Source organism: Solanum lycopersicum, chromosome 4 (genome assembly GCF_036512215.1).
Source record: "Solanum lycopersicum chromosome 4, SLM_r2.1".
NCBI classification, from domain to species: domain Eukaryota; kingdom Viridiplantae; phylum Streptophyta; class Magnoliopsida; order Solanales; family Solanaceae; genus Solanum; species Solanum lycopersicum.
This window is the reverse complement of record NC_090803.1, coordinates 65,895,555-66,035,838: the sequence shown is the minus strand read 5'-3', so window position 1 is coordinate 66,035,838 and position 140,284 is coordinate 65,895,555. Positions and strand designations below refer to the sequence as shown.

Here is a 140,284-nt window from a genome sequence, read left to right as displayed (position 1 = left end):
GGTGTCTGATTCATTCTGGTGTTTAAAGGAATCCCCGATTTTCCTCTCGAAAGGAGATCCAATCCCTGCTTTGATGATGATGACACGCCTGATGAGATTGAAGCACCATTGCTTCTTGAAATGGATTCAATTTGGGTTTCGAATCACATATGTGCTAGTACCGGCAAATGTCTTCTTCAACGTCTTGGCTAAGTGTTCGATAACCTATCATAGATGGAGGACATATCAAACACATCAGAATCTCCAAGAGTCGATGATGCACACATATCAGGATGAGAAACTCAAAAAAGGAAGGAGTTTGTGTTCCTCTATATGCAGGAGGAGTTTAGACAGTCAACTGAAAGTTTTTTCTTTTCCTTTCCCTTTTTTACATGTCCGTGTCAATAGGAACTTGTACTGGACATGCTACTTTGTATTCTAGACTCTGTGTTTCTTCTTTTAATCTTGCTTTTACTATGCCAATGAGGATTTACTTTCTGTATATCTAGAAAAGACATCTAGTGACTAATAGGTGTACTTACTAAGTTTTCGAATCATATTGAAAGTCTACCTGCACTTTTCTCTTTAATATTTGCGTTTTACAATGTTTTGCTCTAAGTATGACATCCCTAGATTCTTTTGCTTTGATTTAGGATATACAAGAAAGTAAGAGGGATATGAGAAGCAAAAGTGGTTCCATAATAGAATCTTCTGTTATACAATACTGTTATTTACTGCTATTTTGGAGAAGCAGACATTGTATTGGGGCACATAGAAAAAGATGGGCACTCAAATTAAGAAAGGAGTAGAAGAAATGAGTGAGCACCTCTTAGTCGAAGCCATGCATGTATCATCTCATGCGCAAGGATTGACCCAGTCAGGAACCTGCAAAAGTTCATGTCATATATTGAAACTAGTGGTACCACTTACAAAAAAGAAAATTAATGACTCCACTTGAGAGCATAAATACATGTACGTGCTGCTTAAACCTAAATTACAGAACAAATCTTGTTCTGGGACCAAAATGGATGTGCACTGTATTCAATAAGTCCAGCTGCATTTGTTGGAATCAGAATTGAATAAGTTATGACAAAAGGTTTTCTTCTTCTGTCATTCTCTTCAGAAGTTGCACGGCTTCACTAGTTTTACCAATCTTATAGCATCCATCTATCAGAGTGTTAAAAGTTATAACATTGGGAGATAACCCTTTCGAATGAAGCTTATTGAAAAGACTCAATGCTCGTTCAATGTTCCCTGCTTTACAAAGGCCGTTTATTAGAGCATTGTATACTGCAATGTTTGGAACAAGATCCTTTGTTATCATCTCATCACGCAAATTGAAAGCTTCATTAACTTTACCAACCGACGACATACCATGGACCAAGGTGCAGTAGGTAAACTCATCGGGAGTAAAACCTTTTAGTGAGAAGTGGTTCATGACATCTCTTGCATCATCGATCTTCCCCAATTTGCATAACCCTGCCACAACAATATTATATAGGACATTGTTGGGGACAACACATTTTGTTGCATTTTCATCAAAGGAATCTGCAATTTTCTGTGTATCAGGCAGCCCCGTCTTAACGTTTGAGAAACCGTAAATATGTTTCAGGTCGGGATACAACTTTACATCCAGTATTTTCTGCAGGAGCATATTAGCATCATCTGTTCTACCAAGTTTGTATAATCCTTTAACAATAGAGCTAACTATTATGACATTTGGATTCAATCCGTTCTCTCTCATATCAAAATATGTTTTAAAAACTTTCTCAGGCAATCCTTCTTTAAACCAACCAGCAATAAGGGCTCCATATGTAACAACATCAGGGGCTAATTCCCTATCATGCATTTCACTAAGAAGATCTTTGACTTTGCTAAACATTCCAGCCTTTATAACTCCACTAATAAGTGAATTAAAATTTTCAACCGAAGCAGGAATATTCTGCAGTTCCATGACATCCTTTAATTTTAAAGCCTTTTCAATCTCTCCTGCTTTACAATACCCATCACTTAGGGTCCTATAAGTTACTCCATCCGGAGAACAGCCAAACTCCTCCATTTTGTTAAAAAGGAGCTCGGCTTCAACCATTTTTCCCATCTTACAGAACCCTTTGAGCATTGTATTTAGAAGAATCCTGCTTTTGGTGTGGTGCCCTCTTGCTAGAATATGTTTCCACCAGACCAAAGCCTTTTCAAATTCTCCCATGTTAAGAAATAAATCTAAGAGAGTACTATATCCAACTGCATCAGGAATAACACCTCTTTTAAGCATCAAATTCCAAAGATGCAAAGCATCAGCAATGGCCCCTTCTCGACTTAATCCTTTTAGCAGAGTGTTGTAAGTGACAACTGTTGGATTGATACCACTTTGAATCATCTCATCACAGAGGTTGAATGCATTTTGCATCAGTCCTTCCCTACAATAACCATCTAAAAGGGTATGATAACTATAAGAATCAGGTTGAAGAGTCCAGTCGATCATGCTCCTAACAACCTGTTCGGCATTGCTTATTTTACCAGCTTTGCAGTATCCATTTATCAAGGAATTACAGATAAACAGATTCATGTTAAACCCTGATCTCAGCAACTCATCCTGGATCCTAAGCGCATCATCCATTTTCCCCATCTGACAAAACCCATCAATTAACACGACATACACCTGCTCATCCACCTCCTTCATTTCTCTGAACACTTTCTCTGCTTCTTCCATCTTACACAGCCTGCAATAAACCTTAATCAATAACGTGAAAGTAACTATATTTCTTGAAATTCCTCTTTTATCTATCACCCTCAACACTCTTTCGACACCCTTAAGATCCTTTTTCTCCACATACCCATTAATCAAACTATGATAAGTAGCAATACTCAACTCTAAACCCATCTTCTCAATTTCTTCAACAAAAGTTTCAGCTTTGTCAACCTTCCCATCCTTACAATACGCATTAACCATTATGGTACAAGTATATATATCAGGTGAGAACCCCATCTTTATCATCTGATCATATACAGAAAACACAGTAAAAAAATCACCTTTTTTCACCAAACTATTCAACAAACTATTACAAGAACCCAAACTAGGCACACGACCACACTTAGGCATATTATCAAACACGTACAATGCATTCTTGACCAACCCCTTTTTCGCATAGATTTTCAAAACCATATCAAAAACTGTAGGAGAAAACTTGAACTCTCTGTATACTGTCACTAATTCGTCCCAAACAAACGACACAGGTTTCTTATTTCTAGAAAGTTCTAGAAGCTCCGATAAATAAAACCTAGCTTCATCGAACATTCTCCCTCTGGATAGTATATGAACTATCCTGCAGTAAGATACTACATGGGGTCTAAAAAATTGTCGCCCTGAAGCTAATTTGAAGAAATGCAATGAAGCATCAGGATGAAGTTTGAGTTTTACAAGAACAGAGTCGACAAGATTGTTGGAGAAATCGAATTTGAGACTGTCTACTGCTGCATAACGCTGGAGAATCAAAAGACGGCATATTCTATCAGCGAGTTCGTGTGGTCGGTTAGTCGCCGGAGAATGGGTGGCATATCGGAGCTGGAGATGACAAGTACAGAAAATTGGTTTTGCTACTTTTACTGTCGCCGCCATGGCCGCCGGCGCCGTGGACGATTTTTTTATTTTTTTTTAGCGTTTTAAATTTTCAGACATTTATTTCTATTACTTGTAATCTAAAGATTGTTAAAAATCTAATTAACAAATATTTACATGACAGGTGCTTGACTCGATATAGAATGATGTTTGATTGGATACCAAAAAATATTCAAAATTAATTATTTAAAATAAGTGATAAATATTTATATAGTTATAAAATAATATAATGTTGCAATAGGAATGGTATTTGAAAGACGAAAATAATCAACAAAGAAAAATGAGTCAACAAATATTAGCATATGTACTTTAAAAATTATCCTCTGAGTGTCCTCGCAATTTCGTTGAGGTGTTTATGTTAATTATGAAAGAAATATCTTTTGTCTGCTATTACTCGTAGGTATCCTCATGTTGTTAGAGTGTCGTCATAATTTCGTTAAGGTGTTTATGCTAATGATCAAAGAAATATCTCTTGTTATACTCGTAGATTTCTATGTTAATCTTCTTATTTAGTGTTGCTATTTAAAGTTCAAATCGAATGTCATTTGAAAACAGTCTTCTTCCAAGTGTCTTTTTCAAAATTCTATCTTCGCTACTGACCAGTCAGTCAGTATTTCCGCTACTGACTGACTGCGCGATCCCCTTTTGACTGTAATCCTCTTGATCAGATTTTGGCTAATTGTTGCATATTTTATATCATAAGCATTCTGTGAAAGTAGAAAATCAAACTAATAGACTTCATTAAATTTCTAAAAGAATGGATATTTGTTGTGTCTATTCCTTGTTTGTTGTGTCAAGATCACTCTACAGAGGTAGGAAAAACATAACTTTCCTCAACTTGTAAGGTATTATATGATATGGCAATGGTCCAAAGCACTAAAATGAATGGACCAAAGCTTCTTTCTTGACAACAAATGAATGTGAGTCTGTTTTCTAACCTTGTGCTTAATAAGGAAAGGTTCCTGTCATCCGAATATGATCCAACGTCCTTTCTAGTCCGTATTTAAGCACTGCTTGGTTACCAGCTCTGAATCCGTTTCCATAAATTGGCGAAGTGTCTGATTCAATCTGGTGTTTGAAAAAATCCCCGAGTTTCCTCTCGAAAGGAGATCTAATCCCCTGCTTTGATGATGACATGCCTGATGAGGTTGAAGCCCCTCCATTGCTGCTTGATATGGACGTAATTTGGGTTTCTAACCACATATGTGCTAGTACCTGGCAAATGCCTTCTTCAACGTCTTGGCTAAGAGTTCGATAACCTGTCATAGATGAAGGACATATCGACCACATTAGAAACTTCAAGAGTCAATGATTGTAACCAGGGATAGACGTCTCAAAGGAAGGAAAACAAATGTGTTCCTATATATGCAGAAGGCATTTAGACGTTCCCTGAGAGTTTTTTCTTTACGTTCCCTTTTTCACACGTCCACGCCAAAAGAACTTGTGCTTGACATGCTACTTTATATCCTAGACTTTATGCGTTTCTTCTTCTTCTAATCTTGTTTTTACTATGCGTTTTCTAAGTTTGTGAATCATATTCAATCTTCAGACAGTCTACCTGTGCTTTTATTGTCTTATTATTTGCGCTTCACAATTTTTCGCTCTGAATTTGACATTCCTAGAGGTTGCTGACATCCCAGGGTCCGCAACCTCTTAAAAAAGATGGACACTCAAGTTAGGAAGGGAGTAGAAGAAATGAGCGAGCACCTCTTAGTCGAAGCCACGCATGCATCATCTCATGCGCAAGTATTGACCCAGTCAGCAACCTGCATAGACTCATGTCACATATCGAAATCAAGCTATGAAACAAACGCTTCACTTACAAAAAAAGAAAACTAATGTTTCAACTTGAGGGCAAAAATACATGTACATGCTGCTAAAACCTATATTACAGAGGAAATGTCCAATTCATACTGTCCATCGGAAACACACAAATCATTTAATTTTTCCTCAGAGGTAGAAATGTGTGGTAAAAAATTGGATTCTACCTAGAAAGCATCAGGAAACAGCAACAAGGCAGATATCAGATGAAAAGATACTACATGGTCCAGAGAAACTTAAGAATATTTTATAAGACTGGCGAAGAAGCCAGAGATTTTAGAGAGCCCAAATCACGTCTAGCCCCAAGAATGTGATGGAAAGCTGACTCTAAATGCATCTCAAGTAAATTATGATGCCAAATCAGATAACATTGAACATCCACTATTGACATGGTTAGATAGAGTAATATAAAATCTAATCAACTTTTTCTACACCCTAGTAAGGGACATAGTATTTTTGTTTTGCTTAATGCCTACTTGCAATGAATGGACACAAGTGATTCTGACTAATCAAACAGGTCTATTAAAATGGTAGCACTCAGATTCAGGATTTTGCACAGCAAAGTAACAAAATAGTACCTTGGTAGACCATATAAAATAAGAATTGCAGTCACTTCACAGCGGCGTGTCAATTTATAAGGTTCCGTTCTCATGTCCATAACCCGATTTCCAGCTCCTATTCTTGGCCGTCTTTGTATCTGGCAATTAGTGGTAAGTAAGAGCTTCCGTTTACCATTTGAATAAAAGATATTTAAGTTTTCAGTTTCCAAAATCATGAAGACTGAAAAGAAATGGATATCACTTGAAGTCCTTACAGTGCTGATAGTTTGTTCCTCAGAAAGGCAAAGTCCTCTTGTCTCGGGCATGTGGTGATAACCCTGGCAAAAGGGATGAAAACCAAATATAAGCAATATATTCTTCACATGGAAGCAGTATGAATATGGAGAGATACAAGAATGAAATGAGAAGAAGCGGCAGCTAGGGTCAAGATAACAGTTACATGTCTCTCTCCATCCATAGCCTCATTCAATGCTTGTCTCTCAACCAGAAGCAAAGGAACTTTCTGCTCTACTTTCATATTTAGCCCTTCATAGAATTCTTGTATATCATAATAAAGGGGCTGACACTGACTCGTATCCATTATCGCAGAGTCCAAGCACTCTAGACAGAGCTTTCGACCATCATCAAGGGCAATATATCTTGTATCCCGTGGCTGCAGTTAAATCAAAATTGTATTCTTTATAAAAGTTAATCACAAGAATTTTGCTGAAAACACAGAGGTTTCTCCAGAAATCTTGTTCTGTTTCATCCGCCTCACCTCCATTCGCTCACAGCTACAGCAACGGGGTGTTCCATCATGCTCATGAAAAGGACAATACTTCTGGGACCAAAATGGATGTGCTCTGTATTCAATAAGCCCAGCTGCATTTGTTGGAATCTGGACAGACAGGGAACACTTCATGAATCTCAAAGAAATGATACATTAGCAGCAGCTAGATGGATTCTAAACCAACAAGAGATAGTCTATACCAAGTTCTCAATGATCTGTACTCGGTGAAATGTAAAGACACCTACCATACACTTTATTGGTTTGTTTTTATCATAGGAAGACCCCCGATTAAAACTATGCCATTAAGACCAGAGACAGCAGTCCATGAAGTCTAGACTAGAGAAGACTTGCTTTTGTTGAAATCTTGCAGACAGGAAATACTTACTGAATCTCAAATAAATTATACATAATCAGTAGCTAGATGGATTCTGAGCCAACAAGAGATAGCCTATACCAGGTTCTCACTGATCTGTACTCGGTGAAATGTTGCGACACCTACCTTACACTAGTGTCTAGGACCACTATCATTAGCAGAGCCTTTTAATTAATCTAAGCTTCAAAGAAGGCATGTAATGGAGAAGTACATGTTTTTCTAGTGTTAGGTAGGCTTCTACGATCAAAAGAAAAATTAAGACATGTAAGAGGACTTCTACAGAAGATTTAAGAGAAACAGTCATTTTGTACTTACAAAGTGTTTGCACACATCACATTTCGGGTGATAATGCTCCTTGTAGCATGTTTTGTGATAGGGATAGTTCCCAGACATTGAGAACTGCACATTTAATACATCCAAAAGTTAAAACAGATTTCATGAATATACTCGTCATACAAATTGATGTTCTATCACTTTCAGATGATTGACAGTTGACGTACATTACCCAAGACACTATATGATAATTACCAACAACAATATCAGTATTATACTAAGTTACAGTTACAGAAAGTATTGAACATCTTATGGACGATGGTGCATATTAACTATAACTTGCTACCAGATGTACAAAAATTGATTCCTGTCACTTCTCTCATTTCCAGAATGAACCTATTGCCTACAGATGGTCAGACATATTTTCAAAATTGTATTTTATAGTAAGTCATTTACTTTAGATGATTGTTTCCCCAGTAGATCTGTAGTTATTTTTGTGCATCTGCTCCCTGCATCAATCCAACCCTTTTTCGCGTTTGGTTACCTAAATACCCCAAATCAACATGTGCTATGACTTGACACCATTATTATGAAAAATGTCGGATAAGCAAAAGCAGTAGTACACCAGATAACAAGACTGAACTAGAAAAATTAAAAATTATGCAGTATTGCACCTCATAATCAGATATTGGCTGGTTACAGGCGTGGCATCTAAAGCACTCTGGATGCCATACCGCTCCCATGCAACTCAAAAATCGTCCATGGCCTATTTCAGTGCTGCAACCTGCACATACCCTACCACAGAAAAAGATAACATACATTAGGTCTAAAAGCAGTTGTGTTAATTTTTTTTATTTTATCGGTTATGCTGTAGTGTTAATTCTTAATGTCTTATGACAAACATCTGTATTTGCTTATACGAGGAATTTAGAATATTCACAGCAATCGACAGGCTCACTTAAGATTTCTTACAGCCCACCATTGAACTCTCTATCCAGTGACAATAGTACACACATGAAGCAAAGAGTACAGCTAGGGAGCACTGGAGAAATACATAAGAATAACCTACATGCAGAAATACAATGATAGAAAAAGCAATGGAATTGTAGTTCCCTTCTCTTGCCTCTGAATATGCCATCCACTACTAAATAAAGCAAAAGATAAATTTAATATTACAGGGTTCAACCATTTTCGAAAGAAAGTTTCAAAATTAAAATGTTTGTTCCTCGCGTTAATAATACAGATATCCCATGATACGAATCTATATAATGACACCTATAACAAAATTTAGAAAGTGAAAAGAAGATGAGAGAAAAGAAATCAAGTTCATCAAGAAAAAAGTGAGTAAAATATCTAGGAATTTATATTTATGGCAATTAATAAGTAGCAACTGCAACTTTAGTTAACTCACTCACACACTTTCAAAGATTAGTCCATTTTATTTCTGGATTTTCCGAACTAGCTCTACCACTATACATATCCACGGCTGACTTCAAAGGAAATTAAAGGAAAATAGAAAGACTAATAAAACAATGCAAGAATGGGTTTGAGGGAGCCCAATGACATTGAGTAAGATAATGTTTGCTACAATTTTGTAAAAACATCAACAATGATTTTTGAATACCTAAAGCTTGCAGAATATGGGAAAGGTACTGGATGATAGAAGTTTCCATTCCCATATACATTCCCGCCTCCGTGATCATTTCTGCTTACATGCTGAGGTGGAGATTCGACATTCAAGCTTTCCTGCAGAGCTCTTGCAAGTTGTTCATCTTCTTTCAGTTGTGATTCACTATCTGCCAAAAATCAAAGAAAAGGAATAATTAGAAAATCAAGCAAATATAGTTTTGGTCAAGCAAATAAACAAGTATGGCTGGTTCTCAAAAATTGTCAAAGCTAAACTAATAAAAAGAAGCTAGATTCCTCATAGAATGAAAAGTATTTCTATAGAACAACACGCTATACCATGGATGAGCTAAACTACACATACATGAAAGTACTCAGTAGCCTTGAACACATATGATGGGAAGTTTAAATTCCAAAGAATGTCAGCAGTTAACTCAACTACAACTGGAACATCTTGCTTTTGGTTATGAGAGTACATGAAGACCTCAAAGGAATGCAAACTTTCAGTTTTCATTTCTTTAAGAAGCAAGTAATACTCACCAATCACAATTTTCCCTTTCTGTTCCTCCTCCGAGAGAGATATAGCAATAGCTCGATCTATTTCTTCAATCTCTGACCAAGAGTCCTAAACACAAAAGTTCAAACACAGTATAAAAATGTCAGCATGATATGCTTATTTAAAAAAAAAAACACGGACACGGTATGAATATTACATGTTCGAGTGATCTTTAATTGTTCAGGGTGGATCTTAATCCTTTATTGGCAATGGTAGTGACATATATAACCAAATAATGATCACAGTGAGCGCATAAAATAAAGTATCAAGAATTTGTATATGAAAAGTCATCCCTACATATTTTAGTAACTTTTTGAGGACAAGGGAAACCCGCAGCCGCTACCCTTTTGGGTGTGCACAGGGTAAAACCCCGCTCCTATGCAATAGCTCGCAAACCACATCGGAGGGGTAACCCACACTAGACAAGCCTGATGCGACGAGCTCGACCCAGAAGTCAAACCCCTTGCTTTCGCTGGCAAGGGATTTCGAACTTGAGACCTCCAACATGGAAGTCCCAAGCTCAAACCACTGGGCCACCCCAAAGGCTTACATATTTTAGTGACTTAATAGTTACAAAATTCAGTGAACAAATATTTTGATAAAAATTTAGTGTATCAACATAGCAGATTATCATGGATTCATGGTGAGCAGATCTAAATTTTAACACATTGTAAGTCACTCATCAATCCAATTTACCCAATAAAATTTAAAAATACCATGTGAATTTTGTTTTTGACATTGATATCAATACGGACTTCTAACACAAACAAATTTATTAATGAGAGAAAAAGACATTACAAACTACAAGCAGAACTGACTAAAGCTCAAAATGACTATGCAACCGCAAAAATGGAGAAATCAATCTCAAAGCATCCGTACCATCAGTCATCATAGAATTCAAGAAGAACAGTCACTAAAAACGATTACCAAATGGGATTCATATTGTCCAGAGAAAGCCCAGCATCTAACTCAGTTTCAACTATAAGAACTTATACTTCAATAGCTATAGTTGAGTTTTTTTTATGAGGTTGGTGTCCTAGAGAGCTTGAGTGCACCACGACTAATACCAGATATCTGCTACCTCCCACCAACTCCAATACTGCATAACTCTGCTACCAAAACTTAAGCAGATGGAAAGATATCACCTAGCATTTTTTGTCTCCAAAACCTCAGACCTCATAGTTCTAGCTCTCCCCTGACCACTTAGCCATGATCGAGATTTACCAGCCAGATTCTAAGCACCAATAGAATGTGCACTAGTATGATGTCATTATGTGCTAGTAAGTTGAACAAGTTTCATCCCTCAGCTACACCCCAAAAACCACATTGTAACACAAATTGAACAGTTGTAGTGAAATTTTGCATTATTAGCCTTACCAAAGTCCTCATGTCTTTGTGCCAGTGGTCTTACAAATAACCAATTCATATACAACATATATACCAATCGTCAACATAAGACAAAGAACCTCTTTTGAATTCTAACAGCTTCATTATAAGCGTACGATTTCAAAGCCTTCTTCACATTGCCAATGAAAGTTAAGACTGCCTGGCCAGTTAATGCTTTAGACAATGTCACCCTAGACTTCAGAAAGGACTTTTAGTATTCAAGTAAGTGGACTTGTAACTTTTAGAACCAAGCAAATGCTAATGCCTTTTGACATGAACAGCATCAGCAGCATGCCATATACTTGATATCGACACTAGCTACCTGTATCCACGGATAAATCACCAACTATACCATATACCTATTAAGCTGATAATTATAATCCCTTACACTTGCTAAGTTTGTAATCTGAATTCCCAAATATTCCGAGCAATATGAGAAACAAAGTAAACAATTCAAAGGTATGTCAGGTGTCTTAGAAGCTTGCTTAGTAAATACATAGGATAGGATGCCAGTTTAACTGATGATGAGCTCATTGGACTTAGTTTAATGACACACTTACCTCTGCTGTAGATGGGTCATCCTCCTCTGTATGTCCTTCACATCTCCAGTCATATTGGCCTTCCGAAACTTTATGGCTAGAACCTCTAAAAATTTTGTTCAACCAGCCCATGAGGTGAAATGCTATTGGTTCATTCTCGGCAATACTTTTACCTGCAGCATGAATGTAGTGCCAATTAAATACATATGAAAAATAACTTTTCACACAAAAATATCCAGCACAGAATTTGAGCTGCCAGTCAACAACTACAACAACAACAATATGCACCATTATTGTTTGAAAATAATCCTATAAGGAACTTATCTATCTCTCCACCTCAACAACAATCACATGCCCAAGGAAATCCCACAAGTAGGCTCTCGGGAGGTTAAATTGTATACAAACCTTACCCCTACCTCCACCTATCAAAAATTAATGCTATATGCTCAAGATCTTTGGGATTCCCATTTGACTAAAACAGATAAATCGATGTAGCAAAGATACATAGGACTAAATAGAGCTTGCCAATATGATTGCAAAATTAAGGAACTAGCAGATATGCTTCGATTATCTCATCTAAACCAATATGATTTTAACCACATTGGTGATCAGACCACAAACATCTAACTCAATACATCAATACAGCATTAAATTTACTTCAACGTGTAATTAAATTGAAAACAACAGATCATACAAGAAAGACATAAAAATCACCCACCACCCATAACAAAAAAAAGGAGCTTAAAACTGAAGCATTCAAAAAAGGGGTTCTCTAAAATTTGCAGGAAAAGCAAAATTCATAAATAAAAGAAAGTACTTATAAGCAAACAACTACAGAGAAAAGCTAGATTCTTCCAGCTCAACATGTCCATTGATAACCATTAAATTCAGATTAAAGAAACAAAAAAAGATTAAAAATTTACTCACCTTAAACCCAAAAGCACTAATAATCTACAGCAATTAGCGAAAAGAAAAAGAACCCAGATCAAAAAAAGGAGCAATTTATCCAAAAGCAGCAAAAGATTGTTCCTTTTTTATTGCCCCTTTCGATTTCTTTTTTCAATCCGAAAAGAATCTTTTACTTTTCTATCAGAAGTCAGAATCCCCCATTCAAGCATTTGAAGCAATTAATGATTATTCAAACTCTATTTACTTCACAAAATCGAGCTTCATAAGAAGAAGAAAAAAAAATTATATACAGAGAGAAAATTTATACGCTAGCTATTGAAGAGACTTTGAAAAAATTTACGCCATTCTTGCAAAATTTATGCCTAATTATGGACTTTGGTCAATGTGACATTTAGTTGAACTTTAGACAACTTTTTGTAATTTACAAAAAGTGTTTATGTTAATGTTAATTATTCAATATTTTAGAGAATTTGAATTCCAGCGTTCTAACTAAATTTAGATTCGTATAAAAAAATCTCACATTAAGGCTATAAAATTATTTTTAATAAAGTCGAATTTCTATATATAAAAACTCAAATCTGAAATCTCTTACTAAGAATGACCGTCTCATATCTAAAACCTCTTACTAAGAATTACCGAATACTATTAATAATACATAGATAGCTCTTTAAATATGGTAGAGAATTACATTATATTTTGATTAAGCGTCTCAACATATAATATATTACTTATATTAAATAATTTCGATTTAAATTTTTAATATACTTTTGTGCATATTGTGAGCGTTTGATAAGTAGATATATATATTTATATAATTGTCTTAATTAAATATGTGTAAATTTTTGCTATATATGAAGACTAATACATATAGTCAATGAAAATGATTAATTTATTTATATACCATCTTGTGGAGAACACATTTTTATAAATATTAGTCAAATTTCATAAATTTTAATCAACCGTATTTTTTTTAAATCACATTAATATGAAAAGAGTACTTAAATTAGTCAAAGAAAGAGGTTTATGTTTACTTTTCTATTTTAGATAAATAAATGAAATAATTTGACTTAATCCTCTTTTTGGAACTTCAAAATTGGAAAAAAGATCACGGAAGTTTAATACGTTTTGTGGGTCCATTTCTTCTTTATATTAATGGCAGGCAAATTTCAATATTTTGTATAATTATATTTTGGAAAGATGACACGTCAAGTTTTTTTTAAAAGTTTTTTAAATCTATGATTTTATGTTAAGGTAAGATTGGAGAAAATTTCATTAGCTTGTGGGGACTCAATTTAAGAAATGATTTTAAAAAGTTATAAAAAAATTCAAATTTAAATCATATTGTATGGTTATGTATATCTTAGCTTTTAAGTATTATATAACTATATCTTATAAAAGTATTAGGTCAGGCTGCTTTGATGACATAGAAATAGTAAAATTAAAACAATAGTATGGTACATAAAATATGTATTAAGACTAAAGTGACTGTGTGAAATGTAATGCTTGTCGATTATCGAAATTTTGCTATTGACATCGCAAGTTCACACCTCAATGTTGTTAATTCACTATAATAAAAATAACTTTTAGCGATATTAGATATTGACACTAAGAAAAACTGTTAATGTCTTTACCAGCAGTAGTAATTGTCATTAGAATCAATGTCTTGATAGATTTTAATATGTTTATTTTTCTTTTTTACCTTTTTTTTAGTTTGTTTTGCTCTAAACTAATTTTCGACATACGAAACTTGAAATCTACATAATTTTTAATTAATACCCTAAATTCCTTAATTAATGCTATGAAAACTCAAGTAGAAGAGGGCGTAAATGACCAACTTATCAAGAAATTGCATTGGATTTTATTATAGTAGGGAAATTTAAATATAGTAAGTTAGATTCAATTAGTTAATCGTGTTTTTCTTTATTGACGTCAATATTTTATAATATATAAAATTCTCCTTGATTGATTTGAAGTTTTTAGTGGTCTATATAATCTTTAAGATTTGTGAAGTTATCTAATTTTATTTTATTTTTGTGATCATTTTATTTCTCACCATAACTATTTTTTGTAATTGCCATGAGTTTAAACATTATTAAAATCAAAATTTAAGAGTCTCAGAGAAACGATTCGAGGAAAGTTACATCTGAATATGAAACTGAAAAACGTTATATTAAGTTTTTGACAAACGTAAAATTTAAGGATGAAAACCTCAAACAAAATATGAAACGTCCAACAAATTTTTTTTAATCATTTTGGTTATAGTTTGACTTGTCAAAATAAGCTTCCGATATACATATCTAAAAATTTTGGAACTTCAAATTTATTGGTCTAAAAGTTGATTTTGAAATAGTTAGTAACAAGAATTTTATGAATTTAGACCATCTTAAATATGATTACTCAAAGTGGTTATTTCTGCAAAGTGGCCAATATTGTCAATCTTCGTCTTACATGGCCCAATTAAAAACGGGCTGGCCTGGTTATGATGAGGAGTGTAGGATTTGTCTTTCAATGATCCAATTCATTACCTTAGATTTAGCCCATTTTGTGTTTTAGTTAAATACTTGAGCAAATTACAGTTCAATATTCTCGACCATCTAATTTATAAAATATGTATACAATGTATAGTAATATTATATTAAAAAAATATTAAAACACTTTTAAACTTGAAGCGAATTATTAGTTTCATTCCCGACCTATTGTCCGTCTTAGAATCATCACTCTACTTGACTAATTAAACTTAAATACACCTAATTTGCCATATGACATAACAAGTGATCTCAAATTCTTGTAGGAGCATGAAGTTCTTAATGAAATACCGAGAGAAGTGTTGAAAAAATCTTCTAAACTTAGTTTTCACTCATATGACAAGATCAAAGTTGTACTTAAGTCCAGTTAGTCAAGTAAACGGTGTTTTTAAAACTGACAATAGTGCAGCCTGGAGGGATGAAACTAATAATTCGCGGCTCGCGCCAGGTTTAGTGATATTCTCAATATTTTCCTCTATTATATATTTTTTATACATGTACACAACATACACAACCAAAGTCGAGAGGCGAATCTAGAGGGGGTTCTGTGGGTTCACGTGAACCCATGCTTCCCTATCTAGATCATATATAGTGGTGTTACATTTTTCAAAAAAATATTTAAATATAGAGGTGTAAACCTACGTTAAAAGTAGGATATAAATAATACGATAATGATTGGGTGCACCTCTCTAAGCAAAGATAGAAATTTAAATATTAAATCTATCTTCTTTTTTTTAGTACACTCCTCCAAGTGATTATTGATCACACTTTTGACGTTTCAATCATCTTTTCTTTTGTTTATTTCTTTAATCTTTCAAAAAATTTAAGTATGTTATATTGGAAATTTCTAGAAAAAATTAGCACTATAAATTTTTTATAATTAAATCAAATGTATATATATATATAAATTTAAAACTAGTAATATCATATATGTTCGGACTTATAATTTTTAAAATTTAATAGTTCAGTGTTAAGAACGTAATGGTTAAATCAATTAAATTTATATCATTAATACATTTTTTCGTAAAAATTCATCCATCCATCCAAAATTTTAAATACGTCTCTGCTAAAATGAATTATATTAATAAACTAGACTACCGGAGGATACAATTGCTCAAGTTTTTCAATACTTAAATCTAAGAATAAGTGTGGGTAATTTAATACATTCCTTCCCATTGCAGATAATAAATAACACCTATAGACTATACCTACAACTATATCTATTGGCAAAAGAAAACTTGACAGCACTAATATAATTATTAATTTCTTATACTTCCCATATGATTATTTTATTCGTTTAATTCATAATTATATTATTATTGTATTACTTAATAACATGTCATATTGTCATTATGGTTAATGTGCATGCATGACGTACTCACATTACCTAGCATTAGTGTTAAAATATTTTAAACTTTTAAATATAAACAGATAATAATAAGATTAGGTAAAAATTTTACACCCATCCAAATGTGTTTATACCATAACAAATTAAAGTAGAAAAAACAAACTTCAATAATAATATTTTATGCGTCGTTTGATCGTATACTCTACCTTTGAACATACCTCTTATAGTATATGTTGGCCAAAGTGGGGTCAACGATCAACCTCTATCTGAGTTACTATTAGGGGATCTTTCGTTTTTGACAGACCTAGAGATATTACTAGTCATCTGTCTCAAATTACTTCGCCACTTTTAAATTACATAAAAAATACTCTTACGACAATAGTTTCTGCTTATCTACCGTAGATAAAAAAATAAATAAAAAATCTTATTTTTCTTCGCACCGAACACACCATTAGGTTTCTCTAAATGCACATTATTGACTTCTAATTAAAGACAGATGCAGACACATCACACAAGTCATTTTACATTCAATTCTTCCGTACATAAAAAAGATAACAAATATATAACGAACAAACTATATATTAATTTAACATGACTGAATAAATAAATGATACATTTTTATGCTGTTTGCCATTAGAGCAAAAACAAAAGAATTTAGTAGAAAAGCAAAGGGAAATCATCTTTCCACTTCACCTTTTTTGTATCTTTTCTTTTTTCTGATTTTTTTTTTCTCTTCTCATAGAAAACGACATACTAAAACTTTAAAATAACATTTTCATAAAAAAAAAAACAAAAAAAACTTTAGTATAAAAATTTATAATAATATAATTAGATAATTTTTTGGAGTACAAGTGGGAGTGGCTGCTTTAATTTCCATCGTTGATCTATCAAATAAGTATCAAACACTCTTATTCCATTTGCCCATAACATTTTAAATAGTCCATGCTTTATTTTGGGCCCATTAGGCCCAATAGATGGGCCCATTGAGGTGCTAGTGGTGATAATTATGAATTTGTGATACATGGATTTGCACAAATTGCCGTTTTAAGGACACTATTTTATTGAATTTTACACTTTTAGCAAGTTGGCCAAAAGTGTTTTAACCTCCTAAAACTATAATAACTAATCATTGAGAATCTTAATAGATTAATTGATTGATTTTTTTAAATATTTTTATAAGAGTCGTCGTTGATATATATATCACTGTACAATAAAAATATAATAAATATTATTTAATACAATAGGGTGTGTTCGGCATTTGAAAAATATTTTTATAAAAAAACAAGTTTCATAAGTGTCACCCTCCAAATACGCCTCATCTTTAGCTCCACTCACGAGCTATAGTATTTTCTACTTAATTGCATACTGAATATATAGAAAATAAGTTAAAATTAAACTTATTTTTTTTTAAAATATAATTTCTCTGAAGCGAAGAGATACTAAATTTTTTTTTAGGGGGTGGGTTGTGTGGGGATGGATTTGGCAATTATATGAAAAATGGTAGGGCCAAATAATATAAAGACGGTTCAATCGACATGTTACAATTACTCCTAAGCTATATCTTATATAGAGTTGTATATATCATTATCAAACAGAAAAAAATAATAATTTGTTTTCATATTTAATTTTATTTATTTATTTTTTCATTCATGCGATTGTCTGACTTAGGTTTTTGTCATTACGTGTTCATTTATTCCTCTATAAAATTTCTTATTTTTTTTCTCTCTCATATTTTAATGATTTAATTTAAATCTCTGACTTAGTTATTTTTTTATAGGTACCAGCAATAAACTAAATAGGAATTTATTCACAATATCTTGTTTCTTCTAGTTATAATTAATGAAGGATATGATGACATGTCATGGAAGATTTTTCAATGACATGTAACTTTGATCATGATGCTTAGCTAACCCTCTATTTAATCTTAATTGTATGATCATATACATATTTATCTCATCCAAAAAAATTTATTAACCCGTCTGAACGAATATACTTTTAATTATTTAATTATGTAATTAATAGATGTAATATCAAGTACAGAGTTAAAACTTCATTTATATACTTAACAGAATTTAATAATTTTAATCTGAAATCTAATTATGACGATTCTACGCAACAAGACTCTTAGTCTTCGACAAAGCACGTCTAAATTATTTTTCTTTTCGTGTATTTATTCTAATACCATATTGAATTATGTAATTATGAGAGTAAATGTGCTAGCTAGTGTTACGCTTGTTTTTTTTTTTTTTTGTCCTTTAATTAATTTGTAATTTTGAAATTTTGTTTTGTTGATTGTGTCTTTACCTAACTTTTACTAGCTCTAAAACACGAGTAACTCGTTAATAAATTAATCTCTCATCATGACAAGCTGGAGTGCTTTTTAAATTAATTGAATGTAATATTATTTTAAGACATAAAATATAAGACATGACATGAGAATGTTGTTGTGAAGTTATAAAGTTTTATTTTTAAAATGCCATAAGAGATTAATCCAATCAAATCATTACACGAATTAAAAGAGAAATTGAAAATAATCCAAAAAATGGACCCCTAATTCACCAACTCTTGTGGGTTGCCAAAACCTATGGTTACTCACACAACAAGTTGTTCGATTTTTTCATATACTTGGATTTTGCATTAACGTATTAGAAGTTTCTTTTTCTTTTTAATTTCATCGAGTGTGATCTCGTTCACATAATCGATTTTAAAATAAATTAAAAGATAAATTTTAGAAGGACGATAAAAAATAATTTATCTATTTCATAAAAATAGAGAAAAAACTATGTACATTTTACCTATTCAAAATTTCACTTATGAATTAAGTCCGATTTTTTTATTTTTAGAAGTATTTTTTATAAATAAGTGCTGACTCGAGGGTGTTAAGGACACAGAAAAATTCAACTGTTTAATCCCACTGGTGGATTAATTCTTTGTTTATATTATTTATTGTGTGGGGCATTATATGCGTAAAAGGGGATATATTTAAATATGATAAATGAATCTAATTGGGACTTATAATTAGCAAATGAACCAATAGTAGCGTATTTGAAAAGCAACATTTTTTACTAATGACTTTTTTATGTTTCACTAATTAAACGAAAATAATTCATTTAATATGTGAATTATTGTTTCAAAAGTATAGCACGTACGAACTATAGTTAAATGTTTTTGAGTCCTTCTGGTTTTACGATTAGGTTATTTATAACGTAATTTTAAATAAGTACAATAATAATATATTGAGAGAAATTTTACTCTGTGAAGTTTAGAAAGGGTAAAGTATATACATATGTTATCATTATCGAAATTATTTTCAAAAGTCTCTCGATTCAAATATATTAAATCCAAGTACCAAAAAAAAAAAATTAACAAAAGCACAACAACAAAAAATTAATTTCAAATAAGTATTATCTATAATTTTTTTAATTCATGTTCGATGTCCCGATACCTTTTTCAAGGCTTTTATGAATCCAATTGGAAATTACATCAACCACCTTAAAAACAATAGTCTTTAAATATTTTTGCTTCAACTTAAATGTGAGTAAATTTTCAAAGTCAAAAGTACCTTCAAGGTAATTCCTGTCGATCACTTCATCCCTAACCGAATAAAAAGTATTTCATATCATGATTTTCTTTTATTTTCAAAATCCGAACTCATGACCTTAGATTTGTTGATTAAGGTAGAGAGATTCTATTCACTCCATCACTTCCTTTAAAATAACTAATAAAAATGTCACAAATACAAGTGTCATACTCTTACTTCATTTTTATAACTCGACCTCGAGATATCTGATTAAAAATGATGAATTCAATCCATCTAACACAACCGTCGAAGATATTTAAAAGTGGTACCTAACCTAGTTTTTCTCCCCTATGCAAATGACCAAGGTCTTTCTTTTTTGGCTTTTATATTTTTCCTTTTTTCATTGGCCGATATCACGTGTGGTGAGATAATAATCGACGAAAGTAAACATGTGATAACAAGCCATATTTCATGATATTTTCCTTCATTCATTCAATAAAGTACCCTTTTTTTTTTTTAGTAATTAAACTAGACAACCCTATAAGTGTTAAACTTATAACTTCATTATAAGCATCAAATTAAATTCCAAAAATTATGCACGATAAGAATAGATGGTGGTTGTCACCATCTACACACCTTTATTCAAAAAAAAAAAAAAAAAGTAGTCCCCCACACAAAGGCTCATAATTTAAGAAGAGAGAGAGAGGGAAGGGCACATATATACAGTTGTAGGTTCATCTGATATAAGTAAGAAAGAACACCTCATGGCATTCTCCGACACTACAAGAGTGGTCCCTTTCTTATGAAAGTTACTCTTATTACTACTCTCTCGAGACACGGAATCAGTATTTTAACTTTACGAGTTATCAGATATATTAGAACGATAACTTTAAGTATTGATGATCGAGTACTAAACTTAATATTTATATATATTTAATGTGTTTCTCAATGGAATAGAGATATTGAATTTGATTGAATCCTGTATCTGAAGTTCTAGCTCCGTTCCTGACTGACATTATTCTCTTTGGACAAAGTAGCTATTAGTGTGTGCACACCCTTTTATGGTTCACTTCTTGTTTTTGGAACAACTTCAATTTAAGTTGTTTTCAAAATAGCCACTATGATTGAGTGTTTGAGTTCTTGAATATGGCATTACTTGGAAAACTAATGATGGTGTTGCGAGTTCGTCAAGATTTAAAGTTAGTGATTTATATATAGTTTGAGTCGAAAATAATGTATTTTTTTTATTTAGTTTAATACATTGGATCCTCCTTAGATCCGCTCTAAAGAATTGCTTAATTGTTTGTTAGGTTAAACTTTTGAGAAGTTAAAAATACTTATTTTTAGAGAGTTAAAACTATTTGGCCAAACTTTTAAGGGAAAACAAAAGTGATCTTGAGTAGTAGAAGTTAAGAGCCATAAAATGTAGTGTCTCTAGAATCTTTAGACCAAACATAAATATTGCTCTAATCTTGATAAATATAGAAGTGTGTAGCTTAGTTTGTTTTCTATTGCTTGTAAAATTGATTAGATAATATACGTGTTATTTTTCATCGAAAAATACTTTTAGCTAAACTTTAATTTTAAACTGTAAAATTTTTATTTTTTAAATTTGGCCAAACAGACTATAACGACATTCTTTACTTCTTCAAAAGAGTACATAAATTAGAAAATCTAAGAAAATTGAAACGAGGTATGAAAATGCCCAATTAACTTCTAGATATTTATTGAAGCCTAAACAAATAGATTATTCTAATTTCAAATCATCACTAATAACCACATCTTAATTATTATTATTTATGAAAAAAGGGAAACAATAAACAAACAAAGATACGCTTATGTGGTGTCACCAAAAGTGGTGTTTGTATCACTAAAAATCATATTAAAATTAAACTAATATGTGTGCTTACCTTGTATGATGCGTGCTTACAAAGGAGACTTCCATTAATTATATTTAATTATTATTAGAATAACATTATCATTTTTCTAAACAGAAAAAAGGAAAGTTACATATTCTCAAAAAAAAAAAAAAAATTAAAATTTTACAAAGCCTTGAACTATTGAAGTAGTGCTTTTCATAGGATAACAAAATTTCAACCTTTATCACCAGTGACTTTCACTAGCCCTCTTTCTTTTACATTTTTTATACTTTAAAAGCACATATACAAATGATAAGTTGGTAATTATTTATATTTATTATTAGACACATCAAAATAAAAAAAAATAAAAAAATAAAAGTTTCTTTGAAAGCGAAGGGAGGTGATAGTGAAGAAGAAGAGAGAGGGCGACCCATTCTCTCTTCTTCTTTGTGTCTTTTTATTTTTCTTATTCTGATTTTCATTTTCAATGAGTATTAATACTACCACTTCGTTTCTATGAGAAGAGAATTCCGTCTTGTTCAGAAGCAAAATTAACAATCTTACTCTCAGCTAAGAAAGAAATTAGTGTGTGTTGTGTTGGAGAAGAAAAAGTAAAATTCCATGTCACACAGCTTTCATCAACACCAAGGATTTTACAATTTCTCAAATGTATATGAGAGATCTGCAACGACGACGACGAAGCATGAAGATATGTTAAGAGTACAAGGCTTTGAGCCACAGCAAGTTGAAGTAGCAGCGGCGGATGTTGAGCCGCCGCCTACTGCAACGGTTTATGACGATGGTGGAATGTTGACGGAGATTATCAGCTACCCATCTGCGTGGCGGAAAACCGCCACGGAGATATTGGATGATCAGATCCAATCGAGTAATTATCGATCGTGGCCACAAAAGGAGCAGCAGCATCTTCAGCAGCAGCAGCAACTTCTTCCACAATCAATAATAAACGATACTGAGGTAATTATATAATTGAACTGTTTAATCGTTAATTAGCTAATGATTTTGTATTATGCAGTTTGTACTCATCAAATCTCGAAGTTTGAAGTACAATTAAATTCAATTTTCGAGAAATTATCATCAATCAATCAACCTTGACCTGGATAAGAGTCATGTACTCCGAGTTTTGTTCTTCTTTTTTTACTTATTGCTAATGAAAACTTTTGGCTATTTTCATGCAGCTTCCTCTAATGAATCCTCATATTAAACCGTCATCTCCGCCTCGCTCTTCATCTTCACTTCACATGTTACTTCCAAACTCAGTAGACACAAACAATCTTCTTCATCATCAAGGATTTCACTTGCTTAATCCAGCACCAGTGGAAACTCCGTCTCAATTCACATGGGTTCCAGGTAATTAATTAATTATGTTTTCAACACGCCTATTACTTGTTGACGCTAATACTAAAATTATTTCTTCAACAGGTAGTAGTAGTGGAGAGGACAATTCCGCTAGGATTGGAAGGGTTGTGGATGGTCAAGGTCTTTCCTTATCGCTTTCTAGAAATTTCGAAGCTGCTGCAAAATTGGAAGACTTGAGAATCGGAAACGGTGAAATTTACTTGCATAATAATCAAGGACTATTAGGTCCGATGAATAACAACAATAATCACCATCACCATCACCACCATCAACTGTTACATTCAGGAGTAATTATGGATCATCGTACTCCTCCTCATCCTCATCCTCTTCCTCCTCACTCTAGTACGGGTCATCATCATCAAATTCATGTTGGATACGCAGCATCATCACCAAGAATATCAAATGCTCTAAGAAATTCGCGATATGTAAAAGCTACACAAGAGCTACTTGAAGAATTTTGCTGTGTAGGTAGGGGAAATTTCAAAAATCAAAGGGTGAAGAAATTAGACGATGATCAAAACCCTAATTCCAACTCGGAGAGTGAAGATCATCGTGGTCCCTCCAAAGATAATCATCCTCCATTATCAGCTGCTGAGAGATCTGAATATCAACGGAGGAAAATCAAGTTGTTATCTATGCTCGATGAGGCATGTCGTAGTAACTTGCTTCCTTTAATCTCTCTTTCTCTATAATTATCAAGTAAAACGTCAAAACTTAGCTTGTTAAAAGGTCCATTTTTTTCATAATTATCAAAAGCTGATCACCTAATTACAATAGTCATTAACAACTAATAATGACATTATTAAAATATTTAATATGGTACACTAGAGTACTACCTTATACCTTTCATTATTAGTAAGATTTAATTAGTGTTTCACTTTTTAAAGAAGAGCTACATGTCGAATAACAAACGACATGCCTCCATTATAGGTTGTAGTTTAGCATTAAGGAAGCTAATACGAAAATTAGTCTCTCTAATTAAAATAACTAATTCATTCCACAAAAGAAGCAAATGATTTATCATCTGGTACAGTTGGGGACCATTTCTCTTTTCTTCCTGATTCGATGATTCGAGGGTCTTTTTTAAATCATCAATTATTGATACTAAGCCGCGTTTATTAATCTTTGTTTAGTTGAATTTTTTTTTTTTAACAACTCACTCAATTGCTCCCCACGTTCATTAATTCCCATTGCAGTATAGTACTAAGGAAGATGTCAGGCAGAGTGATTAATTTTATATATAAAAAGCAAATCTGATGATCTGATGAACGGTATTTGTTTAATTTGTGCTGGAAAAGCACAGCACAAAAATGCTTCGTGCTACGCATATTCCATCATGCACACCATGTGTTTGATATAAAAAATTAAATTAAATTAAATTAGAACTCTTTTTTTTTCTCTTCTTCTTCTTCACCGTTCCAGGTAGATGCAAGGTACACGCGTTACTGTGAGCAAATGCAGGCGATGGTGAATTCATTCGATTCAGTAATCGGTTACGGTGCAGCAGCTCCATACACAGCGTTAGCTCAGAAGGCGATGTCGAGGCATTTCCGATGTATAAAGGATGCGATTGTTGGTCAATTGAAACAGACTTGTAAGTATTTGGGGGAGAAAGATGTGACGGGAACGAGTGGGTTAACAAAAGGGGAAACACCGAGGTTGAAAATGCTTGATCAGAAATTGAGGCAACAGAAGGCATTACATCAAATGGGAATGTTGGATTCTGATGCTTGGAGGCCGCAAAGAGGATTGCCTGAGAGATCTGTTAATGTTTTAAGGGCATGGCTTTTTGAGCATTTTCTTCACCCGTACGCTCTCTCTCTCTCTTTTCTGCTTTATTTTCTGTTTTAGTGCCTGGCGGGGCTGTGCGCTGCGGGCTGCGCCGCAGATAGTACAGTCTGATACATATCATATGCACACTGAATAAAGTTTTTCCTAAATTGATTTCAAACTTTTCTATCTCTTAACAGTCTAAAGGAACATCGTTTGGTTAAAAACTTCAAACGATCGATCAATCGAGCTATTAAGATTTTCTTTCATGTATGTCTTGTAACTTTAATCCCAGAGTTTAAATAGTCTTTACGTGGTCAGGTTATTATAAATGAGTCTCCTTAAAAATATGAGATCTGTTATATTAAATTCAAAGAGAGGTTATTTGTTATAATAGGTAAAGAAGAAATAACCTTTTTTTTTTTAAATATATTTCTTTTACACGGATGATGTATAAAAACTTTAATTTAATTATTTGAGAATAACTAGACATTGAAGTAGATTTTTGTGTTTATAAAATTTGAATTTGTAAATTAAGCAGCTTATTGAGTTTTATGGATGATGTATAAATAAACTTCAATTTAATTATTTGAGAATAACTAGACATTGAAGTAGATTTTGTATTTATAAAATTTGAATTTTTAAATTAAGCAGCTTATTGAGTTTTTTGGTAAATTAAATTAGATTTTAAAACATATATAAAAATTTGAAATCAAAATTACAAATTTTTTAGATTCTATAAGCAAAGTTCTAACTCCGACCATTAAAAGAAATATATAATATAAAATTAGTAATAATATTAGAAATTAAGACAGTCTAACTTGGAATAAGAATCTAAAAACACTAATAATGAAATGATTTTTTTATATATATATATATTATATTAATTTTATTATATACTTTGACATAAATCTAGGCCTTTCATATGCATATTCCATTTCTTTCCTAGAAATTTGATTTTTAGAGGTAAGTCAGAAAGTCACAGACCCCCTGAATTACCAAATGTGCATCTTTTATTTTGTCCAAGAAAGAAAGGGAAAGATTTCACATTTCCTTCTTGGGATTAGGAAAATACTGACTTTGCATCATCATGCCTAAAATTTATGCATACTCAAAATTTCAGTGTTAAAACACTTGTATATATAAAAAAAATTTAGTTATTTTTTCACAATATTATACTAAATGTTCGTTTAAATTGGTTTATTCAGGTGTTTTTAAGTCAAAATAGTTTTTAAATAGTTTTGAAGTGTTTTTGTAAAGTTAAAAAGTATTTATAAGCACTTATTTTAAAGCCAAAAAATAACAAAATAAGTCATAAACTAGAAATCCTAACTTATGGGTCAAAAGTCAATCCAAACAAGCTCTAAGTGATTCTCAAGAAAAAAATGCACGCTATCACATATAACCGATAGATGAAAACTAGAACATTGTACAAGGTGTGCGTAGCAGATTTAAGGTCTAACAGAAATATTTTATTCCTTATCCAATAAAAGTAAGTGATAGTATAAGCGTCTAAATAAAATTTACTCAACATATTTAAGAGATTATCAGTATAACCTAACAACAACAACAATAATAATAAAAAAGTGTACATAAACTTTGTCCCTAGATGCATTAGATTAGAATAGAATCTTATACTATATAGATTGGTGCAGGAGTATATGTTTATTGGCATGCATGAATTTTATTTAGGATTGATTATGAAAGAGAGTAAAAGTGATGACATTATAAGTATATTTGGTTTTTATAACAGGTATCCAAGTGAAGCAGACAAGCATTTGTTGTCCAGACAGACTGGTTTATCTAAAAATCAGGTACTCATTACAATCTTTTATACACTCTATAATATAATAATATCAGATGCTGTCATATCTCTTGAAAACGATAACTCATCTTTTTCTAATTTCAATTCTTTTTTCTCTGAACATATATGTACATGACATACATATATTGCTCTTTTAAAGTCCAGGCTAAAATGATGAATACTTAATAAACTAGGCCTAGGTGAATTATATAGTATAAAGTGTAAATTTACTATGTTCGTGTTCAGTTGAATTCAGTAATTTTGTCTTGAAGTATGATTTAACAATATAGGTGTAGTCATATGTAGGTGAGATATGAAAAAGATAAAATATAAGTAGATCCTTGTGGGATAAATAAGTTATTTCCGTTACTCTAGAACACATTTAAATAATATTAGATTTCAAACCTAATAATTCAAATGGTTAGAGAATTCCTAGACATTTTGAACTAATTAAAATATAAATTATGAATCTGTCTCTCTAATTATTTATCTCAATCTGAATTACAATGATAGAGTAAAAGATCTCTATCATTGTTATCATTTATAATATTTTTTTAATTTAATTTAATTGACAGTTTGATTTGATACTGAATTTATGAAAAAAATGATTTTTTTAAAAAAATTATGGTTTTATATATATATTGACATTTGAATCTACAAAACTTTTAAACCTCGTGGCCTTAAATATGACATATTTCCTCTTTTTCAGTTTTTGTATCTTTTTTTTAGTATATTTAGAAAGAAAAAATCTCTTTGGTCAGAATTTAGCTACGATGACATTTTTTCTATATTATTTTACCTCTTTTTAACATTTTTACCCTATTAACTTTAATAACTTTAACTAAAAAATAAAATAAAAGATTAGTTTATTTTAAAATAAAAAAATTATAGTTTTCTTAATTTTCTGGTTATATTTTGACCAAATTTTCTGACCATTTAGCACTTTCCATTTAGAAAACAATGTCATTTTCTATACTAATTTATTATATCTCTTTACCCCGACATTCTACCAGACATATTCAATATCATAAGATTCCAAAAACATTTTATAAATATACATATCTAAGATCTTAAAATTCAAAAAGTTTGTAATTTTTAAAGTTATGTGCCTAAATCAAAAAAGACACAAATAATATGGAGGGAATAATATTAAACAGCACTAGTTATGAATTTGTTTGAATAATAAGATATTCTCGAATATTTTCTTAATTCTTCAGCTTATATATGATGTGTCATGTGTATAAAATTAATATGGATCTTTAACTAACTTCCTTACCAACAATATAGGAGTAAATAATTGATTTTATAAATTACATGAAACCTTTAAAACACGTAGAAGATTTATTATTAAACAGGTAGTTAGGATGTGCATGTTTGATTTGACAATAAATATTAGTTTATAAAATAAAATATTTAGAGTAGGAAAAATATATATTATAAATTATTACCAAATTGTGATCGAGTGTGAACACATAAAGTAGTATGATAACATCAGCTTGTGGAAAATTTTAATTTTAATCCCACAAGATTAATCTTAAATATTTAAGATTGTTTAGTTTATATAATTTGTGCTAATACTATTTGCATGTGCCATCTTGTGGAATGTGGAATAACAATTAACAACTGACATACCTATAAAAGTTAATTAATTGTGTCTCTAAAGATGGTAAAAGAAAAATTCAATTTGATATATAAAATATTATTTATCAAAAATATAAATAAAAATTCTAAAATTTGTATATTGAACTTCTTAATGTGTTATTAATTCCTCTCAAGCAAAACATCAAAGTTTTAATGAAGTTGAAGGCAAAATGATATAAAAAAGGTGGATATATATTCTCTATTAACACAATTATTAACTTATAATTTTTAAACTTGAACTATCGCCAAAGTATTTCAGATATATGTCAAATTAAAATATTGTTTAGTCTAAAAATATATAATTAGACCATGTGTGTCTTTTTTTAAAAAAAATTATAACATTCAAAGATAAATAATATGGTGATAGATTGTGAATGTTGATTACTGATAGTAATAATTAATCGCGGCTAGTATATAGCTAGTGATGAAAAGAGTGAATAACAATAGTTAACAATTGTGATTGTTATCGTTAGTTGGTGATGACTATTGATTATTGTGATGAATTATTGTAATAGTATTAATAATGATAATTGGCAATATATGATAGTGGTTATGGTAATAGCGTTTGGTGTTAATGTTTGTAAGTGAGTGTTGTTACCAATGATGACGATGGTAATTAACGGTGGTGATTATGGTTAAGAATGGTGGTTGTGAATTAAAATTCAGACATAAAAAATAATTATTTAATGACTGAAAGATCTTATTTATTAAGATTTCTGTCTTTATTAGTTAGTATAATTAAATAAATAAAGTTTTAGGACTTATTTGTTTGTGCTAAATCAAAATGATAATTATTACAATTAAAATCTCAACCACAAGTCATGTCAATCACTACAATTTCAATTGTAATCATTTACGATCACCACAATTAACTACAACAATCATTGATCACTATTTATAATATTACCATCAGTCTCTAATTATACAATTAACTACCTTCATTATTCCTCATCACATTAACAATATATCACTATCAGTCGGTGATCACCACCATCAACCACTAATGTCAACTACTATCTCCGAAGCCACTATTATCAAGTATACCATCATCAATGGACACCAACATATATTGTCCATTTTTGGTGATTATTTAAAAGATTTCTACAAAAATGTTAGTTTATCAGTTTTATCTATTGGTAACTACAATCATTATTGTCCATTATTTTCAATTATATATCTCTACTTTTAGCTATAACTATCATCACTCTGTCAATTACTATAATCAATAATCACTACCACTAGTCAACTAATACAGTATCACCTTCCACCCCTAATACCGAAACAACAATCAAATCCACCATCAATTGTTTTTATCGCTTATAACCAAATTATTCATAATCATCATAAGTTATCACTATTATCCATTGTTATTCTATATTGTCACCTAATGTATGAAGAACCAATTCCTCCAGACCCTATCGAAATTTGGTTAAGAAATCTAATCCTATTTGGATTTGATCTCCTTATTTCTTCTGTCCTCCATATGATTTCTCCTATTTTTCGAAAGTATTTCCTTTTATGCAAGTACATCAATATTTTTTTATTGATCACGAATTCTTAATGCAACACATTATCTCAAAAAAATCAAATTCTTTGGCAAATCAACCTTGTAATAGGATTCACTTATGATCAACAGTCTTTCAAGAACCTGATTTTTTATTAATTGAGTAATACTTCTGTAAGTATAATCGGTTTCTCCAAGAGACTTGATTTTTTTAGTTTTTTTATCGATTAAAATTACTACTAAATAAACATGTCAAGAATTTGATTCTAGTATAATATTTATCAATTATTAAAACATTAAATTCGAGATAATTCAGTTTGATTCGACATCCACCATGACTATCATCATCAACCTCTAATATTGTCAACCGCCATCACCAATAACTATTACTTACACCCGATTAGCCAACACCATCCCTAATCGACATCCAAAAGAACCATTTCTATCCATCATCATCATCAATCATCATATATCCATTTCTATCCATCATCATCATCAATCATCATATATATTTTTTGAAAATATTTCCTTGATATTTAATATTAGACTAGATCTTAAGATAATATCTTAAGATTTGAATATGTATTCAAATTTAGACTCTAGATCTATATAAATATCTTAATATTTAAAAGTATGATAAAATTCAAATGTCTTACCACCAATGAAATCAAATTAAATGATGCCTAAATCTTATGCAAAACTTAAGTAAGGACTCCTCCTCCTTTATAGTGTGTAGCCTTAAAAGGATCTTAAAAAGTAACCTTAAGTTATATAGATTAACCACGAATGCTTTAAGCTCCCTTTTTTTGGTCTGATTCCTAATTGAGATATGTTCACTTGATCCACTAAGAATCCCTTAATTTGTTTATGACACTTTTATTGATCCCTTGATTTCTAGGATATTTTAATTTTGCTTTAGGGACTCGAATGATTATTATTCTTGTATTTGATCTAAGCTTTTTAGTATTGAGGGATCGTGAAAATATTTATCCTACATTTCTAGAACTTATCTAGATAGTCGATCGCATATCTAAATCGTTATTAGGACCATAGTTTCCTTCATATATGGACTTAAGATTATATAATTGACAAATGTATCTAGATTGACATTTCATTAGAACTATTAGTGTTATAGCTATATGAATATGTTGGTATTGTGTAACATTTTCATTAGGATATGTTGCTCAGAGTATGAATAAAAAACTTGTGAAGAAAGAACGACAGTTTAGTGTTAAATAGACGTTGAGCTTAACTCTGCCTAATATTAGCTGAAAAATTGTCGAAATCTTATAAAGAGACCACATGATAAATCTCATATACCATCGATATGTGAGATTCTTCACACACTCTCATCCCCAATAGGCTGGATATTTGGAGCGTCGACGATTTTAATATGAGGGTCCAACATCGTGAAATAAGAATGGGAATGAGTCCTGCTTTAAGACTAATACCATGTTATGAAATCGACCTTAGGTATAACGCAATTTTAAAAGTTAGCTCAAATGATGAGGATCATCTAAAGTCATATTAAAAAGTCATCCCTTACAAAATCGATACAAGACTCTTTACAAATACACATATCACTCATATTCAAAACTGAATATCTGATACATGAGTAATTTACTATATAAGAGTCTAACACCGAAAATGAGAATTAAAATGAATCTTGCTAATACCATATACAGAAATAAATCAAAAGAGGAGTAGTTCAATTAATTGATCCTGTTTGAAAATGGAAAGGTAAAAAGACAGCTAATTGACAAATACATCCAACATTTCCTCAAATTTACTGCAAATATTTATATCTTGTAGGGATAGATACAAATATTTTTGTCTGATTTACACGGTTGACAGTACCCACCAATTTAATATAGGACATTCTGACTGTTGATTTTAAATGTTCTGTCATTATTTGCATTAATTTGGTCTCATGTAATCAATGATACCTTCAACAAATTGAGTGCAGTAGATAACATTTATGACTCCATCCACTTTATTACCCCTACTCAAGGGTACATATTGATGCAATTTAATACTCCACGTTACTTCTCATTCACTTTTATTTGTCTTATTTCATTTTTCTATTGTTAATAATATGAACTTACATTAATATTTTAAATATGATTGCAGCTTATAGTATTTTTCTAGAGAGAAATTTTAAAAATATTTCTAAACTTGACGTAGATTATTAAATTTGTCTCTAAATTATTGACAATCTTATAAAAACATCCTTCTACGTAATTGACTAAATTTAGATATACCTCAATCTGTCACTTGACATTGGAAATGGTCTCAAACTCTTGTACGAGCATGAGACTTTTAATAAAAAGTCAAAATAAGTATTAAAAACATTCTAAACTTGGGAGAATTTAGGAGTGTGAATTTAAGTTCAGATATAGGGTGCTTTTTAAGGCTATCAATAATTAGGGATTAAACTAATAATTCGCACAAAGTTTAAGGGTGTTTTCAATATTTTTCCCTATTTTTTATATAGTTTTCTTCAACATGCATCTATCTTCAAAATCTGAAATATTGAACTAATTTGATTCAAAACTAATTTGATTCAATCTAACTCTGCAGATTAGTCAGACTGATTCTCGTAAATCGATATATAAAAATCTCTCTTTTGTTATGCTAAAAATAGATTTTTATTTTTACTGATACGTTTTGCAGGTATCAAATTGGTTCATAAATGCTAGGGTTCGATTGTGGAAACCTATGGTGGAAGAGATGTATCAACAAGAAACCAAAGAAGAAGAAACAGATCAAGAAGAAGAACAAGAGCAACAACAACAAGAAAAACAAGCACAAATCCCGATGCACAACATGGCTACATCACCAGCAGCAGCAACAACAAAAACAACAACAATGTCAATATCATCATCAGTAAGATCCAAATTTAATGCTAATGAAAGAGACCCTTCAGAAAACATCATCAATTATAGGCAGTACGCCTTGGGAAACCAACTAGTAATGCTCCAATCAGACGACACCGCAACCGCGTCCACCTCTAATCATCATTACTTTACAGCGGTGGACGCAGTTGATTTGGTGGCTGATCCAAATGCGGTCAATACGGCCGCATTTGGATCTCAGCAAGCTGGAGATGTGTCACTCACATTGGGACTAAGGCACTCAGAAAATGTACCAAGGAAGCCAGCACAATTTCAATTAAGAGACTTTGGAGCTTATTAATTAGTATTATTACTATTATTATCAACAATTTTAAGTTTAAAGAGTAGAAATAATTAAAAAATCGAAAGTAATGTTATAATGTATGAATTTACTTTTTAATAGTATTGGGATATCAATTGTATAAATGGGGAATTGTCTTATTTTAGTGATGTGATATATAGGGTTATGTGTAAAAAAAATATGTTGCGGGTAATTTATGAAAATGTAGTGAGTTGGGTGCTATATGCCAATTATAGTTATTTATCTATGTGTGGATATGCTATATTTACTAAGGTCTTTTTTTTTAACTCTAGAAATTCTTATTTACGAAGTTATATAATTGTTTTCTATCCTGATGTTTTGATACTCATTTTGAAGTTTCGATTAATCAAAATATATGTGATAACAACTATTAAAAGATGAAGCATTCTATTTTTTTTTTGAATATTTTTCATTTTCAAGACTCTAAAAATCTGATCTCGATTAATCAAAATTTATGTCGATAAGAGGATTGTTAAAAGATGAAGTGTTCTCCTTATCTGAGTATTTTTCATGCCTAATGTTTAAAATCTCTAATTAAGAGTAAGAAAAATTTATGTGCTCAAAGATCTTTGATATAGAGAATTAGAGATGTCTCTTTACATCAAATTTTTTCTAGCCAATCATGACATACATAAGTATATGATAACTAGAATGAATTAATATTATTCTTTGAGACTTTGATGATATAATTGATAGTTATCTATGTTAGAATCTAGTTAAAATGGTCACTTTTTGTATTTATTTTATTTTGCTAGCCCCTTGCTATATAGCTAGTGAACAATTACTAGCTAGAATGGTCCCTGCTAATTGCTAATAATGTAAATAGTTTATCAACTCCACATCAAGCATTAAAATGTTTAACTATCCAATGTATTTTATTCGTACGTAAAGTGTCGGTGTCCTCTAACCTCTATCTTTTTTTAAAAAAAATAAAAATTTTCCGTCTCAGAAATTCACACAATTACTGAAATTTTACATTTTAGAGTTAGAGTTTGGAGAATGCTTTTGTTATTGTTGTCCTCTATCAAACTTGACTAATACTTCGATAATTTCTTTTTACACAACTTAAAAATAGTATAAGCTTTTAATTTGTTTGTCTTATTACTTTTTAATCAATTTCAAAAGGAATGTTTTCTTTCTTTTTTGAAGTCTTTTTACTTTCAATTCTTCATATGATATGTTTAAAATAACAAGATTAAAGAACGTTTCAGTACATTCACATATCTTTTATTTAAAATTATAAACTTAAGACTCAAAATTCTTTTTTATTTTTTTTAAACTTCACGTAAAAACACAATCATCAAACAAATAAATTAATTCAGTTTCTAGAAGTTATGAAACTTACGTAGGATACATTATTCAAAAGTTTTATTAGAAGAATGGCAATGAATTAAATATCACAAAATCAGTACACATGTCATTGTCGGATTAATGAATCTTAATCATTTAATAATTGTCCTGCTTTGATTGGTTACTTTAGTATTCACATAATAATTACGGCTTTACTCAATTTAAGATTAAACTATAGGTTATCTCAGTGGGAGGTTGCTTTCAACCTGCATATATATATATATAGAAAATAACTAAGTCGATGCTTAATTGAAACAATCTCTTTATCTTTATAAGATAAAAGTAGAGCGGGATCAAATAGGAAGATGAATATATCTTGGTTATGATTAGTATATGATCAAATAATTTTTATATGATAAAAGTATGATATCGAGTTTATCTGAAATAAATATCGAACAAGACATAAACTATGTGCAATATCTTTACTTGCCAATATTATTGGTGTATTATCGTATAGATGCATCCAATTAATAATGTTTGTCTTTGAGAGTACAGTGTGTGGATGCATAATTCAATGCAAAGAAACAAACTTTATATATCATATATCCCATGATCTATAACTGCGAAAAAATTAAATTGTATCACTGAATCATTCATTTGGTCCCTCATCGTGACAAAATTAGAAAATTACAACATATTGTTGCAAGCAATCTCATCGTAAGATTAATTTATAAAATCATAATTCATTCAATTTATTAAAATTTGACTTAAGTGATTTTTGAGCGGGTCATTAGCTATTAGCATAATTTTTACCTGTTCAAATTTGATTCAACTCGCATATTTGCTACTTATTATTATAGTAATAGCAGAAGTCTTTCCTTTAAAACAACAATGAATAAGAAATTTACATCAATCTCGTAAAATTTCTACAAATTTTAGATCAATATTTTGTTAATACGTAATTAAAAAATTGTCAAAATATGTAAACGTTCAAGAATTCTACGAATGCAAGAGTATGAGATTACTATAAGAATATAACTTTAAAAAAAAAGTTTAAGCTATACATATTGGCACTTGGCCGTATAAAAAAAAATTTATACAATCAAATCACTTATTAGATAATTAATAATTACATGAAAATCACTTGATAAAGTGTAAAAATGATCTTTACATTTTATGATGGCGGTATCAAATGCTTAAATTACATTTATAAATCAGAATCAATCCAATAGTAATTTACATATTTTTTTTCTCATCTGATGTCCGAAGCTCAAATTGAAACCTTGATTAAATCCAAATCGTACACTCGAAGGCCCATTTAGAGGTGGTGCTCCCGAAATATTTTTCTCCGTATACAAAGCTCAAACCCAAAACATCTAATTAAGGGTGGAACAGTATCACGACTCCTAACAGTAACTTACACTTGGTCATGTAGGAGGAACCAAAAAAAAAATATGTTGAACCCATAAACGAACAACAATAAAAGAATATTTTCACATGGTTAATTAATTAATCATTAATGTGCTTAATAAAAACATTTAATTTTGGAACAAATTATTTGTGAGGAATATGAATATCAATTATTTTTTCAATTTTAAGCATAGATGAGCTTTGACTGGCTTATGATCAGAGCTTTGTATGCTTTCAATTGCTTCATAAGAATGTAAAGTTGCATTTACATTGTCACTGTCTATCTTGAATAATATTCTGTCTGTCCATGATGGTACTCTAACCTGCATTTTTAAACAAACAATTATTGTCAAATTAAAATATATAATATATATCGAGCGAAAAATACAACTCTCTATCTTACTTTACATGACGCTCTTTTCAATTTTTTGATCTTCAAAATGTCTGATACTATAAATACTCTTACTAGTAATGTATTTTAAAGTTATGAGAGTCTAGGACAACAATGATAGGACAAATTTCAATATCCAATTGAATCTAGACGAATCTCATATTTTTGAAATAATGATGGAACAAATTTCAAAAAGGAAACTAAGTCCTAATGGATATATTCTAGAAAAAATTCATATCGATAAACACATAAGATCGATTAAATGCGAAATATAGAATCCAGTGTTATACTCTATTGATGAATTTTTAAGTTGCACAGGCTTAGATCCAAAGAAGACAATATCATGAATAGACTAAGATATTACAATGTATATTTAGAAAATATATATCATATACACCTGAGTGTGTATATATAGTATATAATACTTGGGCCATTTTGTTTCATTACTATAAAAGTCAAATTAAGTACTACATCTTGAACTTAACTACCTCAAATGACAAAATGATGTAAAAAAAGATTTGGAATAAAAGGATCAATTATAAATAATTATTAGACTTATATAAATTAATTAATTTAATTACCTTGTGACTTGTATCATAACTGCTGCTTCCAATATCATATTTATAAGTTGGTTTAAAATCTAATGCACCTTCACAATAACCATTAAAAATCTCTCCTCTTTCTGCTTCTTGTAATAGTTGATCTTTGCTAGTTAACATCTACAATATCAGTCGAAACAAAATATTCAAATCTTTGTACTGTCAGTGTATATAAAATATATAACTTAAAAAATTTGTAAATGTACATACTTGGTGGAGATTTCCATGGATGAGATCTCTAGCAGGATAAGAATTTATGCCTTGGAGTCTATAATTTAAATCTCCTAACCATACAGTAAGTTGTGCTGATTTAGCATAAGGATTCTTATTCTTTGAGAAAAGTGAATTTGATATATGTTTGAATTGCAAATTCCTCTCTTCTACATTACGAGCATGAGCTGCAAACGTAAAACTGAATAATCGATAAATTGTATATAATCAAAATTAGATTTTTCTAAGCTGATACGAAATATATATACATAACATTACACGTTTTGTCCTTCAGATGACCTGTTTTTTTTTTTAACCCTTTAGCAATCGAACTAGTTATATCTAATGAGGCATAAGTTATTTTAGAAACTAAAGACATGTTGTATATAAACGATATTAAGATATGGAAATATAAACTTTTATATAGGGGCAAAAGTTAAAAGATCAACACAAAATAAGGCCAAAAGTGCAAATGACCCAAAGATATATTTAGTATTTACATTGGGCCTAGTAGGAACTATTTAAAAAATGGCCACAAAAAGGTGGAGGCAGTTATACAGTTTGAATTTTTGTGTCACCAACATTACGTGATGAATTTGAAAGCAAATTTTAATGAACATATACTCTCTTTAAATGTCGTCCGTATTAAGCGTCTACGGTACTAAAAATAGTTATCTCAATTATCAATATATAAAATCGAGAGAAAATATATAGAAAAAATTAATAACTAATATTAAACGAAGAGTATTTTTGTTATTATATTTTTCAACGTACTCTAAGCAATTAGGTCCATTATGGGTCCAATCTTTTTACCTACCTAACTACCACTCTACATACAAAGAATATAAAAAATAAGTTAATTTAAATCTAAATATTAAGAAAGGCAGATAAGTCAAAAGGTTTTTTAGTTGGTTTGTTTGATCAGTACTCTCTGTCTTAATTTATACGATATATTGTTTCAAAAAAATAAACTATTCTTAAATTACTATAAAAAGTTTATCAACAGTGAATATATCAAATTAAATTACTATAGTTTTATTTGATTATATTCCGAACAGATAAATATATTTGATTAATGATAAAAGAATATATACAGATTTAGGGAACTTACCAGAGAGGTGACAAGAAATAAAAACCATTTGTATGCCTTTATAGCTAATTTTAATAGCCACTGCTCCTTTTTTTCTTCTGATTAACCAACCTAATCCTCCAACTTCATGCTTATCCACTTTTACTTCTATATAAAACCACATTTATTATATTAATTAATAACCTTATTTAATCAATTAACAAAAAAGTTTAGTAATATATATTCTTGTGATATAAATAAAAGAAATAAAGAAACTCTACCTCTTGTAAATTGCTCTGAATTCTTGGGGCCAAACACATAGAGTTGTACAGATTGCATTACTGATTTTCCCAAAAGCCTTCCTCACCAAAATTAATGAAAAAATGTCAAAAATATTGTAATAATCTATACTTTTGTTAGTTTATTCATGTCATAATTACTAAATATGTGTTTTACTTTATTAAATTATATCATAATGAAAATTACATAACACTCGATACAGATAAATTTTTTGAGTAATATAACTAGAGAGTAGAGACAATAAAAAGAAAGTGACTTTCTAGTAGTGTTATTGTGGTTGAATTGAAACCATATTAAAACCAAATCCATGTAGACCTCTGTATCATAACAATAATAACATATTTATTTTATATAATCTCATAAAATAAATTTTGAAAAATAAATAGTGTATACGCAATATTGAGATAATTTCATAAAAATTAACAATGCATGTAAAACAATTCAAAATGGAATTAAAAAGTCATATGGAAAAGAATTAGATAAAAAAAATTGTAACAACAAAAAAATTATATATGTCAAGATGCAATGTATATTAGTACTGTTTTTTCTTAGAATTTTAAATAGGACCACGAAAATTATTACTAAAAATATCGAGGAACACATGACTTTTCTAGGATGAAAAACAAAATAATTGAAATTAAAACTTTATAATAGAGGGAAAACACGTCAAAATTAGTAACTAGTCATTGTCAATATGCTTCTTATTATCTTCCTATATTTGAACTTATCGTCTTTGGATTTTATTTTCTTCATTTCCATAAACATGTATACAACCTTGCTACCCTGAGAAAAAAAACTAATTTGCTAAAAAAAGAAATTAAAATTTTTACATTTAATAATAGAGAAAACGAAGAGCAAAGAAATTAAAAAAAATTACATTTTATATCATCACGGTCTTTTTGTTTCAGTTTGTTTATCTAGTCTTGATTTTGTACAGAGTTAAGAAAGTAAAAGAAAAACTTTTGAATTTTTTAGTGATACGTTGAATGTACCAACATATTATTTAGTTTTGTGGTTTTTAAAGAAAATTAAAATAAACTGGAAAAAAAAAAGACAAACAAATTAAAACAGAAATAATAACTTCTAACATGTCTAGCCTGCATTAGTAAATTGAATAAGCAATCATTTTGTACAAGTTGATAATGCAAAAATATCGAATATTATACTATTAGTATATATAACTTAAATTTTTCGTAAAAGAACTATGAAATAAATAAATCGAAGATAGATATATATACATACATATGAGTATCAGCCAATGTGTTCTTCAATAACTTGCAAATATTATTTCTAGGTGCCTCTTGCAAACCCATCACCAATAAATCATATTTTCTGTCTTCACCAACTAATTTTGCTATATCCTCACAAGGTACCTTCACATTATATACAAAAAAATAATATACGCATAAATTAGCGATAGATAAATAATTTCTACGATCTATTATATAACAATAATCGTCGCTAATCCAATCCCATTATAAGTAATCATTACAATAAAAATAACTTTTAGCGGTATTAAATATTGACACTAATAAAGAATGTTAACATTTTTACCAGCATTAGTTAAGTGTCATTAGAATCAATGTCGTTAAAGGCCGCTAGTGATCATTTTTGTTATAGTGAATGAGCTACTTAGTGAAAAAAATGTTTGTTATTTCTGAAAGCACATGCAAAATTTAAAGTAGACAAGTAAAAGTGAACGTACCTGACCGTTCATATTCCAAGTGACGAAATAGATGCAAAGATGAGAAGTTCCAGAGAATTCACAGCGTTTTTGGATATCAATAGTTTTGATCCCTTCATGACTTGCCTCAAAACTATCTACCATTCCTATTGCTTCACCTTTATGTCTCTTCATTTTGTACTTTCTTTAGAAAAAAATAATTTAATTTCATCAAATGAATGTTATATAGTAATAATATAGCAAATTAAAATGGATCGAAATATATAGAAAAATTATTAATTACCTTGATGCTTCAAAAAGCTTTACACATAATCCCTCCATTGAGAAGAAGAAAAAAAACTTGTTTTAATTTCTTGAATATTGAGTATCACTAGTGTTCTTGAATGGGAAGCACAAGTTTATAAAAAAAAATTTGTAAGATATCAAAGTTTTTCTTTTCTTCTCTCTCTATATATAAATATAATATATAAATGGACGGTGAGAAAATATAATTCAATTCAAGAAAGAAGAAGTCAAAGGTTTGGCGAAAAGTAGATATAGGAAGTATTTCTTTAGTAATTTCATAATCCGTTTTAGCTATTGTCTGACTATAAATTTTGAAATAAAATTATTATATATGTGTATTACTAATTTTATTTGGAAAATTGAAATTTTATGAATAATTAATTAGTTAATTAAATTGAAGAGTATTTTAAGATTGTCAATAGTTTAGAGATAAAATTAATAATTCACGTAGAATTTAAACGTGTTTTGAATGTTAATGTTTTCTAATTAAGAAATTAATGACTAAATTAGAATTTGATTTGTCATTGAGTTACGTTTAGATGCCGTCGACATTATGACAAATTCGAAATGACAGCTTCAAGGTCAAGAAAACTCTAGTAGCTTTTTCATGACCATGCAAATTATTGGTTTTCTTAGAGTACTTTTTTTTATATTAATATAATAAAAGAATACATTTTAAAATATTACTTAACATTTATGCATCTTAATTTTCGAAAAGTGATATGTGACAAGTAAATTTTTAATATGTCTATATAGGCAAACTACAAATACAAATTTAAAAGGAGTAAATGTGATAGAATGATAAATACATGTTTCGAATTTGAATTTTAAGTCATTTTAGATACGAAATTGACTTTATTAGAAAATATTTTACCCTTTTATATGGACTTTTGATATGCATTTAGATTTAATTGAATTTTAACGTAAACATCGAACGCAGCGAATGAAAAATAAAAAATAATAATTAGATATTTTGACTCTCAATGCTGTTGCTTCGAGTCCCTTCAAAATCTAATAAATGTAGGTAGGTCAATGGGCAACCAAAAATAAAGAGGACACGTGGTCAATTTTGGGTGGAGTAACGTGAGAAACTATAATAAGTTAATTCATAATTACCTTTCTTTAATTTTGAAAATTAATATAGTCAAGAGTCAAATTCATCAAATCAGTATTTTTTTTTTCTATTATAGACATCAAAAACCAATATTCAAAAGGATAATTATACTATTATTTATCTTGATTTTTAAAAACAAAATTAATTTTAGATTATTATTTTTAACGAGATACTTATTTTGAAATGAAGAGAATACATATATATAACAACTCTAGTATTACGTTTATATAAATAACTCTAGTATTACGTTTATATAATTATCCTTTGCTTTAATTAAATAAAAATATATTTTTTCTAACGATTAAAATATTTAAATAAAAAAACTATACAGACTATATCCAGTTCCTAATGAAGTTAGAAGTGGGCTAGGATGACCAATTGTTACATTTGGGCCTTTCGGACTATCCATTTGATGATTTGCATAATATCCATTTTTAAGTTGCAATTTTTGTCCCAAAAATTTGAAACATTCCATCTGTTATTGACTTGATATATCTCTTAAGAAAATAGTAAATAAAATAATAATTTTATGATATTATTGTTTGAATATAATAAATTTAATATTTGGGAAATACTATGATTAAGAAAAAGGACAATTAATAAGGAACTAAGTAATCAATTAATTAATTTACTCTTTTTCACTTAATCTATAAAATGACCCATGGGCAATAGCTTTAGACAAATATATCTCTTGATTTTTCGAACTGAACAAATAAAAATAGACACATATTTTTAAGTCTATGGACTAGTAAGTAAAATTGATCTTAAAACTTAAAACTTAATTAGTACACTCACCTTTTCTTCACCATTCTTAAAACTAGATGACAATCCAATGTAAATATTATGCATAGGTAACATAATCTTAAAATAATCATAAAAACATCTTTCATTTTTTTAGCCTTTAATTAGAGAATTCAGGCTTAAGCTTTGAATATAAAGAAAAATTTATTAAAAATTAATCTTAAATAAATTTTGTACTGTAGATCTAAATTTAATTGAACCTTTAATTTTGTAAACTGTAAAAAAAGAAAAAACACGAAAGAGCAAGATATAATAATATTATATTTAAAGGAGTAGGGATGAAAAAGTTCTTATGAGGCACGTCTTTTATGAAATCAAGCTCCAAAATGTTGAAAAGCAAAATTAAAACGTGTTAAAAGTTATAATCCAACCCAAGTTAAAAATATATTTTTATGGTTTATAATTATATCAATATGTAGAATTTTGTAACTTACATTACAACTATTTATTATTTGTTGGCAATAGAACAAAACCATATTCTTAGTCAATATTAGATAACTCTAATACATCATCTAATAATTATTTTCTGTCTATTACTCCACCGATTCAATGACGTTACTAATAACATTTTAAAAAATATTGAGAGATATTTTGGAAACCATATAATAAGAGTAAAATAAAAAGAAAAAAACCATGTCTTCCTCTGGATAAGTTAAAATGAAGAAATAAAAAAAGTTAATTTAATATATTGAATAAATAAAGATAAACAAAGTCCTATTGAAATTTACCCTCTTTAGATGTATAAATTTTATTATAACTTAAAAATATAATTAAATATTTATACTTTTATTTTCCAATAAATATATCAAAAGATGCATTTATACTTAAAAACATCATCATTTAATATGAAATCAAAAAATTAAAGATTGGCCTACTAATATTTATAATTATACTCTGTATCAGTAATAACGATTTGATTGAAATTTCTTTCATCCTTAATTAGATATGTCAAATAATATTTACGAATGAAAATTAATTTATCATTATGTAAAATAGACTCTATATATCCAAATAACAAATTAATTGTTAAATGATATGTCGTCACGTAAAATGAACACTATATATAATTAATAATATTAAATCTAACTTTAATATGAATACGAAATATTAGCTGTGTACTCTACTATATGACTACTGAGTTGGTAAAACAGGACGGGGAGTACTATGCTTTGTAGTAGTTCACACATCATTTGCTTCCATTTTTTCCGGCGTAACAGATTTACCAAATTCATCCGCCTGAAACAAAGGTATTCTTCGTCTTCTTCTTGTATCTACTGATTTAGCCCTAAATTGCGGTTCAGCAACAATATTGTAATTTTTTTTTCTTGTCCTACTGTGTTGAAGTTCCATTTTAGGTTAATTTTGGTGTGATTTGAATCATTGATAGAGTCTATAAAACAAAGGGTGTTTGTCGGTGATGTTTTTTTTTGAGTTTTTATTTGTCGGTAATTTTTGTTTTCTAGGTTATTAGCCCTATAAAGTTGGTGTTTTTTTGGGATATTGATGTGTTTTGTAAGACATTGTTGAAAATTTAGATGATTCTGATGGGGTTTTTCAGGATTAATGATGGTTAATTAGAGGATTATAGCTTCTGATGTATAACTTGTTTGTGATCCACGACCATTTGTTCTGCCATTGCTCTATGTGAAGTGATTTAGGTGAGTCATAAGCAGATGTCTAAGTGCTACTCTTTTCTTTTCATTGACTAATTGCTACTGATTTAGTGTCACTCGGAAGCAGTGAGTTGCTTCATTTGCCTTTTTATCTTGCTGATTTGTTGTCATAATATTCTTGCAATCCTGCTTCAATTACATTTTTTTGAGCTGGAGGTTTGTGGAAAACAACTTCTCTAGACTTACAAAGATAAGGGTAAGGTATAGTACATCTTACCTTCACAGATTCGACTTGTGGTATTACAGTGGGTATGTTGTTATTTTACATGAATGTTGATAAATTGAGTGGCACAATGTACTGGAAGTATTTTAGTTTCAAAATGAAATGATTCATGTGAAGATTGTGCTTCAATTAGTAGAATAACAAGCACAACATGTATTACAACTGAATGAAGATAATTTTTAAGGCGTTTGTTTTTCTATATTTCCTTTTGGAATCTTGAGAATTTTTTTTGCAAAAATGTGTTTCTTTGGAATCTTCTGAAAAGCTATTACTTTGATGATGTGTTTTTAGGGTGTTCTTCAACTCATAAATCTTCAAAAACCAATTATCCAAAAACATTTTAGTTTTTGCATGTTTTCAAAAATCATCCAAACAAACCTTATAAAAAAAATGTTATCCGAACAAATCCTATAAATTTATGTAATGATAACATTAGCTAATTGGTGAAATTAGCAATTAGGGCATCAAATCAACATTTGATGTGTTTGCATCTATTGATGGATGAATTCAATATACTAATGGATTCTAACTCCGCATTTTTAGAAGATACAACTTCTGTGGTAAAGGAATAAGCAGTTCTTTTGGATTATAGTAAGGATATATGGCTTGAATGTTTATGTGAAGCGAATGTATACCTTCTGTTTACTATATGGATGCTAAATCTGTTTACTATATGGATGCTAAAAAATTCTGCTAGTTTGTAAAACATGATGAGGACTATGGGAAATAACTTGTTTTGATCCACACTCATTTCTTCTGCCACTGCTCTCTGTAAAGTGATTTAGGTGTGCCACTTTATTATCCATGTTATAAGCATCTGTCTAGGTGTGTTCCTGGGATAAGCAGAAGTTTTTGCTTATTGACTAACTACCACTGATTGATGGTAAATACTTACCCACATCGGGTGTTATGCTTAAATAAACAGTTAACCTTGAGAATTAGCAAATTAAAGTGAAAATGCATTTCACTTAACCGTGTTTAAGTGTTACAAAGTGTATATGCAAGATATGTGTGTATATTCATTTTATTGGTGTAAGCACCTATTCGTGTTAAGATTTTACCTGATTTAGTGCCTCTCGGAAGCTTTTGATTGCGATTTATGTTAGGGATTGTCCATAAATGTTGATCAATTGAGTGTAACAGTGGAATTTAAAGTACTTAAGTGTCAAAATCAAATGATTCACTTTAAGACCGTGCCTCAATTAGTAGAAAAACAAGCATAACATACCTATTACTACTAAATAAAGAAATATCTAAGGTGTTTGTTCTGAAAGTTTCTTTGAGATCTTGGAAGAAATTTTGCGAAATGTGTTTCTTTTGGAGTCTTCAGAAAAGCTATTTCTTGAGCAAGTTATTTAGGGTGATCTCCATTCACAAATCTTCAAAACCAACTATCCAAACACATTTTCTGTTTTCATGGTTTTAAAGAATTTTTTTTAGACAACTTCTTTCAAAAGTTATCCGTTCAACTCTTATAAGACTCTGCGATGAATACATTAGCTAATTGTTGAAGTTTGGACCATCTATTTTCAAACCACATTTAAAGTGTTTGCTTCTGATGATGGGTGAGTTCAACATATTAACAAATTTTACACAACATTTTTAGACCATACGAGTTTGTTGGTGAAGGAGTGAGCAGTTCTTACGGAAAATATTGAAGAGCACAGTTGAATGATATGCAAAGCGGCGGTGTGTCTTCCGTTACTCTATGGATGCTAAAAAGTTTTTCTACTTGATAGCTTATTGTACATTTTTCCCTTTTATATGAATCAGGTGGAGCTGCAAAAATCCTCAAAAAGAGCTTTATTTGGACCTTTGAGGCATGACATTTTTTACAATCTCTTTACAAAAAAATGAGTGTAATGGTACGTCATGTGCTTATTTCATGGTAACTGTGTAATGTGATAAAATGAACCATTTAATTTGCTTTCTTTCATTGTTCTCACTGATGTGTGCTTCTTTCGACATTTTCTGACGATAATTAGTCCCCTAGTTTTCAATTTATGTGCTACAGTGCTTGACAGAGTAAAGTACTGCATTTACCTTTTGAGTTAATTTACTATAATTTCTGGCCCAATTATAGTGGTCAACATCAACCACTCGACCTCAATTGCATGATGACGTTGTGCAATGGGAAAAATAATTGCAATGGCTAAATGGTGATGTGAAAGATCAGGCATCCCTTAAATCTGTGTTTGTGATGAAATCCTCTCCCAGAAGAGTTCGAATGGCCATTCCCGCCCCTTGAGCATTACCAAGTAAATGACTACTTTAATTGTAGACATTGATCATAATTGGTTAAAAATTGGCCAGCATATCTGTAACTATTCTCTTGAGACAAATTATAGTAGCATCATTTTGAAGAAAAACAGAACTCTGAGTGCTCTTATCCTATGCCGTTCTTTGTCAGTAAACCACAATGATAATTTCTCTCTCTTGGGTTGTCATATTGACATCTTTGCATTTTTGTAAGCACTCTTGTATGCAGGTATGTATGTTATAAACTAAAAATACACATTTTTCTCATTTGGATGAATGTCTTCTTCTTTGTTACTATGCAGAAGCAACATATACCATCCAATTTCCTTTGCAATGCAGAACTTGAGGTGGACGATATCAGCAACTTACCAGCCCAGATTGTCGACAAGATTCTGTCTCATTTGTCACTTAGGGATGCTGTGAGGACAAGTGTCTTGTCAAGTAAATGGAGAAACAAATGGGTTACTCTTCCAAACCTTGTATTTGACAATCAATCTCTTTTGATCTCATCCCAAGACCAAACCTTCATAAAAAATAAGATAGTAAACATTGTTGATCATGTTCTTTTACTTCATTCTGGTCCCATACACAAGTTCAAGCTTTCTCATCGGGATCTTCAAGGGGTGTGTGATATTGATAGATGGATTCTCTTTCTATCAAGGGGTGCTGTGAAGGAGTTTATTCTTGAAATATGGAAAGGACATCGCTACAAACTCCATTCTTCTATATATCTTTGTCAAAAGTTGAACCACTTGGAGCTTTTTAATTGTCTTCTAAAACCACCTCACACATTTAATGGTTTTAAAAGCTTGAAAAGCCTCGATCTTCAGCACATCACTATGGAACAGGATGCATTTGAGCAACTTGTGTCGAGATGCCATTTACTTGAGCGGCTTACACTGATGAATTTTGAGGGCTTCTCCGATCTTAAAATCCACGCACCGAATCTCCTCTTCTTTGATGTTGGAGGTGTTTTTGAAGACATCAATTTCATGAACACATTCAATCTTGCTATCGTTTCTATTGGGCTATATGTAAATCCTGGATTTGACAAAAATCTTACTCTAGGCAGTGCTGGAAATTTGGTCAAGTTTTTTGCTCATTTGCCTCGTCTTCAAAGGCTTGAAGTACAGAGCTTTTTCTTGAAGGTATTCTTCATACTTACCTTTTGTGCTATGATTGTAGATTTCTAAAGAATTGATGGCAACTTCTCTTCCCAGCATTTGCTTCCTGTAAAATTTAGCATGAAATGATGTTTGATAATCAAAAGTATGGAGCTGGATCTTTAACTTTTCGGTATTTGCTTGTCTAACATAATGCAATATCATTAGGGTCAAATTATCTAATACTACCATGTGCAAATGACTTGTGTCCTGTGGTGCAACTCATATTTTATTACAAATCTCCAACTTTCACTGCCCATTAGTACTCGCAGGTCCTTATTTGAAACAATTGTAATTGCTCTGTGTTATCTACTATTTCAAAATACACCATCATCACATCTTGCAACTACTTCCTACCACTGTCATTGGCTTCATTCTAAATTCACTGGAAAATTGTTAGGAATGGGTTTTCTCTTGAAGAGATTCCTCCCTTGTTGTATCATATATCTTGTGCCAACCTAACAGAACCTTACTGTTCTTATTTTCTTCACTACAATGTAAAATTTCTCTAATGGATGCCTTTGCCAAGTTTATCTCCCTGCATTATTTATTGGATATTTGAAACGGAGACACCTTGTCAATCTTTGGAGAAAATGTATACTAATCATTGTTATGTGTGCAGTATCTGGCTGACAATAAAGTGCCAGGAAGACTACCTACGCCTTGTGATGAGCTAAGTTTTCTTTCAATGCGCATAAATTTCAACCATTTGGATGAGTGTCTGGCAGCACTTTGCCTTCTCAGAAGTTCCCCTAACCTACAAGAGCTTGAGATGTTGGTGAGTTTCAAATATCACTTGAACTTCATTAGGACCAATCATAAACTGGCTTCAACATACTTCACTGCATCTATAATATTCATGTACCCGACCTATTTTGCAGCATGTAAACTTTTCACAGCATCTGCCGAACTGTCTTTAAGCTCTGTACATTCATGTCATTATCATTTTGTAGGCACGCACAGAAGAACAAAGTACTTTGAGAACAGTTGCCAGTGTTATGAAAGAGGATTACCAGAATTGTATGTTCAATCAATTGAGGCATGTTAAGATTGCTGGTATAACTGGGCTTAAACAAGAGCTAAATTTCGTCAATTTTCTGCTTTCAAATTCACCTGTTCTTGAAAGAATGACAGTCAAGCCAGCTTCAGTTGACGGTGCATGGGAGATGCTAAAAGAGTTGCTTCGCTTCAGGAGAGCTTCTGTACAAGCTGAAATCATTTACGTTGACCCTTAATTAAGCTGGGCAGCCTGTGGTCTAGTAAGATCTAGGCGTATTTACTATATTAGTTTAGCATCTAATGTAGAAACTAAGCTAGACCCCCTCTGCTAAAATGGAAGCACCAATGTGATCAGTAACAGAGATGATTATAATACTGAACTTGTTCGTTCAGTGTTGTGAACTTTTCAAACATCCGCGTACAAGACTTGGTTTTTTCTGAGCAGAACAACTAGTTGTGTAGTTGTACTTGTCCTGTTTATAGCCATCTGATGGTAAATACCCAATATTGTGTGTTGTTCTTCGGTACAACTTTACAAGTATTCTAAAAATGAAGCCAATTTTTGGCCCTGTCTATTAAAAATAGTCATCATTGTGAAATTTGAAACTCTAAGATAATGGTTATTTTTCAATTAGCCTTAGACATGAAAAGATTTATCGTTGAAATTTCAATTGTGTAATGTGGTACAGCATTGAGAACTTTAGTTTGATAATTTTAATTTTCGATTTCACAATCGTTATATCATTTATCATATCTGTTCAATTTCAATTTGTATGGTAAGTCGATGATCATGTTTTTTTTTTAACCCTTGAATTTTATGTTTAACCAATTTTGTAATTTGTAATAATAATAATAATAATAAATATAATATGTGTGAATATTTGTCTTTGAAGCATTTGGGTTATACCCAAACAGGCCTTTACCCGTTTTTCCTTTACATTATCTATTACTCAATCTTCGAAAGAAGATAGACAGTTAGATAGAGAGAGTCGAAAATGGCGATTTCCGTGGCTTCTCTCGCTTCATCTTTTGCTTCTCTTTCATTTTCTTCTCAGATTTCTCAAAAACCCTATGCTGTATCCCTTTCTCATTCGAAGCAATTCTCTTTCTCTCTCGCTTCCAAAATCTCTACGCTTGTAGTGTCAGCTTCTGTTGCTGAAGCACCGGAGACGGAGGAATTGGAAACCAGAGAGAATCTTTTGAAGCTTGTGAAAAGTAGACTTCCTGGAGGTTTCGCTGCGCAGCCTATTTTTGGAACTGGTAGACGTAAAAGTGCAAGTGCTCGTGTTGTTCTTCAGGAAGGTTCTGGAAAAATCATCATCAACTATCGTGATGCTAAGGTGTTTGTCTACCTCAATTTCACTTCTTTACTTGCACTTAATGTATGATTTTCTCAATAAAAATTGCACTTTTTAAATTGGGTATTCAGTTTGGCAAGTACAATTGCAGAAAGTAGGATTGCACTGTTCTTGTTACCATTGAATTAGGTCTTGTGATAGCATTCTTCTCCAGGATTTCTGTGTGTTTGAATAGATTTTGAAGGTGAAACTTGAAAATATTGAGTTTTTGATTCAGTTAGTTTGGACATGCATTTTACTTGGAAAAAATGGAACTTTTGTGAGTGAAAGTCCCCAAAACCCAAAAATTGGTCTTCTGATCAAATTTCAAGGCCGAGCTAATATTTGAAGATAATTTTTTAAATCTATGGCCAAACGCTAGCTAAATGTGATGTTTCGAGAAGCTAATGTGCCTTAATTGCTAAAGTGATTAGTATTTGATGAAATGGATCTATTAGAGATGAATAGCTTCTAATCCCAACTAGTTTGCCATGAAGCTATGCCGTTTTCCTGAGGAATTATCTGCTATTACAGGAAAAATGATAAGAAAAAATAAAAGATTATTGCAGATGGTAATTTAATAAAGGTTTCCAGTGGTTTCTAATATCTGCATTAGGTAAGATGATGCTCAGTAACATATGTGACACGGTTAGCCAAATGGTTTATCTGGTTCGACCATGATTCTCATGTGTCTTTTTTAGAAGTTGCGGGTTGCTGAAAATGGTCACTTCAAATCGATGTAGCTAGAAAGCTTTAGAAAGGCATATCGTACTTCATAATGTTCTGTGTGAGAAATTCATTATCGAGGGAAAACTATGTTAAGAGTGTATAGAGATCGTAAAGTAGAAAATCCAGCCTTGAAAAGCAAATAGAACATAGAAGCAGGAAGCGTACTGATACCTTTGAGTTTCTTGGGAAATGCATGCATAAACTATTTTTGTGGATCAGTGGTGCATATAACAGAACCATGAGAGGAACACAACTTCTCCGTTTCAAGTTCCGTAAATAAAAGCATGGCAGCAGAGGAACAATTAAATTAGATAAGTAGGATGTGCTAAGTTCTTATAAAGAAGTAAGCTGTGTTAAGCAGACTGGAAAACTCCTGAGATCCAAAAGGTGTGTGAAATTTTTGTGATGTTGCTATGTGAATAGAAGTGTTATTTTTTGATAAGGAACCACACGTCAGTGTTTTTAATATTATTGAGGTCTCTATACTCGAGGTCCGATGAAGCAAATCATCAACATTCTGATTAACGCTGACTGCGTCTTTTTTTATGCTATCTTTTTATTCATCGTTTTGTTGCTTTTGACTATATGAGACTTGACATATGTCATGATTTGCAGGAATATCTTCAAGGAAATCCATTGTGGATTCAATATGTCAAAACTCCACTGGCCACTTTAGGATATGAGGCTAGTTATGACATTTTTGTCAAGGTGGAAGGCGGTGGCCTTTCTGGGCAGGCTCAAGCAATTTCCCTTGGCATTGCTCGTGCACTCCTAAAGGTTAGTGAGAGCCATAGAAAACCATTGAGGGAGGAGGGTCTGTTAACTAGAGATGCCAGAGTTGTTGAGCGGAAGAAAGTTGGTCTCAAGAAGGCTCGCAAGCGTCCACAATTTTCCAAGCGTTGAGGTTACACTCTGAATATTATCTTTTCCTTCTTTTCTTTGTGCGCTATTTCACTGAAGGACCCATGTATGAGAGCTTCTAATTCTTTGCTTTCTCTGTCCAGGTTGGTACTTACTCACTGTGGCAGCATTTGGTAGAAAGGTATGTAAAATCGTCATACGTTATAGTTGTAGTGAGTTAAAGATAGATTATGCAAAAAAACTGATAATGAGGGTTTACATAGGTGTAATCCAAGATTTGTGTTTGTAATCCTTGTTCTACTTTTGGTTCACAGATTTGGTGGTTTATTGACCCAGATTGGGGAAAAAAGAGCATATCAATGATCTGTTTTGACTGTTGAAGATGAGAAAATGTTTCAGATTTATCATCACTCAAATTGCTTCTTTGTGAAATTTTTGTATTAGTCCCTACTCAGAATTACAATTTGTTCTGTTGATGGTATTTTTTGAGTTTAGTTTCTTGTTCAATGTTTAATATAGTTCTGGAGATTTTTGTGCCTAAAAAAAGGAACCCTTTGTCCACTCGTTGAAAACAACCAAATGTGGATGCTTTTAGTACAAATCCATTTTTGCCGCAATTTAGGTACAAAACTTCATCTACAAATTTGGGAAAAATACCAAAAAAAAGTTGCTTAAGACAAGTTTCCAACTCAATATCTTTTACTCCCCAAACTTCCAATGTCACCATAATAATAATTAACACTACTTCATTTAACCATATTATTCGGAAAAAAAAATAATCTAATCACAATAAAAATTAAGAAAAGGTTAATAGGCAAGAATTAGTTGTTGAGTTAAATGGTTAAGCGCTTTTTCTTCTACTTTTTTTTATCTTTATCCTTCACACTATTTACGGTCCACCTTCACTCTAATATAAAAAGTTTTAAATGGTTAACCAATGACCAAGGAGCTCCACTAAACAAAGAAACTATATAAGGCCAATAATATCATAACAATCAAAATCACTCTGTTTTTTTCTCTTTAGGAAACTAATAACAGTAAAAAAAAAATTATCTCTTTTTTGGAGGGGTTACTTGCTTTCCCCTCCAAAAAGATCAAGATTGGTGACGAACTAAAAAAAGAGAAGAGCAGAATCCCATTCTAATTTTTTTTTTCTAAGTTCCCATTTTTGTGCAACTTTGAGGTATTTTGATTTTTTGGGTTGTCATAAATATGGATGACATATATGGCAGTGATGAAGACTACTATAATGGAGAATACGAGGATGATTATGATCGTGACCCGGAACCCGAATCTGATGATAATTTATCTTGTGGCAAAGCTCCTTCATGCAGGGTATTATATCTTTTTCCTTTTGATCAAATCAAGTTCTCCGTCTGTTTCAATTTGTTTGTTTTACTTTTCCTTTTGTTAGTCTATTTCAAGAAAATGTTTCTTTCTTTTTTTTTTTTGGCAACTTTTGATTCCAACTTGATCACATGAGTTGTTTAAAACCATATGATTAAAAGATGTTTTGGTATATTCTACGTATCTTTAGTTTTAAGATTATACGATTTAAAACTCTTCTTTACTTTTTTTTTAAGTTTGTCAAGTCAAAACCAGATAAAGAAATTGCAACGTAAGGAGTATATTAGTTTTAACTTCAAACTCTTTCCATTTTACCATTGATAGTTGCAAAAGAACTATGATTTAAAGCATAGAAATAAGGTAAGTTCTTTTACACTTAACAAAAAACACTTGTATGATGGCATGAAGAGTCTTGGATGCAAATACTAATTGACGAAAAACGGGGAAAGCAAATTGGCCTTTCAATTATGTGATATTTGGTACTTACATGCTGAAAGTTGTGTGTAGTTTTGTGTCTTTTTAAGTGATGATTTGAGTCCTCATTTTTGGATTTTGTAGGTAATAAGGAAAGAATCCCTTTTAGCAGCACAGGTTAGCTACATTTTTTGTCTCGATTTCTTTGTTTTCAACTTTTTTTATACTAGTGTTAGAGATGTGAATCATTTCAATAAAATTTGTAGAAAGAAGATCTACAGAGAGTAGTAGACTTGCTTTCTCTGAAAGAACATCATGCACGAACGTTGCTTATTCATTATCAATGGGATGTCGATAAGGTCTTTGCAATTTTTGTTGAAAGAGGGAAAGAAAGATTGTTTGTAGAAGCTGGTATAACACTAGAGGAGAAAAATGACAATCCTTCCTCCGACCCCTCAACCGAATATACATGTGAAATTTGCTTTGAAGATTTCCCTGATGAGCAAACGACGTTGATGGAATGCAATCATAGGTTTTGCAATGATTGTGAGCATCTACTATCCTTCATTTTGATCGAATTTCTTCTTGTTCACGAGTCTTTTCACTCCTACTTACGGATGATGTAGCCTAAAAGTTGTTTTCTCTCTCTTATTGTCTTACCTAGGTTGGACAGAGTATTTCGTAGTAAAGATAAATGATGGTAAGAGTAGACGTGTAACATGCATGGCTCAGAAATGCAAAGCGATATGTGATGAAGGAAAGATTAGGGATTTAGTCACTGCAAAGGATCCTAATTTGGCGGAGAAGTTTGATCGTTTTATCCTAGAATCATATATCGAGGATAATAAGAGGGTTAAATGGTGCCCTAGTGTTCCTCATTGTGGAAATGCAATTCGTGTTGAGGATGACGAGTACTGTGAGGTTGAATGTGCATGTGGTCAGCAATTCTGTTTTAACTGCTTGTGTGAACTGCACTCACCTTGTTCGTGTGTTATGTGGGACCTTTGGCTTAAGAAGTGCGACGATGAAGCTCCCACTGTCAATTGGTTATCAGAGAAAACCAAGCATTGTCCAAAATGTCATAAAATTGTGGAGAAGGATGGAGGATGCAACCTGGTACAGTGTATATGTGGACAGCCATTTTGGTAAGACTTGTGAATTCGAGTTCTTTTTGTACTTGTAATATGCAGCTTTAGCCGTAAGTTTAAGATTTTGTTTTGTTGTTTGTAGTTGGCTCTGTGGTGAAGCTACTGGATTTGAACACACATGGAATAGTATAGCAGGTCACACTTGTGGCAGATACAAAGAAAATCATTTGAAAAGTGAGGAGGATTCTGTAGAGGACTATTGGCGTCTTACTCACTATTATAGTCGTTATAAGGCTCATATTGGTTCGTTGAAGATTGAAGCATCTGAATCGAAGCAAAAAATACTTGATAAAGTCCATAGCCTTGAATCAAAGGAGTTCCAGTTAAAAGATTTCAGCTGGGCAATGAGTGGATTTTATAGACTCGCCTTATCAAGGCGAGTTCTCGCCTGTTCCTATCCATTTGCATACTACTATTTTGGAGCTCTGTTTGCAAATGAAATAACAAAAGAAGAACGCGAAATAAAACAGAACCTTTTTGAGGATCAACAGCAGCAACTTGAAACAAATATCGAAAGGCTTTCAATGTTCTTGGAAGAGCCATTTGGTAGCTATGCTGAAGATAAGCTCGTTGAGACAAGAATGAAAATTATTACTCTCTCCACAGTAACTGATGACCTCTGCAAAAACTTGTGAGTGTAAATTTACATCTAATTTGCAGCAGCACCAACTACATTATCTCATTACTCAATTTGGCTTCTTTTTTTTTTTCCAGGTACGAGTGCATTGACAACGATTTGCTAGTTCCTCTACAACAAGCAACTCATACAATAGTTCGTTATAGATCCAATGGTGTGGAAAAAGCATCAGAACTATAGGTAGGTACAGATATACTATGTAATGCATCTTTACTATTGAGCGCGACTGCAGGTTGCATTGAACGTTTGATCATTTGGATCGCGTTGTTCTGGCTTGATGCTTCCAACTTCTTGTTAAAACACTATCAATCAATTCAATTGTACTCTTCTTAAGATTTTAGTATAGTTAGGTTGTTTAAGAATAAGTTTTTGTCAATCATTGACCATTACTACATAATTTGAACTTGATTTGGTGGGGTGTGCCAGGCCTGGGCTGTAGTGCAACGCCCAGGCGACGCATGAAGACCCAAGTAGCAAGCTACTTTGATGGGTCTTCCCCCTTAAAAAATTGAGTTAATATCGTGTGAATCAATGATCCACATATCAGATATTAAACTGATAAGAACAGATACTACACTTGATCTTAGCCAAAAGGCCGAGAAAGGTATGCTTTAGCTGGTTGATGGATTTTGCATTTTAAGGCTCCTCTCAGCTGGTGACTTATTTGTTTGTTTCGATGTGGGAAATATGAGAATACTGCAATGGTTCCTACAAGAAAGATGGTAGAGGCAGAGTAGATTTTAATCAACTATGCTAAATGTGGAATAGATTTTGCACCAATACTTTCAAATGAGTTGAAAACTTAAATTAGGATTTAGGAGTAGAATAACATGTAATATTTCTCGAGTTAGTAGTAAAAAAAATGGTTTTGGTTTTGCTTGGAGTACTATCTTTGTAGCTCCTCTAAAAAAATAATAGGACGGCTATTAGTTTCATATTCGTCTAGAATTCACTCTAAAATTATAGTCATCTTTATTATCGTGTAAATGTTATAAATCCTTTATACAACCGTGGGAAAGCAAATACAAGAAGAAGCAAAGAAGCTTAATAGAGATAATCAAACTCAAAATGATGATTTTCACCACAATGACAACGATATGACACTTATCATTGAACTATATCCTTTTTACCTTTGTTTTTTTCAAGTTTGGAATGAAAATTCGACACAATAAGTTTCTGAAACCTAAAAGATATTTGTCATCTAAACAATCATTGTGTTTCGTATTAAGCCATTTAAAGCGAAATGTATTAGATTTTTTAATTCTGCGTTGAGTCCATGAAATTTGAAGATGTATATACCAAATAGAATTTATGATATTGATTGCCTATAAGTGGATACATGAAAAAATTGTAATTCATCTGTTTCAATTGTGTGATATTATTTACTTACAACTTGACTCATATTAATTTGACACAATTTTTTAAAAAAAAATCTAACTAAAAAGTTTTTTACTATACTAATATTATAATAATAATTTTAAATTTTAAATTTTAAATTTGATTACCAGAGTCATCTTTGACTATTTAATACGAAGGGAAGTATTAAAAAACTTTGTTGTTTTTTAAAATGGACAATTAAATAAATAAAATATTTTTTTAATATAAGAGTTAAAAAGAAAATTACACAAGTTAAAAATAAATGCGTCGGTCAGCTAATACCATGCTGAGAAAAAAATTAGTAGATCAAGGATCATACAGAAAGCTACTGACGACGTCGTCTCGACTGCACTGCTAAATCTCCGTCTAGTCGCCGCCGTTCAATGTCGTCATCGTCGTCGATGTTAAACAACAGTGTCTCCATTACTGTCTCCGACGACGAGCCCGACGAATTTGCAAACAAGCTTAGGGCACGAGCTCGTAGGAAGAGAAAGAAATATGCCCTCCGAGGCAAAACTGGTTTCTCTCATATTGTCCTGAAAAAGCTCCTCAGGTGGTGGCCTTTTCTGCTATTCTTACTTGCAGCAGGTCTTCTTATCTTTGAAGCCTCTCGAATTGGAAGAAGACCTAGTTCGGTTGTTAAAAATTCGAATCCAGTGACTGGAAATAAAACTGATAAGGTTGTTGAGAAGAAACCGCCGACGAACTTGAATCGCCTTGATCTAGTGACTCATGTCGTGCATGGAGTTAGAGAACGTGAGTTTCTTTTCGCAATATGATCTAAATTATATTAGTGCCTAATTGCCTTTTGCTATGATAGCAGTTTATGTAAAATCTGCACATTACTTGCATTATTGAATTTCACGGCTTGTAGTTATTTTAGGATTGGCCTGCTTGAAATATGCATGTCTGTAGTCTTTTGTTCAATATCTGATTAGAACTTATGAATGATACTGATTGTTATATCTATAAATTGATGAATCTAATGCTAGGTATAAGTACAATGATAAAAATCTGGTCCTTACTATGTCAATTGCCTTATTCAGAATCTTCCACTCCGAAATGATATCCCTTGGACTTTACCAAGCTAGAAATTGATCATGATCCAATTTGAGCATCTCTACAGGATAGACCTCCATAGAAAGAGGGCTGAGCGTTGTGAGTTGGGATACTGATCCATATAGAACACTAAAAAGTTAAAATTCAGTTGCAACTGTCTTTCTGAGAATAAAAATGTGTTTCAAACGAATAGAACAGTAAAGAATTGTTTTGGTCAATACAACAGTTGTCTTCATTATGTACACCGAGATGCATATACTTGCCTTGGGAGAGACTTAAAATGATCTGTACTCAAAATAGTGATAATTAAATTCTCCATGTGAAGGTATAAATGTACCCTTCCTTGTGGTCTAAATAACCTTGATTTGTTCTTACAAGAAAGAGATTATACTTGTACTTGTACAAAAAAGAATATGCTCATCAAGTAGCCTGACGGAACTGGTTGGTACTGCATCTATCTAAATATGTAACCTTTGTCAGCCAAACATGTTAACGGCTGTGTTGCTTGGAAACACAGATAGCAGTTATAACTCCTTGCCTCTTCATAAAAGTCGATAGGACTCTTCAGCTTTCATTAACAACCCTTTAGGTGGTTTCGTCTGAGGCATCTGAAGGATTATTTTTTTCATTCAGCTAGCAACTGAATTTTCTCAAGGGCATGACAATTGGATCTAGTCTGTGTTCTCTGCTTACCCCAAATATACTTTCATTAGGATCCCAAACCTCAAACAAGTTGACCAAATGAACTAATCTCAAGCTACATTCTCTCCCTCCAGTAGAACAAATGACTGTGTAGTCAAGTTCTCTATCAATCACGAGAAAATCAAATCCAAATGATTCTAGGAGTTACTATGTGAGAATCTCAGATATAGAGAGAATCATAAATTTGGTACTAAGGTGATCTATTTGCCATATGGGTAGATCATTTGACTTTTCTTGGGGTAAAACTATTGTATTCAACACACCTTTGTGGTTAATTACATAGCAATTGTCAAAGTGCTATATTGTTTGACCCATTGTCTTCAATACTGTGTAACATAACATGGATTTGCAGCTTGCTTGAAGTTACTACCAGCTGAAGGACTTGAGCATCTTGATTTCCCCATGGATAAAGTACCTGCCGATCCTATTAAACGGGTGGTATACATCACAGAGGCCAATCCTGCTTCTCTAGATGATGGAATGCCATATGAGCTACACTTGGGGGCGTCAAGATTTAATTTATTCACAGGAAACCAAACTCTCAAGCAAAGGGATGAAAGTTTTAAGGTTGTCGACCCGCGTCTTGCTTTTTGGTGATCACCTATTTATCTGTGAAATAATTTATGTATTTCTCTTTCTTCTTCTTTTGACAATTTTGCTTAAGCATTATCTCAGGTGAAAGGAGCGGGTGCATCCATCCACTGTGGTTTTTACAGTGATAAAGGAGGCTTTAGGATTTCTGTTGAAGATAGAAGTTACATGGAATCCTGCAAAGCTGTGGTGTCAACTTGTGCATTTGGTGGTGGAGATGATCTCTATCAACCTATAGGAATGTCAGAGTCATCTCTCAAGAAGGTTATTTTTTGGGATTGTTAATGCTCATGATTGATTTCCAGTCTAACGTTTCCACTTTGTAAAATTACAATTAAATCACAATGTAGTTGGTTTGGAGATTTAAAGTGGTGCTCGACACCTTAGTTAATTTATGTCGTTAAAATTAAATGATGCAGGTTTGCTTTGTGGCTTTTTGGGATGAAATTACACTTGCATCACAAGAGGCAGATGGTCATAAAGTTGGTGATGACCGTTACATCGGAAAGTGGCGCATCATCCTGGTTAAGAATCTACCATTCACAGACCAAAGGTTGAATGGTAAAATCCCAAAGGTATGCTTGTCGCCCGATTCCTCAATTTCTTGTATGCTTTTCCATTTTACAATGAACATATCCTAATACTTAAAGTGGAACTTCTGGTAATCTTGTCCCACTCCCAATATTCTTCTCCATGAGTCGTCAAGAAATATGGTGCCTTACAAAGTTGAAGTGTGATGGAGCAAATTGGAATGATGAACCAATTTTGAAGATTAAAAATGTCTGGAAAAGAAAATTTGTTGTCTTTTAATACATCCTCTTAAGATTTAGAAGTATGAGGGTTGAATTAGTACGATTGTGAATATTTTACTAGCGAAATGATTTATGAGTATTTAATCCATGTCTAATTTAATCAGATGCTGGCCCATCGTCTCTTTCCAAGTTCTAGATATTCCATTTGGGTAGACTCAAAGTCCCAACTTAGGAGGGATCCGTTGGGTGTGTTGGAGGCTCTGCTTTGGCGTTCAAACTCTGTACTAGCAATCTCGGAACATGGAGCTCGGAGTAGTGTGTATGATGAGGCAAAGGCTGTTGTCAAGAAAAATAAAGCCACTCCAGAGGAAGTGGCCGTGCAGATAGCTCAGTACCGTCAAGATGGACTCCCCGAGGATAAGAGATTCAATGGGAAAAAAGGTAGAATTTCTCTTTTCCTTGTCAGCTGAAATGAAGCATATACCGTGATTGTTATCCACTGCATAATTATAGTGCTGCTATTCCAAAATTTGTTCAAATGAGATGATTGTATTCTAATCAGTAAATCATTCTCACACTCACTATATCGGTGCAGCTCTATCTGAGGCTTCAATTATTGTGAGAGAGCACACCCCATCAACTAATCTGCTCATGTGCTTATGGTTCAATGAGGTGGTTCGCTTTACATCCCGTGATCAACTGAGTTTTCCATATGTCCTTTGGCGGTTTAAAGAGTTCAAGAATATCAACATGTTTCCTGTTTGTACACGCAAGGATCTCGTCAATAGCATGGGTCACATAAGAAAAGCAAAGCCTCTAACAGGTTGATGTATATTCTTGGTTTGCACGAGAATGGATAGCCGAAACAACAACACCCAGTCTTTCTCCAAGTTTCGAGCATATTTGCTTCCTCTGTGATATGTGCTAATGACATTCAATAGAGAGATCAGATAGGATTAGCATATTCCTATTTGTTCTTCAGAATTCAAAGGGCACTGTTTTTTCGAAGCCCTGGTGGGAATGGGATAGAGAGAGCCCGAAAAGGTTTCATCGAACGAAAGAAGAAAAATGCAGTGATGGTATGTTGTGCATTTGAACAAACTGGCCTTCTTTAGGAGGGTCTTTTTTTTAACCTATTTATAATTCTTTTGTTGACCTACGTACACTGTTAAAATTGTGGTGAGTTTTATCAAATGTGAAGCACCAAATTTTTAGCTCTCTTGAATTAGTGCAAGATTTGCTGTAAACTATCATGTAAAGTATTTGATTGGATATTTAGTTACTCAATTGTATGTGAAAACTTAGCACTATGTTGTGCCTAGAGTGAGTAACATTTCTATACAAACAACCCCCTTTCTGTACTATAGGAGGAATCACCTATTATTTTTGTCTTTGCTGGAATTGAAGCTGCACGGCTCTCAACTATTTCATTGACCAGGCGTAAAGAAACTCATTTACTAATTCAATAATATACAAGTACACATATGAACAAATGTATTTAATTGTTACAGATTGAAAGAATATTTATGTTAAATAATAAGGCCAACTATAACAAAGTCCTAATTGTTGACTAGTATACATACCTATTTTTTGCTTATAATTTTTTTTTCTTGCTTTATACATTTAGTGTAAAAATGTGCATTTTTCTTAGTCTCCAGCCTTTGTGTTAGTGACAGCAAGCCTAGAAAGAATGAAAACACAAATAGATGAAACAAAAACAGCAGCAGCAAAACAAGCAAGATCCAATCCATTAACCACAGGTATGTTCTTGAACTTCTCCAATACTCCAACTTGAAGTAACATTATAAGTGCATGTCCTATTCTTGCTTTTGCTTGCATTACTGATTTCATTCCCATTAATGATGGAAGTGTTTGAAAATAATACAACTTTTTGCCTGACAATTGATCATCATCATCTCCTTTAACATTAATATTTCTTGATCCCACAAACATGACATACAATCCCATTCCAAATGTAAGCATAGCAGTCCCCAATAGAAACATATCTGGAAAAAAAAAAAAGGAACATTATTCGGTTACAGTTTAACTTCTTTATGCTGATAATGTAAACAATTGTTCATTCAGTTCGTTTAAGAGAGGGGAAAACATACCGATAGCTTCGATCAATAGCTGCACTACATGTCCAACGTCTGATTTATGTGAGATTGCGATAAAATAGTGGATGTATGACTCTATGATTAAGTAACAACCCTGCAAAATGAGAATATTTAGTAGTCTTAAAATTGCATAAAATCTAGTACATTACTAATATATTTTACCTCAATAAAGCATAATAATGAACCAATCAATGTCCCTGCAACTGCTAAAAGACTGAAGAACCGGCAATCCAAAATACCCTGCAAAACAGAGTTCCAATATCCAATCAGAAAAAGGAAAAAACAAACTTGATTTGTTTAAAGGCCAAATATATAAACAGATCTCTAAAACTTGTTGAGTTTTATCTCCTCAGTGCCTCAACTATGTTATTTTCCTATTGAATCGTTGAACCATTCATAATTTGTTTACTGTTGGCTGATGTGGAACCAAATTTTGTACTATATATTGATAGAAGATTTCCAAAACTCATTAGTCCAATTGATAGTGAAACTGTTTGAGAATAATTGTGTTTCACTTCAAGTTATTTGATCACATCAGAAAAACAAACGAGACTCATTTCTTCAATCAAAATCATTATAATACGAACACAATTGAAGGCATTTACTATAGGAAGAAATTATGGGTGGTTCAATAATTCAATAAGAAAATGACTTTATTGAAGTACCTGAAGACAAAAAACTCAACAAGTTTAGTAATCTGTCAAAATCAAATATGTGATGTAATTATTGGATATGTGTTAGTCTCGGCTAGTGAATAGAAAAAAAAAATGTACTCCAGCAAGTAATACTTGGAATAATTTCAACACTCTGATTACACAAATCATATTTACCATAAGCAATTATAAATTAAGACTAAAAATTAAAGAAAAGTCATACCTTTTCAATGGAGTACTGTAAATGATGCAATTTCTGCGGCATTTGTTTGACTAAATCTTTCAAGTTTTGAAATATGAGATCTGATACATTATCTGCGACTAAACTTACATCTGAAATCTTCCAATTTTGTGTAGTAATTGGTTCAGATACAACCGCAGTACCAACAGCCTTAGTTGCTACTACTACTACCTTCTTCTCTGCTCCGCCAATAAGTCTACCTTTGTTCAAACATTTAAATCGTAACGAATAATTATTCATCAAAGAATAATACTGATTCTGGCCACCATTATTGTTACCTAAGCCCATTTGCTTAGAGGTACGTAACAATCTACCATTTATCGCCATTTTTATTTATTTTTCTCTCTTGCTTTTTTTTGAGCAAGTATTTTTTTTCATATTTATATATGCAAAAATATGGGGAAAAAAAGTGCAGAAGATTCGTGGTATATTAGTTAGTATTGTCGTAAAGTGAAAAAATAATACTAAAAATGTGTGTGACCTTTATTTTGGCTATTTTCTCCACTTTTCTTGGAGAGGTAGGCATAAAGGTGCATGCATGTTCTGAAATTTTCAATGATATTTTTACATTTAGCGTGTAGGGTCATAAGCATTCTCCTCCGAACACGTGGCATTTTCCCCATTTTCTATTGGTCCAGACAAATATTAAAGTATTTAGCAATTTTAGAACATGCAAAGAATGATTTTTATTATTTGTCATGGTTTCTATTTTTATAGTTACAGTATAAGAAATTGTGATAAACACTATGCAAAATATTGCAATTTATAATATTATTTATATAATTTTTAAATATATAAAATTAATGTAATATAATTTAATTTTAAAAATTAATTAAATTAACTTTTAAAAAATGTAACATGATAAATAAAAATAAATGAAGTGAGTATGTTCGTTGAATTTAAAAGTAGCAGTCGCTTAGAGCTTTGTTACATTGAGCAAATCAATTAGGAGTCTCAAATAGACAAAAGTTGTTATTGTTATACATTTTAGACGGTCATTATATTAGTATGAGACATTTCAACTTCTTACTTACCTATGAAGTCTCTTAGCAATTGTGTAAATTATTAGTTCATTCATTCTTCATATATTAAGATATCGGAACATCTTGATGTACTACATAAATAAATAATATATTTTTATGTTTCTTTTATAGTAGAATATTTGTCGTCACGTTGTTAAAAAAAAATGAAGTTTAATATTAAAATCACTAATTAAACTTGAAATAATACATTTTAAGAAACTTAAAATTTAATTTAAAATTTTACTTATTTACATATAACTATTCAAATCAAAATTATAAATTTAAGCTGTAAAATTATGTGGCCAAACGTCTACTATATCTCTTGCTTTTATGATGGTCATCGGTTGCTTGTTTGATTGGGAGGACTTGCACATTTAAACTTTTTTTTTTTTAATGTCCGTGAACGTTTGATTCATCTATTATTATTTACAAGAAAAAGTTCAATGGTTTAATTATTTGTTAATTAAAACTAATTTTATTTATATTAAATTAATTTTCACATAATTAATTTTAATTCGATCACGTTATCAATGATGAAGTATGAAAATACTTACTTTTAATTTATCTTTTAAACTCATTGTGAATTATTTTTGTCTTTGATAAACTGTCAACTAGTTAAAATTAACGTAAATAATAGATTTGATAAATTTTTAAGTTAATCATAATTTGGTAAGTCAAAATAGATCAATAAATTAAAGCGTGGTTACCGATCAAGCGGAGGGAACAAGAAGCCGTGATCTTCAGTTCGTAACTTCATATTCAGTTCAGATCCATTAAGGTAACCCTTTAAAGATTCTTCAAATATACAATCTATTTAATCTTTTGATTACATTTTCCTCTCCTAATTTTGTTCAATTGCGATTCTTTTGTTGTTAATTAGTTTTGGTTCATCGGTTTTTACAGTCTATTAACTATCAGAAATGGTTGTTTTCACAAATTCGATGTTCTGTTCAATTCCGCCATGGAAACTGAGAAACCCATCGAAGATTAAGCAACATTCTATACTCAAAAGCCCGACTTTGACAAGCTGTCAAGCCAAAAGATGGTGAGATTTTCTTGTTGACATTTTGACAAACACTTGTTGTGCAATTTAAGGCTTTTCAGTTGATTAACTCTGTTTTGACTATAGCTGTGATTGTTATGATATGTACAAAGAGTTAGTTCCATATGCTAAAGCATGGTCCTGGCAAAAGACTATTGTTGATGAGAGGAAAGCACAAATTGAAAGGAATGAGGATCTTGCTGACACACTCATTGTGTTGCAGCATCAGCCGGTTTATACGTTGGGTACTGGTAGCTCTGAAGAGAATATACATTTTGATGTAAAGAATGCTCCTTTTGAATTGTATCGAACAGAACGTGGTGGTGAAGTTACTTACCATGGCCCTGGTCAGGTACATTTCTGATTTCACTTGTTGCTACCTACTTACCCTGCTATACTGTTCTTATTTTTGTAGTTTAGCCAAGTGTATAGGTTGTTCTTAATGCTTGATGTCGTTGGTGCAAGGGCTTGCAAAGTAAGGGGAAGTGTCAGTAAATATGATATTTTGATGGGCTATGATTGGCTAGAGATTTTACGAATTCCCGATTCGAATGTGGCTTTGGCAAGACTGGTGTGCTATACTTCATTGGGTGGCTGTTTGTGTGTGGGATTAGGATAACTCAGGGGTTTGTTTAAGCTGTTACGTTTCTGACATAAAATTGCTTCTATCTGAAATTGTAGCTAGTTATGTACCCCATCATCAATCTTCGGTATCATAAGATGGACCTTCATTGGTACCTCAGGAGCCTTGAGGAGGTGATCATACGAGTTCTTTCTTCATCATTTTCTATGGAGGCTTCGAGAATTGATGGCCTAACCGGTGTTTGGGTTGGTAAGTACTGATTCTCCATATCATTTGGTTGGCCGTATCAGTCTTTTTCTGTGGTATTATCTGATATTTCTGAAAACGACTTGGGCGTTATGGTTTTAGAAAACCTTTTGGTAAGTTGATAGTTCATAAGATATTTCTTGTTTGAAGATTTCCCATGTGCCTAGGGGTGTATATGAATGGCACTTGTGACTTGACCTGCATAGTGCATTCGGCCATATTTGAAATCTGGTTACAGTATTAAACTGATCAACCGTTTGGTCGTACTGGATTTGTGGATTGAAGGGATGTAATATTTGATCCAACACTGTCTTCTTTCAGGGGGTCAGAAATTAGCTGCAATTGGCATTCGAGTATCTCAATGGGTCACATATCATGGCCTGGCACTCAATGTCACCACAGATCTGGCACCCTTTCAACAGATAGTTCCATGTGGGATCCGTGACCGTCAAGTTGGAAGCATAAAGGGATTGCTGAGGGAGCACTCACACTCTAATGGCTGTGGTACAGAAAACCATCAGGACCTAGATGATGTCCAGCTTATCGATATTACTCATAAATCTTTAGTCAAGGAGTTTTGTGAAGTTTTTCAAGTTGAACTCCAATGTAAACCTTCACCTCTTTTAATTTCTTGAGAAAATCCTTCTCCTGGTTTGATTAGGTTAAAGTCTTATTCTTGGAAAATGAATTATTCAACAGATTAATTATACAGAAAGATCAGATTTGTAGCAAATTTATCTTCAGGTGCATTTGTCTCATTGATCCAAATCATAACATGTAACTTTTCCATTGACAACTTAAAATAAGGCACAGCAATTTGCTTTTAGGACAAATTGATCATGTATTGAGACAGATTCATGTGCTTCATTCAAAGATTGTATTTATCGAACAGCCAAATCTAATTAAAATTTACCAGGATAAACTAAAGTTCCTCTGCCATGTACAAATCAGTAAAAGAAAAACCTTAATTGATAAACTGAAAGCTAAGGTATATATCTATTATTTAGCTCAGAAAAGTAGTGGTAGTAAGACTTAGATACTGCACTAGATAATTTAAACTGATGCAAATTTAAGTTTCTACAAAGCAAAAGAGAAAAAAGATCAATTTCTTCATCTACAAAGATTAGTAGTTTTCAGAAACAGGTCTGGAAGGAAAGAGCCTTTGAAGAAATGTAAGCAAAGACCATAAGCACATTACTCCTAAAACTTGGAAAGTCACTATCATAGCAACCAATGCACCACTTCTGTCAAACAACTCGGGGGTGACAGGAGTTCCGCTCATAGAAAACATCAACTTCTCCACAAAATGGACGGATCTTGTCAACTGATATATCCTATAAATCTGCAAAGATTTGAAATCCTCAGTCCAATGTTGACTTGCCTTTGCCCCGAAAAGAAAAGGAAAAAGAACAGTTTGCATACCTCAAAAATAATTGGCACCAAGGGCCAAGAAGATGATCCGTGTCTATCAAGGAATCTCTCGAATAAATACTGTACCAAACAGCCAACCAAAAGAGGAGCCACTGCAACCAAGCCTGGGAAGCCAAGTGAAGGCCAGGTAACATAAAGAGCGAATAGTGGGGCAAAAATCTTAAACCCCATTACAAAGAAAGCAGATGTTATATATCCCTTAAGCCCAGTTATGAGGCTCCATCTCTTTGCACTGAATTGTAGATATGGCTTCTGAACGCTATCAGTGACCCGAAGATATGTCGCAAGGCCAATGTAAAACATGACCTCAGAGAAAAGTGAAGAAACAATTTCTGCATAGACAGATATAGGTTTCAGTAATTTTTCACATGAATAACTACTAAGTGCAGCTGAATGTGTGCATCTAGCTATAATTTTCACAATCTCACAGCTCGTACAATTTGGAAAGTTTTTGTTCTTTAAATCTCAGACCATGCTATCTTCTAGTAATGATAAAATGGATGAGATTCTATTAAATGGTAAAATGTTTCGACCAACAAAAAAATTTTGGGGGATAAAATTGAATATAAAACTGTTATTTAAGATTCGTAATGGTGTTGCTTAACAGCTTAAACAAACTAGTTACACATCAACCTAGCTGGCTAATTGAAAAATATCATAAAGTCTATCCAGGTATCCAAAAGTAACATCTTTAACATACACTTCAAAGTTGACCATTTTTTACTACTACTAACATTCAGTTGAAGCAAAGATTAATTCATAAGAGTAGGGGAATCTTCTGAGATGTTAAATCTTGTTTTCTATCCGCGTTAAGCATACTTCAAGTTTCATCTAGGGTCGGTGCATCTTGTCTTTTAATAAGGCAAGGTGTTTAGCGAGAGTGTATGTAATTACCCATTATAATAGTCTGAACCATTAGATTCTACTCTCCATGATTGAATAGAATAAATGAATGCTAACAAGACAGAATTAATTGGATTATACCAAGACAGGCAGACAGTTCATGGCGGAGTAAATCTCCCGTGAAAACTCAAATATCAATATATATCAGCTACATAACCACAAATTCTAGCTGAAAACATTAACCTAGTCTGACTTCTCTATTAATAACTAACTAACATGAATTGATCATTAATTTGAAAATGAGTTATCCTAAATTATGTTAAGAACAAGGACTAAATCAGTCCTCACAATATCATCAAACATTCATAGGTTACTTAATATCACTTCTGTAAATTTACATATCCAATCACCAGATTAATCAACATCATTTTTTCCTAAGTCGCATAGAAAATTAATGGTTACAGAAAGAGCATATAAAGTAACAACCAACTCCTAATCTACTTTCACATACCTGCAAGAGTTGCATTCTTAATCAAGTCATCAAGGGCAACCACAATGAAGAACCGAGGAAGCACCAAAGAAGAGATCAATGCAATAGGAGCAAGAACCCACAGAAAGGAGCCTCTTTTTTCCTCAAAAGGGGCTGACACCAACTTACTTTCTTCAACCATTTGGTGCGTAATCCCTTGGAATGAAACAGAACCTGATTTACCTCGAAATGGTTCAGACCCGTTACAGGTGATTCTGCTCACATCCCTACTTTCCCCACCATCATAATTCAACTTCCCTGGAGAACTCGAATTAGAGGCATACACTATCAATCCCCTCTTCGTTGACGGACTAACTGCAAAATAAAGGAAATAATGGCATAATCAAAGATATGTATACATACTCGAAAACGGAAATCGGAAACAAAACCAAAGACTGTCTTTTGTAGCAATATAGATAGGAAATTCAAAAGAAAGCATCATATCATAACCAAAAGAGAAAATTGGAAAGAAACATGGATGTTTAAATTTCAAACCAAAATTCTAATCTTTAAAGCAATACTTACAAAACCCAACAGAGGAAAATTGGAAACAAAGCAAAAAACAATATTTTGAAGAAATGTATAGGTACCCAGAAGAGTAAACTGGAAATGAATATCAAAATTTCAACCCAAAATACTATCTTCAAAGCAAACTTTCACAAAACCCAACAGAGGAAATTAAAAAGAGAGCGAGAAAAATTTACATTTTACATCATTCTGAACCAAAGGGGTTCTTTTATCCAATCGAACATAGCTTCTTCTACCATGATTCTTCCGCACCGCAGAAATCTACACAGAATTAAAAAAATTTACGACTATGTATATATACAGATAACGAAAATGCAAAAACAAAATAAAGATCAAATTCACAGACAAATTATAAGAAAATACTTACATTGTGAAACTGAAATTGAGAAAAATTGGGGATTGAAGCTTCATGCTGAAGCAGTGAACAAGCAGATTGAAGATTCATATTTTTGTTCTGGATTACAGTACTAAACCCTAAACCCCCATTTGAGCTCCTTTCCTTTTTTTTTTTCTTTTAAATTTCAAAGTTTTTTAATGTACAAAACCTCCCCATACCTTTATGTTAATGATATATGGCCTTCTATAGTTTGCAATATTACGAACAATCTCTATTTCTTGTTTGAACATGACTAGCTTAAATGAACTTGTACAACATCGAGTTGAATCGAGCTGAATTCAAGATCAATCAAATTTTGTTAATACATAATCGAATTCAAATCGACCCCGAATTGACTCTTTAGATTTTAGATGACAACGTTCTTTGTTATTATAGACTATAGTTATATACTTATAAAGAAAAAAAAACTATTATAAAGACAATTTTAAATATACAGGAAAAGATTCATGTCAAACAACTCAAACTCCCACCAACAAAGATTAATAGGTTGGGTAACTAGATTTTACTATTAAAAAAAAAAAGTTGGTTCCTAAAATAATTTTCTTGATTTCGTAAAGTTAATAAGATACCTGAATTATCGCTTCAAACGTAATGTTCAAGTCAAGCTAATATAATGTTAAATAGAATTTGTTACTTTTATATATATATTTTTAAAAATTATTTGATTTGGAGTTTTTAGTAGTTATATAAGTTTTGGGTGAAAAAAAGAGTTGAATACTTCAAATCAAATTCCTAAATTAATGTTAGTACCAATTAGTAGTACTTTTATGCAACGGCTAACTCATGATTTTGCATTCAGATCTTATGCCTCAAATTTTAGAACGTATATTTTATGAAATTATATATTTATTTACGTACTGAAATATTTTTAGTATACTCCGCTTCGAGATTTGTCCAACCCTTCGAAGACAAGTGATCATGACTATGTATCTATTCGAAAACTTAAAACTTACTTTGTCCTATTGCTAAAATTGTTTATAATATAAATTAGTTTCCTCTCGCTGTCACCTTCCAATCATATAGTTATATAATTATTATATTTATATATTTTATGCTACATTTTATATATGAGAGAACAACAAAATTGGTACCAACTCCCATGAAAATTATTACAATTGTATTTTTTTATTTATTATAAACAGCGTGGGACATTAAAATACTTCCACACAAATCTTGAAATGATATGAGGACAATTTCTTTGTAATTTTAAATTTTTTGGTTAAAAGTCTTTTGTTATTTAAGTAAGATATTGTATAATTAGATAGATATATTACTATCATGTACCTTCAACTTCAAATCCGTTGATATGATTAGCCTTTTTTCAAAAAATAGATACCTTTATTTAATTAATTTGTGAGGTTAAATTAATTTAAAAATATCTTTTAATATGATAAAATGACAATATTTCCCTCACACGATTTCACTAAAATAATTTTAGTATTTTAATCTTTTATGTAGCTCCTTGATCTATTAATCAACTATGAATTTAGTACTTTCTTCGTATACTTTACCATATTTCTAAAATTAGAAGCTAATATTTAACTATAAAATTTTAAATTAAAGTTTGTAAATTTATCATTAAAATACTCTCAAAGTTTCGAAACAAAATAGCTGCTAAATTTCATGTGGCCTACTACCAAGATCCACATGTCAATTTTTTGAGATTAATCATTGAATACCTCCACATGATTAAGCATTTATAATCACTAATCCTAAAAAATTATTTTTTTAAAGACGGTCTCTCTCCAAGCAATGTTTAACATAATAAACATAGTAATCTAAGGCCTAAGCCTCAGCTCATGTTATCACTCCATACTCAATTTATCAACTCTTATATTAATTATATTAAACTAAATCAATCAAAAATATATTTTCAATATGATATTATATTATTCGTTTTTAATTAAATTGACAATTAAAATAAATGAATGGAGCACACGTAAGTATAGTAAAGATCAACAGTGAAACTAAAATTTTTAATAAGAAAGTTTAAAATCTAAAAAAGTAAATTACGAACTAATCAAAAGAATTTCAAATATCTATAATAACATTAATTATATAAATAATAATATTTTTATCGAAGAAAAATCGAATAGTAGTGGGAATAATTTAAATGTGCCGGCAGAAGCACAACATCTTAGATTTGGATCAAAATGTTTGACCACTGCAGTCTTTGACTTCCGTCCTACAATCGTTTTCACAGGTCAAATTCAACGCCGTCCAGATGGAAAACTAAATATGTGGTGTTACACGTATAACGGAAAATTTGTTACATTCATTTCACATTTAAGTATCGTGATTTTCATTTAAAAAATTAAAATTATTTGCTTGATAACTAATTAAAGTTATTCAGATATTAATTAGTTATAAAATGATTATAGATTTCCTTTTGTTTTTAAATTGTGAATTAAATATCGTATCAATATTATATGTGAATAACTTGTTTCTTATTTACCCATCTGATGTCGTATAAGTAAGAATAAGACCGTTTGTTGTCTATTTAATTTATTATTCTTACTGTTTAATGTAAAGCTTTAAATTAGGTAACTACAGTTTATATAATATTTTATGTAACTATAGTTACTAACAAACTGAATATGAAGATAAATGAAAAGAGGGGGAAATGTTCTTTCAAATGTATAAAAGTGTTTTTTTGTTGTTGGTGAAAAAAATATATTTACTAATTTAAAAGAATAATGTCATCAACTAGTCCAATTTTGAAAACTTAGTATAAAATGTTATTATTATTCTATATAGACTATTCGATTTGACCTTAATATTTGTGTTTAACGTGAAAGCATCACTCCCTCACATCGTGGGAAGTATTAAAAAAATTCATAAACGAATATTGAAACATTAAGTTTGTATATTATAAGTGAATTTGGATTAAGTGAATAATCTTTTTTTTTTCTTTTTTTTTTTGGGTTTTGTTAAGGTCAAATTTATACGGAAAACGGATAATGATTTGACAAAATGAAATATTTAATCTACAATTTTCTTTACAGTGTTTATCCTTGTTGAAATCAATTTTCAAATAAACATTTTCTCAAGAGTGAAATTAATTTTGAAAATAGAGTAAATAAGGAGGGGTTGGGATTTCTATGCATCACTTCCCTGTTCATTTTGCTAGTTAGTTATATTAAAAATAAATTTTTAATTTTTTTCCATTTTGTTTCAAAAAATCAAGAAATATTTATTTCTTAAAAATAATTTTTACTTTACCCCTTTTTTGTTATTTATAATCATTTCTTAATAAAATTTTCAAAAAATATTAAATTATTATATCCAACAAACTTCAAGTCATTATTTTACTTATTTTTCCTTAAAATGTATATCAAATCAACACTAGACAAGTAAAATTAGACGAAGCTTGAAGGAAGTATCACATTGGATGCTTGACTAGAAACTAGCAAAATGGCAACAACAACCAAAAAATGGAAAAAATAACCAATATATCTTCGAACTATTGTAATTGGTACACAAAAATATATTCCAATCTTATTTTTGGGACATTAATGTTTTTGTCATTAAAAAGTATAGTATATATATTCTTCACTTTAAGACAAGACTAAATAGGGACATGTGCCACAATTCTATCAGTCGATTCGATATTTAATAAATGTCGATATAATAAATAGAATTATGACACGTGTATATCTGTTAGTATAAAGTATTTACATGCTCTAGTTTTTGAATGACAACAATACCAATATTCCACAAATATGATGAAAAGTATTTATATTCATATATTATTTATAATAATTTGATGATATATATTTATTTTTTTAAAAAAATATAATTCTAAAAAAGCAAATTTGACAGAAACCACATGTCAAAGTGGACGGAAAATGAAAAACAAGCCAACATGAGAAAAGCAATTATTAATTTAGTAATTTTAAGAAAATAATGAGGAACAAAAGGAATCAAAGGCTGTGGCATGAAAATAAATAAATAAATCATTTCTAGTTAGATCCCAAAAACAATTATTTCTACTTAGATCCCAAAAACAAATAAAACACGAGCCACGCTAATAAGAAAAGTACCACAGAAACCAATAAGAAAGTGCCGCTTTTTTTATATATAATTTGTCGCACGCCTTTGTTATGCGTATTACTATATTATTGTGCCATCAAGCCCACCCCACATACCATAATATATCATTTATATCTTACGACTAAGACTCGAGATAGATTCAAGATTTTTTTTTAAAGTATTTGAAATATAAAGAAGTAAACACATAATGAAAGATTAACGTATATCATAATTATATAGAAATAATAATTTTAATCAGATATAAATAGTATGATTTTTTCTTTGTTGCGGAGGGTTTGAATTTTCTCGATCCTACTTGACTCCGCTTGATTAAGACCTAAAATGTCATCACCTTACTTTTGACATCACACATTTGTTTATTTATAGGCAAGAATACCCACATAGATTTCTCATTCTCATTCAACTATATTGAACTCAACCTTCTCTTGTTGAACAAAAGTCAAAGAGTTCAATTCTTGATTTTTTCTAATAGAAATGGCATCAACTTCTCTTTCTCTTCCTTCTCTTAAGCTACAATTCCCCTCACATACATCATCATCTTCTCGTAAAAATTCATCGTCTTATCGTGTTAGTATTCGTCCCATTCAGGCTTCGGTGTCTGAGATACCACCTTACATTTCATCACCATCACCATCACCATCATCATCGTCATCACCACCTGTTAAACAAGCGAAACTCCCAGCCCGAAAAGTCCCTGGAGATTATGGACTACCATTAGTTGGTCCATGGAAAGACAGACTTGATTACTTCTACAATCAGGGCAAAAATGAATTCTTCAAATCAAGAATTCAGAAGCATCAGTCTACTGTTTTTCGAACGAACATGCCACCAGGTCCATTCATTTCATTCAATCCAAACGTGGTTGTTTTGCTAGATGGTAAAAGTTTCCCCATCCTTTTTGATGTATCTAAAGTTGAAAAAAAGGATCTTTTCACCGGTACTTTCATGCCATCCACTGATCTCACAGGCGGTTATCGTGTTCTCTCCTATCTTGATCCATCTGAACCAAACCATGCCAAATTGAAGAAACTCATGTTTTATCTCCTTTCATCACGACGCAATGAAGTTATTCCAGAGTTTCACAATAGCTACTCCGAGCTATTTGAAACTCTGGAAAACGAACTCTCCACGAAAGGTAAAGCTGGGCTCAATGCAGCAAATGATCAAGCTGCATTTAACTTCCTGGCTAGATCCTTATATGGCATTAATCCTCAAGACACCGAACTTGGAACCGATGGACCTAAGTTGATCGGAAAATGGGTGCTGTTCCAGCTTCATCCTTTGCTAATTCTCGGCCTCCCCAAGGTTCTTGAAGACCTTGTTATGCATACTTTCAGACTTCCCCCTGCCTTGGTGAAAAAAGATTACCAGAGACTGTACAATTTCTTCTATGAAAACTCAACTTCCGTTCTTGATGAAGCAGAAAAAATTGGTATTTCTCGCGAAGAAGCTTGTCATAATTTGCTATTCGCGACATGTTTCAATTCATTCGGAGGAATCAAAATCTTTTTCCCGAATATGTTGAAATGGATAGGCAGAGCAGGGGCTAAACTCCACAGCCAATTAGCTCAAGAAATTCGTTCAGTCATTTCATCAAACAGTGGGAAGGTCACAATGGCTGCCATGGAAAAAATGCCATTAATGAAATCAGTAGTCTACGAATCCCTCAGAATTGAACCTCCGGTAGCATCACAATACGGCAGAGCAAAACACGACATGGTAATTGAATCCCACGACGCATCATTCGAAATCAAAGAAGGTGAACTCCTTTATGGGTATCAACCATTTGCAACTAAAGACCCAAAAATCTTCGATCGATCGGAAGAATTCGTCGCCGATCGGTTCATCGGAGAAGAAGGGGAGAAGCTGTTGAAACACGTGTTATGGTCAAATGGGTCGGAAACTGAAAACCCATCGATAAATAACAAACAGTGTGCCGGAAAAGACTTCGTCGTACTGGTTTCAAGATTGTTGCTGGTCGAATTGTTCCTCCGATATGATTCGTTTGAGATTGAAGTCGGTGCATCTCCATTAGGAGCTGCAATTACCTTAACTTCTCTGAGAAGAGCCAGTTTTTGATTAACACTGGCTTAATTAAGAAATTAGTAATCTTGTTTAGTGTATTATATTTCATTATTGTGTTATTAAGAAATAATTAATTTACAGAACAGAGCATGCCGGCCGGCGGCGGTATTTGAGGAAGAGGCCGGTGATGTGTATAGTTTAGTATAGTAATTATTTTTTGTTGGAATATGGAATGTGTAACTATGTTAATGATCAATGTAATATGTTGTTCTCAATAAATACAATAGTTAATTCACCCTCTAAATTATATAATTGAATTTATAGATTTTTGTATTGTAATGTGGTTAAGCAATGTGTATAACACAGAAGAAACAATAATAAAGCAAAAATACATACAGAAGCTAACCAAAATTATTAACCTAATAGATTTTGAATTTTACAATGACTGTTTTATAAATAGGAATTATCGTATGGAATAATAAATTAATAATATAAAATAAATATAGTAGATATCATTTGATTTATTTGTGTTCCATAGCAAACTGTTTGTCAGTCCCTCTCTCTGTTTATTCTCGTTCGCCACTCTCCCTCTCTCGCTCGCTCGCCTCTCTCGTTTTTTACAATTCTAAATTGTGTTTCTAATTATATAAAGTGAGAGAAAATTGTATACACACATGTAAATACATATATCTCTATCTTATACACTTATTATTATACAATAAAAGTACTTTCATGCCAAGGTCTCTTTTGTCTTTCTCTCTTTCTCGATTTATATAAATTTAAAAGTATATAATTTCTCTCTTTCTCGTTTTATAAAATTCGATTCAATTGTATATTCCCTGCCCAAATCTCTTTTGCCTTTCTCCCATTCTCGTTCTGTACAAATTCAAATTATTCATAATCGTCCTATACACTTACATTTATACAATTCGTTTTATATACTTCGTTTTATACATTTCGTTTTATACAATTCTATGTCGAAGTCTCTTTCTCTTTCTCATTTTGTACAATTCGTTCTAACAATTTGCTTCAATTGTATACGTATAACGAATTATACATATATATGTTTGCTATAGAGCATAATTATGCAAAATTTGCTATAGCATACAAATATGAATTTTATATTTGCTATACGTGAAAGTTACCTTTTCAAATATTGATAAATTGGGCTCTTAAATAATAAAGCAAAAATATAGGAAGAGATTCCTCTCCAATACACTAATCTATTCAGTTTGTTCAATGCATCCTACTTAATTTAATGACATCTGTCAATTAAAAATCTAATGGTCAATATTTATTAAATCTTTAAATTATGATCAAATATTATTAACCATGGTTACTACGCACTATTTCTCTTTCTCTCTCCTCTCTTTCTTTCTCACTTAATTGCGGAAGAAGAAACTTTTACTCAATCATCAAAGAATTTGCTTCATTAACAACAAGATGCTTTTTCTTTTCATTATTTTCACACCGTGATCAAAGAAAACAAAATTTAAAATCCAACACATGCGACTACTTCATTGAAGCATGGTTTGATTACAATGGTGATCCACAAAACTCTGTCGTCTTCTTCGTAACATCAATTTTTTCAATTAAGAGTTTTTGCAAAATCAAATCGAAGGATCTGAAAAGGGCACAAAAAATGTGTAGAAAAATATTTTTTCATAAACTTTTCTTTTCATCATTGATGAAATTTTAATTAAACTTTGTAAGTGAGGTATTAATTGAAAAATTATCCATAATTAAAAATAAAATGAATTTATAGTTTTAAATATCAACACTATAAATAAAATCTAGAAATCTATTGTTGATTTGATGCAAAAAAGAAAAGATTTGAAAAAATAAACTATGGCAGAGAAGAAAGGATTTTAAGCACAACAAGAAGTGAGAGAAATATTAACTATGGTAAAATTCTTTAATTAACCAAACAAATCTGAGCTATTAGATTATTTGCATGACACATTTTAAAATACTTAAAAGGTAATGAAAGAACCGGAGAGATTCATTACTGTAGAGGAGTCAAATCCAAAAATACATACAGAAGCTACCCAAAATTATAACTTCATGGATTTCGAATTTTACAATGATAATTTTAAATATTGATAAGCTGGACTCTTAACGTTATTTTCTCTATGTTTAATAAACTTTTCAATACAAATACGTTATTTTTAAGAAAAATTTATTGAATTTGACTAAATCTGCACTCGAATTTCTAGCGCCGCCTCGAAAGAATAAAATGAGACTGAGGTCCATCGATGCCCGACAAATCATAGGGAGAAACTTGATCTTAGTAATATAAATTTTAGAACGATAAAAGATGGAACACGAATACTAAAAAGCATAAAAAAACAATTTGTTGAGTAAATCCTATGGAGCAACTTCCATGAAACTCGACCTCATGAAGACTCCCACTCATTCACATTTGTATATGTTGCGCAACCTTTTGAAACTCTTTATGGTGTAGCCTGAAAGACAGAGTCATGCATACCTAAATTCAAAACAAACAATATGTGTTATGAACTCATCGTATGACACAAAATCAACATAATTTTTCACTCTTTCTTTCTTCACCATGCAAACAAGAATGAAAATGAACATATATTTCAGTATTAGCTGATTGATGAATTCATATAATTTGAGAGGTGGATTAAACTTTAAAGCGCGGTTATCACTACTTGAGAATTCAAAAGATATTATTATTTATTATTTAATAATGATATTTCATTTTTTATCTTATATTTTTCATAATAACTCTATTTTATGCTTTATTTTTCTTTTATAAATTTATCATTAAATTATAATTACATAAAATATTATTTAACGATAAAATTCATGTGGTTACCAAAATAAAAACAAAAAAAAAGAAAATAATATCAACGACTTGGTTGTTTCCACTATTGACCACCTACCTACCGTTTTAATTTTATATACAAGAAAATAACAAGCAATTATTGTACCGGCCGGAAAAATGGAAGTAACTACCGGCGAAACTAACACAATCTATCCATCTAAGCCGCCTTTCACAGAAAACCATGTCCTTCCTCTCTCCCATATTGACACCGATCGGAACCTCAATTTCACTTTCCGATACCTCCGTGTCTACGTCAATGACGACACCACATCAGACCCATATGAAGTTGTCACCTCCTCCCTCTCCGCCGCTCTCGTCCACTACTACCAATTCGCCGGCTCTCTCCGCCGTCGTCCGTCGGACAACCGTCTAGAGCTTCACTGTCAAGTGGGGGATGGCGTTCCCGTAATTCCGTCGACTGTGGATTGTACCTTGGCTTCAATGAACTACCTGGATGATCCGGATTATAACTTGGCTGAGAAGCTGGTACCCGACCCGAGAGATGAGGAGGCGTTGACCCGACCCTTGATTTTGCAAGTGAACCGTTTTAAGTGCGGTGGGTGGGTTTTCGGAACGGCGGTTCATCACGCCATGTGTGATGGAATGGGATCGACGCTGTTTTTTCATGCTATGGCGGAGATTGCTCGTGGGGAGAAAGGGATGAAGATTGAACCGGTGTGGGACCGGTCGAATTTGCTTGGACCGAGGAATCCCCCGCGAGTTGAATTTCCGGTTCATGAGTTCCTCAGTTTGGATAGGGATTCGTGTCCATACTTGGAATCAGGTAAATCGGCAGTTCGAGAGTGCTTTGAGGTGAAAGATGAGTGGTTGGATAGACTAAAGGGGTTTCTTCATGAGCACTCTTCAGGTTCAAATTATACAACTTTTGAAGCTTTGGGAGCTTTCATATGGCGAGCAAAGTATGTTCTCTTTTCATTTGTTGTTGTTATAGTTATACTGATAATCGAGTGAATGTCAACTTTACACTCCTCAAGTCAAATGCTTCCTTGATCATTGTCATTTTGACATTATGGAAAGTTTTAGCTTATCTTGGCTATATATGTTTGTTTAATTTAATATATGAAAGTGCAGGGCAAAGGCTTGTAAAATGTCAGATGATGAGACAGTGAAGTATGCTTATCTAACCAATATCAGAAGAAGAGTGAAGCCACCATTGCCAGCTGGTTACTGGGGCAATGGCTGTGTGCCAATATACGTTCAGCTCCTCGCAAAAGACCTCATCAATGAACCTATCTGGAAAGCAGCAGACGCGATAAAGAAGAGCAAGGACATCATCACAGATGAGTATGTTCGTTCTTTCATTGATTTTCAGGAGCTGCATTATGATGAAGGGATCACATCAGGGAATAGAGTGAGTGCATTTACAGATTGGCGGCATGTAGGCCACGAGACGGTTGATTTTGGATGGGGTGGCCCTGTGACTGTCTTTCCTCTGTCTAGACACTTAGTTGGGAGTGTTGAACCTTGCTTTTTCTTGCCTTATTCTTCTAAAACTCAAGGTAAGAAAGATGGTTTCAAAGTTTTGGTCTGTCTGCAACAAGAAGCCATGCCTGTTTTCATCGAAGAGATGGAAAAGTTGGAGCATGGACTTGCTTGATTAATTTTACTGTATATATATATATGTGTGTGTGTTATATTAAACTAATAAAAACAACATTTACAAGTAGAGACCAAATTTGGCATATGTATTACTACATTTTCGACTGCTAAATGTTCTTGTAAGTAAATTACTATGAAGAACTGTAATCCTTTACATAATTTAATTACTTAACTATATGATTAAGCAAACTACTACAAGATGGAGAACTTTGCTCACTACTCCATGGATCTTGTACTGATACAGGGGAATAATCCTTTATTATTTTACACTCTGTCGAAAATATATCAATTTCTTGCTTCTTGTTAATGGAAAGATTCAATGGTTTTTCACTTGCATCTGAAGTTGATGATATCGAAGATCCCTCTGATGAACCTGTTATGTTATCTTCCGAATTCGTCCATCTACTTAGCCTAAGTTGTTCCAATTCAATCGCTACTTCCATCATCGATGGTCTCATATCGCGATGAAATGCAAGACACCTGAATGCCAACTCTGCTACTTTGTGAATAGATGAAAGTGTCCAAGCATCCATATGTAGCTCGATAAATGGATCGATGATTTCATCTAAGTTTCCCTTTCCTATTCTATCAATAGCAAGTGCAGCCAAGTTTATTTCGTCTTGAGGACGAGCAAAGTCTACTGCTTTTAGTCCTGTTATGATCTCAGCAAGAACAACACCAAAACTATAAACATCGCTCTTATCAGACAACTGAAAGTTCTGATGATACTGAGGATCTAGATATCCCGGAGTTCCTTGTGGTGCAGTAGAAATGTGAGACGATTCAACCAAACCGAGTCTTGACAGTCCAAAATCTGCTACTTTTGACTTGTAATTGTAATCCAAGAGTATATTACTTGACTTAACATCTCTGTGATATATTGGAGGATGCATTGCATTATGCAAATAAGCTATAGCTTGTGCAGTTTCTGCTCCAATTGTAAGACGAACAGGCCATGGAAGCCCGTTCCCTTTTTCTCTTTGTATATGTTGTGACAAAGTCCCATTAGGCATGTATTCATAAACAAGTATCTGTTCACCATTTTCGATTGAGCAGCCTAAGAGACGAACGAGGTTTGGATGATTGACAGAGGAAAGGAGCTTGATTTCATTGATGAATTGTTCAATGCTATCAGTATCTCTGTGTCTAATTCTTTTGATAGCTACCCAATTGTCAGTTTGAAGTTTTCCAGAATAAACTGTTCCATACGCGCCATTTCCTAGTCTCCGTTTCTCAGAGAAGAAATCAGTTGCTTTTTCCATTTCTTTGTACTGATAAACGGGGATGCTGATCCCTGTAGTCTCACATAACTCGCGGCTTCTTCTTCTTCTGTTTTGGAAATTCAATCTTCGTCGAATAAAGCAGCATATTAGGCCTACACTAACCATTAGCGAAGCACCTGCTACAATACCTGGAGAAATGTATGTACTTTTGATCACTCTAGGTTGAGTTGTATCGCGAAATTGAAATAAGAAAGGAATACAAAAACAATTTCATTTCAACAAGTACTAGAAGTTAAGACTCTGCACTGTCAGCGTATATAACTTAAATCAACGTAGAATTACCTCCAACAAGTACACCAACTCTTGTGGTTCCTCCACATTTGCCTGATAGGTATTTTGAAGGGTTGCATGTTGTTTCATCTGCATTCACACAAAAAACTGGAATTAGAAATTGGACATACTACTCAAGTGTTATGATGGTACCAGAGGTATCGCGTATAAGCCTTGGGTATCAAAAGAAATCCTAATAGGGAACATTTTTTCGTCTTTTAATAGGTCTTATGTGATGCGAATCTAAATTAGTTGAGATTCCAATACAGATACTGAACATTACATAGGAACAAAAATAAAAAGTAATTACGTATCGTATATTACTTTTCAAGAGGGTCCATTGATATTGTTGAGTTACTATCTTCATGTAATATGATAGTGACTTTGTTTCCATTGTTTTACTCAAAACCAAATAGAGTTTGATAGAAAATGAGAAAAAAAAAAAAAAGGAAGAAAAAGCCTCTTGACCAAATGATGAAACAAATTTTGGCAGTATATCTTGATGGAATAACATGAATGGACATTATACCAACCAATCAAAGTATTTAAAATTTGAAGTTAGTGAATTTCTACAACAATCTCAAGTTAATATACAATAATAACTCGTTCACACATAAGGTATGGGTATAGGCAAAAGCTATTAAAGTCTTCGTAAACCTAACACTCGATTTCAGAAGCACCATTTAAGTGATACTCATAGAGTTTGAACATTTATAAGTCTACCCACCTCGAATAACTTTAAATATGCGCGAATATTTAGTCATTTTTACCTGAACTTCAATTTATACGAGATCTAACCATTTTAGATTTGCCTTTAATTTTGGCATTGGTAAGCAACATTATAGGCAACAACCATCACTATTTTTGGGACCTACCTAGACAGTCACGAGTTGTTCCGCTGATGAAGCAAACACATACGTGATTGTCTAATCTTAATGTTGCCATTATTACCTTATTTTATGAAAAAACGACAATCACAAGTTGCTCTTATAAACAATTATAATTTGCTTTTTTTTTCTTGATTTTACCTTTACTTAGTATGAACATGAGAAAATAAAAATTCTTCATCTATTATATTTTATTAATAGTATTCACTATTGACTTTTCCTAGTTCCATAACATGCACTCCATGACCCAATTTGGAGAAAATTGAACCTTGTATAAAGAATATATATTTTTTATTATTTCAATCGATTGACTATTGTAATTTTGCTTTATAATTGTTCAATTTAATCAAAAAGTTTTACTATCAATTATATGTTACTATATTCTTTTAGGCCGCCTCAGCATGCCATCTTTTAATAATATATTTGTGTTTGGACCCATATTTTTTAAAAAAAAAAAATCTAATTATGATGTTTTCCTCTCACCAAATTTGGTCAAAACTCCCACTCATAAACTTTAATTTCATTTAGTTAAACCACCCAACTCATAACCAAATTAGGTGACTTGAAGAAAGTTCGAATATATAAAATATCATATTATTATATATGCAACCTAAAATTTCTAATTTTGAAAAGTCAAATTTATTTTCTTTATGTTAATTCCTTCCTTTAAATTAGAACATGTTTTTTTACTTTGAAAGTTGTTAGAATAAATACCTAATTAAAATAAAATTACCTATAAAGTAGGTGAATTTAAAATTTAAATTTAAATATAATTTTTTTTTTATAATGCGATCTTCTAAAGGTAAAAGTTTAAATTTTTATATGAAATTGTCATTATATTTCAATATATTATCAAGAAAAAGACAAATATCTTGAATTCAAATCTCATTATCATTCATAATTAAATAGAACTTCGTTGACGTACCTTTCCGGCAGCCGGAGCCAGCTAAGAAGCCATCTCCGATGAACCCTTCAAAGCACTGACACCGATATCCCTGTTTTCCATTAATGGGGGAAGAGATTTTAGTACAATTCGCATTAGAAGAACACCTGCAATGTCCATGAACCCACCACCCCAATTGAACCATCTGAACATCCAACGAAACAGCCGAGCTATTCACCGTGGACTCCACAGAAATTGCAGAAAACAGAGAGGCACACCTTGTTTTCGACAAATTCTTCAAATTGATGAAATTGTTCTCACTATTCGTCTCAGAATAACAGCTCATGTTTTCTTTACCACAATCAAGAATGTCAAAATGGGTTTGTATCATCGTAGATGGAATCAAACAGCTAGACTGTGAAGAACTGCAATTCTGGAAAAGTATACCGTTTTTTGAAGTGGGTGCGTAATTTGGGCTAAAAAGACTGTGAATTGCTGAAAATGGTCGGCTGCATTTTGCTAAAAGATTGATTAAAATGGTATCTGAAGTTACTGATTGAACTGGGAAATCTTTCATGAAAATTTCTTCATTTGAGGTACAGTTGAGCTGAATTGGGCAGCCATGGGAGAAACCAAAAGGAAATGGAAGGAATCTGTTTCCACATGAATGGGTACAGTTTGATCCAAGAACTGTGTTTGATGAAAAATTGAGAATAAACAAACAGAGAATTGTTGTAAAATGGAGAGGAAAATTCATGTTTTTGAGGACATGTGAAACAGGGGAAGAGGAGAAAGAAGAAGAAGAAGAAGAAAGAAAATTGGTAAATTGATAAAGTGAATGAAAGGGGATTGGGGAAGAAATAAAATAGTGAGAAGGTGGAGTAATAACTAATCTTTAAATTTCGTTTAATCAGAGCTCTTGAATTTAAATTTATGGAAATTTAATTATTTTTGTTAATAATTATTTACCTCTTTTAATAAATTTAAATTTATGTATATTTAATTATTCTTGTTAATGATCATTTACCTCTTTTAATAAGTATAATAGATATTAAAATGGGGTTATTAAGAAAAACAAAATTTTAAAAATGTTTATTTTTATTTTTAATCTCATGTCTCAATTTTTATGATTTACATTCCTTTTTAGTCCGTTCACACATTTTTATATTAAGTAACTATGAAATGTCTATTTTTTCCTTAATTAAATAACTTACAGTCACACAAATTTTTATTATTTATTTTGCAGTATAATTTTAAAAGTCTTCTTTTTGTTTTTTAACTTTGTATCGAGTTAAATTATCTCACATAAAATGAAATGAAGAGAGTATCTCTTTATCATATTAAAATGAGACAAATTTAAATGGGAGAAAAATATTAAGATGAACGACTTTAATGTTTCTTATTTTTTATATATGAAATGCTTCTTGATTACTCTATTTTTCTTATTGAAAGATGTAAAAACATGTAGGGTAGCAAAATGATATGTCTAACGAACACTTATTTGGTCATTGACTTGACTTATCTACAAGTTGGAAATCTAAAAGCACCCACAATTTATTAGTCATTACATAAATTTTTTCTAACTTTTTCTTTTTGTAACGTTAGAAAGATATGTACCTATCGAGGATTTATTAGCCAGTGACCAAACTTTGCATTAATTAAAATTATTGCTCCTTTACTTTTCACTATTTTGGATACTTTTTTTCCTAGTGGCATAAGAAGGTTAGATCAATTAAAATATGAAATTTATATAATTCGTAAAAGAGTATTTACTAATTATTTTAATCGAAAACAGAAGAATAGGTTGAATAGCACTTGAAATTTATTGATTGAATGGTGGTTATCAAAATATGTTGGAGTAATCTTTCTATATTATAGTCTGAATGTTAATTGATTGAGAAGAGAATATAGCGTAAAATTGCTATATTCTCTGTATTTATTTTTTAAAGCACGTTCTGAATTTTTTTATAATATTCCTTCCCTTATGATTTACTAACTTTTTAGTGAGTTCTGTCTGTGATTCAATTTTTTTAGTATGATATTAAATTTAAATCCATTGTAAATTATGATTTTTGATGTTAAGTTCTATTATATATTGTTCATGCGTCATAAGTTTTGGACGTGAAAGGAAGGTCATGTGTCCATTTGATTTCTCTTATTAATAATGATCATGCATAATGTTGACTTGACATGTTTGAAAACACATAATTACGTGTTGTCTAGACATAATAAAATTATTATGGAAAATGATTAGTAATTCTTAATATTTTATCTAATGAATATAGTAAACCTTGAAAATCATCAAGGATGATTTTCAATGGTAGAATTCAGACTTATAGCTCTATAGGTTATACAATGTGAAAAGTTGAAAAAAAATACTCGAAATTACTCTTATGTACACGTAAGGTTAACCCTATATTTAGCTTCTACATAATTAGGTATTAAAATAATTAAATGGAGGTCATTAAGTCAAGCTTAAGATCCTCTTTTTATTATGTGTTCGAATAAATTAAAGTTGTTAAAGTGGGTGTAAAATATGGGTCCCTATCTTCCTTTTTAACAAAAAAATGTACAAATTTTTCCTGTAATAATGGTTAAGACTTTGGATTATTAAAAACATATGTAAGGACAAAATTGGAAACTTATTTTTTGTTTTTTCTTTTATCAGTTTGAATATTGACAAATTTGCAATGCCACACACGGCAATCAATCTTATTTGGTCCATCAATGGCCAATATTAGTAATGTATCGAGGAAAAAACTCGTTTTCTTTGTTCAAATTTATTAGTCAATAAGCGAATTAAGTACAAAAGATCAAAAATTTTATTCGACAAAATAAGTTATTTTTTACAAAATTATTATTACATCTTTAATAGTCATAAGAAATTAGTCCTTAACTCCTAAATGCAATTTCAATTTTCGAAATAAGTTATCACGTGATTTTATTTAATTATTCTAAAACTAATCAAGCAATTAATTATACTTATTTTTTCATACTAAACAAGCCCTTTTAAGTGCTCATAATCGAATGATTTTGCTTTTCTATTTTTCTAGTAATGTATCAATTTGCTTCTCTATTATTATTTCATCGACTACCAAAGAGGAAATAGAATACCCCAAAATTCTATAAAAGACAATTATTATATTTTCGATAAACTATCAACTTATCTCTTATTGAGATCAGACTATTAAATTAACCGATACACTTATTATATGGGGAAAAAAAATCGCACAGTACGCCGCACCCTTAATTAGTGCTGAAAACTAATCATTTTTATATCAGTCCTACAAATATTTAGTAGGTACTTTGAGAAATATTCCAATCTCACTAATCATGAAATAAAATGTACTTATTAGAACGCCTACTTACTCTAATTTCTTAACAAAAAACCAGAAAAAACGAATCTTACAATACTCTATTTATTAAAATTTTATTATGAAATATGAGAAGAATAGAGCGTACACATATTTTATCTTTATCTTGTGAAAATAAAAAAATATCCGTGACATTACTGCACGAAAAAATATGAGAGGATATAATTCAAGGAATACTAATAGGTTACGTTGTACCTCCAAGGGGTTTAATTGTGGTTAATATGTTAAATCATGAGTGACTATGCCTTAATCATTAGGGTTAATTAGAAATATTGGATTAATTAACAAGTTTAATGATGGACAGTCATGTTTCATTCTACTTAAGAGTTCTATAAAAACTTATTGCTTGTAACTAATACAACATTAAGATTATGGAAAAATTATGATGTTGACTAGATAAAACAGAGAACTAACAATGTTGCTACACATGTTATATGATGTCTTTTCAAGTCTATAAATTAATAATTACTTCCATAATTACAAAATAGTGTAATTTATATTTACCTAATCTTAACTAACCCTTTCATTTTCATAACAAATTATACGTGGAGGCACGTCTTGAAAGCCATGGACGAATTAAAATAAAAATAGAATATCCTACAACAAAATAATTAAGGGGACAAATATTATCTCACCAAATAACAAATGTAATATTCTCATTGATTTCTTTTATAAAATATATTTAATTTCATTGGGTTTTGTTTATATATGTTGAACTTTTCTGTAGAAGTAATCATGAAAACAATTATTTTGGTTGAATACTTTTTAAATGGATTTCTAATCTTTACTTTAATAATAGTAAGTAATGGATGTGTCAACTCTCAAGTTTTTATATCAAATCATCAAAAAAAAAAAAAACTTACTATTTTATAGAGTCTCAATTAATAGGGCCACAATATGCTAAAAACCCAAGTCCACGAGTAGTTTTTGTTCGTGAAAATTTAAATAAATTTCACTAGTTTATAATATTACGAATTCTATCTAATTTTAATGTATTCAGATACATTCAAATACATATTTAACAATTTTCTTTATATCAATATGATGAAAGTAAATAAATTAAAATGATGATCAAATTAAATTTACATAGTTTGAATTTCAATAAGCAAAAATCATAGAATAATTTGGATTAATGTAGAAAGTGATAATTTTTTGCCCACAATAATTGGAACCAATAACTTGGAAAAAATATACTAGAACATATTTAAACAGCACTTGTCGTAATACTGTACTCCAATTAACGTGATAATTTGTTATTAGGACTCTATTAATTTAAAGTTTTGTCCTTATTATTGAAATTTGGAACCCTAAAATCCGGATTGCAATTTGAGTATTTGTTGAACATGAGAGTTGAAAGAGGTTACGTCCACATTTGGTGCAATGAATTGATTATTGAATTATTATAATATCAACCAACTTAAAACACTCAATTTAATGTGTTACGTCATAATTTTATCATCTTTAGAAAAATCACCTTTTAAATTATAAATATAAAACAATTTAAGAAAAATATTTAGAAAGAGTTTCACTTAATTTTTTAAAAAAGAAATTCGAAAAACTTAATGTAATAAGACTCTGATTAAGTTTTTAAAATTTTAGAGAAAATGGCTAAGAGATTCTTATTTACAATTCAAGAAGGTTTTTAAAGCATTTGAAGTGCTTGTTAACACGCTATTATCCTATAGATTAAATATTTTGGACTATTTTTTAGGAAAATCACTCAACCTAAAAATATAATAATTTTTCAATATTTGATTATTTTTTTTGAGAAAAGGGACCCAAATAAAGCATTTGAATAAAAATAGAAGTGAATAGAATTTTAGCAAAACTGGATTAATTAGAATTGATTTGACTCATTTTTTAAATAATAATTTAAACCAAATTGATTAATTTAAATATGAAAATCATTTTAAATTAATTGAAGACTTAAAAATTTGACCAAATATATTTAATGAAAAGCATGAGTGTGATTAAAAAAAATTGAATTATATGAAAATAAAACTATCATAAAGTATATAGTTTGGGGATTTTCATTAGGCTATTTAAAGTATATAAAAAAAAACAATAAATACTCACAATTAAATATAATTATATTTAAGAATAAGGGAGAGAAGATAAAGAATTTGGGCCTCTCTTGGGCCTGCTGCAACTGATTTGGGCCTGCTTCAGCCTTATTTCTGCCCATTCTAAATCCTCCATTTACACCAAATGTATACTATTGTATACGGGATGTATTTGGACTCATTTTCTTATTTATCGGACTGTATATCGAGTGTAAAACAATCCCCTTGAATGCCTCTAATCTGTATTTTCGTTTTTGAACTTGTATATCAGTATTTTTCCATATATATACCAGTGTATACTATACAACAGGTACGAAACCCCTTTTTGAAAAGGACAAAAATGAACTAACTTAACAAGGACAAGAATTGACAAATCAACTTTGATACTAAACAAAGACATGTATGAAATGCTATTGGAAACATATTATATAACACATTTTTACCTACAACCTAACATGCTAAAATTGACCAAAGCTAATGGACTATTTAGTCACATGTTAAGCAACAATAAATAATCACATTGGAACACTAGCTTAATACTTTAAGATTAAAAACAATGATGTTAAATGAGTTTACTACATAATTCACATAACTTTAATGATCAAAAGACAATCTCAGTTCGACAAGAAAGAAAATAGGAATATTTTAAAAGACTAACATGGAAGGAAACTAAGTAATACTTTGATGAAAATGCAACACGAATTGCAGTAAATTAACAACAAATAGAAAGTACAACACACTTGATACTCAAATCACATAAAGAGGTGTAACAGACCACTAATCAATACTTGAAATCTTGAAGAGAATTACTACTCAAAATAGTGACAAAAAAGGGAGAATGGAATAGCTTAACTTTAACCAAGAAGACTGTCTAAATAATTAATATGTACACATTTTCATACCATAAATATACTGTATATTTTTTTTTATTTAGTAATATTTACATTATTATTCAAAATAGTGTAGTACATAGTTTGATATTCACGTGTAATGCACGTTCGTCAAAACAAGTAAAGGCAAAAAAGAGGAGTTATACACTGTGTGTGAGTGTTGGACATAGTTTTTCATATGATATTCATATAAGGATTTGACAATTTCTAATTCGCGTCATGAATAGGCAATTTTATAATAAAACTAATAATTAACACTTTTAACGGACTACACGTTTTTCATGTAATATTGATATTTTGCGTTGGGGCTCACTTAATTACGATGAGTTTTCAGAATGCTCCATAGTCAAAGATTGAAAACTAATAATATTCATTAAATGATGAATACTCCATAGGATTTGGACAACTCAACTTTAAACAAGAAGACTATCTAGATAATTGATATGAACTTATTTTTATGGTCATAAATATATTGTTGCAACAATTTCTACTTTGCTTAGAAGTCTAATTCTTTTATTTAATAATATTTTTATTATCTTTAAAAATAGTGTAGTACATAGTTTGATTTTCACGTGTAATGCACGTGCGTCAAAACTAGTACAAAGAAAAAAAAGGAGTTACACACTATATGTGAGTGTGGGCACAGTTTTTCATATGATATCCGTATAAGGATTTGATCGACTTTAATTCTAGTCATGAATAAATAATTTTATAACAAAACTAATAATTGACACTTTTAATGAATTATGCATTTTCATTTGATATTGGTATTTCACAATGGAGCTCAATTAATTACTATGAGTTTCCAGAATGCTTGATAGCCAAAGATTGAAAACTGATAATGTTCATTAAATGATGAATACTCCATAGGATTTGAACGACTAAACTTTAAACAAAAAGACTATCGAGATAATTGATATGTACTCATTTTTATGGCCATAAATATATTGTTGCAACAACTTTTACTTGATTAGAAATCTAATTTTTTATCTAATAATAGTTTCATTATTTTTAAAAATAGTGTAGTACATCATTTGATTTTCACATGCAATGCACGTGCGTCGAAACTAGTATAGTAAAAAAAAAAGAGGAGTTACACACTATGTGTGAGTGTTGGCATAGTTTTTCATATGATATCATATAAAGATTTTACTAACTTTAATTCGCGTGAAGAATAGCGATTTTATAATAAAACTAATAATTGACACTTTAGCGGACTACACATTTTCATGTCATGTTGGTATTTCACGTTGGGGCTCAATTAATTACGATGAGTTTCCAGAATGCTCAATAATCAAAGATTGAAAACTGATAATGTTCATTAAATGATGAATACTACATAGAATTTGAAATATTCAACTTTAAACAAAAAGACTATCGAAATATTAATATGTACTCATTTTTATGGCCACAAATATATTTGTTGCAACAATTTCTACTAGATTAGAAGTCTAATTCTTTTATTTAATAATATTTTTATTATTTTTAAAAATAGTGTAGTACATAGTTGATAGTTACGTGCACTGTACGTGCGTCAAAACTAGTTTATAAAAAAAAAAAAAGGAGTTGCAAACTATGTGCGTGTGTGGACATAGTTTTTTATATGATATTCATGTAAGGATTTGACTGACTTTAATTTGCTTCATGAATAAGCAATTTTATAATAAATCTAATAATTAACATTTTTAACGAACTACGCGCTTTTCATGTGATGTTGGCATTTCGCGTTGGGGCTCAATTAATTACGATGAGTTTCCAGAATGCTCCATAGTCAAAGATTGAAAACTGATAATGTTCATTAAATGATGAATACTCCATAGAATTTGAACAACTCAACTTTAAACAAGGAAACTATCTAGATAATTAATATGTACTCATCTTTATGGGCATTTATGTATTGTTGCAACAACTTCTACTTGATTAGAAGTCTAATTTTTTTTATTTAATAACATTTACATTATTTTTAAAAATAGTATAGTACATAGTTTAATTTTTTATGTGCAATGCACGTGCGTCAAAACTAATATAGGAAAAAAAGAGGAGTTACACACTATGTGTAAGTGTGGACATAATTTTTTATATGATATTTCCTATAATGATTTGACTAACATTTTCATGTGATGTTGGTATTTTACGTTAGGGCTCAATTAATTACGATGAGTTTCCTGAAGGCTTAATAGTCAAAGATTGAAAACTGATAATGTTCATTAAATGATGAATATTCCATAGGATTTGAATAACTCAACTTTGAACAAGAAGACTATCTAGATAATTAATATATACTCATTTTTATGGCCATAAATATATTGTTGCAACAACTTCTACTTGATTAGAAGTTTAAATTTTTTATTTAATAATATTTTCATTATTTTTAAAAATAGTGTAGTACATAGTTTATAGTGTAGTACATAGTTTTGATTTTCACGTGCAATGCACATGCGTCAAAACTAGTATAGAAAAAAAAAGGAGTTACACATTACATGCGAGTATGGACATAATTTTTCATATGATATTCATATAAGGATTCGACTAACTTTCATCCACGTCATAAATACACAATTTTACAATAAAACTAATAATTAACACTTTCAAAGGATTATGCTTTTTTCATGTGTTGTTGGTATTTCGCGTTGGGGCTTAATTAATATAATGAGTGTCCAAAATGCTTCATAGTTAAAGATTGAAGAATGACACTGATAAATAGATATTGAATGCATATTTATCACTCTATCATCGTCTTTCGTGTATATTTTAAAATGCAATTTATTTAACACACAATTGTATTGTCCGTTTATGTGACAATTTATGTCAGATGTTTTTGCTTTCCAATTAGAAGTGTGTACTAATCAGTTATGACTTTTGTAACGACCTGTTTAGTCGTTTTGAGCAGCAGACTTCGATTCTGGAAAAACTGGCAAAGACAACGGGCCCCACGACGGACCGTCGTAGGCACGACGGACCATCGCAGGGTCTCGTTTTAAAACACTTAGAAAATCTGAAAATTGGGTACTGAAATCGACTCTCTGAACTTCGTAACGGAATGGCAGGACGGACCGTCACAGACTCTTCAGAGAAATTGAGTCTCTGAAGTCTGTGACGGAGCAGCAGGACGGACCGTCGCAGGCGCGACGGGCCGTCGCAGGCTGCGTAATCCCAGTCTGGGTCGGATTTCTTTATACGTTTTAAGGGACGTTTTTGACTATTCCTGCTTTAATTATAAAGTTAGTGGGTTAATGTTAATAAGTCTAATTACTTGGGGGTTAAAAGAGGTAACCTTAAGTTAATTAGTGGGTTATTATTGCCATCTTTTATTCTTAATTATATGCTAATTAAGGTAAAAGAAAGAGGGTTTGAATAAACAAAATAGAAAGAACAAGAAGAGAGAGAGAGGGTCGATCGAGAAGGGGAAAACACAAAGCTTTGAGAAATTGCTTGCTGGATCACTAATCTTCGGTGGAGGTAGGTTATGGTTTTATGCTTTCATAGTAAACTCTTAATAGCGAATGATATGTATTGGGAAGTATTGTAAACCCTTCTATGTGCTTAATTGTATGCATACATGAATGTGATTATATGATTGTGATGAAATAAGCATGATGAAGCTATTGAATCCCAAATCTTGATAAAAACCCAATCTCTTGTTAATGATGATGCCTTGGTATAAAAGAAGGCTTGATGGACTAAAGTAATGAGATTGATGATGCCTTGGTATAAAAGAAGGCTTGATGAACTAAAGTAATGAGATTGATGATGCCTTGGTATAAGAGAAGGCTTGATGAATTGATAGAATGAGATTAGGGGATCGGGTGTCACGAACCGACACGTAGATTTAGGGGATCGGGTGTCACGAATCTACACGTAGATTTAGGGGATCGGGTGTCACGGACCGACACGTAGATTTAGGGGATCGGGTGTCACGAACCGACACGTAGATTTAGGTGATCGGATATCACGAACCGACACGTAGATTTAGGGGATCGGGTGTCACGAACCGACACGTAGAATTAGGGGATCGGAGTGTCACGTTCCGACACATAGTAGTAGGGGATCGGAGTGTCACGTACCGACACAAGAGGAATAAAGATAATGAATCTTGAAAGATGTTAATATACTCAATCTAATGAATCTAATTCCCAAATGAGTATGGTATTGAGGCTTGAGTCCTCATGTGTGAACTTGACGATAATTGTTAATGATATAGTACTTGTTGTTGCTACATGTTGAGTATTATAGTTGATTTTATGATATTACTTGGTATATACTGTTTTCTATTTTGAGTTGGCCGATGATATCTACTCAGTACCCGTGTTTTGTACTGACCCCTACTTTTATGTTTTCTTCTTGTTATTTGTGGAGTGCAGCAAACGTGCCGTCGTCTTCAACTCAACCGTAATTCTAGCCAGTCTTCGTCACATCGGATCTTCAGGGTGAGCTAACGCTTCTAGCTTGGACTGGACTTTCTTCCTCCTGTCTTGATGCCTTGAACTTCCGGCATGGACTAGCTTTTACTTATTTTAGCTTCTTAGAATACTCTTAGTTTAGTAAATTGATCATAGATGTTCTTGTGGTGATGACTTCCAGATTTTGGGGAATAATAGATGTTGGATTTTAGAAGTTATTGAATTGGTTTTTATTAATGAGTTAAGTCTTCCGCATTACTTTCTGTTGATATTATATTGAAATGTTAAGGTTTAGATTGGTTGGTTCGCTCACATAGGAGGGTAAGTGTGGGTTCCAGTCGCGGCCCGATTTGGGTCGTGACAACTTTTTCAAAAAAATTTGACTTTTTTGATTAGTTGTGAACTTTTTGAAGGGTTGTGACTTGTGACTTTTCTAAAGGGTTGTAACTTTTTTTTTTATAAGACACAATAAACATTTTTTTCATACACTATCCTTTGTTCGCTATAAAAATAGGGGTTTTCTCAAATTTTTTAACTATAATTTTTTAAATTCTTTCATTGTTATACTTCTTCTTCTTAAAACACCACTTTGGTGTCTCTTTTATATATATTTTCTATATATTTATATTATATTAGATCATATGACATTAAAAGAAGATATCATTTCAGATTGAATGACTATGATTTTTTCAAAGAGTCATGTCTTTTCGGATAATTATGAACTTACTGAATAATTGTGTAGAAAAAAAATACGAATTACACACTATGGGTAAGTGTGGAGTATAGTTTTTCGTATGATATTCATATAAGGATTTGAATAACTTAAATTCGTGTCATGAGTAAGCAATTTTATAATTAACACTTATAATGGATTACACGTTTTTCATGTGATGTTGGTATTTTGCACTGGGGCTCAATTAATTACGATAAGTTTCCAGAATGCTCCATTGTCAAAGATTGAAAACCGATATTGTTCATTAAATGATGAATACTCCATAGGATTTGCCGAACTTTAATTCGCGCTAGTAATCAACAATTTTATAATCAAAATTAATTATTAACACTTTTAATGGAATACGTATTTTTCATGTGATGTTGGTATTTTGCGTTGGGGCTCAATTAATTACCGTGAGTGTACATAATGCTTAGTAGTCAAAGATTGAAAACTGAAACTATTCATTAAGTATTTAATGCATATTTATCACTCTATTACATTCTTTCGTGGTATATTTAAAAATACAATTTATTTCACACAAAATTATATTGTCCATCTACGTGACAATTTACATCACTATTTTTTAATTTCCGATTAGAAGTTGCATAATCGAGAAAAAAAATATTGAGTTATTAGGTTAACTGTTTTGTAAATTATTTTATTGGGTTATCGGTTCAATTTCCTATTATATGATTTTGGTTAACGGCTGAACTGATTACATAACAACATTGTATTAAACATTAGAGAAAAGAATTAAAAAAGTACTCCTCAACTTTCGTTTATTATATAGTTAACTTTATGATTCGCTATACTATCATTCATATCCTCATCGCTTTAATCAAAGCCGTCAAAATGGGCTTAGCCCATGGGGCCGGCCAAACCCAATCTATTATTGGCGTAAGTTGGGATATTATTTTTCAAACACATTTAAAACTAGAAGTTATAAGCTTGGCCCATATAAGTCATTGGTCGTTGAGACTTGATCAGGGCCGGACTTGGTCAACTTATGGGCCAAAATTATTTATTTAAGGATAACTAACATAAATCTCAGTGGTGTATGAGCTAAATTACGAATCTTATTAGGTTTTGGTGTGTCCAAATACATATATCTCGAGATATATAGATTCAAAATTATGTGTAATTTTGTTCTAGATACACTTTATCCAAAAAGATTTACATGTATATAGGACACATAAAGTACAAAATCCCATGCTCTCATCTCACAAGCAACTATCCTAACTCACTCGCACATCTAGGATGCATCACAACAAATACATGTATTTCACATATCTAATATCCTAGATTTATGCTAATCACACTAGGTGTTTTTATAGAGTTGTGACTTTTTCGATGAGCTATGACATTCTCAGAAAATTGTGATTTTTCTGAAGGGCTGTGACTTATTTGAAAAGACATAATATTTTTATACTATCCTTTGTTGTCTTTAAATAGAGGACACATATTTAAACTGTAATTTTGTTATTCTTCCTCTTAAAATAAAGAATATTGTGAGAGTTGTTTAATTATGCCATTACAATATTTTTTAAGTTATTAAATTCCAATTAACATCAATGAATTAATTAAAACAAATATATAATTTGAATTAAAGTTATCAAATTTAACTGAATCCGTAAGACCGTAACCTACACTAGCTTGCCACTTTTGGATTCAATGCATCAGTTTTAGTTGTCCACTAAAACAAGTAAAAATCATCAAAAATGAATTTCATTTTTCTTCACACAAAGTTACTATAATTTTCGTACGAATTTAGAACCTTCTTGCATGAAATCTTGATCAATAACTTTATTTTTCGTATGAATTTATTTTATCAAAATTTTGAATCCGTCACCATGTTTGATCAAAATCAAGGCAGTAATTGGCTAATTGAAGTGAAGATATTATTAATTGTTTTTTTTTTTTTCTGGTATCTTAATTCATCCCACATTTCAAATTTTCAAGCTTAGACATTATAACATTAAAGTACTACTATATATCACGTGACATCAATTGTCAATATATATAACAGTGTTTCTGTAATACATAGTTCCTAATCTATTTGCCTCCAGAACATTTAATTTAAACAAAACATAAGAGGAATTAGCCAGATAAATTAAACAACTAATAAATGATATAACTACTTTTTCTCTTATATATCCTTCATAAAACAAAAATAAATAAATAAAAATCATCCATTAAATTAATCCCAAAAATAAAATTTGCATAACAATCTAGGTCTGCACTATAATCTTTGCACAACTTGTATGTCAATTGAATATAATAAACCTAATTGTATACATTTAAATAAGACATAATAATAAATAGATAAGATACTCTCATACTAAATTAACTAGCATCTAAAAGTACTAACTCTAAATATCGTACACCTCAAACTTATTTCCATTATATCAATCGAGCACTCCAATTTACAAAATCACGTATTCCCTTGGCAATTCTGGTCAAACTAGAGTCAAATTGTCTTGCAATTTTGGTTGGTGAGCCAATATTTTCCAAAGGAAAAAGCCTTTCACTATAAGTATAAATGTTCCCACCCCAATTACAAAAATTTTGTACTTCATAATGTCTCCAACTCTTATTGTTGACATTATAAAAAAAACAAAAGAAAGCATATTCTATGTTTATTGCAAATGCAATTTCTTCACCACCATACATGCAAATATTTTGGGCATGAAAGAGCATATCTCTAAGATTCCATCCTAATGGAAATTGAAATATTTGATGTTCCCATTCTTCTTCTCCAAAGATCCATAGATCCATGTTTCTAGTACGATAAACATCTGAAAAATTCAAAATTCCTAATTTTCCATTCACCTCTATTAGCATATAGTCCTTAACGCGTTTCTTTTCGTCTAAATTATTACCAAATTCAATTGGTATTGTGATACTTGTGAAGATCTCAGATTTAACATTAAACGCAACTATACAAAACTCTGGATAATAATTAAATCGATAGAGGGTCCCACTAATGCAAATTCCAGATCTGTGTGGAATAATATGAAAATCATGTCTGTCATATTCAATCATCTCCCTCCACGATTTATCTATACCTAAAGTGAAAACCCATGCTCTTGATAATCCTTTGCGAACATCACTAGTCAAAACAACTTTATACTTGTTTTCTTCTGGCTCAAAACCTATTGAACATGTAGACTTCTCATCGAAACATTTCAAGTAGGGAAGATATCTTACTTCTCTCGTAGCGGGATTGAAAATTGTAATCCATAGCGTATTCCATACGCAAAATAAACCATTAACGTAATCAAAATAAGCCCAATCACATTTAGTGTGATCATAAAACTTATCGAAATTCTCAATTTTATAAAACTTCTCTTGTTCAATAGAGTAACAAACTTGGTATAGATATGCAATCAAATTGGTATTACCATGATTGATGTTAGAATAATTGGATAAATGTAGATCCATGAAACTTTGGTCCAACACGAGTGAATTATGAAATTTTGAAACGCACCTGAAACGAATTAAAGACTTAACAGGAAGCCACGAGAAAATTTGAATCATAATACCTTGAGAAATCGACTGTTCTTCTGTATACATCGACATCTTTGGTGTCAATATTTTAGGTTGAATAAATTTTTTTATAAAGCTGTTTTTATAAGTCTATAAAATGTTTATTTTAGTTGATTAAGACTTCCAGTCTTGGTAAATTTTCTACTAATAAGTAGTCTTTCTGCTTTAGATGAAATTGTTTTTTTTAACCATTTTTCTCAATTGTTATATTATTTTTAATAATATTACATATTGATATTAACTATAATATAAATCCAAAAATAATTGGCCAATTTAATATGTGAAGGTTTGGTAACGTAAGGGTATAAGGAGGTTTGATATTTGGTAAAAAGGTTTTGTTTATTAAGGTATCCTAAAATAATAAAAAGAAATAATTACATGATTTATATTCTAATTATATGAGGAGAATTCTAAAAGGTTTTGTTGATTAAAGTATCCTAAAATATTTTAATTACAAGATCTTTCCTTGAAAAATTAATTAAATGAATTCTAATTATATGAGAAGACTCCTAAAAGGTTTTTGTTGATTAAAGTATCCTAAAATATTTTAATTACTAGATCTTTCCTTTTTTAAATAGGAACTTTGTATTTGATAAATAAATTAGACAGAAAGTGACTAATATAACCACGTAATAAATACTAAACGGTTTGAGATGGATTGCGAGTTTTTGGCTAAAATCATTTCTTAATTATGATTTAAATTTAATTTACATTCTTGTATTATTTACTTTCACGTACAAATAATTCAATCAACGTAGTGATCCTTGTGAAAAATTCAGACTTAACATCAAACGCATCTATACAATACTTCTGCGAAGAATGGCAAAACCGATAGATAATTCCACTAATGCAAATTCTATATCTAAATGGAGCAACATAATAACCATGTTCGACGTATTGTATCATCTCCCTCCATGATTTATCTATGCCTAGAGTGAGAACCCATGCTATCAATAATCCATCGTTAGTATCAATCGTCAAAACAACTTTATACTTGTTTTCTTCGGATGCAAAACCTATTGAACATACAAACTTACCACCATGAGAAACATCGAAACATTTTAAGTAGAGAAGATATCTTAGTCCTCTTGTAGCGGGATTGCAAATTGCAATATTTTCCGTATTCCATATGTAAAACAAACCATTATCATACTCAAAATAAAGATAATGATCCCAACAACCGATTGTGTGATCATAAAACTTATTAAAATTCTCAATTTGATAAAACTTGGTGGCATTTCCATTTTCATCATGCTCTATTATAGTCCTAGTAAATTTTGAACTTTTGGGCTTCCATTGCATCCAGTAGAGCCACTAACAGGGCCTTAATCTACTAAAGCCCAAGTCCAATAGTATCTTTGTTTTGTCATAAGAGCCCAAATAAGTTAGGCCAGCCCGTTTTTTCATAAATTTTCCTTTGATGCAACTATAAGTAGAACCATAGAGGATGCTCTTAATAGGGAAAATTATGCAAAATGACAAACATATAGAGTACATTATATAATATAGATATTTGCCATAGTTTCTTAAGATTTTGCAATTTGGTTCCCTAATTATATAAACTGAAAATTTATATAATTTGGTTTCACTTCGTATAAATTTAGAATTTATATAGTTTGTTTTCTGACTGTACAAATCTAAAATTTGTGTATGTTTATCCTAGCTATTTGTATACGTTTTCTGAAAATATCATAATAAATTACCGTATTTTGTATTTTGTCATGTGAAATATACAAGTGGAGTTCTGAAAAATTTCTAAATGAAGATGTATATACTTACCTGTTAGTATATTCATAAGCGAAACATACAAACGAACAAGTGAAATGTACAAAATGCAGCCTCTATTAGTGTATAGTTATCAGTTTGTGTATTCACAAGAAAAATATACAAAATCACAACTTTTATAGCAAACAAAACTATAGTTATAAAGTGCAATTATCAAAACTATAACTATATAGACTTATTATGTCTATCATCTTTTCTATTTCTCAAAAATTTTCTCTTTATTTTACACTCTTTTATCTATTTATTTTATAGAAAAAAAAAGTTTATCATGCACATTTTCATGATAGTTCAATTTTTATATTTTCTTGGATACTTGTGTGGTGTTCGACATAAGAACTGAACTTTAATTAATGTCGATTCGTATAGTGTAAGGTGTATTTAGAAAAGGTGCTTGCTATCAAGAATTTTTATTCAATTAAAAATTGAAATCTCTAATTAAAAAGGATAAAATCTTATTCGCTACGTCACATTCTTTGATGAAATAATTCAACTTCATAATTAATTTCCATGAGCGTTACAAATATTGAATGATAAAGAGACACAGGATGAGTTGAGATCAATCTTGATTCCTTCAATATAATTCAGAATATAAGTGAAAGATATTTTAAAAATTAATCAAAGTTAAAAAGAATAATAAAAGAAAAATGCTAGTGGAGCTAATAGTAATTTATCTTAATCTATATTCCTAATAAAGCTCATAGATTCCTGCACAACTAATATCAAAGATGAAAATTGATTAAGAAAACGTTTCTCATAAACTTGAATATTTTGAATTTCTTGCCTTTTAACAGATAAATACTATTCTAAAGTAACTTAAAAAAAAAAAAATTCACCATCTTTTTGTCCACGTGAAAATATGCATTTATTTATAAAAACGACTTTAGTATACTGCCTTTATATATATGGCTAACTATTGTGCCGAATCACACTTACGAAAAGAAAGTCTTAAATATATTTGAATCTTAAATTGAAATTATCGTACTCTCGCCGTTTAATATTATTTATCGTAATTTTTATTTTTAGAGTTAAACTATAAAAGTTTAACTAAATTTTTAAGATGTATTTTTTTTATCATATTAATATGCAAAAAATTGTAATTTATAGTACTTTTCATATAGTTTTAGAATATTTATTTTTTTGTTTAAAATGTCGAATTAATGTGATCTAATGTACCTTTGAAAATTAGTCAAATTGACTTTCGATAAACGCAACATGACAAAAATTCCAGACGGAGGGAGTAATAATTTTAATTTTGGAAAAGATCTTTTATTCCTACACTATTTAATAGTGTATTTTAAAGGCGTATATATATATATATGCTCACGTGGAAATCATAAATATTGCATCATTATACATAGTAGTGGAGTTAACAACCAGACGTGTTGCAACCTAGAAATCACCGGGCACCTTTACTCCGTAACCTTAGCCTTAGATGTCCTTTCATAGATTCTTGAAACTCTTACAGACATAATCTCCATGCATACGTTCTTTCTCTCCTCCCCTCAGCCATACATCTTTTTTTTTGCTTTTGACCCTTTTTGTTAGGCGTTGAACCCCACCCCCGCGGACCGGTGCTGAGTGGTATCCTCCCCTCCCTAATACCTAAATAAAATTCCGTTAATGGAACCTAAAGCTTAAACTATGACAGTGAGTAAGATTCGAATCTTTTTTCTTTATCCTTTTTATTCTGTCATTTTCTTTTTCCTATAGTCCCAATTATTATAAGAATTCCAAAACATCACATAATACATATCATTGCATTCGAGTCTCAATTTTTTTCAATTTCCAAACAACTATCGTTAATATATCCACGTGGACACATATATACATATAAAATACATTATTTATATGTAAATAATAGATCTTGCTTAAAGTTTAAAATCATTACAGCAAAATTTCAATCAAAATTTTAGTATATTTCAAACCACTTTCCCTATTTTTTAATAATTATTTTCTATTTGTTTTCACTTGCCAATAGTAGTACTAAAGCGAACAATTTTTTATTAAACGTAAGTTAGATTTGATGAATGATCATTCAATATTTATTTTACTATAATCAAATTAAGATTCATCTAAATATGACACACTAATTTATTACAGAAAACAAATAAGACATTTTCAATTAAACTTAGACAAAATTAAGTGATTTTTCTTTCTTTTTTTACAAATGAAATGCAATAAAAATAAATTAAATGATTGCCTTATTGGATTAAAACAAATACTGTTGCAATCCTGTTAAAGATAAATGTTATAGCATCTTTATTAAAAGCAAAGAATCAAATACAAGATGATTCTTCAATTTTATTTTTTTTATTCCTTTTTTCCCTTTTCTTTAAGGCCAAAAATTTCTTATTTCTTCGACATGAGGAAAAGCCAAATTAGTGTATTCATGTTCTACAACAAGAAGCCACAAATTCATTATTTGATACAACAAAAAAGAACAAATTAAAATTTGTTCATAAATCTACACTACAAAAGAAAATACAAATAAAGTACTACCAAATCATATATTTACAACGCAACATTTGAAGCACCATGCTTCGTGAATCTGAATTAATCAGACTAAGGTGCAGCAAAAGCATCATCGACCCATCTAATGATTTGAGAATTAGTACTAATATTACTGCTATCATTTTTGGAAGATGTTTTAAAATTAGGAAAAGCAAGAAAAGATTTGAATTTGTTGAGTTGCTTCCTATGACGTATTCTTCTTAGGGCTACATCTTTGTTCATTATTGGCCCTGTTGATTTCAAGTAGATTTGGCTACTTACACATCTTTCTTCATTTTCCTCTTCAATAATTTCTTCTTGAAAATCATCTTCAATATGATCATTAGTACTAAATTTCTTGTTTCTTTGTGAAAAATGTTTTTTTGGGACTATGGAATTACTAGACATTATGAATATGTGTGGATGTGTAAGAAAAGAAAAAGTTGTGGATTTTGATGATGTTTTGTTAAGAGAATTTTATTTCAAAGGGGAGATGTATGTGTGCGCTTTTATAGAGAAAGTGATAGTGAACTTTAATAAAAAATTTAGATATATATTATATTTAACTGTATAAGTCGGTGGTTGGATTTTTTTTAATAATAATAATATCCTAATATTAATATGGTGGTGTTTTCGATACAATTGTTGAGTTATTGGATGGGCCAATATGAATTTTCATGGACTTTTTGTTGTGTTAAGTCCAATTCATAATGCATAGAATGGGCTTCGGCCTTTTATGTTCTTGGAGATATGCATAGAGTTGGTTGGCCTTTGGGCTTGTGAGATTTGAATTCAAACATGGAGTTAAAGGAATTCAACATTTATATCATTACCTATTCAAATTTTAAAGTTTTTAATATAAAGAAGTAAAGGAATTCTAACATATAATATAGTATGAGCTTGTATATTCGACAACAGAAATATATGCTATATTAAAGTCTAACTTCAGACAATTTAGGTAGCTCGGATTTTAGTAAATAACCAAATATGATATTCTGTAAAGGGTCAAGTTGGTAATTTTTCTTACATCTCCCCCTTCGGAGCCTAGGTTTCATATATGCCCCCAAAATAAAGAGCCTTGAATACTAGAAGAAAAGCACCTATACGCTTTATCCCTTGATGTCCAGTCAATTGTTGCGCCTCAACGCATTTTGGGGAGAATCAACTAGCTCTGGGTTTGAGTGGCATTTCATCCCTAACCATAACTCATTAGCTAATTTTTCAACATTAGTCAGTTTGGACCTCCACTTAGTTTCACCCGAACTTCATCCTGGTCATGTATAGATCACCCAGGCTCGAACCCATAAGTAGTGATAATCTCCCTGTGAAGACTCGCTTTCCCTACGGCTCAAACCTCAGTCATTTTTTCCGAAAAGTCAACTCTATCATTTTGCATGAATTTCTTGCAGAAATGCAAAAAGTTTAGTCATATGTACTCCTTTCTTTTCTATTTATATGTCACCATTTTAGATTTCACGTCAGTTAAGAAATTATTTAAGTTTACCATTATATCCTAATTTAGCATATTCTATTGAAGTTAAGTTTTCAATTAATAAACATAAAGTAATTTTATTTTGATTAATTACATTAACTAATAAATATAAATTAATCATTTATTTTTCTTCTACTTGACCAAATTTATGCTTTAAAAGCTAATAACTCTGAAACATCATTTATTGGGCAACATAAATAACTACGGAATTACTAGCTAGCATATTGCACATAATGTATGTTATGTCATGCTTAGATATGTATTCATATTCTAAAATGAGAACTTTAATATAACCAAATAAAAAAGATAGATAAAATTTCAAACAGAAAATGAGTACTTGAATGACATTTTTGGAATAATATTCAAAATATCACAAACGTTGAGTCTCTATATACTTGAATTGTTTAGGTTGTTTTAGAACAAATTAAAGGTTTTTGTCATTTTTCTCTTGGATACTATTTTTTTAAAATAGTAACTAAGAACCTTATCTTCTATAGAGCTAACAAAAACAATTTATTTTTTTATCAAATCTTAACCGTCAAGATAAAAGGTAACTTTTTATTACTTTACCCAAAATGTACAATTTTTATTCTTTACGCAAGAAAACTAATATTTTTTCTTGTGTTTTTTTTTTTGTATAATTAATTATTCCTTTGAAGACCATGTACTACTAAGAACTTAGCCATATTAGCAATTCATATGTGTTAAAAGTTGGGGTTTTGAGTGATTATGTTTAGCATACTATGGAAATTAAAGCATAATAAAATATTAGAAGTGTATAAGAACACCAATCATGGAATCATGATTTCCTATATATGCTCATTTAGTAACGAAATTAAGATTTTCATTTGAAGAATAAAAATAAATTTTAAAAAAACTCTTAAATAAATAAATCAAATTGTAGGGATAGAATTAGCGACATGTAAGAGTTTCATAGGCCAAATAACGAAAATTCCATGTTAATAATCTATGTATATAAACACTGATATTTTGTGAGACTCTACAAGATGCTTTCAATTCGAGTTGGGATTCCACAAATTGTATTTAATTCAGATTATGATTCTTGGAGGCTACTCAACCCTAAAACCTAATTTATTGGAAATTTCACAAAGAGATCAAGATCTCAAATACTTCGCAAATTGAAATTGATGGATTATTCATATAGAGATATCGAATCTAAATCATTCTAGTTCGCGAAATACGCCACTAACGGCCCTTGAATCATGAATAAACCTTAGCAGAGTAGAATCAAATGATAAACAGAATTGTACCTGCAATCTATCTTGATTAATAAAATCATGTTTCTTCATATTTTATTTGTATAAATTATTTATTTTCCATATGTTTAAACTTGTCGCAAACAATCTCATTTAAATATGAATTAGCGACAAATTATATAAAAAAATAATTTTTTTCAACCCTACTCGTACCTGTCATCCACACTACTATATATATTCACCACACATTTCACCTCCCCAATAAATCGAAAATTTTTAAAAAGGTTAAAGTGTATGAAACTCATAGTGGCTTCACATGCATTAGATATCTATAAACAACATAGGTAAAATGTACCATATATTAGGTTGCAAATAATGTTGAATGATCAAATGTTACTTCCATTATTTACTTTCCAAGATTGTGCAGGATGACAACATAGTCCTTTCACAATAATTTAACTGTTAAAAAAAGGCCCTTCAACATGCTTACTTTCTTCATTTTTTACCTATAGTTAGCCCCTACCATTTTTTTCTTATAATAGGCCTATATTATTTATGGCCTATTTTTTCTATTATAAGATTCATTATATTACTACGTGGCAATATATATAGTTTTATTTTAGAAAGTGGGACCCACTTGTATACTTTATGTGGACCCTACTGTTGCCGAAAGGAACAAAAAAATTATGATACTTTTATACGTGGCAGGTAATTAACGGATAACTGGTATTCGGTGTCGGGATATGTTTTTTGTATACGTGTCAGTTTTCCCGCGGCGGTTAATTTGGCCGTTGAATTTGACGGCAGGGGTATACTAGGAATAATACAATACTTTTTTTTTTTAATATAGTGAGATTAATTATAGTGATATTGTTTTTTTATCAATTGTTTGATTTGTTGTATATAATGAAAAAGGTGTATTAGAATGTATATAATATTGAAGTTGGTCGGTTAGAATATGAGTAGTATCATGTGTTTTTCATACTATGATTTATTATGCGTTAAGATCGATTATATCGCACTTATATTTGTAAACAAACATTGTACTATAGTTTAATGTTAGTATTAGTTATATATTTATACATTGAGGAGGACTGGATTTAAATCCTGGCTTCACGGGTGGTTCAATTACTTTTCACCAACAACACAATAATATTTTTATATTTCTTATGGATACGTTATTAATCATATCTCAGTTTCTGACAGTTTTTATATATAGATAAATATGATTTTTTTCAAAGTTAACAGGTGTACTTGTTCCGACTTATAAAGATGGGTTCGCCTTGTTCATACACCAAACATTATTAAAAATAAAGATTTTGGAGCTCGATTTTTTAAGCAATTTTAGTAATGCTACCACCAGTCCTTAATTAGGACAAACCGAAACCCTAACATAAATTATTGATGGGCTTGTAAGGATCCATGTTTTGGTTGTAATTTGTAAAGCCCGTTTGTTTTCGTATTGTGGTAAACGGTTTTTGTTATTTGTGTTTGTTGTGACTTGTGTCTGTCCACTTTTTTTTTTTTTTAATGGTGAAATAATATGCATAACATGACATTGGGTAGCATTACACAAATTTATACAATTCAATTACAAAATTATTATTTGTTACTACTCTTTTTCTTAATTTTAATTTATTGAGTCATTGCTTCATGCATGAAATATATATATATATATATCTAAATAAAAGTTAGAATCTTGCGATAATTTTAAATTAAGTGTGTGTATAACATATATTTCCATATAAAAATTTAGAATTTGATAAATTAGAAAAGTTAAAATATTTTTATATTCATAAACTTTAAATCTTAGTTGCAGATGAGGATAGGTTGCCATCAACTTTTGCATCTAAGGCATGGATAAACATTAGGATAAATGCTTCAATTTAGAATCATTGAGTTTGAGATTCTTTTAAAAATAATGTTTAATAGAGTTTGAAACCTTGAGAACACGATTTCATTTTTGTTTGTATGTATATATATGTATCATAGGATATATTCTTGGATTTTTGTTAAGATAATTGTAAGGTTCGAGTTCTTCCCTATGCATGGGGGAATAATAAGCTATGATTTTCAAAATGAAAGGTATCAAGCAAACTCCTCACATCAACTACTTGCAAATGTTAAATTTATGCAAACTTTTAAACTTTGTATTTTAGCAGCCGACCACTATAAGCCATTAATACATTTGGATCTAATCTTTTCTTGTCCTTACATTTCAAATATATTTAGTAGGTTTGAAGATTTATATCTATCATTTATATGTATTCCCTTTTGGCATATTAAGGTTGAGGTGCTTTAAACTTTGAACATTAAAAGCATTACTTAAAGAACAAATTTGTCTTTTTCGTATTACTTCCTTTTCGTTTTATTTCATATGACACCACTTGACTTGACATGATGTTTAAAAAAAAGATTTGAAATTTATAATCTAAAACAATCCAGAGATATTTATGTGGTTGAAAATCATTTCAATAGAGATAAAAAAAAGTATTTTAAAGTAAAATTATTTCTAATTATAATAAGGTAACATTTTTTACGAGACGAAAGGAATATAATTTTGTTATATTTTGGTACTATTATTTTGTAAAATTAATACACAAGTCTTCTACCAAGAATCATGCCCCTAAAAGTTGTTAAATGTTTTGGTAGGGGCGTGTGGAGGACCATCTCATCACACTATTAATTTCTTTTTGCTAAGCTAATTGAACTCGATCGACTATTAGAATTGAAGTTATCGTTTTAAAATTCAGAACTAATAAAATTAAAGAAATATCATGATTCTCCCTATGTTTGAGTTACTGGAACAAAATGTAAAATTTATTCATATTTAATAGATATGTCAATTCTAATATACAACAATATTAAGAGTGAAGCAAAGCTACTGGATTTAGCTGAATCCGTGATTAATACTATATATACATTTTGCAAGATTGAAAAGTTATAAATATGAAAAAATTGATGCGACGCATGGCGAATGTATCAAGATTCAAGTACATCACTTATAATCTTTATAATTGTTTGTTTCAATATTTTTGTTGTATACTAACATAATAGTATTATATAAAATAAAAAGAAAGTATAATTCGTCTCGAAGAGAATAATTATTATAATAAAATTTTATTTTTTTAAAATGACTGTGATAGAGAGATCGAAGTATTTTACCCTTCAATATTTGACCTTGTGGTTACTAAAATGTCTCCAACTTAACCATTTAGTTTATTTGTCAGGTATTTAGATAGTACATTGAATTAAGCTTGAGAACGATTTTCATTATGTTATTTGTTTATTTGCTTAATTATGAGTCTTAATACCACTCATTTTTTAAATTATTCCTAAGCACTTGATACTTCAATTCTTGTGTCACATTTTTAGAGGTTGAGTAAAATTAACAAACTAATTAGTCCCATTGTCATGCACCTAGCAATAAGATGTTGAAAATTAGTGCATTTAAAATGAACGTACCAAATCATACAAACAAAAGCAAATAATTAGCCTAAGCACTAGGTTCCTAAAGTCTTAATTAATCTATAATAAACCTTAATCATTGAAGTGGTTTTTATCTAATTGGGTAAGTACAATTATTAACTTTAATTTAAAAGTATTAGAACTCTTAGATTAATTATCAACGAAAATTTTTAAATGGTACATCAAAATGTGTCATATGTTCATATGAGTGTTCTGAGTTTTAAAAAGAAATGTTTGGATGGTAAATTACAAATACTTTTCACACTAAATAGGCCTAACTCACACCCCGATGTGGGACATTTTGTCATTCTTTAACACCCTACCTCACATCCAGTGCTTAGCATCTGGTGCATGAATAATTTTTAATTTTAGGGGTCCCAACATTGGGTGAGACGGGTCCTGCTCTGATACCATGTGAAATTAGGTCCTAGACCTAACTCACACCCCAAAAGCTAGCTCATAAGGAGTAGGATTGTCCATGCCTTATAAGGAGTCCACCCATCTCATTAACCACCGATATGAGCCTTTTTATTCATTCTTTAACAAGATCAACCATGAATCATGAAGTAATACATTGATCATTTCAGAGAACATATGTAACATTTTTATTCAAATACGTAATTATTTATTTATATAATTATTTTTTAAAATTAAAAAATATTTTTCAACACTTAATACTTATTAACTATTTTCAATCAGTTAACTCAAACGAGCTAGCTTTATGTCATATTAAGATAAAACTAAATCATTATTTTGAAGAGAAAAATAGTGGCATAGAAATATATATATAAAAGCAAGAATCAACTAGAAGTAAATTATGAAAAAAGATTAACAAGTTGACATGAGGGTGCAAAATTCTTTTAAGTTCTCTCTCTGTTTATGACTTTATGAATATAATCATGTTCTTATGTTAATTAGTTGTCAAACCCCTAAAATATAACTTTATTGGAATCTTATTGGAGTGCCGTGCATAAACAGTTTTATTTAAAATCCATATACTTTTCTGTTGTCAAAAAGTCAATAGATATTTTTTTTTTGTTTTAATTTTTAAAAATAAACACAAGAAAATAATTTATGAACATGTATATAAAAACGAGGAAACGAGATCTCTAGACTTCTCCCAATTTGAATAGAAAAAATATACTCTTTTTAAATCTCTTATATCAAATCATTTCTCCTAATAAAAACTTAAATCATCAAATATTATATCAAATCAATATATAAATACGTGTCAAATGTTTGCATGTACTCTTTTTCCCTTTTTATCATAATTAGTAAATGGTGTATAGATTTTTACTACTTCATAAATCACTTAACTATAATGATAAATAAGTACAATTTAATATAAATTAGTGGTATATATTAGGTTTTTCAATTTGATTTTGCACTATGGGGTTTGAATTTTTTGTTTTTAGTTTTGTAAAAGTGTAACCAGAATAAATTTAGTTTGGTTTGGTTTTCCTTTATTTGGTTCATTTTTTTCGATTTGATTATTCAATTATGTCAATATATAATTAATAACATAACCAAAGTAATAATATTGAATCTCTTAAATATATTTTTTCATATAAATCATAAGAAAAACTTAAAACACAATATTTATAAGTATACCTATTATAGATGTTCAAGCAAAAACTATAAACGTAATCATATATATTGATAATTCGATTTTTTGTTATTTGGTTTTCTATTTTTTCTAAATTTGAAACAAAAAAAAACTATATACATCAAGATTTCTTATATCCACCGTACACGTGTCTAGATCTTATAGCAAGATCTCTTATATATATTCCCTACAAGCCCTCACAACCATTCCTCCTCCACTTCAACAATTTTCTCCTCATCTCCATTTTTCTCCCTTTGCCTTTTCTCTCTCATTCTCCTTTTGTCCAAAAAAATTCAAAAATTTAAATTCATAACAAAAAAAGGCCAGTAAAATTACTAGTTTAACCTCAAATGTTAGTTGAAACTTGTCCCTACAGTAACAACTAATTTAATTTTGTATACCAATACTTTTCTAAACATCATGGTACACTCCATGCCCAACATGTCGTCAACTGCTGTGATGGACGACGATGATTTTGACGTCCGTCACAGCAGTTTCTCGGCTTATGACCCGAATCGCCTTAGCGAAGACGGGTCCCCTCCCATGTTGTCTCCATGGAACCAAACTTGTTCCCCTTTTACTAAATCCTCTTGGCATAACTTGGATGATAATTTTCCAAAAAATTTGCCACAAAATGGACTCATTGGTTCCCTTGTTCGTGAAGAAGGACATATTTATTCTTTAGCTGCAAAGAATGATATTCTTTATACTGGATCCGATAGCAAAAACATACGTGTTTGGAAAGATATGAAGGAATTTTCAGCTTTTAAATCAAATAGCGGTCTTGTTAAAGCTATTATCATCGCCGGAGAGAAGATATTCACCGGTCATCAAGATGGAAAAGTTCGAGTTTGGAAGGTTCGATCCAAAAACCCTAACAACCATAAACGTGCTGGGAGTTTGCCAAAACTCATGGACCTTTTCAAGGCTTCCATTAAACCTAGCAACTACGTAGAGGTAAATAATTACTTCTTTGACTCTACGTTTCATTTTATATGACACATTTTTTCTAATGTTCTATGTAAGAAATGTACTTGTTTTTTCAATGACGACTTCTTTAGGACCTTTCATAATTTATTGATCTGATTCTTTTTTATAGGCCAGTCAAAAAAATGTGTAAGGACATGATTTTTTCATGATCTTGATTTTTTTCTAGTGTAATGAGATTTGAATCGAAATCTAAGTTTATAATGTTATATTTTACGTGACTAAATATAATTATATTATGTCTAAACAGGTCAAACGTAATCGGACCACTCTTTGGATTAAGCATTGTGACGCAATTTCATGTTTAAGCATGGACCATAGTGAAGGCCTACTCTACTCAGCTTCATGGGATAGAACGTTTAAAGTATGGAAAGTTGATAAATCCAAATGTTTAGAGTCCGTTAAAGCTCATGACGATGCCGTTAACTCCGTCGTCGCTAGTGTAGACGGAATCGTCTACACCGGTTCGGCTGACGGAACCGTCAAAGTATGGAAAAGAGAATCTAACGGAAAAACCGTAAATCACGTTTTTGTTCAAACGTTACTTAACCAAGAATGCGCCGTTACGGCTCTAGCGGTTAATAAACCGGGTTCAGTGGTTTATTCCGGTTCATCAGATGGGTTTTTAAATTTTTGGGAACGTGAGAAGAAAAAATTAACACATGGTGGGGTACTTAAAGGGCATAAATTAGCGGTTCTTTGTTTAGCCGCTGCAGGAAATTTGGTTTTTAGCGGTTCAGCTGATAAAAATATTATTGTTTGGAAAAGGGACGGTCCGGTTCACATGTGTTTATCGATTTTAACCGGTCATAATGGACCGGTTAAATGCTTAGCGGTCGAAGAAGATAAAGAATCTTCCTCGACCGGAAGTCAAAAAAAATGGGTGGTTTATAGTGGGAGTCTTGATAAATCGGTTAAAGTTTGGAGTGTTACAGAAATGGCAAATAATTTGCATGAAATGGCCACTATGCAACAAAATGGCCAAGAGGATAATAGTTGGGATTCAATCCCATCCGTTAAATATTCATCCGACGGTTCGAGTGTGTGACACGTGTAATGTTGATGTATGATTTTAATTAGTAGTATAATTTGCATGGTATTTTACACCATGGTTAATTGAGATGATAAGGTAATTAAGGGATTAATAAGGGTGTAAGTGATGTAATTAATGTAGTGTGTATATTTTCTTTTGTGTGAGAATAATTTGCTTTCTTATAATTTTTTACCACTTCGCTATAAATATTTGCTAACTAAAAAGAGTTTTTGGGATCTATTCTTCATAACACGCTGTTGGAATAAATTAAAAATAGTGAATAATCTTCTTTTAGTAATTCAGTATTTGAAATTTATTGATATGATTCATATGAATTATGTTGATTAAGTAGATATAATAAAGGTTTCTTAGTAAAAGTCAAGTTTAAACCTATAGTTCTTAATTAATGGTGAATGAATCTCAATTGTTCCTTCTTTTATTTTGAATGCATTTGCTTATTTGATTTCAATTATAGTAATAATATATTTAGCGTAATTTTATTAGTGGAATTTAAAAAAGTATAAAATGTAATGTTAAACTTAAAAATAATAAAAAAGAGAATAATATCAACAATAGATAATATAATAACCGAAATAAAAAGAATATCCTTCCTTAAAGAATTAGAATGTTCTTATTGACAAAGGAGTAGTTGGATCATGTCAATAACAAAGATGAAGTGTGGCACTATCCCATCTTTTTCATGGTTCTATATAGATAAATAAATATATTTGGAAACTGGCAAATCTGATATCGCATTTATTAATTACAATTATTTGTTATTTCAATGATACTGCGAAGCATGTTCCATGAAACAACTTTTTTTATTGGACATTGTTAATTTTGATCACGCATCAAATAAATTTACCCTCTAAATAATAATTCACAAATCAAATAAAAAGTGTGATGAACTCAATTTTTAAATAAGTGTTGGTGTGAGAAATCAATCGATAACATCTCTCATGGTCATGAAATATTATTTATTGCACCAACTTTAATAACATAGAGTATGACTTGACTTTTTGACCCTTTTAATTTGATAAAAATAATAATTTTAAAAAAAGATGTATGATTGAATTTCTGCCCACGTTCTCTCATCACTACCAGCACTAAAAGATTCTCTCAATGAACAAATCAATAAAGTATTAAGTTAAGACAAATTTTAAGTGAATTTACTAATACACATGCCAAACATGTACGTGCACGTTCTCAAATCATGAAGTCTTTATTTTATATTTAGAAACATATCTGATATAATTATGTATACGAGAGTTGAATACTGCGGCATCAACCACTAGGTACATAATATTTTAATTATTGTGCAAGACATAATAATTAATAGCAAAGGTTTAAATTTTTTACACTATATAATATTTCTACGAAGAGTGTGCGCGGAAATCTTAATTTTTTGATGGTGAAATAAAAAATTTTATTAAGAAAATCTAAAATGTACTAAATTAAACATATTGAAATTGATGACCTTTGTATATTGTAATTTTTTAACAAAGAGGTTTAAATGCCTAGCTTCGCCTGTGATTGCGATGACTTGTGGACACCTCAAAAAGCCCATCAACCACTTCTATAATGGTGAATATGAAAGTAAAATATCAAAATTTCCTGTTCATAATCTACTATACCTGAATGAATAAGACTTGTTAAATCAAACAACATTTCAGAACCAGCCTCACTGACAACCTAGTGCATACAAGACTTTTTTCAATAATCTTCTTAATAACTGTTAATTGATATTCATTAGTGCATTTCAAAGTTGACGAACTTAAACAAATATCAGAGCCCCAGAGCCATCCCAATTCTCGGTTTACTGATCAATGATGGACCCCATATATGTTGTCCACACTTAAGTTGGCAGGCCTGGCTTACGAGGGGTGTTAAGTTGTCCCACATCGATGGCCAAAATATCGGTGGACATACTCAGCAGCCAATTTTATCTCCATAGAGAAATTTTATAACAAGGCTCATTGTCCTTGCAAACAGAAGTAAAAACAGACATTGGACTGAATTGTGGAGTAAAAACCAATACTGGATTTATGAAACACAAGGCCAAGACATGACATATTGACTCCTGTGATATTCCCCATTACATCAAATGAAAATTTCAATTCAAATAGCTTCAAAGAAGTTACACGAATGAACTTACATCTATATACACTAGAAATGTGATACAATGAGAGATGAGAAAAGTTTAAATTGTACAAAAAAGTAAATAGAATTGTATGAAAACTTTATCTATCTTAGGTTGGAGTTATTATTTCTAGAGTATGAAGGGAAAACGTCTACAAGAGGATCTAGGATTCACCACCACTCTTAAGTAGAAATCACTTCTGATAATCTTAGTAAGAGAGCCTGCGAGAATGTCTCTTTGATACAGAATGGTTTTTAGAATTTGGTCCCTGAATATAACCACTTCTACTGCCAAATGAATTTGAGTCAAGAATGGCACTGCCTCCTTCTAGTATTTTAAGTACCTGGATATTTAAACGAAATAACGAATAAATTTCCCACCATGCATCGGGTAAATTAGGCCTACGGAATGGAAAACAATAGACTAAGCACACCTCTCTAATACAAAATAAAAGAAGAAAACAGAACCTTTGAAATGGGAGGTCGCAGATGAGGATCTTCCTGTAGACACATATAAGCAGCATGACTCATTGCCTGTAGTTCATAAGGGAAGTTTTCAAGCTGAGATGACGTCAAGTTGGAGTCGAGCAGCTGATTTTTAAAAGCTGAAAGATATGGTCCCTTTCCAGATATAGGGGAAAGGCTTCCTGGAAGAAGGTGCTGACCTCTGTAGCATTGCAAGTCAGTGGTTTTTCTACCAGTTATCAACTCCAATACCACCAAGCCAAAAGCATATACATCAACTTTTTCCGTGACCTTCCCATCATTGGAGTATTCTGGGGCAAGATACCTGAAAAACAACTCCAAAATAATTCTCATCAAGTAACCATCAATTTACATGTCAACTTAAACAAACAGATGACTCGGAAAAAAGAAATTCAAACATAAGCTGTCTTAGAGCTTGGGATCTATGTTTAGATGTATACGACACTAGGCCGAAAAGTTCTAGTCTATCAATAATAATAAGCAACAACTAGGGGAAGATTGAATTTTAGTTAGCATAGACATAAAGATAAAACAAAAATTACCTTGAAGTTCTAATTAGATGTTCATCATCTTCAGAAACTTCCCATTCATTGTATAATTGTGCAAGCCCAAAATCAGCAACCTTGAATAACCCATGTGATTAGGTTTTATCAATTGCTTTTTACAAAAAGAGAAGTGTTTATCCATAAAACACACACAATTATAGATAGCTTCAGAACTCACCAAAGGTTCAAAATCGTGAGTCAAGAGGATGTTTTTTGGTCTGAGATCCCGGTGAACTATGCATCCCACTCTGCAATCTTCATGAAGGTAACGTAAGCCTCTTGCTGTCCCGATAGCTATCTTAAGACGTGAGCTCCAATCTAGAGCTGTTTCTTTTGTTCCTGCAATATTTATTTGAACTTCATAAAGCTGCACCATAGGTTGGATAGCAGATGAACTTCAACGAGAAAAATGAAACAGGAAATACCATGCAAATGGAAGTCCAAGGACTTGTTGCATATAAACTCATAGACAAATAGTCTCCTGTTCCCCTGAATGCAGTAACCAACCAGCAGCACAACATTCCTGTGCTGGGCACAGCTCAATACTCGAACTTCTCTACGAAAATCAGCTTCTGCTTGAGATCCAATAAACTTCAGCTCTTTTACTGCAACAACCAATCCATCCCTTAGAACGCCTTTATGAACCAGTCCGTACCCACCTTCTGCTAGAAAATTTCTGTCTGAGAATCCATTTGTTGCTTCTTCTAGCTCTTCATAGCGAAATAGTTTCGGAGGCTTTCCAAAAGATGGTGCTTTACATTGACAGAATGAACATAGAGGAGGAGGTATCGAGGAAGTTCGACCTAAAGAGACTGCTTCTCTGATGCTGGAGTTAAGATAGTCCATGTCAGTGTCTCGATTTAACTTGCTTCTTTGGGTACTCAGGTTTTTGTTGTACCCGATAAAATTCTTATTTTCATTTCTAGAAGTGACTGAAAGTGAGGTACTTTTGCAGTTTTCTACAGCTGAATAGTTATCAGAGATGATATCATTCTGCGGAATCCAAAGGATTGTTTTATGATTATGATTTTGAGATTTAGGAACAGTTGAAAGAGTTATTATCCTTTCCCCAAACGAGGGAAGGTCATTTACTGGATGATCACGCCCACTTTGCTTGTGGACCGGTGAAAATGTTTCTCTATCGAGCCCTTCATACAGGGGATTCCGTTCATATAGAAGGAATGTGTTTGGATCCGTCAATGAATTCAGCAACGAAGTTCTGATATAGGATGTTCTTTGATCCTCGGGACTGCTCACCGGAGTAGAATGCTTCATTCTTTCATCCTGTAAGTCTCTACTATCCAAAACAGGAGAGGAATTGGCAGAAAAGAAAGGAGTTTGTAGTTCCTCTGAAGATCCTAGATTTAACCTGAGAACTTTCGGTTTGGAACCCTTCATCACTACAATGTTGCAACGAAGTTCTTCCATGCAATGCTTAAGCTCTAACTTCAATTTTCTGTAGAACAAAAGTGATAAAACATAAAGAAATGAGTCCACTAGATATTAAAACAGGGGAAAGAGAAAAGGGAAATAAACATATTGCCTTGTGCACAGCAAAGAATAATGAGATAGCCCCATATAAAAAAGTAGAAAAAAACTACAAAAGCAACTAACAATTACAATTACAGTATCCAGTAAGGTATGTGGAGAACTTATAGAAGTAACATACGCCTCCTATGTACATGTCTCGGTTAGAAATTAGAGGAGAAACGGCATATGGTATTACTATATTGATACTACAGCTTTTCCATAATCCAGCAATACGCATGCAAATCAACTTGAAGTTATTGTAAAAAATCCATTTCGCGTTGGTAACAGAGATGAGGCAAGGAGAGAAAGTGAAAAAGGATATAATACATTTACATGCTATTACTTGTCCAATATGACCCAGCTGACTGCATTGCTTTTGGCTTCAACTGCCACCACACCAGCACACAAAGCTGAGACGGCCTTAATTCGCACCCTAACCTACAAACAGTAGATGATTCAAATCTCAATTTCATTATTGTTAGACATGCTTGTTTGCAAGGGTAATATCATTTTTCTCATTGCAATAGCTATAACTAGACTTAATATTTTTCTCAATAGCTATATCTTGATCTTTAAAAAGAAAGATAACTACTTAAATGCACACTTTGTCCTTACTCGACTCCATTTTTTTCTCCTAATTTCATTAGTCCAGGAAAAGATAGAAGTCCACCGGCACATTGTAGTGCTAATGATTGATCACCAAAACTATCACTGTTTTATCATGCCTATTAGCAGAAGTACAAAAGATTCCTTCAATATATTATTACCTACCAGCCATTGATCTGCAGAGCACATGCAACTCCTTACAAATTATTAGCTTTAAGTACAACAGTTTACATTGGATCCTGACAAGCTTAGAATCTTCTTTAATCCATAAAAAACTCAATCATATGACAATTGACATAGAGATTGAAGAACAAATTAATATAGGTAACTACTGAATTACACATACACCTGTAATTGATTTTCAACTTATTTTCTACCTCGGTGCACCAGAACGACATTGTTATACACATACATCAATCTAACATAGGCTAAAAGTTCAAAAAATTTCCCTCTTACTAAAGCAAATGTACTAAGCTCACGCTATGCCGGTGGTTTCAGGAACAGTCTATTGCAGCCTTAGCTTACATTTCTGCAAGAGGTTGTTTCACAACACAAACAGTGAGCTCCTGATCACGGGAAGCAACTTTACCGGTTACACCCAACTCCCCTTCTCTCTAGCAGTTCTTACCATTAATAAAAAAAAATTAGTACTAATTTTTACTCACATCTATGCGATCGTGAAATTGAAGAACCATCTGAGAGCAAGACTCAGTGATTTGTCCAATCCGATCATGTGAATTCGCCCGTTCATTACTCCGGCAATCTCCTCTCATTTTTGGAAATCCCCAGAATCTTCTTCTCTCTGTAATTTTTTTTTTCAAAAAAAAAAAAGGTGAAATCTAAATGATACATACGATTAATTACTTGCCAAATTCAACGGAAAATATACCTGATTTCTCATCGGAAAACACGGCGAGCAATGTAATGCAATCGCCAGGACGAACAACGTGAGTTAGAGCCCAAGCTAATGCCGTCTTATTGATCACCTTCTCCGCCTTCACGGCGACGATCACCTTGTCGGCTAGATTAGGAGAAATGCCACGTGGCATCGACTGAGTACGGCGCTGAGGTTTTGGCGGGAACATTGTATGACGTCAGATTCCGGCGACCGGTGAAGTTTTTACTACGGCGAGAGCGAGAAAAATGTCCTTTGAAGTTGAGCAGTTGGTTAACTACTTGCCGGGAGAAGAAAGCTTTGTTGTCTATAATATGGGGAGCTAAAAAGTGGGGCTACTTTATTTATTATTATTATAAAACATCTAGTATCTATATTATAATTCGATTAAAATTTTAATTTTTTAAGTATATAGATTTTTTACCTAAAAAGATTTAACTTTAAAATTTCTAATTAAAAAATAAAATTATATTTATCATTCAATCATAATTTTTATTGATTTCACCTAACTATTAAAATAGTAATTTTAAAGGTGGATTAAATCGTATATTAGAGTAGATTATCAAATATAATAACATCAATTGAGGTGGACGTATGAGGTGCAAATTCAAATTAGTGAAGTGTAAGTATTTAAGAGTCCAATTATTTGAATTGTCACCAAAAGCTATTAATGAGAATCATATAAAATTATATTTCTATGATAAGAGAATAAAAATAAACCGTAAAAGAGTAAATAATTTGCTAAAAACATTCTAAACTATTAATTAATAGTAGAAGATAAAGATTTTGATTAAGAGTATTTAAATTTACTTTACGAGTTTTGATGAATTTGTTCGTGTCCCCGACTTTCTGATTGAAATATCATCGATCTCCTTCTATCGAAATATTCATATGAAAAAGAAAATCGAAATGTTATTAATCTCTTTCTCTCAAAAAATGAAAAATATTTGTCCGAAATCATGAAAGGCGAGGGTGTAAACATAAACAGCCAAGCAAAAGGGGGAGTCATGAGGTGTACAAGTCCATAAAAATGATGTGTGGAGGGCAATGTAGGGCTGAGATGAACAGATGAAGACTAAAGACTCAGAATACTTTTTAGAGTGTGTATTTGTATATATGTTATTAAAAATCAGAATTTGATAATTTTCAGACTTTAGAGTAAAGGGAAAATAAATAAAATAAAACAATTGCATTGGCATGCATGCCATGTTGTTTTCAATACAGCTAGGTCAGGTCACACAAAAAAATCATGTGATTACACTTATTACGCAATTAATGCTTGACTTTCATTAACCTATCTTAATTATTACTCAATCAATTGCCTAGTCATAATTAAATATCTTTTTTTAAAAATTAATATTTATTCGAAATCACAATCATATAATACTCCCTCTGTATTTAATTATTATTAATTTTTTTTAATTATTTTTAATTACTTATTTATTTTGATAAATTAAAAAAAAATTGATTTTTAAGACCTTCATTTAATTATTTTAAAAAAAGTAGAACTTCTTGATAATCTTAAGTTTTAATTTAATGAATCTATTTCATAATTAGTAGAGGTAAAATGTAAACTCACTATGTCAATAATTATTTTCTTAATAAATATGTCAATTCAAAAATTGTACACAATTAGGGACAGAAGGAGTAATTAACTAATTACTCCAAATCATTTACCAGGAAGACATTAGATTTCAATCTGTTGTGTTGAAGAGTGTCAGATCGGATGAAAAAGAGATGAATGCTCTCCTTATATGTTGTTGCATAGTTTTCTTGCATGATGAAGTTAGTTAAGCTAGAGATTCATGTATTTATATGTTATTAGAACAAAATAATATCTATCTATGACGAACCTTCATATTAAATTGTTTATACTCCAAATATTTATTCATAGATATGAGCTGAGATATTAAAGTGTTTCACATTGAATAAACAAAAATAAGTAATTTGCTTATATATGATTTTAAACAATCTTCAAATTCATAATTTTTGAAAGGCGAATTTCCCTGGAGTGAGTCTAGTACTTTTCTTTAACCTAAAAATCATGAACGAAAGCGAACCATTTCAAAAATATATTATCAGAACTAATTCATGATTTGTATTTTGTCCTTTATTATTCTTTTCATTCATTTATATATATAAATTCAATTTTCGAATTAAAGCAACTGAGTTTAGATGAAACTATTGTTCATCCTACCATTGTGTAGAGAAATTAAGTTAATTACTTAGAAGAAGATTTTGTTGGAGAGATGTTGGCATTGTTACAACCCATGGGCCATGATACTAATTGAAAATATAATATTGATCACATGGGGGCAGGCTGGCCTGGCCATGAAAGGGTCAACACATAATGCAAGTCATAAAAAGCTCAACACTTGCTAAGTTTAATTTTTGTTTTTCTTCCCAATGCTTTTGTAATATCTCTAACATCGATCATTTCCATCAACCAATTGAATGACCTGCCGCAATGTTTCAACTAACTCTTCAAGTTTACGTCTGTACCAATTGTTAGAATCGAAATAATCTAGTGTTATAAACTAGTAAAAGAAAATCTCGATTGATAATAAGTAGTAATATTGTTTAATTATAAGAGTACGTATGCAATACATTTATCTTACATTCATTGAGTAACAATATGGTTTAATTATAAGAGTATGTATGTAAGACATTTATCTTACGTTCGTTGATTTAATTAAATTGGTATGAATAAGTTTTTACTGTGAAATCATATTCTAAAAATGACACCAAGGTTTTGATGTAATATATGCTTATAGTTATATATGATAGCATGACATTATTTTAATTAATATACATAACTCAAATATTAGATTTATTAGGAGTCAAATAGAAGAAGAGAAGCTCACAAAAATAATTAGGGGAAGGACAGGACAGAAGTGGCTCCACTCCAGCTGGGTGGAAACAAAGGCCTTGCGAGCTTACAAATCAACAATGCTTATGAACGTGAGTAGTGATCAATGAAATAGGTTAATATTTTTATTTAATTTGTTAAAATCGTAATGAACAAAATTACTATTTGATATATATTAGTTGGCATGTCACTTCGGATTATTTTTTCGATGGAAATAAATAAAGATGAAGGTAGCTCTCCTTATCACTAACATTAATCATCATAACAGAACATTTTTTTAAAAAAGGAAAACATCAATTCACAAATTAACACATAAACAAAGACAACGTGAAATTGTTGGTGAGTTTGAGGGAATGACAAGACCTTGTATTATGCACAAAAAAGATGCAATTTTTTTTTCATTCAAAGGACAAAATTTGAAATTTTTTAGTTCGGACATGACAAAAAAGTATTTTCTTTTAGATTCTCTACACAAAATACAAAATCATAACTTATTTATTTAAATAAAAATAAAATGTTAGGTTATTAGCATTTTAATATTAATATTTAACATATTAAATTGTTTATTTTGGAGTTATAAGAATGACCATTAGTAAGCATTTGTGTTTTAAACTACCAATTTAATCGTGTTATTCATCTTTGACTTGGTAGCCATGTAATGCAATTACTTTTGGCTTTATTGGCTGAATTCATTGTGAGATACAAACATTTCAATAAACATTGAAATGGATAACTTCTACATCATCCATTAGCATTGATTATTCATCACTTTATTTCATTCTTAATTTATCTATTACTCTTTATAACCTATGTAACTCCTATTATAACCTATGTAACCTATGAAACTCCTAAGACCATTATCTTCACTATTTACTACCTCTATTATCTTCCTATTCATTGCTAAGAAGACTTCTTTTAGTATAAATAGTGGTGGTCTTCATTTAGTTTGGTACACACAATACACAAGAGAAAAAACATAAAGTGAAAGTGTTAGTCTAAAAGAGAGTTCTTATTAGTTGAAGGGAGATGTTCTTTTTTGTGGAGTTTTGAACTCAACTCTTGTCCAGAGTTGTTGAGTTATAATTTGTGAAGGCTATTGTATCCTGGAGGGGACAAGTCAAAGAGAACTACTGTTGGACCGGTGAAAACATTTGTTGCAGTGGGTTTAAATCTTCTTAAAGAGAGCGAGATATCCGCGACTCAGCCTTAAAGAGATTTATTTTCTTCATTTTTTATTTTCAATTGTAATCTTTTATTTTTTGTTATCTAGCAAGTTTTTCACTAACATAAAATTACTATAACGAACTCTAATTCTCAACATAAATACTCAAGTATTATGAAATCATTGATAGCAAAATTACAACGGTAACACTTCAACCGTTGAATTACAACAAAAAATATTAAAATAACATGTAAATAAAGATAGAGTTGAGAATATAAATAAAAAACTTAAGACTCTAGAAAAGAAATGAGTCATGAGACCATCGAACAGTTACTTTCACAATATGGATCCCAAACAAATCTATTGTTGGGTTGTTTTTTCTCGGGCCTCATTATTCTTGGTCCTCTTCTCATTTATATTTTGAACAACATTTTATATCGAGTGAATCAACTCCGAATGACCAATGTCTCGTTCGTGAGAAAGTATACATATTTCTACACGATGATTTCGAGTAAATAGACTACGACTCTCTTTTGATATGTTGTCAATAATGGGCCATAATAGGCCAAGCACAAAAGGGAGTAGTTGTAGCCCAAGAGTTCTACTGCCAAGGCCTGGTAGTTGAGCAATTTTGGGCCATCTTATTATCATTCAACACCAAAACTTGATGGACGTCTAAAATATTTTTACAATCACATTTCAAATGTAGAAATTTTGAAGTTTTGAATAAACAACAGTGGCATGAGGCACAAATTTTGTCTATCATTTCATTCATAAAGATCGGGAGCCAAGCGCGGAGCAAGGAGAACTTCGAGTGGAGAAGCTTTGAGTACTGTCAATCCAAAGCTCTCACTCATATCAATCGGTTCATCCGAAAGCCTCTTCATGTCAAACCCCTGCAGCAACATTGCTATTACAAAGGGCAAAACTTGAAGGGCTAACGAAATTCCAGGGCACATTCTTCTTCCACTACCAAATGGCATTAACTCAAAGTGATTGCCCTTTACATCCACATCCTTGTGGGTCGACAAGAACCTCTCTGGCTTAAACTCGTGAGGATTTGGCCATATATTAGGATCGCGCTGAATCTTCCATATGTTCACTAATAAGCGAGTGCCTTTTGGTATATCATACCCACTGATAGTACAATCCTCCATCGACTCGTGTGGTAAAGAGAGCGGTCCAGCTGGATATAAACGTAATACTTCTTTAACAATAGCTTGAAGATAAACTAAGTTTTTTATATCCGATTCTTGGACCCATCTATTCTTGCCAACATGAGCATCTAGCTCATCTTGAGCCTTTTGAAGTGATTGATAGTTGTTGAGTAGTAGAGATAAAATCCATGTTAGAGTTACCATCGTTGTGTCTGTGCCTGCCGATAGCAGAGCCTAAACAAGACAAATTCAACAATCGGAACCATATACGTGATCATACAATTTTAGAGTAATTTGATCAGAAGTAACGTACCATACATGTAGCTTTGATAGCGGTATCGGCATCAACTCCAGGTAGATCTCTGTCTTCACAAACGGAAAGCATTACATCCATGAAATCTTCTTCTTCACCAGATTTAATAATTCGTCTCTTCGTTTTGTGCTCTGTTAACCATTCTTCAACAACAGAGTCCATTTCTTTAGAAACCTCCTTCATCGCTTTCTCATGGCCTCCAATGTCCAGCCATCTTAAATAAGGTAAAAAATCAGCCACAACAAAAACTCCTAACAATTCGAAAAATCTTCTAATTGCTTTGTGAGCTTTATTTATTCCTTCGTCCTCGTTACTCCTTCGCCCTTTTCCGAATAATATTTTCCCCATAGTGTTCATAAATAAATCCCCAATCCATTCCTTCATCTCCATCTTTACAAAACCATTTACATTATTCTTCCCCCAATTATTATAAATCTCTTTAATACCTGATTTTACCTCAAATTCTCTGATGTGTTTGAGCATCTCGATTCGTCGAGCGGAGAAAAGTTCAATTGTGGCAATTTTCCTTGTTTCTCTCCAGTACGGACCGTAAGAACAAAGTCCAAACATAGCATGTTTGTAGCCTATAATCTCTGAAGCCATTGATTTAGGCCGACCTGCTAGGGCTAAATCGTTAGTTGTGAAGCACTCTGTTGCTAATTTGTGATCACTCACAACTACAACCTGATGAACTCCAAGCTTCATTCCGAAAATAGGCCCGTACTTATCTGCCAAGCGGCCCAACATTTTGTGAGGCAAGTGATCAGATTCAGATCCACCGAGAAGGTGGAGATGGCCGATAATAGGCCATGCTCCGCCAGCTTCAGGTACCTTTCTACTACTACTACTCTGCTTTTTAACTGAGTAAAATTGTTTATGAAGAACGAAAAGTAGAATAAAGGAGGTAGCTAATGTAACAACAATTTGAAAGAAATCCATGGCTAATAAAATATGTCAGTCAGTCATCTTCTCTACCGTGGTAAAGTGAAAACACTCGGAACGAGCTCTTCTCATCCATATAAAATATACTCTTTATCTTATTTGTTTTTATTTCCATTAAAATTAAAACGAATGATATGAAATACTCTTATTTTTAATTTTCATCAAGATTAAGACACATGAATTTATATTAAATTCTACAAAAGCATCGACATTTTGACATAACTTCAAAGCGTAAAAGATATACGAATCCTCTCCTATTTTTGGGAGAGTTGTGCACAACTCTTATAAGGAAATAATAATAATAATAATATCCATTAGACAAACGACAAAGTTGCATTGCGAAGGGTGATAGCGTTGCATGTGGACGTAGAGAGGGTAAGGTCATCCCCGACTCAACTTTATTTTATTTTTCATTTTCTACGTTTAGAAACAAAATAGAAAATGAATACTTTAATATCTCTTTATTTTAAATTCTATCCTTATTTTTTAAAAGTTAGAAAAATTACTTTTCATATTCTCTTTATCAAAATAAATATTATTTCACAAAAAGTGATTAAGGAATTTAGCTATATTTCCATCATATACATTCACATAATGTTGATCATAATTAATCAGTCATCTAATTAAGTATTCCCCCTCTAATCAAGATACATGCTTTATTAAATTTCTGGGTTTGTATCCTTAAGAAGATGTGTTAGAAACAACATCTTGCACTAGATGTGTAACTAGGTTTAGTGCTGTATCAATTTGGGTAAGTAGAGCTTCAGAGTTCACATAATTCTTCCATTTATATTGGGTCATTTTAGTGGTAGGATCTATTCTTAGCTTGAATGTTCACGGATAGAGATTCAACCCTGGAATGAAAAAATATTGAAAGAAAACAAAACTAAAATGTTCATATATCATAAACATATTATATATTAATGTTAATGTATTGTACATTTACTGGGATCATTCAATTTTGGGAATGATCACCCATGAAATAATAATTAGTAACAAGATCATACTATGTAGGACCTAATTCGTAGAAAAATTTAAAATTAAAATTTAAAACGATATGAACTCTACACATATATATGTGAAAAGGGAGAACTTTATTCTAGATACATGAGAATAATGAAACAAAGTTACAAATTTCTATATACAATTTTGAATGCCAATATTCAATTTTGATAATTTGCTATTTAAACGTAATTTCAGAGAAAGAAAAAAAATGGCGGATGTATACGAGGGTGGGATGATAGATACAATACGGATGAATAATAAGAATTTTATTTGGAAGAGAGATATGATTGATGAGAGAGAATTTTTCTATGTCAATTCACCATTATTTAGGTGTTTAAATACAAAGATAATTAATCAATTCATTTAAAAAAAAATTGCTTATCTGAATGTATCTTTTAAAATATATGATATAAAATATAAAAAACTAATAATATAAGTAATTGTTTGAAACTAGAGATAAAATTGTATATATGATAGTAATTTATGTCTAATTAAGTAGTTTTTCCTTGTAATCGGCCATCTTCATCTTTTCACTGGATCTAATCTGCCTCAAAACATTTGGGCTCATGGCAGACAAATATGCGCCAATTTTCACATTAAAATTTGGAGCCCATCAAATTCTGTTGAACGATAGGAAGGTAGCCCAAGATTGGTTTACTAACCAACATTAAGGACTTGGCAAGCCGGCTTAAGTCGTTGGCAATAGAGCTCTAGGCATATAACATAGCCGTTTTGGGAAAGGCCCATATTGGAGAGTAATGGAGAAAATAGTCGTACTCGAATTACTCTCTAATCATTGTGTACAAATGCTTAGACATATTAGTGTGAATCACGTGTATCTAGTATAATAGATAAATCTAATCTGTCTCCCTCTTATCTTGCTCACCATGCGCATATCTCTTTCGCCTCTCTCCCATATCCCTCTTCACTTTAATATTCCGCTTGTGTATCGTCTAATTTCCCAAATTCGTTCAAATCACACCATATATATATATAGTGTGTGTCTATTGTGATTTACAATAATTATTTATAATCAGTGCTAATGTAACTAATAGAAATATTAAATAAAAAAAAGAACTAACAGAAATATTACTATGTTTAATACTATTTTATACTACATTCTGCCAAAGAACTCTTATGGAAAGTTGATAATTCCAGCTGCTTAGAGAGCTATTAACTCAGTTGATATTCAATATTCATTGATATGATCTATTCAAAATTTCAAACTTTCTTTAAAAATATGTTTTTGACACTTTACTTTATTTTACTTTATTAATTACGACTATTTATTTATTTCGATTATATCGCGAAGTATGTTCCATGAAACAACTCGGCTTCTTCCTTTTTTCTTCTTCTTGTGTTTAACCAATGGAAACCTCGATTGTTAAACTTTGAGTACGCATCTAGTAGATTCACTTATATGCAATAATTCTTGAAATTATACGAGCAGGGGCATATTCAAAATTTTGAGATGATGGGTGCACTACGAAAAGGAAAATTTAAGATATAAATTCATCCGGTTTAACCTTATTTTGTCAAATAAAAGAATTAAATTTTCTAACTTTGGTTAGAGAGGTGCATCCAATCATTATCACAGACGTTATATGATACTTCAAGTGTGAGTTGACACATTTATGTTTAAATACTTTTAAAAAAATATAATATTGCTATATATAATTTAAAAATAAAAGAAAAGCATAAATTCACGTGAATACGTTGACCCCTCCAGGATATGCCTCTATATACAAAGTGTGTTAAACTCTATTCGAAAAATATATTAGTAGTGGAAAATCATATTCATGATTTCCTCGTTAGATATCACATGTTGTCCAACTCACTAGTACTACCTGGCCTTTTTGAGAGGTACGATGAATTTCTGCCCATGTGATATCATCACTACCAACCCTAAAAGATTCTCACAAGGTACAAATTAAGAAATCATTATGATGTAGACAAATTTTAAGTGAATATATAGACATGCCAAACATGTATGTACGAGAGTTGAATACTGTGGCCTCAACAACTAGGTACATAATATTTTGCTCACTAGGTTAGACGTAACTAAAAAATATAAAAACATGTTCAATCTCTTTAATAGTATGTTAAATTATTAAATGCGTTGATCATATATTTTAACGTAAAATTGTAGATTCAAATTACTATATACACTAAAGTTTATGATCAAGTTCTCGAACTAATTTCTCATTTATATTTTGAGCAACATTTGATATCGAGTAAATCAACTACGACAAAAGATATCTTGCCAATAATTGCCCAAGCACAAAAGGGAGTAATTGTAGCCCAAGAGTTCTACTGCCAAGGCCTGGCAGTTGAGCAATCTTTTTATTATTCACCACCAAAACTTGATGGACCTAATGCAGGACTTGTAAAATACTTTTACAATCACATTACAAATGTAGGAACTTTGAAGTTCTGTTATTATCTGCATTACAATATTACAAACTAGTAGTAAACAACAGTGGCATTTTGTCTATCATTTCATTCATAAAGATCGGGAGCCAAGCGCGGAGCAAGGAGAACTTCGAGTGGAGAAGCTTTGAGTACTGTCAATCCAAAGCTCTCACTCATATCAATCGGTTCATCCGAAAGCCTCTTCATGTCAAACCCCTGCAGCAACATTGCTATTACAAAGGGCAAAACTTGAAGGGCTAACGAAATTCCAGGGCACATTCTTCTTCCACTACCAAATGGCATTAACTCAAAGTGATTGCCCTTTACATCCACATCCTTATGGGTCGACAAGAACCTCTCTGGCTTAAACTCGTGAGGATTTGGCCATATATTAGGATCGTGCTGAATCTTCCATAAGTTCACTAATAAGCGAGTCCCTTTTGGTATATCATACCCACTGATAGTACAATCCTCCATCGACTCGTGAGGTACTGATAGTGGTGCAGCTGGATATAAACGTAATGCTTCTTTAACAATAGCTTGAAGATAAACTAAGCTTTTTATATCCGATTCTTGGACCCATCTATTCTTACCAACATGAGCGTCTAGCTCATCTTGAGCCTTTTGAAGTGCTTTATAGTTGTTGAGTAGTAGAGATAAAGTCCACGTTAGAGTTACAATCGTCGTGTCTGTACCTGCCGCTAGCAGAGCCTAAACAAGACAAATTCAGCAATCAAATTCACATACGAGATCAAAATAGAATCAATTTTGGAATAATTAACGTACCATACATGTAGCTTTGATAGCGGTATCGGCATCGAATCCAAGCAGATCTCTGTCTCCACAAATGGAAAGCATTACATCCATGAAATCTTCTTCTTCACCAGATTTAATAATTCCTCTCTTTGTTTTGTGCTCTGTTAACCATTCTTCAACAACAGAGTCCAATTCTTTAGAAACCTCCTTCATCGCTTTCTCATGGCCTCCAATGTCCAGCCATCTTAAGTAAGGTAAAAAATCAGCCACAACAAAAGCTCCTAACAATTCGAAAAATCTTCGAATTGCTTTGTGAGCCTTATTTATTCCTTCGTCCTCATTACTCCTTCGCCCTTTTCCGAATAATATTTTCCCCATAGTGTTCATAACTAAATCTCCAATCCATTCCTTCATCTCCATCTTCACAAAACCATTTAAATTATTCTTCCCCCAATTATTATAAATCTCTTTAATACCTGATTTTACCTCAAATTCTCTGATGTGTTTGAGCATCTCGATTCGCCGAGCTGAGAAAAGTTCAATTGTAGCAATTTTCCTTGTTTCTCTCCAGTAAGGACCGTAAGCACAAAGTCCAAACATAGCGTCTTTGTAGCCTATAATCTCTGAAACCATTGATTTAGGCCTGTTCGCTAGGGCTAAATCGTTAGTTGTGAAGCATTCTTTGGCTAATTTGGGATCGCTCACAACTACAACCTGATGAACTCCAAGCTTCATTCCGAATATCGGCCCGTACTTATCTGCCATGCGGCTCAACGTTTTGTGAGGCAAGTGATCAGATTCAGATCCACCAAGAAGGTGGAGATGGCCGATAATAGGCCATGCTCCGCCAGCTTCAGGTACCTTTCTACTACTACTACTCTGCTTTTTAACTGAGTAAAATTGTTTACGAAGAAAGAAAAGTAGAAAAAAGGAGCTAGCTACTGTAACAGCAATTAGAAAGGGATCCATTGCTAATAAAATTTATCAGTCGTCTTCTTCGATGTGAGACACTTGAAATTTATGTAGAGAGATTGGGGTAAGTGATAACACTCTTACCTTATTTATTTTTATGAAAACTTAGACGCATGAATCGTAAATATGAATTTGTATTAAATCTATATGAAAGCGTTGACATAACTTTTTTGTATGGAAAAGACAGTCACTGTGGATCCTCTCCTATTTGTGGGAGAGTTGTACACAACTCTTATAAGGAAATAATAATAATAATATCCATTAGACAAATGATAAATTTCCATTGGGAATGGTGATAGCAATGTGTGGACGTAGAGATGATAAGCTCTATTTTACGCTCTATACTACTAGATAATGCATAAAATCAAAGTGATAAAGATAAAAAATTTAATTTAATAATACAATACATTACATAAATATAAGATAAAACACAATACAATGTATAACATAATAATTATTTTATTTTAACAACAATTTAGTAAATCGATAGGCCGTCTTCAAATTTATCACTGTTCGAAAAAAATAATATGTTAGTAGATGAAAATCTCCGATTTGAGTAGAAAAAAAATATTCATTTTGAACTCCGTAACGCATTAATAGAACATTTATAAGAACAACATAATAATTTTGAAAGATGAGTGTTTATGTAATTATGTTGCACTGTTATTTGAATTTGTCCGTTAATTTGTATATTGTATAATTTTTTCTTGCAATATATTTTATTTAAAATTTAAAATAAAATATAAGTTTATATTAAATAAAATATTTGAAAAAATAAAATTTTACATCATATGAAAATTATATCAAGTAATTATTTGGGAAAAAGAAAGAAAAAATTTAAATTATGAAATAAGAAAATAAGAACGAAATAGAAATAATAATGTAATTTTGAGGAGAGAGAAAAAGATTATTTTTTTAGAAAATAAAATAGAAAAGATGAATTTTCACATATAGTCACTTAAAAATAATCTAATTAATATAAATAGCTATAATTTGATAACTAAAATTGATAGTTATATGTTATAGGGAGGAGAGAGGTGAGTGAGAATGAGAGAGAGAGGAGAGAGGCGAGCGAGAGGGAAAAGAGTGAGTGATAGGTGAATTGTATATATGTATATTGGTCAGATAATTGTATATTATACATATGTTTATATATATATATATATATATATATATATATGGCAAGCGAGGCAAGGAGAAGGAGAAGATAGGCGCCCGAGATAGGGAGACAGAGGAGAGAGGCTAGCGAGAGAGGACATAAAGTGAGAGAGATGTGAATTATATATATATATATTGGTTAGATAATTCTATAGTATTATATATTTGTATTTATATATTATGGCAAATTATACATATATAAATGTGGCTAATTATACAAACTTAAAATCAACACACGTAATTAATATATAATATTAGTTGCGAATTATAGCTATAAAAAATTATTACTATAATAAATAATTACCTAATATAAATTTACTTAATCGTTAGATTAAAATTAGTTATTTATATAAAAATCTATATTTGGCGATAAATAGAATTTAGGATTGGAAATGCTATTACAAAAGCATACAAATGTCAAATTGTATTATATGACTTTTTGGTACACTTTAGTACGCGTTACGACACGAAGTTGGTGAGCTAGTACTTTTCGAATAAATTATTGACATTTCTTGAGGGGAACTATTTTTCAAAGTAAAGCTAATTTTTCAAACTTTGAATATTCAACTTCAAATTGAAATAAATCATTGAATACAAACAAAATCAAGCTGAATGTGTTTTTGGTTTTTCAATCGTATTAAAGTTTGATTAATTTTGAATTGTGTTTATCATGGTCATTCAGAGATGTTATTCCTAACAAAATTTTATCAATACTCTCATCTAATTCTAATATTACTAATATTTAACAACTTCTAAGTTACTGTCACGCCTTTGCTATCAACTACCAACTATGCTTAAAATTTTCTTTTAAGTACTAAAACATTTGATTAGTTGGTATATCAAAATCAATGTAATTTCACGTGAAGTGATTAAGGAATCTAGCTATATTTCCATCATATGTATAACACATAATGTTGATCATAATTAATCAGTCATCTAATTAAGTATTCTCCCTCTAATTTCCTTAAGCCATGGTTTATTTTTATTTTTTTTTGCTAGTTGTCCATTATTATGTTGCTACATTTATTAATTTTCTCTATTTCGTTTACGTACTTTTTGGGATTTTTAGTAACAAAAAAGGCAACATTAACAGCAGGACACCCCCTAAAGTTGCTGGATTATGGCCTGTAATCGGCCATCTTCCTCTTTTCAGTGGATCTCATCTGCCTCAGAAAACATGAGGCTCAGGCCAATTTTCACAGTAAAATTTGGAGCCCATCAAGTTTTGGTGGTGAACGATAGGAAAATAGCCCAAGATTGCTTAAGGCCTTGGCAAGCTGGCCTAAGCCGTTAGCGGTAGAGCGCTTGGCCTATAACTATGCCGTTTTGGGAGAAGGCCCATATTGGAGGGAAATGGAGAAAATAGTCGTACTCGAATTACTATATAATCATAGTGTAGAAATGTTTAGACACATTCTAAAATTTGAAGTGAAAATGTCTATCAATACAACGTACGAAAGGTGGTTGAAGGAAAAGATGAATGATTCTTCAAATCTCTTCAGACTGAAATGAAATAATGGTTTGAGAAGGTAATATATAGGCCTAACGTCACAGTTATGAATTTAACAAGGGCTCCAGAAATACTTTTACAATCACATTTCAAATGAAGAATTTTGAAGTTCTGTTATTATCTGCATTACAATATTACAAACTTGTAGTAAACAACAGTGGCATGAGGCACAAATTTTGTCTATCATTTCATTCATAAAGATCGGGAGCCAAGCGCGGAGCAAGGAGAACTTGGAGTGGAGAAGCTTTGAGCACTGTCAATCCAAAGCTCTCACTCATATCAATTGCTTCATCTGAAGGCCTCTTCATGTCAAACCCCTGCAGCAACACTGCTATTACAAAGGGCACCACTTGAAGGGCCAAAGATATTCCAGGGCACATTCTTCTTCCACTACCAAATGGCATTAACTCAAAGTGATTTCCCTTTACATCCACATCCTTGTGGGTCGACAAGAACCTCTCTGGCTTAAACTCGTGAGGATTTGGCCATATATTAGGATCGTGCTGAATCTTCCATAAGTTCACTAATAAGCGAGTCCCTTTTGGTATATCGTATCCCCCAATAACACAATCCTCCCTTGACTCGTGTGGTACAGAGAGCGGCCCAGCTGGATATAAACGTAATACTTCTTTGACAACAGCTTGAAGATAAACCAAGTTCTTGATATCCGATTCTTGGACCCATCTATTCTTGCCAACATGAGCGTCTAGCTCATCTTGAGCCTTTTTTAGTGCTTCGTAGTTGTTCAAGAGTAAACATAAAGCCCATGTTAAAGTTACGATGGTGGTGTCTGTACCTGCCGATAGTAGACCCTGACAAATTCAACATATATATATATATATTTAGTAATCTGCTTTGAAATAGTAACTTTTAGCAGATAATGAACAAACGTACCATGCAATTAGCTTTTATAGCAGTATCGGCATCAAATCCAGGCAGATCTCTGTCTTCACATTTGGAAAGCATTACATCCATGAAATCTTCTTCTTCACCAGATTTAATAATTCCTCTCTTTGTTTTGTGCTCTGTTAACCATTCTTCAACAACAGAGTCCATTTCTTCAGAAATCTCTTTCATCGCTTTCTCATGGCCTCCAATGTCCAGCCATCTTAAATAAGGTAAAAAATCAGCCACAACAAAAGCTCCTAACAATTCGAAAAATCTTCGAATTGCTATGTGAGCCTTATTTATTCCTTCGTCCTCATTACTCCTTCGCCCTTTTCCAAATAATATTTTCCCCATAGTGTTCATAACTAAATCCCCAATCCATTCCTTCATCTCCACCTTCACAAAACCATTTAAATTATTCTTCCCCCAATTATTATAAATCTCTTTAATACCTGATTTAACCTCAAATTCTCTGATGTGTTTGAGCATCTCGATTCGTCGAGCGGAGAAAAGTTCAATTGTGGCAATCTTCCTTGTTTCTCTCCAGTAAGGACCGTAAGCACAAAGTGCAAACATAGCGTGTTTGTAGCCTACAATCTCTGAAGCCATGGATTTAGGGCGACCTGCTAGGGCTAAATCGTTAGTTGTGAAACATTCTTTGGCTAACTTGGGATCGCTCACAACTACAACCTGATGAACTCCAAGCTTCATTCCGAAAATTGGCCCGTACTTATCTGCCATGCGCCCCATGATTTTGTGAGGTAATTGATCTGTTTCGGATCCACTCAAAAGGTGAAGATGACCGATAATAGGCCATGCTCCGCCAGCTCCAGGTACTCTCTTACTTTTACTATGTATTTTCGCTGAGAAAGCATGTTTGCGAAGAAAGAAGAAAAAAACAGAGGAACTAGCTACCATGACAACAATCAAAAAAATATCCATAGTCGCTCCTCCGTTTGTGAAAGCAGCTGGAATCTGATATACAATACAAATTGTTGTCATCCCGCTCTATCTTTATTTGTAAAGAAATGGGAGGCTAAAAGTCGTAGACTATTACTAAAGTGTCGTGATTCATGATATTGACTATGTACCTTGACAATAATTGTTTAAGTCATAGAAATAAAATATCTTCAAAGTAATAAATAATTCTAAAGGGAACAGGGAGAAAAAAGAGAAACCATCCGAATCGAAGGGAATAATCGCCGAGATCTAATTAATTAAAATTAAATTTTAACAATAGTTATTTACTTTCATACTTTTTTAGTATTTTTGCAATCAAAAAATTCTAGATTTACATTATATTTTTTGTAAATTTTTATTATATAGAAGAGTGAAATGGGAAGACGACAAGGGAAAAAATGTAATTTTACGCTAACAAAAATTTATTAAGAAAGATAATTAATAATTCTAGAAACTTTTTTCCATATATGAAGTGAATAATGATCAAGGGAAAAAATGTAATTTCAGACTAACAAAAATCTATCAAGAATGATAACAAAAAAAATTAAATAGTTCTAGAAACATCTCTTAAGTTATTGTTATTATTATGTAAAAATTTAAGGAATTCCATAGTGTAATTCAATAATTTCATTCTGTCCCGACAAATTTAGTATTTACAAAAAATCCCTTAAATTTGTGAAGCCGTGATACTTTAGACTCTAGTGATACATGGTAAATATTTCATTTGAAATGACGTTATGATGTTTGGAAGGCTATGCTAGCACTTAACAGGAGGATCTGACGCCACAGTTGTAGCACTAACATGGACTCCGATTTTGTTACTCAACCACCCTAAGGTAATGCAAAAAGGCCCAAGATGAACTAGACATTCAAGTTGGAAAAAATACACTAGTTAACGAGTCACATATAATAAAAAACTTTGCTCTATTACTAAAGAATCGTTACGTTTATATCCGTCTGCACTACTCTCAGCACCTCATGAATCAATGGAAGATTGCATTATAGGTGGTTAAAATATCCCAAAGGGTACTCGTGTGTTTGTTCAACTTGTGAAAAATTCAACGAGATCCGACTATTTGGCTAAAATCCGATTTATTCAAGCCTGAGAGGTTCTTAATAACTCATAAGGAAGTAGATGTAAAGGGATATGATTTCGAATTGATTCCTTTTAGCCCTGGAAGAAGGATTTGTCCGGGGATTTCTTCAGTACTTGTGTTGTTGCACTTGACTTTGGCTAACGTGTTATTTAAGTGCACACTCTCAATTTCAATTAAGGTTCTCTTATCTTGTATATCATGCACTAGACATTTAAATTGAATTTTTTAAATAAAAAGGTATTTTGTGATTTCAAAGCTCGTCTAAAAATTTATACGAAATATGTTCTTTGTAAATCAAATTTTCTCAATAAGTAAGTTGACGTTTAGACATAATAATTGTACAAAATATTTTGTGAATCAAACCAAGTTGCGTAAACATTATTGATATGTCAAAATTTCCATGCGTGTCAAGAAAAAAAGGATAAAGAAAGATGTTGATCTTTTTATCAACATTGAATGATTCAATTTAGTTATTTGGACACTATCTAGAAGATGGGAGAATAACTAGTGATGGCCATTGAAAATAAATAGAATTCATCCCAATAAAAAATAACTACTCCCTCCCGCCACTATTTCTTTTTTATAATCAAATTATAAAAATTTTGATTCAATATTTTATGATGTATATTGATATACAAAAAATTATAATTTATGATACTTTTTGTATAGTTTTTGAATAGCTAAAATTTTCTAATGAATGTTTGGAATGTGACAGTTGAAACATCACACGCCTCATCACTTTAATAGTAAAACTTTTGCTTAAAAAACATAATTCATTATGTATAGATAGAGAAATAATTTTAATGTATATAGACATACAATTTGCACTCTGGCTGTTGGTGTTGTTCTTTCAAAGCTACCATCTGCCTTCTTCAACTACTCTTTGTTTGGTCACTCATTTTTGTCACGACTCAAAAATGAGCGTGATGGCACTCGTCTTATCCTACCAAGATAAGTAAGCCTAAAACTCAACTATTACGATAAAAATGCGGAAAATTTACTATCAACTTACATTATACCCCAAAACCTGGTTGTCACGTGTACAAGCCTCTAAAGTATTACAATCGGATCAAAAGAAAATATAAGTCTCATATGATATTGTTTCTAGAGTAGAACAAAATCATAAACAAGAGTAAGGAGGGATGCTGAGATGACCAACAACTACCTCACAAAATCTCCAGGAAGCCTCGGAAAAGAAGAGAATATATCATAAAAGTCCGGGCTAGTAACCTACAAAAATTTGTAGAAGCAAGGGGTGAGTATCAAACCACACGGTACTCAGCAATTAAACCTCTAAACACAAGCTAAGGGGATGAAATACGGGTACTCCTACCACCCCCAACCGAACATCCACAACTATAACCTGCATAAACATCAACCCAACCTAACAACTCACAGTTTACATAGAACGTAACTCAACAAAAACATTTAGACAAATTACATATCCTCCACAACAACACTTTAACAAATTACATATCCTCCACAACAACACTTTAACAAATTACATATCCTCCACAACAACACTTTAACAAATTATATATCCTCAACATCAACACTTAAACAAATTAGATATCCTCAATAGCAACACTTCCAAAAATTTACATATCCTCAATAACACACTTCAACAAATTACATATCCTCAACAACAACACTTCAACAAATTATATATCCTCAATAACAAGCTCAGTATTCAACAATCACAAGTTCCGCAAAAAGGCAATCACTAGATCAGCAAAACACAATATCAAGTTCACTAATGATAAGTATGTGCAATGTAATGGAATGCAATGTCAAGTATAATGATGCATGTCTGACCTAGTGATACACACCCGCTGTCTCTCAGTCCGGGACCCATGGGGGACATATCTGTCCATGCATCTGTCGCGGCGCACGACACGACCCTCGATAACAGTAACCATCGCGGCGCGCGATACGTCCCTCGAAATATAGTATCCATCGCGGCGAGCGATACGTCCCTCGAAATGGTACATCCTCTTTAAGTTATCATTCTTTCTCAATGCACATAACACTTTCACAACCATGTCTCAGAATAATGCAATGACATGTTCACACAAATAATGAGGAGATGACCATTTTTCATAACATTGCACAGTTCACAACCACACAAACATGAAATCACATCAACAATGATTCAACAAGCCATCAAACTTTTCTCAACACATCACACATAAATAATTAATCACATCGCCTTTTGTTATCCCTTTTATTTCATCATTAGAATTAATCAATGTGGACAAGTCAACCCGTCACCAATCCCGTTACTCCCAAACATATATCACAAGGAAATACACGCATTCCATACACTTAACAAGAGTTTAGAAATCCACTTGCCTCAAGTAGTCGAACAATGACTCCAGAACTTGAGCCTTCCTCTTTTGGTTGACTTCCAAACCAATAAAATCTATTCAAATAAATAACCACGATATGATTTCGAAACTAACAACATTCATATTACTATAGGTTAAGCCTAGACTCAAAAGCTCACACCATCCTATAATCAATTTCCTAAAGTTTAAATCTATGGGTAAGTCCCAATTCTTCCCATTAGCATATCCTTAAGGAAATTTAAATCATTCGATACACCAAATAATTAATTACCTATTTTAATATATCAAAATATAATTTATAACGTGAGAACTAGATATTTTAATATATTAGGGTGGAAGCCATTGGTCACAAAACCAACAGCATACGGACTAACAACCACCCTACTACACGTGATATGCAGAGACATGCCATCATTCTGTATCCTTGTTTCCTACTAATATTAGCACTAGATTTTTATATTAATTCTTAGGAAATCAATAGGTACTTAGTAATGTTAGCTTTTATCCTTCATACTTCAAAGAATTATATATATTATGTACCCCATATTCTTCTAGAACAACCAACTATACAATTTATCCATTCTATGTACTTTATGCTATAACAATATTATATTTTTTTTCTAAATTAGATAGTAACTCACAAGGAAGTGTATCAATAAAGATCACCGTTTGATTTTGTCGTCGTCGCTCCCACTTTGTTCTTCTCTTCTCCTTTTTTCTTTTCTTCTATAAATTATTTTAACCCTAATAATTTATTTTCTTATATATAGTCAAGTGGTATTAAATAAATTAAAAACTTGATCCATTAATCTTTAACAAAAATTAACTATTTAATAATTAACTTTTAATTAATTTACTCTAGTTAAATAAATATTTGAAATTTTCAAAAATGACCATCTGGATCATTACAATTTTCTTATGATTTTAAATATTCCGATCCCCTTTTGTTGGCTTTGTTTATTTGTTTTTTCAACTAAAATTTCTTGTCTGATCATCTAATAATAATTATTTCATAAACTTATATATTTTCTTTGTTGAAAAAAAAAATCATAATCAAGAAGTAATATATATACTATTGACTGAGTAATCTTCTGATAAATCAATCGTTTCCAAGTATTGGATTGAATAATTGTTACCTCTGGTGTTCATCTTAAATTTTGGTTTGACATACAAAGAAGGTGAGACTGATTTATCATCAGAGAAAAGTAAAGATTAAATTGGAACATAGCTAGGGTTAGTTACCTATTAAGTACAATTATGAATCATTAATTATGATTTAGGTAACACTATTAATTAAGTACTAATAAATGTTGAAGAAGAAGGAAACTGACGATTGGAACGTGTCAAAGGAACAGGTCCAACGCAGTTGATTGACTTGGAACATGTCGAAGGAACAGTTCCAGCGAAGCTGACTGGCGAGTTACAACACTACTAAAGAATTAAAGTCAGTCAACTACACTGAACTTGTTCCTTTGACATATTTCAATCGTCAGCTTCCTTCTTCTTCAACAATAAATAGGAGTACTTTTTTCGATTCATTTTTACTTGTTCACTATTCCAAATATTTTCATGAAAATTAAATACTTGAATTGCTTAGTCTTCTCTTGACTTAACTACTCAAAATTTTGAAATATTACTGGAAAAACTAGCAATGGATTACTCTCTTGCCATTACTTATGCTACTACAATTATCATTTTTCTTTACTTCATTTACATGCTTCTTTGGGATTTTTAGTAACAAAAAAGGTAAAACACCCCCTAAAGTTGCTGGATCATGGCCTATAATTGGCCATCTCCATCTTTTCAGTGATCTAATCTGCCTCACAAAACATTTGGGTTTTATGGCAGACAAATATGGCCCAATTTTCACAGTAAAATTTGGAGCCCATAAAGTTTTGGTAGTGAACGATAGAGAAATAGCCCAAGATTGCTATACTACCAACGATAAGGCCTTGACAAGCCGGTTTAAAGCGTTGGCAGTAGAACTCTTGGGCTATAACTATGCCATATTTGGGCTTGCCCCATATGGCCCATATTGGAGAGAAATAAAAAAAAATACTCGTACTCAAATTACTCTCCAATCATCGTGTACAAATGTTAAGACATATTCAAGAATTTGAAGTGAAAACATCTATCAAAACAACGTACAAAAGGTGGTTGAAGGAAAAGATGGATGATTCTTCAAATTTCGTCAGAATAGAAATGAAAGAATGGTTTGAGAAGTTGGCCATGACGATTATTATAAGAACGCTTTATGGAAAAGAACACGATTTTGAAGAAGGAAAGAGGGCTAGAAGTGTAATGACAAATTCTTTTAAGTTACTTGGTGCATTTGTTGTAGCTGATTTTATACCATCACTAAGATGGTTAGATATAGGAGGATATGAAAAGGAAATGAAGAAAAGTGCTAAGGAAATAGATTATATTCTTGAAAATGGCTAGTAGAACACAAGAAAAAGACAAGCTTTGGAGAAAATAAATGTGAGGATGATAAAGATTTTACTAGACATATATTATATTACTTCCTTTGTCCTATTTTAAGTGAGTTAGTTTGACTTGACATAGAGTT

The 140,284-nt window shown here is 31.4% G+C and overlaps 21 protein-coding genes and 1 non-coding gene across 42 annotated transcripts in view; 10 read left to right on the top strand and 12 right to left on the bottom strand.

Annotated features, from left to right (window-relative positions):
• The window catches only part of LOC101265435 (putative pentatricopeptide repeat-containing protein At1g19290), a 5,671-nt gene extending 1,780 nt beyond the window's left edge, over positions 1–3,891 (bottom strand). The window contains exons 1-3 of one of the 6 annotated variants that reach the window (XM_069296495.1): positions 950–3,853; positions 806–864; positions 1–204 (exon numbers count right to left, since the gene is read on the bottom strand). The exon at positions 1–204 is cut by the window's left edge and continues 115 nt beyond it. In XM_069296495.1, coding sequence (XP_069152596.1) covers positions 1,064–3,595 — 2,532 coding nt within the window. In that variant the 5' untranslated portion in view covers positions 3,596–3,853 and the 3' untranslated portion in view covers positions 1–204; positions 806–864; positions 950–1,063. Of the gene's footprint in view, positions 205–805 lie in introns of all 6 variants that reach the window. The other 5 variants (XM_069296496.1, XM_069296498.1, XM_069296499.1 and 2 more) reach the window with 5 other exon arrangements.
• Positions 3,892–4,311: 420 nt separating this feature from the next.
• LOC101247614 (protein DA1) lies at positions 4,312–12,815 on the bottom strand. 4 transcript variants are annotated; one of them, XR_011220433.1, is made up of 12 exons: positions 12,426–12,788; positions 11,520–11,671; positions 9,558–9,642; positions 9,016–9,187; positions 8,066–8,186; positions 7,434–7,517; positions 6,734–6,853; positions 6,416–6,628; positions 6,231–6,293; positions 5,995–6,113; positions 5,154–5,361; positions 4,312–4,854 (listed from the first exon to the last, which is right to left on the bottom strand). XR_011220433.1 is itself a non-coding variant. In XM_004238169.5 (12 exons), the coding sequence occupies exons 2-12, from the start codon at positions 11,628–11,630 to the stop codon at positions 4,541–4,543; spliced, it is 1,461 nt and encodes a 486-aa protein (XP_004238217.2). In that variant the 5' UTR covers positions 11,631–11,671; positions 12,426–12,815; the 3' UTR covers positions 4,312–4,540. The 4 variants fall into 4 exon arrangements, 3 of the variants coding, with proteins under 3 accessions (XP_004238217.2, XP_069152594.1, XP_010320368.2); XM_004238169.5 differs by having other exon boundaries at positions 5,303–5,361; positions 12,426–12,815; XM_069296493.1 differs by having other exon boundaries at positions 5,303–5,361; positions 12,715–12,766.
• Positions 12,816–21,787: 8,972 nt separating this feature from the next.
• Positions 21,788–33,172, top strand: LOC101247316 (BEL1-like homeodomain protein 4). Of its 2 annotated transcripts, none has more exons than XM_004238168.5 (6): positions 21,788–22,634; positions 22,856–23,027; positions 23,100–23,683; positions 24,459–24,844; positions 26,560–26,620; positions 32,429–33,172. In XM_004238168.5, the coding sequence occupies exons 1-6, from the start codon at positions 22,281–22,283 to the stop codon at positions 32,948–32,950; spliced, it is 2,079 nt and encodes a 692-aa protein (XP_004238216.2). In that variant the 5' UTR covers positions 21,788–22,280; the 3' UTR covers positions 32,951–33,172. The 2 variants fall into 2 exon arrangements, with proteins under 2 accessions (XP_004238216.2, XP_069152593.1); XM_069296492.1 differs by having other exon boundaries at positions 23,100–23,687; positions 24,463–24,844.
• Positions 33,173–35,741: 2,569 nt separating this feature from the next.
• LOC101247013 (type IV inositol polyphosphate 5-phosphatase 11) lies at positions 35,742–40,423 on the bottom strand. The gene is made up of 8 exons (XM_004238167.5): positions 40,208–40,423; positions 39,946–40,108; positions 39,483–39,613; positions 38,222–38,298; positions 37,983–38,108; positions 36,872–37,059; positions 36,644–36,781; positions 35,742–35,994 (listed from the first exon to the last, which is right to left on the bottom strand). Exons 1-8 carry the CDS (start codon positions 40,243–40,245, stop codon positions 35,842–35,844), a joined length of 1,014 nt encoding a protein of 337 aa, XP_004238215.2. The 5' UTR covers positions 40,246–40,423; the 3' UTR covers positions 35,742–35,841.
• Positions 40,424–43,214: 2,791 nt separating this feature from the next.
• LOC101246710 (F-box/FBD/LRR-repeat protein At1g13570-like) lies at positions 43,215–49,185 on the top strand. Of its 8 annotated transcripts, none has more exons than XM_069296489.1 (7): positions 43,218–43,371; positions 43,683–43,782; positions 45,627–45,709; positions 45,794–45,885; positions 46,619–47,427; positions 48,065–48,220; positions 48,396–49,185. In XM_069296489.1, the coding sequence occupies exons 4-7, from the start codon at positions 45,843–45,845 to the stop codon at positions 48,675–48,677; spliced, it is 1,290 nt and encodes a 429-aa protein (XP_069152590.1). In that variant the 5' UTR covers positions 43,218–43,371; positions 43,683–43,782; positions 45,627–45,709; positions 45,794–45,842; the 3' UTR covers positions 48,678–49,185. The 8 variants fall into 8 exon arrangements, with proteins under 8 accessions (XP_069152589.1, XP_069152590.1, XP_069152585.1 ...); XM_069296485.1 differs by having other exon boundaries at positions 43,280–43,371; positions 46,582–47,427; XM_069296488.1 differs by lacking the exon at positions 43,683–43,782 and having other exon boundaries at positions 43,215–43,371.
• Positions 49,186–49,335: 150 nt separating this feature from the next.
• On the top strand, positions 49,336–51,777 carry LOC101246242 (small ribosomal subunit protein uS9c). Of its 2 annotated transcripts, none has more exons than XM_010322065.4 (4): positions 49,336–49,781; positions 51,123–51,411; positions 51,512–51,549; positions 51,683–51,777. In XM_010322065.4, exons 1-2 carry the CDS (start codon positions 49,437–49,439, stop codon positions 51,408–51,410), a joined length of 633 nt encoding a protein of 210 aa, XP_010320367.2. In that variant the 5' UTR covers positions 49,336–49,436; the 3' UTR covers position 51,411; positions 51,512–51,549; positions 51,683–51,777. The 2 variants fall into 2 exon arrangements, with proteins under 2 accessions (XP_010320367.2, XP_004238213.2); XM_004238165.5 differs by having other exon boundaries at positions 49,341–49,781; positions 51,507–51,549.
• A 591-nt stretch (positions 51,778–52,368) lies between these two features.
• Positions 52,369–55,244, top strand: LOC101245941 (probable E3 ubiquitin-protein ligase ARI2). The gene is made up of 6 exons (XM_004238164.5): positions 52,369–52,703; positions 53,274–53,306; positions 53,396–53,675; positions 53,794–54,274; positions 54,360–54,908; positions 54,992–55,244. The coding sequence occupies exons 1-6, from the start codon at positions 52,581–52,583 to the stop codon at positions 55,092–55,094; spliced, it is 1,569 nt and encodes a 522-aa protein (XP_004238212.2). The 5' UTR covers positions 52,369–52,580; the 3' UTR covers positions 55,095–55,244.
• Positions 55,245–55,326: 82 nt separating this feature from the next.
• On the bottom strand, positions 55,327–55,522 carry LOC112941414 (U2 spliceosomal RNA). Its single transcript, XR_003246698.2, has one exon. It is a non-coding gene; the product is annotated as a U2 spliceosomal RNA (small nuclear RNA).
• Positions 55,523–56,475: 953 nt separating this feature from the next.
• Positions 56,476–60,743, top strand: LOC101245644 (probable hexosyltransferase MUCI70). The gene is made up of 6 exons (XM_004238163.5): positions 56,476–57,047; positions 58,405–58,619; positions 58,728–58,907; positions 59,063–59,218; positions 59,560–59,836; positions 59,991–60,743. The coding sequence occupies exons 1-6, from the start codon at positions 56,675–56,677 to the stop codon at positions 60,221–60,223; spliced, it is 1,434 nt and encodes a 477-aa protein (XP_004238211.2). The 5' UTR covers positions 56,476–56,674; the 3' UTR covers positions 60,224–60,743.
• Positions 60,744–60,818: 75 nt separating this feature from the next.
• On the bottom strand, positions 60,819–63,433 carry LOC101245158 (uncharacterized). Of its 2 annotated transcripts, none has more exons than XM_004238161.5 (4): positions 62,389–63,433; positions 61,675–61,752; positions 61,507–61,606; positions 60,819–61,401 (listed from the first exon to the last, which is right to left on the bottom strand). In XM_004238161.5, exons 1-4 carry the CDS (start codon positions 62,731–62,733, stop codon positions 61,043–61,045), a joined length of 882 nt encoding a protein of 293 aa, XP_004238209.2. In that variant the 5' UTR covers positions 62,734–63,433; the 3' UTR covers positions 60,819–61,042. The 2 variants fall into 2 exon arrangements, with proteins under 2 accessions (XP_004238209.2, XP_004238210.2); XM_004238162.5 differs by having other exon boundaries at positions 62,497–63,433.
• A 639-nt stretch (positions 63,434–64,072) lies between these two features.
• Positions 64,073–66,032, top strand: LOC101244660 (octanoyltransferase LIP2p, chloroplastic). Of its 2 annotated transcripts, none has more exons than XM_004238159.5 (5): positions 64,073–64,206; positions 64,332–64,473; positions 64,558–64,822; positions 65,152–65,302; positions 65,621–66,032. In XM_004238159.5, the coding sequence occupies exons 2-5, from the start codon at positions 64,349–64,351 to the stop codon at positions 65,932–65,934; spliced, it is 855 nt and encodes a 284-aa protein (XP_004238207.2). In that variant the 5' UTR covers positions 64,073–64,206; positions 64,332–64,348; the 3' UTR covers positions 65,935–66,032. The 2 variants fall into 2 exon arrangements, with proteins under 2 accessions (XP_004238207.2, XP_004238208.2); XM_004238160.5 differs by having other exon boundaries at positions 64,088–64,206; positions 64,347–64,473.
• Positions 66,033–66,267: 235 nt separating this feature from the next.
• LOC101244367 (uncharacterized) lies at positions 66,268–69,214 on the bottom strand. The gene is made up of 5 exons (XM_004238158.5): positions 68,998–69,214; positions 68,807–68,891; positions 68,085–68,417; positions 66,722–67,062; positions 66,268–66,641 (listed from the first exon to the last, which is right to left on the bottom strand). The coding sequence occupies exons 1-5, from the start codon at positions 69,073–69,075 to the stop codon at positions 66,423–66,425; spliced, it is 1,056 nt and encodes a 351-aa protein (XP_004238206.2). The 5' UTR covers positions 69,076–69,214; the 3' UTR covers positions 66,268–66,422.
• Positions 69,215–73,488: 4,274 nt separating this feature from the next.
• AOS (allene oxide synthase) lies at positions 73,489–75,328 on the top strand. The gene is given in 1 exon segment (NM_001247904.2): positions 73,489–75,328. A coding segment is annotated over 1 exon segment (1,605 nt). The 5' UTR covers positions 73,489–73,554; the 3' UTR covers positions 75,160–75,328.
• Positions 75,329–77,436: 2,108 nt separating this feature from the next.
• LOC101243887 (tetrahydroanabasine acetyltransferase) lies at positions 77,437–79,740 on the top strand. The gene is made up of 2 exons (XM_004238156.5): positions 77,437–78,876; positions 79,049–79,740. Exons 1-2 carry the CDS (start codon positions 78,074–78,076, stop codon positions 79,572–79,574), a joined length of 1,329 nt encoding a protein of 442 aa, XP_004238204.2. The 5' UTR covers positions 77,437–78,073; the 3' UTR covers positions 79,575–79,740.
• On the bottom strand, positions 79,642–84,042 carry LOC101268862 (wall-associated receptor kinase-like 14). Its single transcript, XM_004238155.5, has 3 exons — positions 82,942–84,042; positions 81,142–81,219; positions 79,642–80,987 (listed from the first exon to the last, which is right to left on the bottom strand). Exons 1-3 carry the CDS (start codon positions 83,654–83,656, stop codon positions 79,741–79,743), a joined length of 2,040 nt encoding a protein of 679 aa, XP_004238203.2. The 5' UTR covers positions 83,657–84,042; the 3' UTR covers positions 79,642–79,740.
• Positions 84,043–96,678: 12,636 nt separating this feature from the next.
• Positions 96,679–97,934, bottom strand: LOC138347924 (putative F-box protein At1g32420). Its single transcript, XM_069296535.1, has one exon. The coding sequence runs from the start codon at positions 97,918–97,920 to the stop codon at positions 96,742–96,744; it is 1,179 nt and encodes a 392-aa protein (XP_069152636.1). The 5' UTR covers positions 97,921–97,934; the 3' UTR covers positions 96,679–96,741.
• Positions 97,935–110,150: 12,216 nt separating this feature from the next.
• On the top strand, positions 110,151–112,150 carry LOC101268568 (protein JINGUBANG-like). The gene is made up of 2 exons (XM_004238154.5): positions 110,151–110,902; positions 111,183–112,150. Exons 1-2 carry the CDS (start codon positions 110,366–110,368, stop codon positions 111,978–111,980), a joined length of 1,335 nt encoding a protein of 444 aa, XP_004238202.2. The 5' UTR covers positions 110,151–110,365; the 3' UTR covers positions 111,981–112,150.
• Positions 112,151–113,986: 1,836 nt separating this feature from the next.
• Positions 113,987–118,482, bottom strand: LOC101265128 (inactive protein kinase SELMODRAFT_444075-like). 2 transcript variants are annotated; one of them, XM_004238545.5, is made up of 8 exons: positions 118,161–118,482; positions 117,937–118,073; positions 117,009–117,103; positions 115,561–116,591; positions 115,314–115,474; positions 115,133–115,212; positions 114,573–114,894; positions 113,987–114,448 (listed from the first exon to the last, which is right to left on the bottom strand). In XM_004238545.5, exons 1-8 carry the CDS (start codon positions 118,354–118,356, stop codon positions 114,314–114,316), a joined length of 2,157 nt encoding a protein of 718 aa, XP_004238593.2. In that variant the 5' UTR covers positions 118,357–118,482; the 3' UTR covers positions 113,987–114,313. The 2 variants fall into 2 exon arrangements, with proteins under 2 accessions (XP_004238593.2, XP_010320365.2); XM_010322063.4 differs by having other exon boundaries at positions 116,999–117,103; positions 118,161–118,449.
• A 4,412-nt stretch (positions 118,483–122,894) lies between these two features.
• On the bottom strand, positions 122,895–124,682 carry LOC101268276 (cytochrome P450 CYP82D47). The gene is made up of 2 exons (XM_004238153.4): positions 123,668–124,682; positions 122,895–123,588 (listed from the first exon to the last, which is right to left on the bottom strand). Exons 1-2 carry the CDS (start codon positions 124,604–124,606, stop codon positions 122,965–122,967), a joined length of 1,563 nt encoding a protein of 520 aa, XP_004238201.2. The 5' UTR covers positions 124,607–124,682; the 3' UTR covers positions 122,895–122,964.
• Positions 124,683–127,928: 3,246 nt separating this feature from the next.
• Positions 127,929–129,751, bottom strand: LOC101267987 (cytochrome P450 CYP82D47). The gene is made up of 2 exons (XM_004238152.5): positions 128,813–129,751; positions 127,929–128,737 (listed from the first exon to the last, which is right to left on the bottom strand). The coding sequence occupies exons 1-2, from the start codon at positions 129,749–129,751 to the stop codon at positions 128,114–128,116; spliced, it is 1,563 nt and encodes a 520-aa protein (XP_004238200.2). The 3' UTR covers positions 127,929–128,113.
• Positions 129,752–132,520: 2,769 nt separating this feature from the next.
• Positions 132,521–134,312, bottom strand: LOC101267703 (cytochrome P450 CYP82D47). Its single transcript, XM_004238151.5, has 2 exons — positions 133,317–134,312; positions 132,521–133,234 (listed from the first exon to the last, which is right to left on the bottom strand). Exons 1-2 carry the CDS (start codon positions 134,310–134,312, stop codon positions 132,611–132,613), a joined length of 1,620 nt encoding a protein of 539 aa, XP_004238199.2. The 3' UTR covers positions 132,521–132,610.
• A 5,572-nt stretch (positions 134,313–139,884) lies between these two features.
• Positions 139,885–140,284, top strand: part of LOC138348228 (cytochrome P450 82A4-like) — a 1,431-nt gene continuing 1,031 nt past the window's right edge. The window contains exon 1 of the mRNA XM_069296865.1: positions 139,885–140,013. Coding sequence (XP_069152966.1) covers positions 139,885–140,013 — 129 coding nt within the window. The remainder of the gene's footprint in view (positions 140,014–140,284) is intronic.

Excerpts from the sequence above, each read along its gene's own strand:
- LOC101268276 (XM_004238153.4), bottom strand. The coding sequence starts at position 124,606 with ATGGATTTCTTTCAAATTGTTGTTACATTAGCTACCTCCTTTATTCTA. Across the intron at positions 123,589-123,667 it reads CTATCAAAGCTACATGTATG|GCTCTGCTATCGGCAGGCAC; the intron begins GTACGTTACTTC and ends TGTCTTGTTTAG.
- LOC138347924 (XM_069296535.1), bottom strand. The coding sequence starts at position 97,920 with ATGTCGATGTATACAGAAGAACAGTCGATTTCTCAAGGTATTATGATT.
- LOC101245941 (XM_004238164.5), top strand. The coding sequence starts at position 52,581 with ATGGATGACATATATGGCAGTGATGAAGACTACTATAATGGAGAATAC. Across the intron at positions 52,704-53,273 it reads GCAAAGCTCCTTCATGCAGG|GTAATAAGGAAAGAATCCCT; the intron begins GTATTATATCTT and ends TGGATTTTGTAG. Across the intron at positions 54,275-54,359 it reads ATATGTGGACAGCCATTTTG|TTGGCTCTGTGGTGAAGCTA; the intron begins GTAAGACTTGTG and ends TGTTGTTTGTAG.
- LOC101245644 (XM_004238163.5), top strand. The coding sequence starts at position 56,675 with ATGTCGTCATCGTCGTCGATGTTAAACAACAGTGTCTCCATTACTGTC. Across the intron at positions 58,908-59,062 it reads CAGAGTCATCTCTCAAGAAG|GTTTGCTTTGTGGCTTTTTG; the intron begins GTTATTTTTTGG and ends TAAATGATGCAG. Across the intron at positions 59,837-59,990 it reads GAGATTCAATGGGAAAAAAG|CTCTATCTGAGGCTTCAATT; the intron begins GTAGAATTTCTC and ends ATATCGGTGCAG.
- LOC101267987 (XM_004238152.5), bottom strand. The coding sequence starts at position 129,751 with ATGGATCCCTTTCTAATTGCTGTTACAGTAGCTAGCTCCTTTTTTCTA. Across the intron at positions 128,738-128,812 it reads CTATCAAAGCTACATGTATG|GCTCTGCTAGCGGCAGGTAC; the intron begins GTACGTTAATTA and ends TGTCTTGTTTAG.
- LOC101247316 (XM_004238168.5), top strand. The coding sequence starts at position 22,281 with ATGTCACACAGCTTTCATCAACACCAAGGATTTTACAATTTCTCAAAT. Across the intron at positions 22,635-22,855 it reads CAATAATAAACGATACTGAG|CTTCCTCTAATGAATCCTCA; the intron begins GTAATTATATAA and ends ATTTTCATGCAG. Across the intron at positions 26,621-32,428 it reads CTGGTTTATCTAAAAATCAG|GTATCAAATTGGTTCATAAA; the intron begins GTACTCATTACA and ends TACGTTTTGCAG.
- LOC101268568 (XM_004238154.5), top strand. The coding sequence starts at position 110,366 with ATGGTACACTCCATGCCCAACATGTCGTCAACTGCTGTGATGGACGAC. Across the intron at positions 110,903-111,182 it reads AACCTAGCAACTACGTAGAG|GTCAAACGTAATCGGACCAC; the intron begins GTAAATAATTAC and ends ATGTCTAAACAG.
- LOC101244660 (XM_004238159.5), top strand. The coding sequence starts at position 64,349 with ATGGTTGTTTTCACAAATTCGATGTTCTGTTCAATTCCGCCATGGAAA. Across the intron at positions 64,474-64,557 it reads AGCTGTCAAGCCAAAAGATG|CTGTGATTGTTATGATATGT; the intron begins GTGAGATTTTCT and ends TTTTGACTATAG. Across the intron at positions 64,823-65,151 it reads CTTACCATGGCCCTGGTCAG|CTAGTTATGTACCCCATCAT; the intron begins GTACATTTCTGA and ends CTGAAATTGTAG.
- LOC101247614 (XM_010322066.4), bottom strand. Across the intron at positions 9,643-11,519 it reads ATGACCCATCTACAGCAGAG|GACTCTTGGTCAGAGATTGA; the intron begins GTAAGTGTGTCA and ends TTTTGTGTTTAG. Across the intron at positions 6,294-6,415 it reads CTATGGATGGAGAGAGACAT|GGTTATCACCACATGCCCGA; the intron begins GTAACTGTTATC and ends CCCTTTTGCCAG.
- LOC101265128 (XM_004238545.5), bottom strand. The coding sequence starts at position 118,356 with ATGTTCCCGCCAAAACCTCAGCGCCGTACTCAGTCGATGCCACGTGGC. Across the intron at positions 116,592-117,008 it reads AGCTGGGTCATATTGGACAA|AAAATTGAAGTTAGAGCTTA; the intron begins GTAATAGCATGT and ends TTTGTTCTACAG. Across the intron at positions 115,213-115,313 it reads CTCACGATTTTGAACCTTTG|GTTGCTGATTTTGGGCTTGC; the intron begins GTGAGTTCTGAA and ends GGGTTATTCAAG.
- LOC101268862 (XM_004238155.5), bottom strand. The coding sequence starts at position 83,656 with ATGAATTTTCCTCTCCATTTTACAACAATTCTCTGTTTGTTTATTCTC. Across the intron at positions 81,220-82,941 it reads TGGCTCCGGCTGCCGGAAAG|ATGAAACAACATGCAACCCT; the intron begins GTACGTCAACGA and ends GTGTGAATGCAG. Across the intron at positions 80,988-81,141 it reads AGTTGGTGTACTTGTTGGAG|GTATTGTAGCAGGTGCTTCG; the intron begins GTAATTCTACGT and ends ACATTTCTCCAG.
- LOC101243887 (XM_004238156.5), top strand. The coding sequence starts at position 78,074 with ATGGAAGTAACTACCGGCGAAACTAACACAATCTATCCATCTAAGCCG. Across the intron at positions 78,877-79,048 it reads GCTTTCATATGGCGAGCAAA|GGCAAAGGCTTGTAAAATGT; the intron begins GTATGTTCTCTT and ends ATGAAAGTGCAG.
- LOC101244367 (XM_004238158.5), bottom strand. The coding sequence starts at position 69,075 with ATGAATCTTCAATCTGCTTGTTCACTGCTTCAGCATGAAGCTTCAATC. Across the intron at positions 68,418-68,806 it reads GGTTCAGAATGATGTAAAAT|TTAGTCCGTCAACGAAGAGG; the intron begins GTAAATTTTTCT and ends TTTATTTTGCAG. Across the intron at positions 66,642-66,721 it reads TGGTGCCAATTATTTTTGAG|ATTTATAGGATATATCAGTT; the intron begins GTATGCAAACTG and ends AAATCTTTGCAG.
- LOC101267703 (XM_004238151.5), bottom strand. The coding sequence starts at position 134,312 with ATGACAACAATTTGTATTGTATATCAGATTCCAGCTGCTTTCACAAAC. Across the intron at positions 133,235-133,316 it reads CTATAAAAGCTAATTGCATG|GGTCTACTATCGGCAGGTAC; the intron begins GTACGTTTGTTC and ends TGAATTTGTCAG.
- LOC101245158 (XM_004238161.5), bottom strand. The coding sequence starts at position 62,733 with ATGGCGATAAATGGTAGATTGTTACGTACCTCTAAGCAAATGGGCTTA. Across the intron at positions 61,753-62,388 it reads TACAGTACTCCATTGAAAAG|GGTATTTTGGATTGCCGGTT; the intron begins GTATGACTTTTC and ends TCTGTTTTGCAG. Across the intron at positions 61,402-61,506 it reads GCTATTGATCGAAGCTATCG|ATATGTTTCTATTGGGGACT; the intron begins GTATGTTTTCCC and ends TTTTTTTTCCAG.
- LOC101246242 (XM_010322065.4), top strand. The coding sequence starts at position 49,437 with ATGGCGATTTCCGTGGCTTCTCTCGCTTCATCTTTTGCTTCTCTTTCA. Across the intron at positions 49,782-51,122 it reads TCAACTATCGTGATGCTAAG|GAATATCTTCAAGGAAATCC; the intron begins GTGTTTGTCTAC and ends CATGATTTGCAG.
- LOC101246710 (XM_069296484.1), top strand. Across the intron at positions 47,428-48,064 it reads TACAGAGCTTTTTCTTGAAG|TATCTGGCTGACAATAAAGT; the intron begins GTATTCTTCATA and ends TTATGTGTGCAG. Across the intron at positions 48,221-48,395 it reads TACAAGAGCTTGAGATGTTG|GCACGCACAGAAGAACAAAG; the intron begins GTGAGTTTCAAA and ends ATCATTTTGTAG.
- LOC101247013 (XM_004238167.5), bottom strand. The coding sequence starts at position 40,245 with ATGGAGGGATTATGTGTAAAGCTTTTTGAAGCATCAAG. Across the intron at positions 38,299-39,482 it reads ACATTGGCTGATACTCATAT|GCTTTTGGGAAAATCAGTAA; the intron begins GTATGTATATAT and ends TTGGTGAGGAAG. Across the intron at positions 38,109-38,221 it reads TTCAGAGCAATTTACAAGAG|AAGTAAAAGTGGATAAGCAT; the intron begins GTAGAGTTTCTT and ends GGTTTTATATAG.